At 41.4% G+C, this 144,179-nt stretch overlaps 3 protein-coding genes across 6 annotated transcripts; 2 read left to right on the top strand and 1 right to left on the bottom strand.

Moving 5' to 3' along the window:
- The first annotated feature begins 26,410 nt into the window (after nt 1–26,410).
- On the top strand, nt 26,411–34,037 carry ZBTB33 (zinc finger and BTB domain containing 33). Its single transcript, XM_069462891.1, has 2 exons — nt 26,411–26,683; nt 29,093–34,037. The coding sequence occupies exon 2, from the start codon at nt 29,095–29,097 to the stop codon at nt 31,117–31,119; it is 2,025 nt and encodes a 674-aa protein (XP_069318992.1). The 5' UTR covers nt 26,411–26,683; nt 29,093–29,094; the 3' UTR covers nt 31,120–34,037.
- Nucleotides 34,038–34,297: 260 nt separating this feature from the next.
- Nucleotides 34,298–83,234, bottom strand: TMEM255A (transmembrane protein 255A). 3 transcript variants are annotated; one of them, XM_069463587.1, is made up of 10 exons: nt 83,025–83,234; nt 76,261–76,403; nt 67,067–67,129; nt 64,797–64,886; nt 59,683–59,751; nt 58,148–58,219; nt 57,649–57,737; nt 50,660–50,822; nt 43,595–43,738; nt 34,298–36,692 (listed from the first exon to the last, which is right to left on the bottom strand). In XM_069463587.1, the coding sequence occupies exons 1-10, from the start codon at nt 83,080–83,082 to the stop codon at nt 36,534–36,536; spliced, it is 1,050 nt and encodes a 349-aa protein (XP_069319688.1). In that variant the 5' UTR covers nt 83,083–83,234; the 3' UTR covers nt 34,298–36,533. The 3 variants fall into 3 exon arrangements, with proteins under 3 accessions (XP_069319688.1, XP_069319689.1, XP_069319690.1); XM_069463588.1 differs by lacking the exon at nt 58,148–58,219; XM_069463589.1 differs by lacking the exons at nt 50,660–50,822; nt 57,649–57,737; nt 58,148–58,219.
- Nucleotides 83,235–125,263: 42,029 nt separating this feature from the next.
- On the top strand, nt 125,264–141,248 carry ATP1B4 (ATPase Na+/K+ transporting family member beta 4). 2 transcript variants are annotated; one of them, XM_069463805.1, is made up of 8 exons: nt 125,264–125,326; nt 129,300–129,540; nt 133,757–133,885; nt 134,148–134,252; nt 137,245–137,441; nt 138,083–138,139; nt 140,277–140,372; nt 141,087–141,248. In XM_069463805.1, exons 1-8 carry the CDS (start codon nt 125,264–125,266, stop codon nt 141,246–141,248), a joined length of 1,050 nt encoding a protein of 349 aa, XP_069319906.1. The 2 variants fall into 2 exon arrangements, with proteins under 2 accessions (XP_069319906.1, XP_069319905.1); XM_069463804.1 differs by having other exon boundaries at nt 129,300–129,552.
- The last annotated feature ends 2,931 nt before the right edge of the window (nt 141,249–144,179 follow it).

The following is a 144,179-nucleotide window of genomic DNA, read 5'->3' as shown; positions in this document are numbered from 1 at the left end:
AAAGCCGTTCTCAATATTTAGGATATTAACACATCCCAGGGAACCTGTAAAATACTTCTTGAAGAACCATAGAGCCTTTAACATAGCCTGGCTCTTATTTGACACTTCTCAGTGGAGATCAGGAATTCAATTCAGGAAGACAGTTCTGAGAAGGGTGAGGGAAGAGGAAAAGGAGGAGCAGGAAAAGGAGAGGGAGAAGGAACAGGGGGAGAAGGTGGTGGCAGCAACCATGTTAACACAGGAGCTCATGGACAAGAACTTGGAGGGTGGTGGTATTTTTATTGCCTTTTCCATGACTGGAAAATAAGTTTTGAACTTTGGAGACTTTAAGGAGTGGAAATGGGATAAGTAAATATAGAGAATGTTAGCCCTCCCTAAGGAAGAAATAGTACTGTCTTCAGTGTACAGTCATGTTGGGACTCAATCTGACCTGGAAGTATTTGAATTAATGCACTGAGGAGCTGGGTTACAAAAGGGTTCAACTGTACTAAGTTATTTGAAATATTTAAAACCAACAATAACCTCTGAGCTACAGTGAGTGGCTTTGTAAATATTTAGGCACCGGTGTCAGGAAGTAATTCTCCCCCAGAACACATTTAGTTACAATGAGACTGAAGTGAGGAGATAGTTTAAAAGGCCAAGTCCTCCTGCTGTTGTTCTTAACCATTTGGTAAAGCAATGTAGGGAGTGGGATCTCTAGATTTGTCTAAAAACCAAAACAAAGAACCATTATGAATAAAATTTCAAACCTAAGAAGGATGAAAATATTAGAGAATTCTATACAGTCGAAATATGCCTTGCAGATATCACACACATTCAACATTAGGAATCTACCAAATGTATAAGTTAATATTCTCTTGAGGAATTTCTAATATTTAAGAAATTTTTTCCCTTTTGGTGGTACAATTATGAAGAGGTATATTTTGTGGAATTTGTTTGGTGGTAGTAGGATGCCTGTGAATTTGGGGTAGATTCATAACTGTGTTAATTGGAAATACTCTTCCATTTCCTCAAGCAGTAATGACTTATTTGTAGGTCATAAGGTTAAAAAATGACTATTTGAGACCATAGAAGACCATAAATTGTATGAAAGATCTATTGGCAGGGGAAAATATCAGGATGAGTTTATTATTAAATATTAGCTTTGCTGCAGAGCATGTGTGTGTGAGTGCAGTAAGGGAAAGGTGCTGCAGATCTGATGGCGGGGTGCCCAGAAAAGCAGCCACTGAGTGCTGGCACCCTAACTCCACAGGCAGGGCTCACAATCAGGCTTGGCGTCAGGTTGGGAGGATGAAACCCCCACTGTCTCAGGAGGCATGGCAAGCTCAGGGGAAAGAAAGACTTAAGGTTTAGTGAGTTGAGTTCGTGGGTTTACATAGTGGTCTCTTAACGGAGTTTGGAAAGGAAAAGGAGCAGCAAGAAACAAATAAGAGAAACAAAGTGTTCTCATCTATTTCCAAATTCAACAGCATGAACTCCTCCCAAGAAACTCTTAATAGATGCTTTCCCCTTTCTATTTTTTGCAAATATAATAGACTTATTTTATGTAACCAGTATTGGAAATAGGGACCTAATATTGGCCTAAACATCAGTTAACCCACTGTGGGCTTTGTCTGTTTAGGGAGGTTTTACTGCTGGTACATTTGAATTCACCCCCTTCTAAATGAGCTCTTATTGCACTGGCCTTCTTTAGACTATATATTCATGCAGAGAAAGGATCCTAAATCCTAAAATGGGAGAGTGAAAGTAAGGAGTCAGGCAGGGAGAGGAGGCCGACAGTGTCACAATTAGCAGTATGGGAACTTTCAAAAGGAGTAAATACAATGTAAACCTCATTAATGAGGATGCTGAGTGGACAGTGAAGCCTAATTGACAGGGTTGTTTTGTTGTTTTTTAGTAGTTGCCAAGGATTTAGGGATGATATGGTTTGGATGTTTGTACCCTCAGAATCTCATGTTGAAATTTGATCCCCAGTGTTGGATGTGGGGCCTGGTGGGAGGCATTTGGGTCATGAGAGCAGATCCTTCATGAATGGCTTGGTGCCCTCTCTGTAATAATGAGTGAATTCTGCATTACTTTTTTATTCTTTTATTTTTTAGAGACAGGGTCTTGCTCTGTTGCACAGGCTGAAGTGCAGTGGCATGATCATAGCTCACTGCAGCCTCGAACTCCTGGCTCAAGCAATCCTCCTGTCTCAGCCTTCCAAGTAACTAGGCTACAGGCATGCACCGCTATGCCTCGCTTATTTTTAAAACTTTTTTTATAAAGACAGGGTCTCGCTATGTTGACTGGGCTGGTCTCAAACTCCTGGGGATCAGGCCATCCTCCTGCCTTGGCCTCCCAATGTGCTGGGATTACAGGCATGAGACACCATACCTGGCCTAGTTCTTGCTTTATTAGTTCACATGAGAGCTGGTTGTTTAAAGGAGGCTGGCACCACCTCCTTTCTCTCACCTTCTCTCACCATATGACACGCCTGCTACTCCTTCACCTTCCACCTTGATTGGAAGCTCCCTGAAGTCCTCATCAGAAGCAGATACTGGCATGATGCTTCTTGTACAGCCTGCAGAACCATGTACCAAATAAACCTCTTTTTTTTTTTTTTATAAATTACCCAGTCTCAGGTATTTCCTTTATAGCAATGCAAAATGGTCTAACACAGAAAACTGGTACCAAGACTGAGGTGTTCTTATAAAGATACCTGAAAATGTGGAAGTGGCTTTGGATCTGGGTAAAAGACAGAGTTTGGAAGAGTTTGGGGCTCAAAAGAAGAGAGAAAGATGGGGGAAAGTTTGGAACTCCTTAGAGATTTGTTAAGTGGTTGTGACCAAAACACTGACAGAAATATGGACAGTGAAGGCCAAGCTGAAGAAATCTGAGATGGAAATGAGGAATTTATTCGGAACTGAAACAAATATCACCCTTGTTACACCTTAGCAAAGAACTTGGCTGCATTGTGTCCATGCCCAAGGTCTTTGTGGAAGGCTGAACTTAAGAGTGATGTGGTATTCGGCAGAAGAAATTTCTAAGCAATAAAACATTCAAGAGCTGGTGTGGCTGCTTCTAACAGCCAGGAGCAAAGGATTGACTTAAAGTTGGAACTTATGGCCGGGCGCGGTGGCTCACGCCTGTAATCCTAGCACTCTGGGAGGCCGAGGCGGGTGGATTGCTCAAGGTCAGGAGTTCGAGACCAGCCTGAGCGAGACCCCGTCTCTACTAAAAATAGAAAGACATTATATGGACAACTAAAAATCTATATAGAAAAAATTAGCCGGGCATAGTGGCGCATGCCTGTAGTCCCAGCTACTCGGGAGGCTGAGGCAGTAGGATCGCTTAAGCCGAGGAGTCTGAGGTTGCTGTGAGCTAAGCTGACGCCACGGCACTCACTCTAGCCTGGGCAACAAAGTGAGACTCTGTCTCAACAAAAAAAAAAAAAAAAAAAAAAAAAGTTGGAACTTATAATTAAAAGGGAAGCAGAGAGTAAAAATTTGGAAAATTCATGGCCTGGCCATGTGGTAGAGCAGGAAAGAATGTTTTCAGGAGAGAAATCCAAGCAGGCTATGGAGCAACCACTTGCTAGAGAGATTAGCATGACTAAAAGGGAGCCAGGTGCTAATCAAGACTATGGGGAAAAATCCCCAAAGGCATTTCAGAACTATTCCAGGCTGCCTCTTCCATAACAGGCCCAAAGGCCTAGGAGGACTGAATGGTTTTGAAGGCCAGGCCCAGGGTGCCACCACCCTGCACAGCTTCAAGATGCTGCTCCCTGCATCCCAGCCGCTCTGGCTCCAATCACAGCTCAAACGGCTCAGGTACATCTCAGGCCACAGCTTTAGAGGGCACAAGCTGTAAGCCTAGAGGCTTCCACGTAGTGTTAAAAATACTGACTTGCAGAATGCAAGAGTGATAAGAGTGATGGAGGTGTGGCAGCTTCCACCTAGATTTCAGAGGATGTATGGGAAAGCCTGGGTGCCCAGGCAGAAACCTGCCACTTGGGCAGAGCTGCCACAGAAAGACTCTACTCAGGCAGTACTGAGGAGAAATGTGGGCTTGGAGCCCCCACACAGAGTCCCCACTAGGGCATTGCCTAGTGGAGCTGTGGGAAGCTAATCACTGCCCTCCAGACCCCAGAATGGAGGGGCTACCAGTAGCATGCACCCTCAGCCTGGAAAAGCCACAGGCACCCAACTCCTACCCATGAGAGCAGCCACATGGGTCGTGTCCAGTAAAGCCTGCCTGAGGCCTCGGGGAACTACCCCTGTACCAGTATGCCCAGGATGTGGGACATGGAGTCAAGGGAGATCACTTTGGAGCTTTAAGATTTAATGTCTGCCCTGCTGGGTTTCAGACATGCATGGGACCTGTTGCCTCTTTCTTTTGGCTGATTTCTCCCTTTTGGAATGGGAATGTTTACCCAATGCCTGTGCCACCATTTTATCTTGGAAGTAAATAATTTCTTTTTTATTTTACAGGCTCACAGCTGTAAGGAACTTGCCTTTAGTCTCAGATGAGATTTTGGCTTTTGGACTTTTGAGTTGATGCTGGAATAACTTAAGACTTTGGGGGACTATTGGGAAGGGGTGATTGTATTTTGCAATGTGAAAAGCACATGAAATTTAGGGGGCCCGGGGTGGAATGACATGGTTTGGATGTTTGTCTCCTCCAAATCTCATGCTGAAATTTGATCCCCAGTGTTGAATGTGGGGCCTGGTGGGAGGTGTTTGGGTCATGGGGGAAGATCCCTCATGAATGGCTTTGTGCCCTCCCCAGGATAATGAGTGAGTTCCCACTTTAGTTCATGGGAGAGCTCGTTGTTTAAAGAAGACTGGTACCACCTCCTCCCTCTCTTGCTCCTTCTCTCACCATGTGATACGCCTGCTTCCCCTTTGCTTTCTACCTTGACTGGAAGCTCCCTGAAGCCCTCACCAAAAGCAGACGCTGGTACCATGCTTCTTGTACAGCCTGCAGGACTGTGAGCCAAATAAACCTCTTTTCTTTACAAATTACCCAGCCTCAGGTATTTCATTTATAGCAATGCAAAACAAATACAAGGGAAAAGCCTGTTTTGCAAGTCCATCTCCACATTGTTGTTGACCTTGTACTAAAATGCCTAGTTCCACTTTCCTACCTTAGGAATTGGTGATGGGAATGGGATCTCCTAGTTGAGGAGTGAGGCTGGCAGGGCCTAGGATGTCCCATCACTCAGAGACATCAGCCTCTGTCCAGAATCCTGAACATGTAGCTAGAAAAGGGTTAGCCCTAAACCCAGAATGTTTGGAGGGTGGAGACAGATTGGAACATGCAGATTTAACAGTGGTATGCCTTTTCCCCTTCAAACTATTGGCTTGGCAGAAATTTTGAGTTTCAGTGAATTTAAACCTAGTTAGACTAAACTTTGCTTAGCACTAAAGGCTAAAATATCAAGGCACTGTCCAGGGTGGGCTTCAGCAACTCTCATGTCCCAGCAAGACAAGCCACAAACTCCCTTGGCCCCGTGACCAGGTCTCCCTTGCCATACAATCTTTTTAATTCTCAAGAGGTTCCAGAGAATGAATTAACCCCTAACCATGATTGAAGAAAAATGTTTGTCTAAAAATCCAAAGTGTTCCTACTGATTAATTAATACAGCCTAAAGATGGGCTTTTCAAATAGGGGGCTTTTAAAGGGGGAAAAAAAATCCCTATTTTTTCCTTCTACTTTCAAACACAGAACACTTTGACCCCAGATTCTCTGGCAGACAACAACTGGGTGTCCTATGATTTAACTGAATTCTGACACTATTTACCTGGAGATAGCATCAGATCCCACAGGTTAAGAGCTCAGTCCCATAAGACTGCCCCCCTCACTTCAGATGCCAGTCACAAGTATTAGGTTGTCACCTATACTTCTAATGGACTGGCTATAAATCAGAGGATTCCGTGACCCCTTCCTCAGGTTCAATTAATTTGATAGAGTGGCTCACAGGACTAAGAGAAACACTTACATTTACCAGTTTATTATAAAGAATATTACAAAGAATACAGATGAACAGCAAGTGGAAGAGATACATAGGGCAAGATATGAGGGAGAGGGAGCAGAGCTTCCTTGCCCTCTCCAGGCGCACCACCTTCCAGGCACCTCCATGTGTTCAGCAATCCAGAAGCTCATCAAATCTTGTTGTTCAAGAGTTTTAATAGTTCTGATGTCCTATTTCACAGTAGGGTGACTACAGTCAACAATAAGGTATTGTACATCTGAAAATAGCTAGAAGAGAGGACTCTTGTATGTTCTCAGCACAAAGAAATGATAAATGTTTGAGGTGACATATATCCTTATTACCCTGATTATTTGATCATTACACAATGTATACATGTATCAAAACATCGTACTGCCCCCCAGAGATATGTACAATAATTATGTGTCAATTAAAAATTTTTAAAAATTTAAAAGACTTTTATAGAGCTTAACCTCTGGCCCCACCTTTCCTGAAGGTTGGTGAAAGTTCCAACTTTCCAATCCTCTAATACTCTAATCACCTGGTCTTTTGGGTGACCAGTCTCATCCTGGGCTATCTAGGGATACCATTCCCAGTCACTTCATTAGCATAAAATCAGATGTGATCAAAAGGGGCTCATTATAAATAAAAGATACTCTTATCACTCAGGAAATTCCAAGGGTTTTAGGATCTCTGTGACAGGAACTGAGAGCAAAGACCAAATATATTTCTTATTATACCACATGGCTGTTTCCTTTAGAATGACTTTAAAACGGTTCAATTTTGTGATGCTCAGCTTAACCCCATGAGCAGCATGATGCTATCTCTAGTAAGGAGGGGAACAGCAGCTGGATAGCTGATGGTCAGTTGTCAGGACATTAAAATTTCTTTACCCTGATGCCAAGCACAGCATTAACAGCAAGGACACAATGCAATTCATTAGCTAGACTTGCACCAATGCTTGGAAAAAATGAAAGCATCTTAAAAGTGGATAGAAACAAAGCCATAAGCCTGGTAGTTCAGAGCTTGGCAAATAGACCATGCTCACTAAGGGTGAGCTGAAGGGAGGGGGTGCAGTGTTAATTTCTCTAAGATATTTTAGCAATAAAGAAATAGCTTCTCCCATTGTGGTTTGAAATCTCAATAGCACATAGATTTGCATGTTGTGTTTTTCTCTTAAGACATTAACTGTTCAATATACCAAACCAATCCTTTTTCTCCCTCTGAAGGTTTGGTTTAAGAATAGGAGAACCAAGTGGAGATATCAGATGGCCTTAGTTTTCAGAAATATGCCACCCATTGCCATGGACCATCTTGTCATCATAATCTTGAACGGGACCTTTAATGCCATCCTTGTTCTGAAGCCCAGCTGGAGTTAGGTTCTTGTGGGCTACTGCAGCCCAGAACACCCAGAGTGCCCATGCAGTCCTTGCCTCATCTGCCTGTGTTTTCCTTTGGCCTGGCTTTGTTTGGCCTGCCATGGGCCCCTGTCATCCACATTCATTTTGTAGTCCCCATTTTCTAAGGTCTGTTTTTTATGAGTTTTTCCAAAACTTTTTTGTCAGATTCAAATTCTGCATAGCACATCATCCAGAGAAGTTTTACCAAATGTCTGTTAAACGAATTGAATTAACAAAGTCCATGTATAATTTTTTGTAGGGCATGTTTTATATTTTCAATAAAGATGTAAAGTCTCTGTACAGTCATCCCTTGGCATATGCAGGGGATTGATTTCAGGATCCCCGCAGATACGAAAATCCATGCATTCTCACTCAAGTCCTTCAGTTGGCTGTACAGAACACGCTTCTGTGAGAAGCTGGCCCTATGTATCTGCAGGTTTTGCATCCTGCAAATACTGTATTTTTGATCCACATTTGGTTGCAAATGCAGAACCTGCGGATATAGAGGGCCAACTGTATTTATTGAATAAAAATCTGCATATAAGTATACCCATGCAGTTCAACTTCATTTTGTTCAAGGGTCAACAGTTATTTGTTTTGTGTGCCAAATTGAGTATGGATAAGAATTGCTAAGGAAAATTCATTCAAACAGAATTGCAAGGAAGCCTCATTTCATGAGGTGACATCCCCGAGTCACCATCAATAGGCCCTGCATATCTCAGATACATACCTGTGCAAAATGGGGGCAGGGAAAGTCCCTAGTAAGAGAACAGTTTGTTTCAAGACAGGGCCCATCTCTAAAGGAATCTAAAGGAATCTTCCTAAGAAACTACTCATAGGGCTTTATGGGAAGCTGGCAGCCAAATATCCATCTGGTATGTTCCAAAATCTGTTCACTATCCTCCTTTTTTATTGCGGACATAGGGAAATAGGAGCCATTCTGGTCTAAAGGTCCTCTGCATCAAAGGAAACACACGAGGAGACTCCATCAAAGCCAGAGTGAGGCTGTTATCCCTTTTCTCCCTAGCTCCAGCCCAGGAGGCATATTATTGTACCTTCCCCAGCTCAAAAGCTGACAATTATACATTCAAATGTATTTTGTCTCATTCAATCTCCTCGAGAGGACTCTAGTTTCTGATGATTAAACACTAAAAGGGAACCTTTTGGTTTAGTGCTGTTGGAAGCAAGAGGAAGGAAATACTCCCTTGATTAATATTCCAGATTAATTGATCATCAAAAAGTAGCAGTCTTGGTTGGGCATGGTGGCTCATGCCTGTAATCCCAGCACTTTGGGAAGCTGAGGTGGAAGGATTGCTTGAGCCCAGGAATTTGAGGCTGCAGTGAGATATGATCTTGCCTCTGCACTCCAGCCTGGGTGATGGAGACCCTGTCTCAAAAAAAAAAAAAAAAAAAAAAAAAAACAAGAAGAAGAAGAAGAAGAAGAAGCAGTGACACCATCAGACCTCAGCTTTCTTCATGCTGTCTTCCTTACGTGAAACTGCCAGGCTGGAAAACAACAAAAATAAAAAATGGAATGTGATGAGAATTGAGGAATTATCCTTAAAGTTTTTAGGTATGGTAATGGTATTGTGGTTATGTTTTTTTTTTTAAATACCCATCTTTTAGAGAAACAGCTGAATTGTTTATAAATGAAGTGACACCTGGGATGGTTTCAAAATAATTGGAGGCAACCTCCTACAAGTTGATAATTGTTCAAGCTGGGTGATGGGTACATGGGGGATCATTACACTATTCTCTGTACTTTTACATACATTTGACTCTGTCCATAATAAAAATTAAAGGAAAAAAAAGTGGCCGCTTGTGTTTCTTCTTTTCTTTTTTCTTAGCTTTTTTTTTTTTTTTTGGTCTCCCTTTTGTATCTTTATCTGGAAGTTAAAACACATTATAATTGGACAAAATTTTACCTCTAAAACCTTAACACTTTTGAGTAAATAAATATGCTTTTGCTGTCCCATTTGTTACAGAAAAGTTAATTCATTGAAACATTTACTGCTATTTGTCAGGAAGTGTACTAGGCACTGGGGACAAAGAAATTAAAGTTATACTAGGTATTAGGTGATATAGGGTATTATTAATTAACTTTTATTGTGTGAGATTGTATTGTGGTTAGGTAGGAAACTGTCTTTATTTTTAGAGATGCATACAGAAATATTTAAGGTGGAACTGTGATATTTGTAATTTACTTTGAATGTCTCAGCAAAAAAAAAAAACATACTTGAAGCAAGTATGTCAAAGTACTAACAACTGTTAAATCTGGGTGATAAGTATATGGTATTAATTATACTATTCTCAGGAGCTAAGCTATGTGTTTGCATGGTCAAACAGAGTGGTATAATGGACATTGGAGACTGAGAAGGGGAGAGGGTGGAGAGGTTAGGAATCAAAAATTACCTAATGAGTACACCGTACACTATTTGGGTGATGGGTACACTAAAAGCCCAGACTTTACCACTATACAATACATCCATGTAACAAAAACAAAACAAAACAAAAAAAACCCCACCTTGTATTCCCTAAATCCATTGAAATAAAAAATTTAAAAATTATACTACTTTCTTTACTTTTCTGAATATTTAAAGATTTTCATGATTAAAAGGGGGTACATTATATACATGTGTTGGAGGGGAGAGGGAATGCTTTCCAGGAGCTCAGTCTAATGAAGGAGACAAGTAAAGAGATAAATACAATCCAGAGTGACAGAGGGAAGCTTGGGGTGCTCTGGGCATACAGAGAAGTCTCAAAATCAGACTGATTTGGGGAGGGTGGCTGAGGAATGGTTGACCAGGAAAAGGTGACTCTTAAGCTAGATCTTTTTAAAATCAGTTGGTTACAAAAGTAATGCATGCCCAGTGTTGCAATGAGTAAGCCAAACTACATGGAGAAAGAGGCTGGCATTGTAGGCAGAGGGACTTTTTGTACCAAGTAACACAGTCAGGAGAAAGAATGTGGAATACCACAGAGATAGAAAGTAGTTGTCAGGATACAGAGGATGGCACAAGAGAGAGGGACGGGGTATACATGTGATTAGAGCAGGATCACTTAGGGTCTGAACTTAACCCTGAAGGGTATGGAGAGCTATTGAAGGATTTTAAGGAGGGGACTGACATGCTTAAGTTTGTGCTCTAAGAAAGTTCAGTTTTCCAGCAGTAAAGAAGTAAAGTAACATTAGGGGCCAGGAAACCTGGGCGATATCAGAGGAAGGAGAGCATTTGTGGAATGTGTCAACCCCAGATGAACCCTCTAGTCAACCATCAGCCAGGAGAGGACACAAAAAGGTAGCTTTTTGTGCTGCAGAACCCCAGACAGGGTGCCTTCTGTAAATCGGCAGCCAGCCTTAAAGGGGTACTTTATGGTGTGCCTTTTTGAAAATTGTACAGAGGTGCCCACTGGGCATGAAAATTACATGAAAGAGCCCTTCCACTGGGCTGATGCTGCCCTGTAAGGCTTACTTTGGTGCCACACATCTTGCAGCCCAACCGCCTGAGTTGGTCTAGTGCCATGTACCTTATACAACTATGGATAATCCATCTGAAGTTGAACTGCTAGGTTTGAATCCCAACTGTATGACCTTGGGTGTGGTAATTATAACCTGATCTTTGCCTCCATTTCTTCATCTATAAGATGTGGCATACAGATATTATATAGATTAAATGGCAATAACAAATATAAAGCACTTATCAGGGTGCCTGGCACAAAGGCAGCAGGTGTTCAAAAATTCTTCACTATTATTATTTTTAAGAACCTTCTTCTAAAATAAGTTTTAAGAAGTAAAACTAGCTTTAAAGCAAGGTTTGCATAATGATGTTGGCTTTCTTACCACTAGAGTCTGTTTCAGAATCAGAGTCACTCACTATCTTCAGAATACGTCTTGTGTTTGTTTTAGATTATTTTTTTCTTTCTTCCTTTCTTGGACCTTTCATTTGAATAACTAGACTGCTTCTTTTTTTCTTCTGTAGAAAACACAAATAAAAATCTAACTTCTGAAGAAGTATTTTATGGTATTTGAAATATTGAAAAGGAATAGATGATGGGAACTTTGAGTAAAAGCAAAGTCTAATGTTCAACTATTCATAAATTTATTTTTTTAATTTCTCAAAAAAGGTCTGTATCTTAAAAATACCTCCTGAAGTAGAACCTGAAGAAGTGTTTTTCTTTGGCTCTTCATCCTCTACTGGTGTATGCTCATCAGAGCTGAATTTAAAGAAAATGATTGTAAGAATTAGAAAAGTGATGGGATATGGACCATGGAGTATAAAAATATACACTTAAAAAATTTCAGTAATGATTGTCCAAGAACCATTAAAAGCACTGAACTACTTTTATAAGAGTACAGTTCAAGGGTCTACCACCATCATAATAATGAAATAACTTACATTTGCATAATGCTTTAGTGATTACAATGTGCTATTGAAACTGAAAGCAGCATGGAGGATTTATATTTTCAGAAGAAGCTACAGAGAAACAGGAACCATAAAGAAAGAAGAAAGAAACTGGATATAAGAAGGCTGAAAGAAGACGTTATACTTTTATTCTAAGTATGTAAAGGACATACGGTAGAGCAGCAACAGTTCTGTCTCCCCAGAGTAAGAAGAACCTAATAAACTACAGTTTAAAGAGATTTTCTTCTGTTGCAAAGAATTCTGAAAATGAGTATTATTAAGGTTCTAGGCCGGGCGCGGTGGCTCACGCCTGTAATCCTAGCACTCTGGGGGGCCGAGGCGGGTGGATGGCTCGAGGTCACGAGTTCGAGACCAGCCTGAGCAAGAGCGAGACCCCGTCTCTACTAAAAATAGAAAGAAATTATATGGACAACTAAAATCTATATAGAAAAAATTAGCCGGGCATGGTGGCGCATGCCTGTAGTCCCAGCTACTCGGGAGGCTGAGGCAGGAGGATCGCTTAAGCCGAGGAGTCTGAGGTTGCTGTGAGCTAAGCTGACGCCACGGCACTCACTCTAGCCTGGGCAACAAAGTGAGACTCTTTCTCAATAACAACAACAACAACAACAAAAAAAAAAAGGTTCTATAATAGTTCAGAAAGGGAGTTTCCATATCATATAATCTTTTCCTCTGAAGATTATACCTGGAATAATTTACTTATTGTCTAGAAAATTATTTTCAGGGTTTCTTCCAACTCAAATTCCATGAATTCAGGCTCTTCAAGCATTTTCCAAAGGTATCTATAAGAACAAGTTTCAGATAATAATACTTTATCATCCTGTCACAAATTACAGGTTTACCTGTCAAGCACATTGTCTCAGCTCAACCTAAAGTAGACACAGAAATAGAGAGGGAAGAAGAAACTTATGAATTATACCAAAGAGAAAGGAAATAAGCAAAAAGAAAAAGTATTAAGCTTTCAGATAGTAGTAGACATAGGAAAATTAACTAAAGAAAACCATAAGTATGTTCATTTTTAAAAATCTCTTTGTAATACTATTATCTGGCATGCAATCTGCTTATTGTTTTAGTTTAGAAAAAGTAATTCGGGAAGCCAAGATGGCCAACTACAGACAGCTTATCCGACCGTCCTGGCAGAAGAGTTGAGGATTAGACTGAGGAGAGCAGAGAGTGATTACTGCTCAGAAGCGGACCCCGAGGATAGACACCAGTAGAGTTCAGGAACACTACCAGGAAGTACTGAGCAGCTGAGAGAGAGGAAGATAAAAGGCAATAATCTGTGTGAACTAATTCCAGGGAGTTCCAGAGCCCAGGGACAGGGTAATGGTTTTCTTTCCCCTCCCTGACCCAGGTGCCTCAGGCCAGTAACGTGGCACAGAGCTCTCTTCCTATGGGGGAGTGCCACAAGAGACCAGAGAGTCAGCATCCCTGCATCTGGACCCCTCCACCTCTGCACCCTGCCACCTCTGCACCCCATCCATTCCTGGGATCCTGAGAAGTAATTTTGGCTCAAGCCATTCATAACCGTGCAGCCACACCCATCCCATAGCAACCACCAAAGCGCCTTGCGCTGAGTGACTTGGCTCCCTGCAACCAGAGTGCACTCCCAGCCAAGCCTGCCTCAGGCAGTATAGCCACCGCTGTAGCTCAGAGAGGAAGGTGGTTGTGCTGCCACAGCTGGGGTTTGGAGAGGAAGGCAGATGGGTGACTCCCGAACTCAAGAGCAGTGCAGGAAGTCCACAGCACCTTCCCCAAACCATAGCAACTGCTAGAGTTCTCTGTGTTGAGTGACCTGCTTTCAGTGCCAGGGGCATGTTTCCAACCCCAGCGGGCAAGGCAACCTCAGATTGTGATCTTCCTGCCCACAAGCGTTTGGCACATTTACCTGCTGATAGTGCAGCAGGGTGGGGAGGCACGGGGGAGAGATCCCCGTTCCAGGGTCAGGCAGAAAGTGAGAGCCCATGCCCATTGGGAGGGTGTGGAGGAGCACAAGAGAACAGGGTTCTGTGGGTGAGCCTCATCTCCCCATCACCCCACAACCACCATATTGGAGTTTGCTGTGCCATTGTGACTCAATTTGCATAAGTACTTGTTCTCATGGCAACCGAAAGCCTCAGGTACCACAGGCTGAATTAGAGCAGCTATCCCCACCCCTACTCATTTTAATAGGGAGTTCAGCTTGAACCAAGAGTTCCTTGAGCTGCCACTATTCCCCAGTGGGAGCATCCCCCTGGCAGAGGCTTCTAGGCATAGAGAGGCCCATCCACCTCGCCTTGGGATCTAGTGGCAGAAAAAGGGTGCACAATTGGAGATCCCCCTATCTGCCAGTGACACACAGAGAGGCACACCAGCAGGCCAGACACACAAACTGTGGGGAAGCTCAAGAGCCTGTCTTGGGTGGAGAGGAAACACAAGTGGACTGATCAGAGGGTAAAGTGCCCAGGATTGTGGACAGGGATGGAAAAATCTGGCTAGAGGCCTCAGCAATTGCACAAGTAGGCCCCTCCCTTCAGGAGCAGTCCTCCAAGCTGGAGAAATAGCCCAGAACTCCTTATCAGCGCTCCCCCCAACAGCTGGATAAGCAAACTATTGTGTGACCAGCACAATAGACACCCACCAGTGTAAAATCACCCAAAAGCTAAAGTCCAGAACCCTGACTCCACAATGGCGTGAGAGTTAACGCAAAACAATAAGAGTCAACCAAACAGGATGAACAAAAATCCACCCCAAATATCAATTCTCTCAATAAAAGTGAATGGCTTGAATTATGCACTAAAGAGACATAGACTGGCTGAATGGATAAAAAAATACAAGCCAAGTATCTGCTGTCTCAGGAAAAAAGTAAAATAAGGCAAAAATGGTCACTATATAGTGGTGGAGGAAAAAATTCAACAAGATGATTTAACATCCTAAATATTTATACACCAAACACAGGAGCACCCAGATACATAAAGCAAATCCTGGTTGATCTAAATAAAATAATAAATAGCAATGCCATAATAGCCGGGAATTCAACACCCCACTGACAGAACTGGACAGATCATCCAAGCAGAAAATAAGCAAAGAAACAATGGCCTTAAACAGAACTCTAGAACAAATGGGCCTAACAGACATCTACCAAACATTCCACCCAAATAACACTGAATATACGTTCTTCTCATCAGCTCATGGAACTTTCTCTAAAATTCATCACATTCTAGGCCACAAAATAAATCTGAACAAATTTTAAAAAATAGAAATCATACCATGTATCTTCTCAGACCACAGTGGAATAAAATTAGACATCAATTCCAACAGAAAAACACTCATCTCTACACAAAGTCATGGAAATTAAACAATCTATTGCTGAATGATTGTTGGGTCAAGGAGCAGATTCAGATGGAAATCAAAAGATTCTTTGAGCTAAATGATAATGGTGACACATGTTGTCAAACTCTGTGGGATACAGCAAAAGCAGTCCTGAGAGGAAAACTTATAGCCTTAGCTTCCCATATCCAAAAGACAGAAAGATCAAACATCAACAAACTAATGAATTGTCTGAAGGAACTGGAAGAGGAAGAGCAAACCAATCCTAAACCCAGCAGAAGAAAATACATAACCAAGATCAGAGCAGAACTAAATGAAATTCATAACAAAAGAACTATATAGAATATTAATAAAACAAAAAGTTAGTTCTTTGAAAAGATAAATAAAATCAACAGGCTTCTTGCTAGATTGACCAGAAGCAGAAAAGACTTCAATAAGCTCAATTAGACATGAAAAAGGATAGGTCCCAACTGATAGCACGGAGATATGGAACATAATCTTTGAATACTATAAAAATCTATATGCCCCAAAACTTGAAAACATGGAGGAAACGGACAAATTCTTAGAAACACACAACCTCCCTAGGCTCAATCAGGATGAAATAGAATTCCTGAACAGACTAATATCAAGCACCGAAATTGAAGCAACAATAAAAAATCTTCCAATAAAAAAATGTCCCGGACCAGAAGGATTCACACCTAAATTTTACCAAACCTACAAAGAAGAACTGGTATCTATATTGCAGAAATTATTCCACAAGATTGAGAAGGATGGAATCCTCCCCAATTCATTCTATCAAGCCAAAATGACCTTGATACCAAAGTCAGGAAAGGACACAACAAAAAAAGAAAACTACAGACCAATATCCCTTATGAATATAGATGTAAAAACTCTCGATAAAATCTTCACAATCCAAATTCAACTGCACATCAAAAAAATAATTCATCATGACCAGGTGGGCTTCATCCCAGAGATGCAAGGGTGGTTCAACAAATGCAAATCTATAACTGTAATTCACCATATAAATAAAAGCAAGAACAAAGACCATATGATCCTCTCAAGAGATGCAGAAAAGGCATTTGATAAAATTCAGCACCCTTTTATGATAAGAACTCTTAACAAAATAGGCATAAATGGGTCATACCTCAAAATAACCCACAACCAACATCATACTGAATGGGGGAAAGTGGAAAGCATTCCCGCTTAGAACTAGAACCAGACAAGGTTATCCACTATCTCCACTCCTATTCAACATAGTGCTAGAAGTCCTTGCCAGAGCAATCAGACAAGAAAAGGGAATCAAGCGTATCCAAATGGGGTCAGAAGAGATCAAACTATTGCTCTTTGCTGATGATATAATATTATATCTAGAAAACCCCAAGGATTCAACCAAGAGATTCCTGGAGTTGATAAATGAATTCAGCAAAGTCTCAGGATACAAAATCAATACACACAAGTCAGTACCTTTCATATATGCCAATAACAGTTAAGCCAAGAAATCAAAAACATAATATATTTCACAGTAGCATCAAAGAAAATTAAATATCTATGAATATATTTAACTAAGTAGATGAGAGATCTATAAAGGGAGAACTACAAAACACTGATATAAGAAATTACAGAGGATATAAATAGGTGGAAAATCCTACCATGGTCATAAATCGCCAGAATCAATATTGTTAAAATGTTTATACTGCCTAAAGTGATCTACAGATTCAGTGCAGTCCCTATTAAAATATCAACATCATTTTTCGCAGATCTAGATAAAATAATTCTACGCTTCATATGGAGCTAGAGAAGACCCCGTATAGCCAAAGCAATCTTAAGCAAAAAGAACAAATTTGGAGGCATCAATCTACCAGATTCAAGCTATACTACAAGGCTACAGTAACCAAAAAAGCATGGTATTGGCACAAGAACAGAGACCTAGACCAATGGGAACAGGACTGAGAACCCAGATGTACCACCATCCTCATATTGTCATCTGATCTTTGACAAAGCAGACAAAAACATACAGTGGGGAAAAGAATCCCTATTCAATAAATGCTGCTGGGAAAATTGGATAGCCACATGTAGAAGACTGAAACAGGATCCACACCTTTCACCTCTCACAAGAATCAACTCACAATGGATAACAGACTTAAATCCAAGACATGAAACCATAAGAATTCTAGAAGAAAATGTTGGAAAAACTTATAGAAATTGGCCTAGGCAAAGAATTTATGAAGAAGACCCCAAAAGCAATCATAGCCACAACAAAAATACATAAATGGGACCTGATCAAATTAAAAAGCTTCTGCACAGCCAAGGAGACTATCATTAGAGCGAACTGACAACCTACAGAATGGTAGAAAATATTTGCATGCTACACATCCAATAAAAGGCTGATAAGTATAATCTATATAGAACTTAGGAAAATCAATAAGAAAAAATCAAACAGCCCCATTAAAAAGTGGGCAAAAGACATGAACAGATACTTTTCAAAAGAAGACAGACTAATGGCCAAAAAGCATATGAAAAATTGCTCGACATCTCCAATCATCAGGGAAATGCAAATCAAAACCATAATGAGGTGTCACTTAACTCCAGTGAGATTGGCTTTTATCAAAAGTCCCAAAATAATAAATGTTGGCCTGGATGCAGAGAGATAAGAACATTCATACACTGCTGGTGGGACTGCAAACTAGTACAACCTCTATGGAAAGCAATATGGAGATACCTCAAAGACCTAAAAGTAGAACTACCATTTGATCCAGCAATCCCACTACTGTGTATGTACCCAAAGGAAAAAAAGATATTCTATAATAAAGACATCTGCACTCAAATGTTTATAGCAGCACAATTCACAATTGCAAGGATGTGGAAACAACCCAAGTGCCCATCAATACATGAGTGGATTAATAAAATGTGGTATATGTATACCATGGAGTACTACTCAGCCATAAAAAACAATGGTGAATTAATACCTCTTGGATTATCCTGGATGGAGCTGGAGCCCATTCTTTGAAGTGAAGTATCACTGGGATGGAAAAACAAGCACCACGTGTACTTACCACTAAATCGGTACACATTGATCAACACTTACGTGTACATATGGAAGTAACATTCATTGGATGTCAGGCAGGTCAGAGGTGGGTGGAAGGGATGGGTAAATTCACACCTAATGGGCGTGGTGTGCACTGTCTGGGGGATGGGCACACTTGTAGCTCTGACTTGCACAGTACAAAGGCAATATATGTAACCAAAGTGTTTGTACTCCCCCATAATATTCTGAAATTAAAAAAATTTTAAAAAATAGAATTCAAAAAGGAAAAGAAAAAATAATTCAAAATAATATAAATGTATTATTTAACACTGAACCCTTCTGTTAATAGAAAATTCACACCCCATGAACTAAAATTTAAAGAGAACAATTAGCATGCTAAAATCGATTAGCAACATGTTTTAATTCTTAGGTATGTTAGACTCTCTTTAGTTCCTTTTAAAAAGGAGTATATTACCTATCTGCTCTTTGGAGGATACCAATGTTTTTGTTTTAGTATAATGTTTGCCACTTCTGCTTAAGTTCTTTTCTTTTTTTTTTTTTTTGCTGTTACTCATAAACTGAAAAAAAAAAACCTATCAGGTTCAATTCTCCAAATTTTAGCTGCTTATGTCTCTGTTTTAAAATCCTAACAAAATAAATATATTTTGTTTCACTGTTTGAATAAATCTTTTTAAATTCTTTATTGAGGGGAAAAGATATTATAACTATGCAGAGTTAGATTCAGAGGATCTCCTGCTTTCGAGAGCAGGCAATCTGAAAGTAGGGATATAAACAACAGTTCTTAGAATATATGAGTATACGAAATGAGGATGCCTGCCAGACTATAAAGACTCACAGTCTTTGTGGTTTAAGGCACAAAATTAAGGCCCAACGTTATGTGCTACCTTGACGTCTAGGAAACCAGGAGGGCTCTGAATGGCCTAACTGTGCATTTCCCTCCCCACTCTGCTCCTGCAGATGACATCCCCTAGCCAAAAAGCCCTCCTATCAAAGGGACCAGGTGCAGTTCCAGCTTATCTGTGGATAGCGAATTTTAGTACTCTGCCAGCCTGCAGAATTACTCAAGGCAATCAAATCCTCCCGGGGGAAACAGGAGTTACCTCAACATCTTGATACTACAAAGCCTACCTCCCACAGCCCCAGTTTGTTCACTCTCTTACCAACAGCAACCCGGCGGCCCTTGGTGGCATGCTGTATCCTCCTTTCCCACTCTGCCAGCTATGAGTATATGTTATTAATAAACTGTTATTGATATCATCTGTCCTATGTTTGGCCACCCAATAACACTAGGGTGGGAATCCCTACTTCACCAACAGGGTGAATAGAGATGATTAAAACAGTCCCTGCTGCTACCTGATTTTATCTGTACTCTTAATATATTTATCTTCTATATGCACAAATGCACATTTCATACAAGTTGTTCTTATATCTTTTGATTAGGATTCCAAAGTAAGAAGTTGTTTGTTTTTTGATTGACACAGACTGGGAGGACCTTTCAATCCAGAAGGTAGGAGGGCTCCTCAGAGCAAAAGTGCAGCAGTCTCACCCACCTCTCCCATGGGAGCAAGAGGTATGTCTCCAACCTGTTTCAGGACTGGTTTTACTGTTGCTGCTTTCAGGCATAAAACCCTAGTAGCCAACACTTATGAAATGTTTATTACATTCAAGACACTAAATCATTACAACAACCCTAAAAAACATCAGTACTATTTTAATTTCCTTTTTACAGGTGAAGAAATGAAGCTTGGAGAGGTTAAGTAACTTGCCCAAGGTCACACAGGTATTAGGTGGCAAATCAGGGCTTCAAACTCGGCCAGTCTGAATCCAGAGGCTGTCCTCATCACTGCTTTATTACCTCCCAATGCTATAAGAAAAAGAATCATCAAAACAGCTCCCAATTGTTGGAATTTCAACCTACCCCTCAATACCTGTAATGTTTTAAAATATCTCATTTTTTGACCACAGTGCATGTAAAGCACTTAGTATGGTACCTGACACACTCGATAAACACTAGATATGAATACTGACACAGCAATAATTATAACTATTTTCCTTCTCCTTCTGAAACCATCTATTTTCTACTCCAATATTCACACTCATTAGAGGAAAACTGATCGGTTTCCCCCCTCTCATTCTTCACGATCAAGATTGAAACCATCTATCAACACCTTTCTTAAGGTAGCTTCATCTGCAGTTTAGCACATCACTTTTATACATTCATCCCATTATCTCAGAGGAAGGTTTTTCTTTTTTCCAATTTAACCCCTTAATCTCAACCCTTTCCAACTCCCTACAAGGAATTTCCACTTACATATTCTGTTATGGTCTCAAACCAATCTGTTCATTCATTCGACACACACAACGGTTGAGTGTCTGCTATGTGCCAGGTGTTGAGAATTCTGTAATGGATAAAATGGGATTTCTTCTTTCCACGAGCTCAGTCTAGTGGAGAATAAAAACAAAAAAGAAATGCTAGATGTAGGTCTGCAACCCTTGGCCATGTCCGCTCCAAGACTAGAGGTGGAAGACAGCGGAGGGAGACCGGGGCACTCTGCGAAGGGGCCCAAGAATGAGTGAGAGAATTTAAGGGAAGGAAAGGGCTGCCATAGCTAGATTGAAGAAAAGGATGAAAATGGGCGCAAGGAAGGTAGAAGGAGCAAAATGCGAATGGTCAGAAGCGGGATGAAAGATGAAGTGCTCTCTGAAGGCAAGTGGGCACCTCAGGGTGGAGGCGCGGTGGTCTCACTCACCTCTGCCACAGGCTGGCCTCCCTCTCCCTGTGCAGGAGGCTAGGCTCCGGCCTGTCGCTCCCGTAGGGGCGCGAGCAGTTGCCGCAGTAGGCGGACGAGGAGGCAGAAGCAAGGGGGTGCCCCGCGGCGCCGAGGGCCGCTCTGAAGAATGGGACCACAGGCGGGAGCGGCAGGGCTGCTTCTGGGATCCTTGGCCGAGGCCATTCCGTTCCCCACACCGAGAGCAAGAGCGCGCGCGCGCGAGAGCTGCAGCCCAGCGGGGAGCGGGCGGCTTTGCTGGGCTTGGGGCGCCTGAACTTCGACGGGCTGCAACACTTCCCCTCGGAGCCCGAGGCCTCCCTCTCGGTACTGCAGAACAGGGGACTGGAGCTACTGCAGCTTCGAAAAATGGGGACGCTCTCACGAGCCTCGGAAGAGCTCAGTTGCCGGCTCATAGAACCCGCCCCGCGTCGCCCGCGCAACCACTGAAGCAAACGAAACCATGGAAACCGCTCCTAGTACGTTGACAAAACCCTTCCCGAGGTCTACGTGGCCTCCAGCCGAGGTGAAGGGGTGTATGTATTAGTGTAAAGAAGCCGCTACCACAACCGATTTCGCTCCTCCTTTGGTTCCGCGTGAAGCTTGCCAGGTCTAAATCAGACCCGGGACCACGTCTTTCTCAGCCTCGAACTTGAAATAACTGAACGGAAGAACGACGGACCAAGGATACATTTCGCTGAGTGACCGTATCAACAACACAGTCAATTCTGTTCCTATTTCGGGTGCTTTTCGTGCGTGTATTACATATTCTATAATATTGGGTGCTTACTGTGTCTTATGTGTGTATATACGTATGTGTATATAGTATATACATAATTATGTGTATATAGTATATACATAGTTATGTGTGTATATATGTACATATATAACAAATAGGAATGGCTCGAATAGATTTACATATCTTTCTGAGTCTATTTGAATTAAAAGCAAAATCTAAATGAGATGGAAAGAAAAGGGATAAAGTATTCAAAGTGTTTCCTACACAACTGACAGTGTTTATTCCAGTGTCGTCAGATTTATCAAAAAGAAAATATACAGTAGGCCCACTTACATTGAATTTCAGATAAAGAATAAAAATGTTTTAGTATAAGTATGTTATGTACAATAATATCGCGATATTAAATGACTACTTTCTATTTAAGATGAGGTGATAGCCACTGTTGTACTTCCCTCCTCTCCCACCACTTCTAAAATTTGTTCCTTATATTCTAAGGCTTTTCACTTGCTGTTTGAGAAAGGGAAGTTGGGGCAGTCCCTGATATCCAGAAACTGGCATAGCACTCACAGGCATGTTCTCTTGTTGGATATAAACTCACAGAACATCAACCTAAGACAAGGTTACTTAGGAGACTGACCAAGTGATACAAAACAAGGGCGCTTCATAATTTTGTCTAAGCACAAAAACAAGGTCACTGTGCCACCCAGAAGGCACCAAACACACTCTCTCTTGGCCAAGATAGGTGACTGCTCCATTGCCAGTTACAGTATAGCTTTATTCGCATGCTAGTCTGCCCTCTTCATAAATAAGACTTACTGAGATGCGCAATCACACACTTGCCCCTGCTTTCTGAGAGCATCTGAGCTAGAGCAAACTCCTGCTTCCTTAAACCCTCCTCTGAATCGCCCAAATGCTACAATAGGTTCTTTCCAACATCCTCTTGCTAAGACACATCATAGTTCTCTATGGTTTGCATTCTCCCTCCCTGCAAAGAGCAATAAATGCAACTTGTCAACTATGAGTATGTTTCTGGTGGTCTTTGGTTGAAGGGCATTGATAATGCTCCGCTGCCTAAAATGTTCTTTTCCAGATATTTGCATGGCCCTTTCCCTTAGTTCATTCTATTCTTTGCTCATACATCACCTTATCAGAGAGGCTGTCCCTGACCATACTATCTATAATAGCACCCTCATCATACTCTGTCCCTTTATTCTATTTTTCTTTGTAGCAGTTATTACTATCTGATATTGTATTATATATTTAGATTATATATACACATATGTTTATTGTATGTCTCTTCCATTAGAATGTAAGTTTCATGAAGACTGGGACTTCAACTTGATGACTACATCCACAGCACCTAGAACATCGCTTAGCACAGAGTAAGTACTAAATTATATGTATTTAGTATGTATTGAACAAATGAATGGAGTTTTATTGTGTCAGGGTTTATAAGTTTCATTCTGTCACATAGTCATAAGCTGTTGTTTGGTCTTAGTTGTCCATATAAATAGATTGGATCACTGCAAAATCTCTATTCTTAATTCTCTATTTGGACTCATTTCTTATTTTATTTGACTTCATATTTCCAAGTAATTTTTCACAAACAACTCATGGGTAATATATTCCATCACGTTTTTTCATGTTTGGAATAAACTTCCTGTTGCTTTTTTTGGTAAATTGTATTATTGTTAGCAATTATCTACTCCCTCTTTCCCAGTAGAAGAGTTATATTAAATATATCCCTATCCAATTGACTTTGGAAGGTTTTAAGAAGAAAAGGGCAATCAGCAGTATTAAACAGGTCACATAAAGAAAGATTTGTTGGTATTAAGCAGAAAAAGGGATAGTGATGAGAAAGCTAATTTATATTTGGCACTTATGGGGTTCCAGACCCTCATTCATTCAACATTAATTAACCATATCTATCTATCATTTGTTGGACCAAGGTATGCTTCACAAATAAGTTAATGGTTGAGTTGGGTCTCTATGGAAGACCAGACACTTGCCAGACAACAGGTTAGGTGAGGTGTGGATATGAAGGGAATGATTATTCCACATTCAGGGTTCCAGGAACAGACTTGGAAGCAGCAAACAGCATGGCATATTTCCTAAACTGTAAGCAGTCTGACACTATGCATAGTTAATTCATTTAATCCTCAAAACAACTCTGTGGAAAGGTATTATAACCCTCTTTTACAGATGAAGAATCAGGCTCAAGATCACAGAGCTAAGTGGCAGTACCAAAATTCCAACCCACTCACATCTGCTCCTCAAAACTTTGTTTTTCCCATTCTATCTTATTGGGGTTTCTTCTTGTGTAGGACCTTACCAAATCTGTGACCCTAAGAATAACTCAGAAGAAGGGCTCTAGGATGGAATGAATGTCACTCTTTTATCTTTTATCGCCATCAATTAATATATATTAAGCACCTACAAGATTGTTGGCATTTTAACACAGGAGAGGACAGTTACTGCCCTTGTGGAATTCATAATCAAATTCAAACAAGACAAGCAAACACTGACAATGTGGCTATAAAACCTAATTGATTCCATTTTCAGCCAATCAAAACCTTTCTAGTGTGGGAAACGATACCTCCAAATCTGTTTGATACAGGTTCTTCTCTTTAAAATCTACTGGATTGTTTGAAGTAGGATTAAGCCTTCAGATAAAAAGCAAAAGGTGAAATAACTCATTGAGAAATAGAAAATTAATGAAACTTTCCAATGATCCTATCACAAAGACAATTATAGCAGCCACTCAAGTTTCTTGGTGTGCTTTGCTTTCCTACAAATAAAATTCCTTTCCTGATCATTAGATCCCCTTTAATTATAGGTAGATTTTTAACTTTAGTTTTGGCTGAGTTGGGAGGTGAGGGACATAGCCAGAAGGGAAGAGAAGGTTTCCTGTGCTTTGAATTAACAGGTTTTCATCATACCTCAGTTGGAACTCCACACTTCTAAAGCCCTATCAGGAAAGGGACAAAGGCAAGGCAATTCTGTTGGCAGCCTTGGTGATGTTAATGCTGGTGGAAAAGAAGCTGTATTGTGTTTTCCAATTTACTGAAGTGACCAACAAATATGATATCAAGAGTGGCATCTGCTGCCACTGTGGTCTGTATTTCAAATATATGTCTCATTTTAGTTTCAGTCAACTAAGCTACTGAAAGATAACTAGATCCTACATTTCAAGATATAATTTATTTACTAAGGGGTTTTTTTTTGCTACTAAATTTTTGGGGAGGATAACTCAGAAAAATGGTCACTAATCTGCTAACTAGTTTTGTTAAGTTCTCAGTTGCCAGGAAAATACAAATATACCTTAGTTTCTTTCACAGCAGTGCACTGCTATTTGCATGAAATGTCTTTATATTAAGCAATGAAAATTTCATAATTTTAAGTCCTAATCAAAAACCAATAATGCAATAATTTCCACATAGTTTGTTTTCCCACGATACAAAATCTTGGAGGAGAGCTTAAGGAATTTTACATTTCTGTGTGAAAATATTGCTGTATTACAACACTTTGATGTTTTACTATGTGGCTTTACTTTACTGAGGAAAATGTAGAATAGATTAGGAATTGATAGATGATGACACCCATGTCTGATTTCCTGTTGAAGAAAATTAGATCTTGTTAGATTTGTTTTCACTCTGTAATGCCCTGATGGGCATTTGCAGCAAGATTTTTGGAGGAAAGAAGCACAGGAATTCCAATTGAAAGGTAAATAGGTGCACATTTAAGTTTTTGGAAACTGATGAAATGTTATCCTATACATATCTTTAAAAAAGAAAACGAAGGTAGTGAATTGGTTCCTTAGTTGAGTATGATTGACAACCAACCTAAAGGGAAGTATTTTGCTCTCCAAACACCCATCCTGTTGCTTCATTCATCATGGTACTCAGTTGGAAGGGCATTAGCAGAGGATTTTTAAAAATTATGTAACTCACAACTTATTTATTCAGTCATTAAACAATCACTGAAAGCCTACTGTGTGTCAGACACTAAAGCTCTCTGAGGATTAAATACTATGCAAATAATAAAAAATTAACAATGCTAGTGTTACTATTATAATGTTCATCTTTCAGGATACAGCTCAAATGACAACATTCAGTTTGCTATTCTCTTCTCAGTGCTTCTACACGTTGTACAAATAATTTTGTCCACGTTTGTGCATCTATCTAATGAGCTCCCTAAAAAAGTAGAGACCTTTGGCTTATTCATTTTTGTATTCCACAGAGCCTAACATAGGGTTTGCTACAGATCAAACAGGTAGTCGGTAAACGTTAGTTGAAATGAGGCAATTAACATAGTACTGCACCATTGAATTAAGAAGATAGTAGTTGTCCAAACAGTAGATGTCTTTCATAAAAGTAGTTACTATAATGTAGTTGTTATCCTAGAACTTGAATTATCGTAAAGAGCTAATACATTTTATTTGATTATATGTATTCAGATATTTGAAGAGGATTTATCATCTAACAAACAGGCTGATAGAGCAGATTCAAACTTGCCAAAGAAACGAAACCCGTCTAGTCTCTAAAAGTTTGTATGCCCTAGAGGCTTACACTGAATTTAGATGAAAGTGACTTGCTTCCTTTCAACTCCAGCTGCTTGTGACTGCATTACCGGATCTTTCCCTTCCCTTTTTCCCACCCTTTCGCCCTCCGGAAAGAGCCGAACACTCAGAGCTTCCCAGTCTTCCCCCGCCCCCTTGCGGAAAGAGCCGAAGGCAGAGTAGGGCGCCGAAGCGGACCCTCGAGCTCGGGCCCTTCCGGACCGACCCGGACTGCGCTCGGAAGAGGAGGGCGCCTTTGACTTCGGCGCTGCGCCCCCGCGCTGTGCCCTCTGTTGGCGGCCTGGGGCAGCGGTAGCAGCGGTGGCGGCAGCCGCGTCGACGTCGGCCAAGACTGGAGCGACGTTTAAAGAAGGGGCAGAATCGCCGGGGAGTGCAGCTTTTTCTTTTTGAGGGACTTCCACCCTTGCGCGCGGCCCGAGGAGGAGACGCGGCGGCGGCGCCGGGAAGCAGGTGAGGACCCGGCCCCAATCCGGGAGGGGGCGAAGGAGCGCGCCTGCCTCCTCTGTCCCTGGGCCGCGCCTGCGTTTGCATTCGCCTCACTTGAACCAGGAAGCGGCGGAGTCGCAGGCTCCGCTCCTCCGGCTCTTTCTTTGTGTGGGCCCGGGAGTGAAGGAGGGGACGAACCGGGAGGGCCGCGGCGCGGTCCCCTTTGCCGTCAGAGGCCGAGGGGCTGCGGGTGCCCTGGGTAGGCCCCGGGGCGTGGGGAGCCCGCCACCTAGACCCCTTTTCTCTTGCCCCTCTGCCTGCCTTTTTGTGCCTCTTTTTCTCCTCCTAGCTCCTACTTTGATTTAGAGCTTTTCTGCCAGGCCCATCCTCCCCTTCCGTCCCCTTCCCGGGGCATAACAATGCCGCCTGCTTCGCCTCATCCCCCCACAACACCCCACCCTACCGTTGGCCACCTTCTACTTTCCCTGGCACCCCTTATTCCTCCCGCCTCACACTGTTGTTTGTACCTCCGTCTGTATTTGCAAGAAGCTGGCTTTTCGCGTGAATTGGGGTTAAAAACCTTGGTTGCAGCTGGCAGGGTGCAAATGGGGAAGAGGGAGGTGGAGGAAGGGAGATGAGGTTCAGCTGCCGCAGGGAGCCGCGTGTCGGTTCGTTTCACTCCCTAGCGGATGGCTTTTATCTCTTTTCCACCTTCAGCAGCCCTTCTGAACCTGCCCTCGGTCCAGGATTTATCTCACAATAATGTGGAATGACTTTGCCATAGTCAAATCGTAAATCTCGGGGGTGGGTTCACATCGACTTTGCTGTCTCTGGGCCCACCTTGACTGGGGAGGGGGACACCTAAACAAAACGAAACCAAGTCCCAGCGTCACCTGGACACGTACATTTGACGCATTCCCACATTGGAGAAACCCATGTGCAAACCACAAAAATTGTGTTACCGTATTCAGAAAACGTCTCTTTCCACGTGAAAGTCACTTCTGTCGAAATCCCCATATTTCCGGAAGCCCTGGGTTTTGGCATGCTGTCCAAAGGTCACCCTTGCTAATGAATGCCTTTATGGTAACCTGGAATTCCTTGGTACTGTTAACATTGCAACACCTTCTAACAGATAATGTTTTAAATCCTTGATTTTTAGACTTTTTGTTTACTTTTTGTTCTTAAGCTATAATTTTGAAAAATGTAAAAGGTATTTGAGACGTACTGCTTTCCACGTGTATATAACTTAAGTAGTGGGACAGTGATACTCTTTTGGTAACTTTAAAGGGAGAATATTAATAATATTTCTTTACTAAAGATAATTATCAACTAAAAATTGTTAATGTATAATATCCGTATTTATATTTAATATGCTGGTGTGGTGTTTTTACAACTCCGGGATCATTGTTACTGGACTATCTTCTGCGAAGTGCAAAAAAAAGATATTTTGGGGTGCTACATAGCAATGCAATTTACTGACATTCCCCCCTTTGTAGAGTAATGTCTGCTTTGTTTCAATAAGTTAATGTTTTCATTTTCACTAACTCATTTGGTGTGAAGAAAGTTCTCATACAATGCACATAATTCTTTACAAACAAAATGAAATGTTTCCTGTTTTCATGAAAATAAGCATTAAGAGATGGTAAACTTTCCTTTTGTTTTGTCTTATTTTTTCATAATATCGTCTGTTGACTTCACTTGGCACTCTATTTAACATTTCACCTCTGGAGATTGTAAAGGTAGAGAGGTGAGGAAAAGGGACAAGGGGATGAAGAGAGAGCAAGGGTAAGAAAGATGTTTAATAGTTTATCAAGATGAAGCACTTCAATTTAAGAACAGAAAAATAATGGGATGATGAGAGGTAATAATTGTCAGTGTTTATAAATGTCGTTGGTTACAGGGAGTAACTTTTGCATCTGTTTTTAAATATTAAAATTTAGTATGTATTTCAGACTCAGTATTGTGCACACCAAGCTTTTCTAACATTTAAATCATTCATTTATGTATGAAATAATTTCTATGCACTCATGATGATTTTCTTTAAAACAATTTTAAGACAGTTAAAAATCAACTCTTGCCTCTTCTTGAGAAAACCCAAAATTGGGACTAAGAAAATTAATTACAGTCTTTAAAATAATCACTTAGTCGAGATGCAGGTATCTGAGATTCAAAGGAAGGTGACTGGAGATTACTATTCAAATCTATATAACAATTTAAAACTTGCTCGACTCTCTCAGGAGGAAGTCATGAGATCTGATAAATAGTCCAAAAGCCACCCTGCATGAACAATTTCTATAAAAGCCAAAAAGTTACACCAAACTTTGGTTAAAACTTGAATAAACTAATTATGCTGTGGGTTAAATTCTGAATGATAAAATACTTTTGTTTTTCCTCTCTAATCCTCTCTCATTTCCTCCTCCCTTTCTCTTATAGACATGGAGAGTAGAAAACTGATTTCTGCTACAGACATTCAGTACTCTGGCAGTCTGCTGAACTCCTTGAATGAGCAACGCGGCCATGGACTCTTCTGTGATGTTACTGTCATTGTGGAAGACCGAAAATTTCGGGCCCACAAGAATATTCTTTCAGCTTCTAGTACCTACTTCCATCAACTCTTCTCAGTTGCCGGGCAAGTTGTTGAACTGAGCTTTATAAGAGCAGAGATCTTTGCAGAAATTCTCAATTATATCTATAGTTCTAAAATTGTTCGTGTTAGATCAGATTTGCTTGATGAGTTAATTAAATCAGGGCAGTTATTAGGAGTGAAATTTATAGCAGAGCTTGGTGTCCCATTGTCACAGGTTAAAAGCATCTCAGGTACAGTTCAGGGTGGTAATGCTGAAACCTTACCTCCTGATTCTAGTGACAAGAACCTTTTATTACAAAAATCAAAAGATGAAGCCCAAGATAATGGGGCTACTATAATGCCTATTATAACAGAGTCTTTTTCATTATCTGCTGAAGATTATGAGATGAAAAAGATCATTGTTACCGACTCAGATGATGATGATGATGATGATGTCATTTTCTGCTCTGAGATTCTGCCTGCAAAGGAGACTTTGCCGAGTAACAATGCAGTGACACAGGTCCAGCCTAACCCAGGCCCTGTTGAGATTTCAGATGTTGCACCTTGCACTAGCAATAACTCTCCCCCTTTAACAAATATCACACCTACTCAGAAACTTCCTACTCCTGTGAATCAGGCAACTCTGAGCCAAACACAAGGAAGTGAAAAATTGCTGGTATCTTCGGCTCCAACACATCTGACTCCTAACATTATTTTGTTAAATCAGACACCACTTACTACACCACCAAATGTCAGTTCTTCACCTCCAAATCATATGTCATCTTCAATCAATTTACTTGTGCAGAATCAGCAGACACCAAACAGTGCTATTTTAACAGGAAACAAGGCCAATGAAGAGGAGGAGGAGGAAATTATAGATGATGATGATGACACTATTAGCTCCAGTCCAGACTCGGCAGTCAGTAATACATCTTTGGTCCCACAGGCTGATACCTCCCAAAATACCAGTTTTGATGGATCATTAATACAGAAGATGCAGATTCCTACACTTGTGCAAGAACCACTTTCCAATTCTTTAAAAATTTCAGATATAATTACTAGAAACACTAATGATCCAGGCTTAGGATCAAAACATCTGATGGAGGGTCAGAAGATCATTACTTTAGATACAGCTACTGAAATTGAAGGCTTGTCAACTGGTTGCAAGGTTTATGCAAATATCGGTGAAGATACTTATGACATAGTGATCCCTGTCAAAGATGACCCTGATGAAGGGGAGGCCAGACATGAAAATGAGACACCCAAAACGTCTGGCAGTGAGACGGCAAACAAACGTATGAAAGTAAAACATGATGATCACTATGAATTAATAGTAGATGGAAGGGTCTATTATATCTGTATTGTATGCAAAAGGTCATATGTCTGTCTGACAAGCTTGCGGAGACATTTTAACATTCATTCTTGGGAGAAGAAGTATCCGTGTCGTTACTGTGAGAAGGTATTTCCTCTTGCAGAATATCGCACAAAGCATGAAATTCATCATACAGGGGAGCGAAGGTATCAGTGTCTGGCTTGTGGCAAATCTTTCATCAACTATCAGTTTATGTCTTCACATATAAAGTCAGTTCATAGTCAAGATCCTTCTGGGGACTCGAAGCTTTATCGTTTACATCCATGCAGGTCTTTACAGATCAGACAATATGCATATCTTTCTGATAGGTCAAGCACTATGCCTGTAATGAAGGATGATGGTATTGGGTATAAGGTTGATGCTGGAAAAGAACCTCCAGTAGGGACCACCACGTCTACGCCTCAGAACAAGCCAATGACCTGGGAAGATATTTTTATTCAGCAGGAAAATGATGCGATTTTTAAACAGAATGTAACAGATGGCAGTACTGAGTTTGAATTTATAATACCAGAATCTTACTAAACTCCTTTGAAATACCAGAAAGTTTTGGTTTGGATTAAGGGACGGGTTTCAGAAGACCTATAAAACAAGGTGCAAGCAAAATTTGATCTGCCACATCATCTGAAGGTAGTCTAGTGGGATTATTTGTTGATAATATTTAGAAGCAAATTTTTCTGAAAGTTTGAGTAGAGATTGAGAAGTCCCCCCACAAGTATTTGTTTATATAGTTAGCTTTCAGCTCATTTAAGAGGCAAACAAAAATAAGCTTGGAGAGATAGTTTTCTGAATAGAATTTGAAGCAGTCTGAATGTTCTTTGAAAATAACTGGAGTTATTAGCATACTTTCCCCTTCCGTGTTAGCACTTTACTGCTGAATTCTCAATTTTCTTAACATTGAGACTATAAATGTGTATTGTGTCTTGTATATGGCATAAAAAGTAAACAAGAACTTCTAAAGTTGTTCTGGAAAATTTCAGAATAAGTCTCCAACTTGGTTGTGTATTCTGCTAGTCCAAACGGATAACAACCTCCCACCGCCCTCCTTTCATGAAAATAGCCATGCAGACAAGTCTCTCATCTGAAGAATGAATTAGATTTAGCTAATTAGAATTAATCCTTGCTTTTATTGCCATAGTCTAAAAGACTTTGGTGGCTAGTCCACTGTATACCTTTGCAATGGTCTCTGTGGGCAAAAAACTAATGGAAAAACAAATCTCTAATGCAGACAGATGAAAAGTTCTGTTGCACTTATTTTTAATTCTGTATTCTTACGTGATAAAGGATGGAATCAAACGAAGATTTCCTTTTTGCCTGTTATGGTTAAAAATATTCCCCCCCAAATTTTTCCAATTTTGAATCTAAGGGCCACCAAATTAATCTTTAATTATATATAAATCTTTGTAAATGATAGAATTCATAGGTGAGACCTTTACATATTTTATGTGGGAGGCTACTGGCATATATTTTTAAATGTTCATATTACTTAGACTCTCCAATAGGAAGTCTTTATTTGAAATAGTTGAATCAGTGCTCTAGTATTTTCCTTTCAACAAGATCTTTTAGGTTTTGACCCCTTCTAAAATAAGTTTTATTCCATCTTCAGATTGCCGCGATATTATAGCAATCACAAACTACATCTGGAATGTTACATAGGCTTGTCAGTTCCCATTTATCTTGACAACAGTATCACCTTTCTTCCTTTTAAAATGATGCATATTTAAACATTTAGAAAATAAAGTTAAAACTTATTGAAGTGCTAGTACTAAAAGGAAGCAGGTTGGAACAAATGTATAGCCTAGCATTTGTAACAGAATTAACTTGTTGAACTTCTGTAAATGAATTTTTTTAGCAGAGGAAAAAATTTAATAGATATTGGAAAAGATTGTTGTGCATAGTTATTAGTCATTTGTAACCTTGCTTATTTCTTAGTTCAGCATAGATGTTTTCTTTCTCCTTAACTATGTACTTTTAAAAATAGTCTATTTCTCGACCTTGAACTTAAAGCTTTAATCATAATTTCTCATGTATACATCATTCTTCTGATGGTAAGCTAGATTTGAAGATAATGGTTTCAGTGTTTCTTAAGTTGGTAGCTGAGGGTATCAGGCATCAGTATATGCAATAATACAAGGAGAAAGAAAAATAATATCCTTTGCTTACCAAGGGGCAGAGTGATGTGCATTTGTCTGTTTTCTCTAAGTCTAGACCTTTAAACCATTTTGTAAACTAACCCTTGGGAAATTTGAAATTACCTTATAACTTAAGACTGTGATCTCTGGAATCACCATATCTGTTTCTCTTCTGTGTAGATATTGATGAAATTACTCTTTGACTATAGGGTTCACTCTGAAATGTTCTCAGTGGAAATTTGAGTTTCATTAATGTTATTTCACTAGTTAGATACAATTCTACCAATGTGAATGATATTGATGCCAGCAGAGCTTCCAGACTTTTCAGATTCAACTGCTAGATAAATTAGTTTGTCATAATAAAACTTGGTGGTTTCTACAAGCCTATTATGACAAACCAGGAATTCTATAATGGAAAACTATCCATTCTGAATAATATGGATATAATTATTTGCTGCTGCTGTGCTCTGTACATTCTGAATATGAAATTTAAACTATGTGCCTATTAAAGGTATCTTCTGGAGTTTTTCGGGAGGAGGAAAACTGGAAAAATAAATTGTATTTTTGCCAGAAGACTCTTACTTGCATGTGTCTCAGGGTCTTCAGTTTTTCTAGAAGTTTCCATATCCAAAGTTTAGAGTTCATGTGAAATACTCCTTTGGGGTGAAAACTCTTCACTCCTGGTATTTATTGGATTAGAAATCTGTAGCAAGATGCTGTTTAATATTTACCATGGGTTTTTTCTATTTTATACTTAGCTTTCTGGCCATTGAACTTCCTTTTTTCTTTCAAGTTGGCTTCAAATTTGCTCCTTTGCTAAATTACCTGTAAATATTCTGGATAGTAACTATTTGAAATGGTAATTTGTTAAAAGAAATGACAAAATGAAAACATTCAAACTAAGCAAAGATTTTAAAATGCCATAGCAATTTTGCAAGACTAACTTTAAAATATACTCTGAATGATTATTATGATCTTGGTAGTAATGATCCCCCATAAACAACCACTATGAAGGAATGATGCCACATTTTTCCCCATTGTACCAAAAAGGTAAAACAAATAGGAAACATTGTTCAAGGTATTTTGTATTGTCAAGGCATGTATATTCTAAAGAATTAAATGCTAATTCAACAGCATTGGCATCCTGCCCTCTGTCAGTCATATGAAACTTTGTTCATTTCCCCCAATACTGTAGTGTTCATACTTGTACTATCTTCTCCATCATGATTTTTAAGTTCTACTTTTCATTAACCATCGCCTGATATTAGTTCATAGAGCTTCTTATGGCAAAAATAAAATGTTTAATTCTGACTTTTGAGTGTGCTTTTTACCAGATTATCTTTCAGAAATTATATAGGCTTTTATATTCTTTTTTTTTTTCAATTTTTATAGCAGAAGAGTGGAGCTGTATTTCTGATGACAGCATGGCAAAATTTCCCAATAGGTTTTATATGTTGGTTAATCGCATCTCCTTGTATCTTGAACCATAAGTAGTCAAAGTGAGTCAGCTGCTGTCAGTTGCTTTAGAGTATTTGCTATACTTTTGTAGACACCTTGAGGACACAAGTGGGTAAGGAGGGAGGATGGTTTTATTAATTTGAAACATCACAAAAGCAGTCTGGGTTTCCAACATGGCAGTGATACAGATTTTAAGCAATATCCAGTTTATACAGGTTGAGGGTTAATATTTTAATGTTTCATGCCCAGTTCAATACTTTAAAGCAGAATTAGGAATAAAGCAGTAAATATTACAAAATGCAGTCAAGATATATGTTGGAAATACAAACTCCTTCGTTACAGCAAGTGTTTTGCAAAAGAGTAAAGCAGCAAATATTAATTTTTCTAAGGGAACATGCACTTTATATAATTCAATGTAATAAAAAAAGCTGCTCAAATTAAGTGTTACAAAATCTATACTGTTTCAAGTTATTTTGTAAAGTAAGAAAAATACATAGAAATGAGTCATAGAATCTTAACACTTTAAGAAATGTGATAAATGTAGGATATACTGTGTAATGGTGCCTTTAAAAAATTAAATATGCACATTTACTAAAGCAAAAGGTAAAATGTAAATGGCAAAAAAATTCATTGAGTATTATAAGTTGATATTTGTATAGTAAGTCAATTGGTTATTAGTCCCTTTTTGAAATCCAATAGAATTTTAATATGCTTAGAACTGTAAAAAATCACAGTAATTTTGTATAACGAAAAAGGATTAGAGAGTTTTTCAGATTTGAAATCTGGATAAGACAACATCCATGATGCTGAAAATTAAACTGAATATTTTTCAAACATTTACTGTGAGCAATAACTGAGTGCACATGTTGTGCCTTGATTATTGATGGCTGGGTGTCTACAAAGTAGATGGGAGCACCAGCATTTCTCTGCTACCTCTAATCCATCAAGTTGGGAGGTAGCGAAATTGGCTGGAAAATTCTCCAGTATGTGTTCTGTGTTTGCAGAACTGTCTAATTAGGAACCCTCCTGTAGCCCCTGTATTTTTATGTAAGTATAGGATTATCAATCTTCCTTTAAATCAATTCTCAGGTTAACATCAGATCACAGTGAAAGTGTTCATTCTCAAGTGAAGGGTGCAAAAGTTTTAAATTCATCAGGTTGATGGTTTAAAGGTATAATTAAAAGAACTATACAAATACCTACCACAATGTGCCAGATGGATTTTAAATCTACCATAACACTTAAGTATTTGTCAAGTTGGCTACATATGAGGTTTTGCAGACTTGAAGCGGCATTGTAACACTTTCATAATCTTGAATTGAATGCTGTCGTGATTGGTCTCAACAGAAAAAAGGGCCAGTAAGAGCAGTGGCATTAAAATACAGATGATTCTTTTGGGGTAGGGTGCAGGATACGTGCGGTTTGCTGGGGTTGAAGCACAATATTTGAAGATTAAATAGTCACAAAGATTAGTAACAGCTCATATCACGACCCCAGAACCTAATCTAACATTTTTAAACTGTGAATTTTAACCATAAGATTTTTATCTCCTGTAGCAAATATATTTTGTAATAGCACAACATGTACACCGTCTCCTAAGTTATCAGCTGTATTACTGAGATCTACTTAAACATCTCATGTCGTTCTGTATTTCAGTGCTTCCAGAACAATCAATTCTGTTCCCCACTAAAGATGCATGAATATTGCACTTTTCCCTTTAGGAGGTACCAATAACAAAAGCTGAGCTGAATGATCGCAACAGCCACTTTTACAATACTCACAGAGAAGAAAGGAGTAAGAGAGATGGGCATCTTTTTTCAACATCCAGACATAGGCAAACAAAATCTGAGCCAGAACTCTCTGTATTAGAACTACTGTGTAACCCCATTAGCTAGGACATTTTTCTTAGGGACTGACTTCAGCGGTAGGGAAAGATAGGGCCTATAAACCAGGTGCTTCAACCGAGGTGCTTAGGGTGGCAAACTGCCAATGGCCTGACGACAGCACTCCTTTACATAAAGTCAAACAGATGGCAACCATGCTTCTGCTGAATATAGAGGTGGAGCCTAGGGTAATGCAGGTCCAAACACGCAAGCTTCTTGCTGGGCTGTCTCCCCAGCCTTGCTTAGAGAGAGTGAGCTGTCCTTCTTGGAAGTGCTGGGTTTGGCCTACCCACCCTTGCTTTGCACTGGTAACAAGTAAGCTTCATCCCTATCTTTCCCTAGCTTGGCAGGCCATCGTAAAACTTTATGCATAAGAGTCATACTTTAAATTTCGTACCCCACACACTCCCACTACAGCAGAAATACAAAAGCCACAATAATCTCAATAGCCAGCAGGCATTCCTCTTTAGGGACTGTAAGGTGGTGGCTTCTCGAAAGGTGGATAGTAGGGTGGAGAGTAACGGGGCGGTGCACTCGAGGACCACATGTAGCTGGGCGAGGGAGAGGCAGACTGAGGCTCATCAGAAAGTCCAGAGGGAGGGGAGGATGGAAAGACACTGGAGTGCTGGGTGATAAAAAAAACAACAAAACAAACACATGAGTGTAGGCGGTGAGTTTGCAAGTCCCTGAACAGTCATTACTATTTAAAATTGGATATAGACAAATTTGTTTCTGTTTGGAACAACAGAGAGCTTCGAGTATGGGCCAGGTGGTCCCATGTTCTCAGTCACCCAGGCTGCAAGCCTCATGCAGAGACATCTTGGAATCCTCCTCCCCCTCCCCTTGAAGCCCGAATCCAGGCAGTTACTGAATCCTGTTGCTTCTACCTCTGTGTTGTCTCTTGAATCCACCACTCCCTTTTCTATTTTTATAACTCAAGCCTTCAATACCCTTGAGCTATGGCAGTAGCACCCCAACTAGTCTTCAAAAAGTAGTTTGGATCTTAAGAACATTTAATGAGGTTAAGCCACTAATCCCTAGGAGAGTCTTTGCTAAAAGAATATATCACAGGGAGATAGTACAGTGGCCAGGAGCCCATCTCACAGACAAAAAACTAAGGTCAGAGAGGTTTGCTTAGATCTGGGGTCTTCTGGCTCCAAGTCCAAAATTTTCTATTCCACCTTAACTGCTGCTCCATCACCTGCCAAGTGCAGGGTAGGTTGAAGAGCAAAGAATAACAAAGGCATGGAGGTGAGAATACCAACGGGTAAGAATGAGGAGCAATATGTCAGGTTGCAGAGACACTGCAGATTCAGTTTTACTTTCTGTTGTTTAGTAGTCTTTGGGAAAGGAACAGATATGGATTTTAAAAAACACCCAGCCAGGCATGGTAGCTCACTCCTCTAATCCCAGCACTTTGGGAGGCCAGGGCAGGAGGATCACCTGAGGCCAGGAGTTTGAGACCAGCCTGAACAACATAGTGAGACCCCATCTCTACAAAAAAATGTTAAAAATTAGCCAGCCATGGTGGCACTTGCCTGTAGTCCTAGCTACTCAGGAGGCTGAGGAAGGAGGATCACTTGAGCCCTGGAGTTCTAGGTTACAGTGAGCTATGATGGTGCCATTGCACTCTAGCCTGGGTGACAGAGTGAGACCCTGTTTCTAAAATAAAGAAATAAAAAGTAAAAAATGCCCAGTGAATTAGCATCTGTTAGGAGTCATTTGTTCCTCTCTTCCCCTGGCCCATGTATACCGCTGGCCCTCGTGACTTCCCTGCTCAAGGAGAATTGGCCTGTTTTGTTCATTGATGTATCTCCCAGAGCTCAGAACAGTGCTTGGCAAGTATTATGTGCTCAATAAATCCTGAAAGAGTGAATACAAGTTCAGGTGTGAATATTGTTGCCTCGCTCCAGTGACGGAGCAGGGATCAGGCGAGGCCTGAAGGCTGGAGGGTACTGCAGGGATGGTGAGAGGCAGGAGGCCAGTCTTAGGCTCTCAGGAAGAGCAAACATAAGCCAACCAACAGGGTGGGGGAACTGCAATTATTCTGTTGTGTCTTGGCTCTAGGAGGAGCTGGTATACATATTTAAAAATAACATGCCAAAAGTTCTCAAGAGTTCAAGTGCCATCGGGAGGGGGCAGTGGAGAGGTCACACCTTTACTTTGTTTAGCTAGCCAGAGTTCAAGTAGATCGTGTCACCTTCCCAGGCCTGTAGCAATCTAGAGTCAGCCTTGACATGAGGTTTCTGGAGCCTGAGACCAGTTGGCTGATTCTTGTTAACTCCAGTCCTGACCCGTGCACTCGTGGGAAAGGGATGTCCAAGTTTCTAGGTCTTGCTTGAGACTCTGAAATAGCTGCTATCATCCCCCTCCTATCCCATCCCATCTATCATTTCACTCTGAGTGTTGAAATGACAGGGTCATAGAACCTAGAGAGCCTTTAAAGGCAAAACAACTTGAAGCAGTGGACTCAGGACAATCTAGAGTCCTTCCTAAAAACTCAATTTTTCTCCTCCTTCCACGAAGATATGCTTTGCTAAAATATCAGTACAATAATGCCCTAATTTTCCAATTTATACTCCTGAACTCTCCCTTCCTCCTTTCTCTCCTTCCTATTCTGTTACTTTCCTCAACTAAGAACTCCCTCCTCTTAACCAGAGAAGAGAGCAAAAACCCACCAGGGCCAAGAATCTCTGTGCCCGGGCCTGTGGCACTCTGCCTCTCTAAATCCCATTACAGGGATGGTGACAGGCAGCAGGCCAGTTTTAGGTGTTCCCAGCCACAGAGGGAGGGGCAAGTTCCCTGCAGTACAGCTAAAGGCAGTTCTGTCCTGAGAGGCATTAAAAGGCTTCTGTGGGCAGCAGCTGCCGTGGGTGGCAGTTGTACACTTTGATAATAAAAGTGGGTGGTACAACGGCCCTCAGGTTTTCACTTCTCAGTTTCGTGTTTGGAAAGTCTAGGGGGAAGGCAGTGGGATGATTCTCACTTCCCTTTGAGGATGCTGGAAGTCTTAAGGATAAAATTGAAGGGTTTCTGGCAGAGCTCGGGAGCTAACTGGCTGCAGTCCACACACCCTTTGGGTTGATGGCGGCGGGGAAAGGCCCACAGTACTAGTGCATGGTTTCCTAGCAACAGGCAGGCACCTTGAGAAAGATTTGGCTTTGTTGCAGCTGGGGAGCTGAGCTGGCCTGGTATATTTTGGTTCCTGCCTGAGAGTCTGACTTTACTAATGCCATGGGCGGCTCAGGAGAACAGAGCTTTCAGTCCTTGCACACCACAAAGCATGAAGAGCATCTCAATAGCCTACTGCTGCGCCTAGTCAGCTTCTGCTTCCTAAGCTGTTTCTTAGAGGCTGGGGTGGCCGATGGGCTGATGGTGCTCAAAAAGGAGCACCACTCTTTCAGGAACACAGACAGCTCTCCCCTCTCACCTTGGCCTGCCTCTTTTCTGCCTGATGGTTGACCCACACTCCTCAAGATCAATGTGCATTTCTGTCAGGGCATGCTTCTCTCTTCGGGAGCATTGTGAGACAGTGACTCCAATAAGAGCCCTAGAACTGGCTGGTGATAATTATTGGTTGCAGACACTGTGTCCCAAGGGTAAAATTCAGGATCTGTTGGTTCTTTGAAATCCCCCTCTGTTCTGCCCCAGAAAGCAAAGGCTGGGGAGATGGAGAGAAGAGTAGATAAAAAGAAGAGGAAGAAAAAGGAAGGCAGGACCAAAGGAAAGGAGGAGAGGAAGGAAAGACTTGGCAGGAGAGGGGGGAAAAAGTTGAGTGACAGCAGCAACAGCCTTCTAAGGCTCTCAGCAACTTGCGCCATAAACTGCCTTCCCCAGGATTATAGCAATCCTTTTATTAAATGGTCCTAATTTGTAATGAGTCATTTTTAGTGGCTAAGGTGAAACCTAGTGACTTAATAAAGAACATAAACAGAGGCATTTGCATTTTTCATAGGTTGAGACTTTTAAGCTTAGATTCGGCAATTCACCAAATGGACAGGAAAGGGTCCGTGGTTAGTATGAAGTAGGGGGACTGGCCCAGGATGCCAGACTGGGGAGTATGGCTGGGAACCTTAAGTGATTTATAAAAAGCTACACTGAGTTTAATTTCCCGGCAGAAGTAAAAACCGATGCTTTATACCCTACAGATTTTGGACTACTTGGCTGAGGCTGAAGGGATAGTGGGGAAATGAGTGTGAAGGGCAAGAGAAGTGAGTGTTGGCGACACAAGTAGTTTCAGCTTATATCCTTCCTGCTTTGGAGTTAAGCAAGGACATCCTGGAGTCCAATGCTTGAAAGAGTCCTATTTCTCCAAGCTCAGCACTCAAAACTTCCTCAGGGCCAGCTGATCAGACCCAAGTCTTCGCTCATGTCTGACCACAAGAAATGTTTCCCAAGCTTCCTAACTGGACAGCCATCCCATAAGGGCCTGACTTTTAAGGGTTAAAATAAACCCTATAAGTTTTTTCCTCATCCTTCTATTAGCCTCAGGGTCAAAAGGAAACAAAAATCATCAAATCCACAGTCACAGAAATAGTCTTATTTAGAAATAACCAAAATGGGGAAGTTGTTCAGAAGAAAGTCTAGAAAGGTCAATTTTCTGGCTGTAACTTAGGTCATTTTACAATCAGAAGAGCATGAGGGAGCTCTGGCCATTTTGGGGCAGGTTTGTGATTCTAGTGGTTTTATTGTCAGAGTCGGTGTGTGTTTGTTGATTGCTTTTTATTTATCTGGGAATACAAGCAGATGTTCCCTGGCCTCTTGGCTTTCTTGAGTAAAGACTGGCATTTTCTCCTATGAAACTAGAAGGGACTAGAACTTGGGGAACAAAAAATAAAAAGCTCTACTGAAATGCTAAAACAAAACACCATTTAGCCAGGTACGGTGGCTCATGCCTATAATCCCAGCACTTTGGGAGGCTGAGGTGGGAGGATCATTTGAGGCCAGGAATTCGAGAATAGCCTGGGCATCATAGTAAGACCCCATCTCTACAAAAAATTTTAAAAATTAACTGGGTGTGGTGGTACACGCCTGTAGTCTCAGCTACTTGGGAGGCTGAGGCAGAAGGATTGCTTGAACCCAGGAATTTGAGGATGCTGTGAGCTATGATCAGGCCACTGTACTACAGCCTGGGTGACAGTATGAGACCCCATCTCTAAAAACAACAAAACATCATTTAAGTTCAAGCAAGAAATCACTTAAAAACATACTCCTCAAGATCTGTGTCATGTAACTATAAAGTCTCTAAACAAGAAATACAAAAGACAGCTTGAGCCTAGGGAAAGAACTGGGAAGTGGATAAGAGGTATCCAAGAAGCCCCTGAATTGGGGAATGCATGAAGGAAGGGAATCCCTGAAGAGGAGATTGATTTAATAATTTAATGAGAGAGTAAAGAGACCCTTTCTGAGATCTGTGATTAGGAAGCCCATAATTTAAACCAGTAGAAAGTATAAATATCCCAAAATTAACTGGGAAAAATACATACTGCACTCAGATTCATAGCTTCTCTGAAGAATCCCTCAAATAAATCTCTAAAATAAGACAGCACTGGATAAAAACCCTTACTCTTCTACTTATCATCTCTGTGACTTTGGAGAAGTCACTTAACCTCTCCATGATTCAGTCATCTCATCTTAAAAATGGCAATGACAAGAGTACTCTCAAAAGGGTAAATGACTGAATGATGATAGATGTAAAGCACTTAGCACAATGCTTAGTACCTAATAAGTGCTCAGTGAATAGTAGCTGTTATTAAAAAGTAGAGGCTTCTATAATCCTTAAAGTCCCTGTTATAAGCCCACAGTATAGATTTGGACTAGGTGGCTAAATCTGGAGCCCTTATCTAGCTTAGGTATCCTGTTTCCATAGCATTCTGGGTAATAGTCTATTTACTTTTTTGTCCCCACTGCTGTCCCCTGACCTTCCACCCCCAAGTCCCTAGACTGATCTCTTAGTGAAGGACTGTCTCATTCAACCCCTAAATCCACAGCTCCTAGCTCAGTGCCTGGCACAAGGGAACACATAATAAACATTGACTGAACTGAAAGCAACACCCCAAGTCACCACTGGCATTGTCAATCTCGTTTTCATTCCTAGGGTAGGGTTCGAGTGAGGAATGATTGACAGAGAGAGATGGCTCCATATCCTAAAGAGGGGTTTCCTATCTTAGAGTTTGTGGCAAATATCACCAAGGATATTATTGTCCCTACTTAAAGGGTTCATTATAAAGTGTAAATTCCCAAAATCAATGTAATTTACTTCAGTATAAAAATGAAATATCATTTTCCAGTGTATACCACTTATTTGGGTAGCAAGTCATCTGAGTTGCCTACCTGTGTATACAATAGGCTTTAAAACAAATTGTAACATTATTTTTTCCAAGATTTAATGGATGCCTCCTTGAGCTAGTACTGTATTTTATAACAATGAACAAGTCCATATTCACATTATATGTATTATTATCACATAGGGCCCTAGACCTCTCCAAACAGTATGTAAACCAAATACAACTTCACTTTATTCAACTTAATAGGGTTTTTAAGTTTCAATTATTTTGCTAATCTGAAGCTGAAATTAATGGTTGCCCAAGGGCTTTGTATTGTCAAACTGGCTGGTTAATTGGAAGCACCCCTAAACAGTTATGCTTTTATATCCCCTTGGAGCATTCATGGGCTCTTGATCAATAGAAACAAATTCATTATGAGTTTCCCTTCCTTCAAAGGTATTTCCTTTGGTCCTTGAGTTTTTAATTAACTAGATTTTAGTGTAACTCTACTCCTTTGTGGGCAAGGATTTACAGTCACTGTACCTGCCTAAGGACCATTTCATTTGTTTTCCCAAAGTGCCTAGTTCAGTACTCTGCATACACCGAATTCCTTTTAGCTAAGTGCTTTTTTCAGTTCTGTTTTTCTGCACTTGAAGTCTCAGCTCAAAAGGAATAGGGGAAAGTGCAAATTTGGTAACACACTATCTGACCTATGTGGTAATAGGGCAAAAAAGGGGAGAGGGTGTTAGAAAAAATGTTTTTCTCTGTGCATTCCTAGTTAGGAAGTCTGGAGAAAAAGAAAGGGTCTCCTTCCTCATTACAAGTTTGATTCAAACCCTGGTACAGCTCAGCATGCCCTTATGCTAAGGAACAGGGTTAGGCCTCCCCCCATGGCAGAGGAAAGCCACTGTGGGACAGCAGTCCATGGTGGTATACTAATGAGCTGCCATTTCCCAGCCAACTTTCCTTCTTGTTGGTGTAGTTCAAGGCAATTTTGGACACCTTGATCCTACCTCCTCTCCCTTTTTCTTCCATCTCTCTGTTCTTTCTCCTCTTGGGCAGTTCCCACCCTCCCCATCTCTCCCATCATTGCCTGCCTACGTAGTCCTTAAGCTAGCACCCACAGGCTGCTAAAGAGCCTGCCTACTTCATATATATCATGAATACAATGGGAAGATTCTATAATTGAATTTAGGGAGACAACAAGACAGTATGGATGAGATCAAGGGTAATAGAGGGTTCTTTTTCTCTCAGAACATACCTGAAAGTCATAAGCGGAATATGGTGGCAGGTGAGGAGGGCTATGGTAGTAGGTATTGTAGGATGCCACTTGGGGACGAGCATAGTAAGAAACAGTTGGATGGACGTTTTCAACAGAACAGTTCAGTGCCGGGAGAGTTGGGTTCTGCAGAAAAACACAAATTAGAAACAACATTAAACATTCATCACTAGGAGAACGGTTAAATAAACTTGGTACATCTATACTATGGAATACCATGCAGCTATTGATAAACAATGATTGTACAGGATATATTTTTAATTTTTTAAAAAGCTATCAAATTAATATGGCATGATCCCAATTTATGTTTAAAAAAGACCCAAACAATTATATATGTATGTATGTTTGTAAATGCAAAGAAATTAACCTGGAAAGATTCATAGCAAACTGTTAATTGTGGTTATCTCTGGGGAGAGTAGTAGTAGTAGGAGGAGGTAATGGGGACTCTTAACCTTCTATCTAATACTGTATCTGCCAAAGTTTTTGCAACTAATATGTATTGTGTCATTTTCCCCCAATTTTTTAAGTTGAAAAATTCAAACCTATAGAAAAGTTGAAATTATTTATGTGATTTTTTTTAAAAAACAAGAATTAAAAAGAAAAAAAAATAAGACTCAAAATACAAAATATCAAATAGGCAAGGCTAAACAGGCTACTGCTCTTGCTGTGACACAGTGTGTTCAATCATGAAGAGTTTGCAAAAGTTGTGAAGATTCTTGGAGATTTCAATCTTGCTAAGTAGAGCTGTCCTGCAGACATGAAGAGTATTCATTTCTCATCAGCCCTGCAGGCTAGAGGTGAAATCCTAGCAGTGCACAGAAGCCATGAAAGACCAAGCAGGGTGTATTGATCCTTTTTTTCTTTTTGCAAACAAAACAGTGCAGAAATAATTTTCTATCCTTTTTACAACATGGTGGTGTGCATAGCTCTTGAAGGGTTAAAGCTAGTCTTGTCCAGGATGGAGGCAGGGTCAAAGCACTGCTAAAGGTAGTCCCCACTGCTCACTAGTTTCCAAGTGGGACCGTGTTTTGTACCACATGGGTCAAGGCGTGGGGTAAATGGTTTTTCCATCTTCCATGTCATTGATTCCTCCTCCATTCGTGTGGATAATTGAGAGCTGTCTGAAAAATTAATGTGTCTTCCTTCTGGCACATATTTACGCTACATTAACAGAGAGCAGAAGCTTCCTCTCAAGTGATGAAAATGTGTAAGCAGGCTTTGGCAGTGGCATAGGCAGCCATGATAGGGTGTTGGCAGGAGAAACTCCGTTACAGCAAGTTTCAACACAATTCTGCTGCTCTCTTCCTTGGAGTGGGTTACTGTTTACGTCTTTAGGAGGTTTGAAGAGCTACAAACCTCAGTCATTATAATGCAGCTCACAGACAACCAGAGAAATGTTTGTCAGCCTCTGTAATGTGTGGGAGAGGGCTGTGATTTTGACCATTCCAAGGGCTGGCTTGCTTTTTCAGAAGAAGAACACTCAGAAAAGCCCTTACCTCTCTACCAGAATTCTAAGAAGAAATTTCATTCCTGGGGAAGTATCAGAAATCATGTTCCCTTGGCCTTCTGTCAATTAAAAACACACCGTCCAGCTCTTGCAAAATGAAACCAGCTCTTCTATCTAAATCAACTAAGCCTAACTATGGAGAAACAATCATGCAATGATGTAAACTATATCTTATAAAAATTTTTATGTCTTCAGCAAGGCAAGGGGTCCAGGATGATATTTGAAAGGAAGTTGGCTATTATAGGGAAAGAAACAGAAAAAAAAAAAACAAACAAAAACATGAGAGGAAGATTGAATGAGCATAGGGAAGCCATTGAAAAGAAAAGAATAAAGGGTAGAGATGTAGGAAAAATGGACAGGACAACAAGAGAGAAAGAGAAAGGGGGGGTGAAGAGTTGGGCAGGGATGGGGCAAAAGAGATGGCCCAAAATAATGGTCTGGTTGTGTTTTAAACCTATAAACTGATTTTACAATAAATGTGGGCTCTGTCTCTATTTGTACACACATATAGGAGTATGTGTATGTATTTCTGTTAAAATTCTGGGGCTTAAGTTGTGAGACCCTCATTATTGATCAGTAGCATTCTGAGCCATAGGAAAACAAAAGGTTACTAGGTAGCACAGGAAATGGTGAAAGCAATCTTGCCTGGACAAAACTGAGTCTATTCTGAGACAATGATTGTGGGCTTGGGAAAGAATGCCAGTTTTATTCCTCTCCAGTTTACTCCCAACCAGAGACACCAATTAGGAGAAAATGGCAAGATATATTCACTTTTTAAAGATTTATCTCAAATCCTCATATCTTTCTTTGGTCAACAAACACTTCGTCAAACATTTCTTTCATAGATCTTTTTCACCAACTACCTCTGGTCAGGGAATGAAGTCATCCTTTTTCCTTTTAGGATCTCACAACTCTGGAAATGGTGGTTCCTAGCTAATTCTGTTGAAGGCTACCAGCTCACAGCCCTTGGCTCCTATTGCCACTCCCTGGAAATGGCTTCCATCAGCCAGCACCCCTGGGCCTCCCTACAGACCCCAGGGCACTCTACTCAGAGGGGAGGCACACCTCAAGTTACCAACCACATTTAGACCTAGGCCAACGATTTTACTTAGGCTCACCTAGTTGATGTTCCAGGACTTTCTACACCATGTTCTTATTTTAATAGAGTGATCTAAGTCATGGTTCCTCCTTCATGCCTCCATCTATCCCTCTGCTAGTGTTCTCTCATCTCGTGACTCAAACATCTTCTCCTTTGGTCTTTGCTTTCATCTTTCTTTTTCTCCACTGGTCCCTGATAGACTTCCCAGGCTGGTATTTGGTAATGCTCAGTACTTCCCTTGCTCTCCTTCCTTACTGTTAAATAAGCTCCCAACAGTTGGCAATAACCTGCTTTTGTTAATTTTTTTTAATTAAAGCAACTAAACAAAGGAGGTAATGTCTGTTGAAACACTTGTAGATCCAGAGAGCGCTATCCAAATGTTAGTCAGAGGCAGCTGGGATGGAGTAGAAAGAGCAAAGGCTCTGGCATCTGACAAATCTGGCCTCTAGTCCCAGTTGTGCTATTTAGGTCTGGGCAAGTCACTTCACCCCTCTTGGTCCGTTTCCTCACCTGTTAAACAGAGACAGTAACACCTACCACATGAGGTAGTAATAGTGAAGATGAAAGAAAGTAATTATGCAAAAGCACTTCATAGAGAATAAAGGGCCATTACTGCATCTATCAGGAAAGACCATCAACAAACCCCCTTTTCCACTAGAGATCAAAGATAACAGTGAAATTAAGAATCCAGAAGTAAACTTATACATCTGTGGTTAGCTGATTTTTGACAAGAGTGCTGGGATCATAAAATGGGGGAAATAGCAGTTTCTTCAACAAAATGTGCTGGGAAAACTGGGTATCTACATGAAAAAGAATTAAGTTGGACTTTTATTTAATACAAAAAATTAAGTAAAAATGGATCAAAGACCTAAACATAAGGGCTAAAACTACAAAACTCTTAGAAGGGATCATAGGGGAAAATCTTCATGACTTTGAATTTGGCAATAGATTTTTAGATATAACACCAAAAGTACAAGCAACAAAAGAAAAAATAAATTGGACTTCATCAAAATTAAAAACTTTAGTGCTTCAAAAGATATTATCAAGCAAATGAAAAGACTACTCATAGAATGGGAGAAAATATTTGCAAACCGCATATTTGATAAGGGTCTAGTATCCACTATATATAAAGAACTCTTATAACTCAACAACAACAAGAAAAACAGATTTTAAAAATGGTCAAAGAACTTGAATAGATATTTCTCCAAAGAAGATAAACAAATTGCCAACAAGCATAAGAAAAGATGCAGAAAATCAATGGTCATGAGGGAAATGCAAATAAAAACAATGAGATACCATTTTGCACCCACCAGAATGGCTATAATTTTTTTTAAAAAAAGTGTTGATGAGGATGTGGAGAAATTGGAACCCTCATACACTGCTGGCAGGAATGCAAAATGGCACAGCTGCTGTGGAAAACAATCTGGCAGTCTCTCAAAAAGTTAAACATAGCATTACCACATGACCCAGCAATTCCACCCATACACATATACCCAAAAGAACTGGAAACATGTATTCAGACAAATACTTGTATACAAATGTTCACATCAGCACTATTCTCAATAGCCCCTAAGGTGGAAATAACCCAAATGTACATCAATGGATAAAAAGATAAACACAAAGTGGTGTATCCATACAGTGGAATATTATTCAGCCATAAAAAGAAACAAAGCACTGATATATGCTACAAGGTAGATGAATCTTTAAAAATTATAAGTAAAAGGAGCCAGACACAGAAGCTCACATATTGTATGATTCCATTTACATGAAATGTCCAAAATAGGTAAATCCATATGCACGGAAAGCAGATTAGTGGTTGCTGGTGGGTCAGGGGAGGGAGAAGGGGGAGTGACTATTTAATGGGTACAGGTTTCAGGTTATGAAAAAAGTTCTAGAACTAGACAGAGGTGGTGATTGCACAACATTGTGACTATACTAAATACCACTGAATTATACATTCTGAAGTGGTTAATTTTATGTTTTTTTTTTTTTTTTCAAAAAAGGGCACAATGACGGCAAACAGATCTGAAGCTAAGGCTAAAAGCTTGGCAGGGCTGTATTCCTTAGCATGCCACCTTCCAATTCCTCCTTTCTTTACAACTTCCAGAGATTTCTTGATGAAAGATGTCTAACCAGCCACCTTCTCTGTCTTCCCCAGGTGCCCTTTGCCTTCAAATCCCAATTCCTTCCGTTACCATAGAAAATGATCTCATCAAATCCTTCATGCTGAGAGTTTAGTAACTCAAGGTACTAACACCTCTGTGGCATATTAGCCTTTTGCTTTGTTTAATACATGTATTTTGAAAGTGGAAAGTGAGGAATCAAAAATGATGGAAGTTTCAGCACCATGATCCACAGTAGGGTAAAACTGGAGAGGGGGCAAGCCTTGTAGGAACCCCAAAAGGTCTCTACCAAGTAGCCACCACCTGCTCCATTTGTGCATGAAGGCAGCTCTGCCACCTGAGCCTGAAAGCTCTAGGGACAATTTAGAGAACTCTCTCTCTCTCTCTTTTTTTTTTTTTTTTTCCTGAGACAAGCTCTCGCTCTGTTGTCTGGGCTAGAGTGCAGGGGTGTCAGCCTAGCTCACAGCAACCTCAAACTTCTGGGCTCAAGAGATCCTCCTGCCTAAACCTCTCAAGAAGCTGGGACAACAGGCATGTGCCACCATGCCCGGGTAATTTTTTTTTTCTATTTTTAGTTGCCCCAGCTAATTTTTTTCTATTTTTAGTAGAGATGGGGGTCTCACTCTTGCTCAGGCTGGTCTCGAACTCCTGAGTTCAAGAGATTCTCCCGCCTCAGCCTCCCAGAGTGCTAGGATTACAGGGGTGAGCTACCCACCTGGCCTAGAGAACTCTTAACACCCGTCCTGGGGACCCATCTCAACTCACCAACCCAGGGAGCTTCTCTTCCAGCCAGAGCTGCTGACATTCTACACAAAGCCTCTACTTTCATCTGCCCTCTGGGGAAAGTCTCCAAGAACAAAGAGCATTATTTTCTCCAAAGAAGCCCCAACCCAGATACAGCTTTTCCCGCAGCTCTCACACCTAAAAGCTCCCTCAGGCACAAACTTACAGGAAATCCTTCTCTCTCTTAGGGCCCCACCTATGTTGATGCATCCACTACTCCTTAGTGCTTGGGCTTTCTGGAGTGGGGGAGGGGAGCAGGAATGAGAAATGTGTATATGAGTGAGGGAGGGGAAAACGAGAGAAAGCGTACTTCCAGCCAGCCCAGTCCTGCTGGATACAGGCTGCCCCAAAGTACAGAGGTTGTTCTTTCGCCTTGTCTGCCCCACCTTTCATTTCCCATCACCCGTCCTTTTGATAGTCCAAGATCAAATTACAAACTGACTTTTCAGTTCCTGTTTCCGGATCCGGGACCCCAAAACCAGACAAAAAAAGCCAATGGCCTAGGGGCTGTCTGCCTCACTTCTGAGGTCAAAGGAAAGCCCCTTTCTAGGCACAAAATAATTCCCTAAATACACATGGGACATTCCTTTAAAGCAGCAGTACTCAACCCTGGCTGCAGATCAGAATCACCTGGGGGATTTAAAAAAAAATTGATGCCTGGGCTTCAGTTTAGACCAATTAAATCAGAATCTCTGGAGAAGGGGCCCAGGCATCTGGCTTATTGTTTGTTTGTTAGCCCCTCAGGTGATTCTTATATGAAGCCAGGTTGCTAACCATAGCTCAAAACTATTGTCTCCATAATTAGAGATTAAGGTTTATCAAATAAGCAAACAAATGCTAAGAAATGCTTTAAAACAAAAGAAGGAAGGAGCCTACTATTACAGAGCACGTACCTACTGGGTGTTGAGTCCTGGTTTGCCTTTGCAGACGCACACACAGATATGGAAAGGATTTGGAAGGGAGGGATGAGAATGAGGGGAGGCTGAGGTTGAGGCTGAAGTTGAAAGCAAGAACTGGCAAGTAGCTTAGCCTAGGGCTGGCTCCTCAAATGCAAAAAGAAAATAGCCCAGATGCTCTTTCTGGAGAAACTCCAGGATGAAATTCCTGGAGAAGGGGAGACTAGCATTAATCTTACCTGTACCTAAAGTAAACTTTCCTTCCATCTCTCCCAAAATCTGTTAGGGGGAAACTACCCCAAAACAATTCCTACTAAAAGTGTGCGTGAGGGACTTTTAGGAGGTATGAAAGACTATGTTTACATAACCAATGTGAATGGAGGAACACTCCTCCTTCCTCCCACCTCACCCCCAGAATGTGCCTCAAGAACATAGGTAATTCACGTTAACAAGAAATGTTTGCAGACTGATAACATAACCTGGATCCTTCATCTTGAGATGTTTGAAGGCAGCTGTATCCTTGAAGCAATTGCTTTTGATTCCTTCCTTCAAAATATGGGCCCCATTTGCCCCCAACCTCCTTGCCTTGCCCTCTAGCCCCAACAGGGGCCACTGTGAAATGGAAAGTCCCTTCCTTACCATGTCCTTAAATCCTCCAAGGACAGCGGCAGTGATGATTCCCAGGAACAGGCCGACAATGTTGAGGATGGTGGCAGACCAGAGCAGGTGGTAGAGGTGGATGATGTCCTGGCAACTGCTGACATCGATGTATTCGTAGTACCCACCTGTGATCTCCACCCGGCTGGACAGAGAGGAACACACTCCAGTTAGTCCCCAGGGAGCAGACTGTTCCTCCCTGCCCCCACCCCCTGCCACCCAGGGACTGGGCTACCATGCAGATCAGCAAAAAGACAGGTGGGCAGATGAGGAACTGTCATAAGGGACATCATAGTCATGCACTTGAGGAGCAAGACACTATAATAAATCAAAGTATGATTGCTGTTTATAAAAAAAAAACTGTCTGCCAGAGAAACACCTGTAACCATCACTAACACTAATCCTAGATAGCATTTTTTAACACTTGCTATGTACCAGGCGCAGTGCTAAGCATTTTTACATGTATGAATTCATTAAATCTGTGCTGTCCAATATGGTAACTACTAGCCACATGTGGCTATTTAAATTTAAATAAAGTAAAAGTAAGTAAAATTCAAAATTCAGTTGATCAGTCTCACCAGACACATTTCAAAGTGCTCGATAGCCACATATGACTAGAGGTTACTATACCAGAAAAAGAAGCTCATAGAACATTCCCATCATCGTGGAAAATTCTGTCTCACAGCGCTGCAAATCCTGACAATATTCTATGAGGGAGGGACAATCATCATTCCCATTTATACAGATGAAGAAAGTGAATACAGAGAGATTGAGGAACTTGTCCAAGTCATAAGTGGTAGACCTGGGATTGAATTCAGGCTTCAAAGACTTTAGTGTCTCCCCTCTCAAAACAAAAGAAAACAAAAGTGTCCTGCTAAAGAACTAAAGCTGAATTGCTGCACAAAACCTGAACATGACCTCCTTGGGCAGGCCTTCCCTGCCTGCTTTGTCCAAAGACATCCTGCTGCCAGCCCAGTCACTCTCTGCCACATTACCTGCTATCGACTGAATTGTGTCCCTCAAAATTCATATGTTGAAGTTCTAACCCCCAATGTGACTATATTTGTAGATAGAGTGCTTAGAAGATAATTAAGGTTACATGAGGTTATGAGAGCGGTATCCTAATCCAATAGGGTTGGTGGTGCAAATTAGTTTACAATGTGGCCACTGGAATTGATAATGAATCTAAAATATTGTAGTTCTTAAAGTCATACCACACGCCCTGGCATCAGGATGGTTATTACATGTGACTCCCCTGCTGTAAGAACACCAAAAATGAAAAAGAAAAAAAAATCAAAGGTTAATCTCCAAAATGAATAAAGGGGAGTTATTCATGTAAGAAAAGATCTGTAAACTTTACAGATATGAATTTATCTCTGGATTCTTGTGGCTACAGGACAGACTGCATCAGAATCATCTGTGCTTGCTCCTATGTGTGCCTACCTGTGTGTGTCAGTGTGTTATTTGTGTGTGCCTGTGGGTGTCTCTGTGTGTCTGTGTGCTTATGTCTTTGAGAAAGAGATGGTTAAGCATGCATATTCCTAGGCCCAGCCTCAATTCTACTAAACCTGGCAGAATCTCTGGGGATGGGGCTCAGGAGTCTGTGTTAACAGGTTTGCCAATGTTTGAGACCCACTGTTTTCAGTAATAAGCTTCCATAGTGGAATTTTAAGGGCATTTCAACTCATCAGAATTTGAATTGGATTTCCATATTTTCAAGAGCATATGTGAAGAGCCCATCCATAAGCATACAATGAGGGTCTCTTATTAGTCAGCACTATACTAGGCCCCGGGGATGGGGCAGGAAGGATACACAGATTACTAACTGCCCAAAATGGCACAGCTGTACAAGGACTATCCCCCAAAAAGGGCAGGCCTGTATATAAGGATGAGTGTGGGACTGTAGGGACACACCTTAGTGGCTTGGGAGTCAGCCTCTGAGGACCCCCAAATTATCTTTGCCTACCTCCTAAAACACCAAGGGTGGGCTAGTACTGTATATAGGCAGGCAGTATGCCATTAGCAGACTCTGGAATCAGACTGCATTCGAATCCTGGCTCTGTCATTTATGCACTGTGTGACCTCGAGCAACTTTCTTAACCTCTCTGAGCCCAGAGGATTTAATGAGTGCAGGCATAGAAGTGGTACTTCAGCATATAATAACAGCCCCCACCAAAACATGTAGCTACATTTTGTCCCTTCTAAGAGCCAGCCTCTGGCAACACAATTCAAGTCTTTGAACCCTGTTCTTAAAGGTACCTAAGGCTTTAAGGGCATAAACCACAATATGGATATAGGTTAGTAGTTTGCTTTAAAATATCCAATCATTTTAGAGAATATATGTTTGGTTTCAGTTTGAGTGGGTTCAGCAGCTATTGAATTTTTTTTTTTTTAACTGAACCATGAAGCTAAAGAAAGTAACTTCTTAGATATGGCTCAGGGTTTAGCAAATTAACGTGGTTTGTTTCTGTTTGAGATTCATGATTCCATTTGGTTCTGACTCTGAGCAGAGCTTCCTCTGAAACTGCATCTTTTGCATTCCCACTGCTCCCACCTCACGCCTCATGACTCCGAGGCCCTCCTGCCAGACCCTGCCGCTGCCTGATTACTCTTCCTAAAACGCTTTTTAAACTATGTCAGTCATTTAATCAAAACCCTTTTGTGGCTTCCTGGGACCTTCAGGGGAGTGTCCAGTTCCTCAGTCTGCCACAATCCAGCCCCAGGATGGAGTCCACACTCCAGCCAGGCTGGAGTCCTCCGAAGCCCCACATTGGCCATACTGGGCACTTATTCCAAATCTTTGCACAGTTTTCTCCCCCACATGGAAGGGTATTCCCTTCTGTTCTTTGCCTGTCCTAATCTCTACCACTTCTCAACGCTTCAATAGCGCCTTCCTCCAGGACTCCAGTGCCCATTAATTAGCTGTTTCCCTGGACTCCCACAACCTCAGATGGTCTATTTCTCTTAGTTGGCACTTTGCATATGTCAGTAATTCAGTTATTTATTTAATCCAGTATGCATTGAGAGCCTACTCAGTGCTGAGTACTGTGTTGGGTGCTGGAGCTACAACCAAGGCCAAGGCCAACATGATGTCTCTGTCGAAAGTGTCACCTCTTGAGGGCAGGGGTCATCTCTTACATTTCTTTGTGTCTCTCTCACTGCCTAGCACAGTGGTAGAAACATTAAAGGGGGTCAATAAATACTCGGTGAATGAGTAACTGAGTGCAAAGACTGACCATTGCATTGATCGTGAGACTGGTTACCCAATATGGGCTTTCACCCCCTGGCTCTCAATTTGCTGGGTGGGCCTGGAGAAGCAGATAACCTGTCTGTGCTTCAGACCCCACTGAACAAAGTAGGAGGTAGAAGATCTTGGATAAAGCAGGAAAGCATCCTTCTGTTCTTCCATAGGGGCCTGGAACCACTCAGCAATCTTGGTGGACAGGCAGTGGCAGTGGGCAGCTCCTGTGCGCTTCTCTCTCACTGCACGTGTTCTGTGTATCCGTTAAGTCCTCCTCCCTGCAACCCCCTGGAAAATTGAGTCCCTTAAGGGCAAAACTATGTCTTATTGATACCCATTCTTTTAGAACAGTCCCCGGCACATAGTAGGAGCTCAATAAAAGTTTGTCAAAGGAAGGAATGAATGGAAGTAAGCTATCTTCTTTCATTTTATTACCAGCTGAAGCAGTTCACAAACCACTCCATTTCCTTTCATTTCCTTTAGGTTACACACTGAAAGGCAGTGATATTGACTTGACCTCTCCAAAGATGAGTGAGGAGATGAAAGCCTGAAGCACTCTGAAAGGCAGCAGCTGAGGAGCTGTGTCCTAGAGAAAGCCACCTTCCTGCACAAGGCTAAATGGAATAATCTATGTTTGCTATTAAAACCTCGCCACCCCTGACGTCAAAGAAGGTCTGTGGGTTCGAGGGGACAGTAGAAACTCTGTTTCCGTAGCACCGTACAAATGACTGCCTGATGTTTTTGTTCCCACTTTTTTTTTCTTGGCCTCCTTTCCAGGAAATGGACTGGAGGAGCTGGCAATTGATTAAAAATAGGCTTCGTGTGAAGAAAACAAATACACATTTGGCAAAATTTAAGTCTCCAAGCCTCAGAATGCTTGCTGTTAGCTATATTTAGGCCTTGAGTTTAGGTCTCTTTGGCTCTGGGTGAAAAAGCCCTGGGTCAAGGAAAAATTTTTCCCTCTCTTGTGGGACCATCACCTCTTAAGTCTCCTGGCCTGGGTTGACGACCTGGTGGGACTGTGTCCTGATGAAAAGCTAAGCAAGTCCTTTTCTCCTGGGTTTGTCCTTGGAATTTTAGGACTACAGACTTAGGAAAGGGCTGTGAGAGATGCCTGGGGCTGGCCTCTGGGCACCAGGTAGGGACATTGTTCCCATGGCCCCTCTCAGTTGCCTAGTCCAATATTTTATTTTCCTGGTGAAAAGGGAGTTCTTTTTGTTCCTTTTCGATAAATGTCACACCCTTTCCATCACCTCTTTATTCACGACCAGCCTGGTGTAGGGTCCAGGAGACACAGATAAGATTAGGGAGCCCATAGTTTAGCACACTTCTTCATAAAATTCCTTTATAGTGTTGAAGACAGTACTGGTATAACTTGCCGTTAAGAAAGTAAGAAAGTCAGTTATCATGAAGTTCAGATTGACAGGAAGATAAATAGGGCTTGAGCTTCTACTTTCAAAAACAATTCACCTGAGGGCTCAGCTAAATGGAATTTAAAGTAGGATTTTGTGTATTCAAACCTTTTTCAGAAACACACCCATTGCTGAGAGAAAGGTGTGTCTGCAAGGAAGCACTTCTCAGCTGGCCTGCTCTCTCCTTGGGGTTTCAGGCCCAGTGCTGGCCAGCTCCCAGCACCACCCCAGGAAGCCAGGAAATGGGAGAGGAGAGGGGAGCAGCAAGGAGAAGGGAGAAGGGTGGCAGGAGGACAAATAGAAGAAGGAGGAGATGAAAGGAGAGGAAAGGACAGAGCAGAGGAGGGAGGGATAAGGGGACGCAAGAGGAAAGACAGCAAAATCACCCCAATCGCCCTAGGATCTATGTAACGTTCCTTTGATCATTTTTGGAAGGATGGGCGCAGGAAGTACAATTATAGCCAGCTCTCAATCATCATCATCGGTGCTAAGGAGGGAAGTCCTTTACAAGTGATAGTTATTATTACAACATGAATAATTGAACCCCCCTGATAATCTCTAAACCTCATTTGAGTCTGTAAGTTTCTCTTTCTCCACAGGCAAACCTTTCAATGGAAGGAGACGGGTGCTATGAAGAAGGTAAAGGGCTGGTGTGAGGTCCCTGCCTTCTCCTCCCTGCCTCCACTCTGCCAGGTCTTAATCCTCAAACCAGAGAAACTGGCCCCCAAATACCAAGCGTAGGGAAAGTGAGTGAGAAGGGGGCTGCATCTGCCTGGTGCCTTTGAATCTAGCTCCATCCAGCCCCCCTCTGCTGGCTCCTCCCTTTCTCCCTCCCTTGGCCCTCAGCTCTCTGCACTGAGAGTCTGAAGAAAATACGTGCAGGGACAGGCACTGGCCAACACGCCCTGCATGGAGGAGGGGTGGTTCACTCACACTCTGCATCGCCTTCTCACGCATCTCTGTCAATTCTACTTTCAAAGTTGCTTTGATAAATACTCCCTGGTTTCTATTGTCCACAAACCAACTTGATCGAGGCTCCATTCTCTGTGGTGTGCATGCTTACAGTGCACACCTAGCTGCCTCCAGTCTCCAACCATTCAAGTCCATTCAATGCCCTTCAATGACTCCCAACAGCCTACAGCATTAAGTCCAAAGTTGTTCTTATGGCCAGCGGGCTCTCTATCATCTGACCTCTGGCTACAGCTCTGCCCTCACCTCCTATCACATCTTCTATAACTACCTCCACCCCCTACCTCCTGACAACTGGCAGGACTATCCTCCCCACCTCTACCCGCTTTTGATTTGTCTCCTAACTCCCTACTTATCCTTTAAGTCTCAGCTTCCACATCACCTAAACTTTGACACTGTCTCCCACCCCAGAAAACTCTGACTTTCATTCGTTTGGGCCACCAGAGTCCCTACCACATCCACTGACCCCACTGCACTTGTCACACTATATTGCAGTCAATTGTTCACATGTCTATCTTCCCTACTAGTGTGTGAGCTCCTCTGTGGCAATCTCTGTATTCCTAACACCTAAATGATGTTTTGGCAATTGGAGGGCAGAAACCCAGAGTGGTTACAGCAAAACCAACACCAAACCTGCTCCTGCCTCAGGGCCTTTGCACTTGCTGTTCCCTCTGTTTGAAACACTCTTTCTCCGGGTACCTACTTGGGTTGCTCTCTTCATTCTGGTCTCTGAACAAACGTCATCTTTTCAAAGAGGACTTCCCTGACTGTCTAACATAACACATACACACCACAACCTTGTCACTATCTACCCCTCCTGCTTCATTTTTTTCAGAGTTCTGATCACTATCTGGCAACATATTGTGTGTTTATTGACTGTCTCCCCTACTAGAATATAAGCTCTATGGGGGAAATCACTTTTGTATTGTTGACTTCTGAATCTTCAGTGTCTAGAACAGGGCCAGGCACAGAGAAGGTACTCAATAACTATTTGTTGAATGTTGTTGAACTTGGACATACAGCTGGGTTTGAATCCTACCTCTACCATTTTCAAGTTCTGTGTGACCTTGGACTAGCTGTTGCTTTTCTCTGAGCTACACTCTCCTCATCTGTAAAATGGGGATAACTCTACATTCCACATAGGTAAGAATTAAATAGATCACAGATGTGAAACTACCTGGCATCATGCCAGGTACACAGAAGGCAGGTAATGTCTGTCAACTGAAGTCTGTTGACAGACCAATGTCTTCCACTTCTCTGATCCTACCATGCACCCTACCCCACCCTCAGCCCTTCCCATGCCCATTGTGGTCAAAGCATACTTCCTATGCCTAGGACTCAATGCTTACTTGCCACAGTTGTAGAGGTCACAGCAGAAACAGGTGTTTCCCCGGATGCGAGGTGTGCAGAATCCACGGCTGAGGTGAGGGCAGTTCACCTGAGGGTAGACAACAGTGAGGAGATGAGCCGGCATTGGATGGAAGACAGGACCCTCTGGGATTGGAAATGCGAGTTAGTGACCGATGGAGACACTAAGGATGGCTGTGAAATGAGCACACCAACGCACGAGAGGGATGGGGCTGGGCAGGGAACGGGCCAAACTTGTGTATGAGGCAAGTCACTGTGTAGCTGGGCTCGTGTCCAGCTTCAGCCCCAGCCCTCAGGGCCCCATCCCTGAAGGGTGGAGATGGAAGAGAGGAAGGATAGATGGAAGGACATATGGTAGAACAAATGGACTATAAGAAATGAGGGTACGAGGGCAGGGGAAATCAGGGTACAGGAGGAAAGACGATCAGGTGGGAAGGAAGACAGAGGGGCCGTCACATGCACTCTGAAGTACAATAGTACCTCTCTAGCTGCCTGGGTAAGGTTCCTCATAACCCTCGCGGAAGGAGAATTTTTGGTTGAGGAACTTATGACCTTATATAGGAAAAATAGGGTTAGGGGACCAGGGTTACAAGTGAACCTATGGAAGGCATTATTAATATTTTTACAGTCACCAAGTCAACACAAGAAAGCTATTACAACGAAATCCAGAGAATAGCAATGACATTGTACACATTTTGGGTTTGCAAAAAGTGTTTAAAATGAAAACAAATTAATTTTCATTTACCCTCTCTTGTTTGTAAGAAATTTTCCAGGCTCTCTCCCCCATACAGATACAATGAAGTGCTTGTAAATTTGTTTTGCTCTGTTATAGAGAATATGCATAGTACATGGGCATTTTTTTTTCTATATTAAGTCTTTTATCCAAATGCTTACTGCCTCTTTGATAAGCTGTTAGCACATACACATTCCTATTCTTTCCTTCTAACCTGAGAACAGAGAAATGGTAAATTAGTGGTTGTTAAAAGAAAAAGGAGGCAAGTGGATGGCAGAGCCATAATAAAAGTATTTGCCATGATGCCTTGAGAATGGGACCATTGCTCCGTCTAACTCCAAGGGTGCCATTCACATTGCATTTTTTTGTAAAATGGCCTCCCTTGAAGTTGTGCAATGCAGTGGCAATTTTACATCTACTTGCCTTTCTTTTCTCTTCCCAATCACAGGTTTACCATTTTTCTAACTAATCTCAGAGGAATCAACTTTCAATTCTAGGCTAATAGAGTACCAAATTGTCAAGGGTCCCGGAAGCATAGGTAGAGTTTCATATGAAAGGATTGCTGGGTTGGGGAGGGATTGTTGTGTACTTAAATGAAAGTGCTACAAAAAATGACCTAGAATCGTGCTTCACCTCATTCCCTATTGCCTGTAGTTCTGCCTGAAGCAAAATGGCACACGAGGAGAGCTGTGTAGGGCAGGAGAGAGATACTCTTCTGTGCCCACTCAAGCATTATTAGGCTGACCTCTTGGGGGTATCATGAGAGGGGCCAGGCCGACAGTCTTGGCCTCCCCAGAGTGTCGAGGTGGACCAGACTTCTCAATTACCTTCATTCAGCTCCCAGACCCCTCCTACATGTGAGAATCAGGCTCTGCTTCCCTGGTCCAGGCCTAGTGCCTTGGTGGGGCTCCCATTTTTCTTGCAGCTGGGCACCCAGTTGCAACTGAACCATCATCCACAGAGATGGGGGAGGGGCATGCCCTGTGGCCTCTGTACTCTCATCTGTCCCTCTTGGGATCAAAGCCACACACTGAGAGGCTGCCAGCTGGGGTCAGAGAGTCAGCCTGTGACCACAGAACAAAGTAAATCTGATTAGGCCTCATGAGGTTCCAACCTATGGCCATGGCCTCATTAGCACTGTGCTCTGACCCACTGAACAAATCAGCTACAGACACCTAGTAGTAAACCTTAGGCCCGTGAAAAAGAATAAAAGAAAGGGGGTTTCAGGAAGAACAGGGGACTTTCCCAGGAGGTAAAGACATGCAGCCTCATTCTGGCTCACCTCCTCAGCTTCCTTCTGGGATGTCTTGGGGACATAGTGGCACCGATTAGCATAGAGTGGTTTCAGATCCTGGAAAGGGAAACACCAAACCAAAGGGATTTTGGCTTTAGAAAATAAAACGGCAAGTGCTCTGCTTGGTAATAAAAGATTTGAAAACACACACATGCACACACACACACATGCACAACTTGGAGCAGACAATGGGTTGGGTTAACTTCTGAAAATTACCTATCTAGGGAGACTGAGACTCTGAGGATTAGACAAACATGCTCTAATAACTGCTTTCTATTGAGCTACTTGGTGAATGAGAAATTAGGAAATGGATTGAGAAATGGGTTTCTTAAAATTTCCTCTCTGGGTTTCTCTTGCTTCTCTCCAGTCTTTGTGTCCTTGCAAATAGTCCTCACTGACAAAGATTCAAAACTCCAGGTTATTGTGACATCACACTTTCAAACGGAGGGAGCCCAGCTCCAACAGGGAGGTCTCATTATCGCCTGAGGACAGGACTAGGGCTGGCTTTCTAGTACTCCCTGCTGTCATTTCCACAGCTTTTTCAGAAGAGCGAGCTCAGGAAGCAAGCCCCAGGAGGATGGGCAGCTCCTGGGACTGCTATAGATTTTAACTCAACTGAACTATGAGCCATTTTCACTCAACTACACAGATTAGATAAAGCCTGTGAACTCCAAAACACTGCTAAGGCCCCAAAAAACTAACATGGGGCTCAAGGACAGTTGATTTACCCTGCAGGCTTGGCCAGCTTCCTAGTGACGGAGCTCTCAGGCATGGGGGTTGGGGTAGAACAGACAGACACAAGCCAGGGCTGTCTCGAAGCTTGCAAGCAGGGGCTGCTGTTCACATCCCCTGAGTGGTAGGGGGCTTCTGCCAAAGGCAGGTTAGGAAAGGACAAGAAGTTTATGCAAACTGACCTTAGGGGTTTGGCAGAAGTGCCCAGGCAGAGGGAATTTATGTATTGCCTCCCTCCCTTCTGCCCTGCTTCTCACACCATTTCTGATAATCCTGGTAGCTGCTTTTTCCTCACACATGTGATTTAACATCTACCATACTTGGCACCCAAGTGTCTCCTGCCTTCTAGCCTGCTGCAGCATCAAGGACCTAGGACTTTCCATCGGCTACTTGTACACGAACCTCCTGGCTGCTTAGAGCTCTGAAAGTACATTGTCCTATTAGTTTAGCCTGGAGTTAGGCTGGAAAGGAATGAAGGTTCTCATGCTCACACCTGGAAGAACTTATTTTCCATGTTTTGGTAATAGCAGAAGTCATTATTCTCCTGTTGAAGAGGAGGCTTAATGTGATGGTCATAGCCCTCCTGACCTCCTGATTTTGCAAAAAGCATTCAGCCACCAGCTACCCTAAATGAAGACAAACATGTGTGATGGTTGTCCATTTGCTGCCTCTGGCTGCTCTTCTTCATTGAGGCCCCAGAAGAGGAGCAAGAACAGGCAACTGGGAGGTGAGGCTGGGCGCGGTGGCTCACGCCTGTAATCCTAGCACTCTGGGAGGCCGAGACGGGAGGATCACTCCAGGTCAGGAGTTCGAGACCAGCCTGAGCAAGAGTGAGACCCCATCTCTACTAAAAATAGAAAGAAATGATCTGGACAGCTAAAAATATACATAGAAAAAAAAAATTATTCGAGCATGGTGGCACATGCCTATAGTCCCAGCTACTCGGGAGGCTGAGGCAGTAGGATTGCTTGAGCCCAGGAGTTTGAGGTTGCTGTGAGCTAGGCTGATGCCATGGCACTCTAGCCCAGGCAACAGAGTGAGACTCTGTCTCAAAAAAAAAAAAAAAAAATTCGGAGGTGAGAAAAGGTCACTAGGCCAGGGCTCAGCAACCTTTTGGGTTGCCAACTATGGAGCGAAGAGTTGGAAAGGGTAATTGCTTTATGTTGAGTGTCTACTCTGTGCAAGGCGTTGTGCATGTTCACATCCATTATTTAATTTCATCCCCATGCTAACTCTGAAAGGTAGGTTACTATTATATCCATTTAGAAAAGAAGGAAACTATGGCACAAGAAGGTAAAGTGGTTTTCTCAGCTAGTTAATGGCTATAGTAGGGACAGGGGAAAGGAAGGAAATATGAGACGAGAGAGAAGGAACGAGACACATACAGAGGAATGTGTGAGAAGGTAGGTCTTGAGAGGAAGTTCAGATTCACCTAAGCCAAAGGAACAAGGCAAGATGACAATAATGGGCCTCAACAACTAGATAGGCTGGCTCTAACCCACACAAACTATGCTAGGGTCCAAATGTGCCTTTCATTTAAGTTGGCCAACAGATACCACCATAGATTAATAAAGCCTCCTTCCTCAAACTTTTTGGGTGTCAGTGAGGATTGGCAGATGTCTTAGGGCAGGTACAGTGTAAGCAGAAAGATTTTCTTAAAAATTCATCTAGACTTATTCCAAATCTTTGAATCAAATGCTATACTGCCGGTCACTAACAGCAGAAGGTACAGAGGGCCTGGATTCTAGGCATTAGAGGTCATTAGAGGAATCTTCCAGTAAATATAATTTGTATTTTTGCCCATTGCCTCTAACTGAGGCCAATGATCAAAAAAACATTAGGAGTGTCAGAGAAATGCAAATCAAAACCCTAATGAAATACTGCCTCATACCCACTAGGATGGCTAGTATCAAAAAGTCAGATAAGAATGAGAGTTGGCAAGGATGTGGAGAAATCAGAACCCTTATATACTGCTGGTGAGAATGTAAAATAGTGCAGCCACTTTGGAAAGCAGTCGGATAGCTCCTCAAACAATTAAACATAGTTACCATTATGACCTAGCAATTCCACTCCTAGGTGGAAAGGAAATGAAAATGAAAATATATGTCCATTCAGAAACTTGTACACAAATATTTATAGCAGTATTATTCATAACAGCCAAAAGGTAGAAACAACTCAAATGTCCACCAACTAGTATATGGACAAACAAAATGTAGTATATCCATATTCACATGATGGAATATTATTGGGCCACGAAAAAGAATGAAATATGGATATACGTTACAGCATGGGCAGATCTTGAAAATGTACTAAGTGAAATAAGCCAATCACAAAAGAACACATATGATTCCATTAATATGAAATGTCTAGAACAGGGGTATCTATAGAAAAAGACAATAGATTAGTGGTTGCTTAGGGCTGGAGAAAATAGCAGGAGAGGGAGGCGATAGCTAAAGGGTAGGGGGTTTCTTTCTGAGATGATGAAAATCTTCTAAAATGGATTGTGATGAGCGTTGCACATAACTGATATATACTAAATATGTATCATATATAATAAAAACCATCAAATTATGCACTTTAAATGGGTGAATTGTATAGGATATGAACTATATCTCAATAAAGCAGTTAAAAAACATGGCCGGGCGTGGTGGCTCACGCCTGTAATCCTAGCACTCTGGGAGGCCGAGGTGGGCGGATCGTTTGAGCTCAGGAGTTCGAGACCAGCCTGAGCAAGAGCCAGACCCCATCTCTACTAAAAATAGAAAGAAATTATATGGACAGCTAAAAATATATATAGAAAAAATTAGCCAGGCATGGTGGTGCATGCCTGTAGTCCCAGCTACTCGGGAGGCTGAGGCAGGAGGATCGCTTGAGCTCAGAAGTTTGAGGTTGCTGTGAGCTAGGCTGACGCCACGGCACTCACTCTAGCCTGGGCAACAGAGTGAGACTCTGTCTCAAAAAAAAAAAAAAAAAAAAAAAAAAAAAAAAAACATTAAGAGTGGAGGAGGACAGAAAAGAAGGAAGCCATTTTAGCTCATGATGCCATCAAAATCTACTGCAGGCTTCTTAGCCACTAGGCCTCTGTTGCCATGGAGACTGCCTTGGAGTGAATACTGCTTGTCAAATGGGGATAGTAACGCCTGCCCTACATATCTCACAGGATTACTGTGGGTCTCAAATGAGATAATAGGTGTGAAGGCACATTGACAAGCTAAAGGCACTATACAAAAACAAGGAATTATTGTTATTAGGATGGCTCCTGTTGAATACAAAATAGCATGTGTGCACTTTGATTAACTGCAACCATGCTACAAAAATAGGCATATATTCAGAGGGTAATATGCAAAAACAGTAGTAATTGCCTAGTTAGGGTGGTAGAATTATGGATGTTCAAAGTTACTGATGTGTCATTTACCTTTTTAAGAAGAAAGAAATGAAGAAAAAGATGGATGTTCTCAACTAAAATCAGAAGGGATGGGTCTGATAGAGGGGCCTACATTTATAATCTTGGCCATGAAAGAAAATCAGGTAAAGGTCCTCTCTCTTGCACCCCTTATTTTTCCCCCTGTCCAGAAATTATTTCCTGAGACATCATTTCAGAGACTGCTTGGGTGACAGCACTGACCATATGAGTTTCTCTAATCTTGGCAAATGGGGAACTGACCCTTCTGTCTGGGAAGAGGGTCCAAGACTGAGCTGGAATTGAAATACTGATGTCTCAAATCATCCTAACCCAGATCCAGCCATACCAATGACACTCCTTGGGATGACCTTAACAATTAGCCAGTAACCAAACTGGAATAAAATATCATTTGGTCCACAGAAAATTCTGATAATACAATTTTTCTCTAATTCAACTGTTTTAGAAAACATGATTTCCAACTAGCTCATGGGATGTTTTCACTTTTAATATTGGTTCAGTTGGGAAAAAAATGACTCCTCGAGTTTGTTGTGGGGGCTCAGTAAGTTGCTGTGGCTCCCTCTTGATTTTGGTTTGTGGGGCAGATCAGGGCTACTTTCTGACTTCACTGAGCCCTAGGCTCTTTTGCCTTTGTGGGTCCCTTCCTCCCTTAAAAAATATTGAAATTATATTTTATTTATCTTAATTATATTTCATGACTGCATTGGTATAAAGACAAACCACTATGGCACTTGGAGTTTGAACTCCCAGCTTAGACCCAGTTCTCTAGATGCCTGTGTGTCCATCAGTGTCCTCATCTTGACTGTCAGCTTCTTGAGGAAAGGGATCCTGTCTTCTCCCTCTTGAGTATACCTTACGGCACTTAGCACAGCTCTGAACACTCAGCACACATTCAATGAAGCCTTGCCGTATTACACATTTACTTTAATCCAGGACTAAAAATACTCACAATGTGTCTGGCAGCAAAGACCCCGTCCACTATGGCACAACAAAAAGCCGCAATCACACCAAAGCTGATAAACACGATAGAGGCCACCAGCTGCAGGGAAGAACAAAAGAGTCCGTTAGCCTTCTACTCGCTGCTTATAGAGAGCAGGCGATCCCCAGGAGACCGACAGCCAAAGCAGAACTCCAGTCTGCTGCCCCACGGGGATGCTCTTTCTAGTCATTGCAGGATGAGTTGGTGGGGGGAGCGTGGCGGTGGCCGGGAGGTGGGGGACGCAAAGAGGGGAGACTGGAGCACTTTTTACATTTTCAGAGCAAGAGTGCAAGCTAAGAAATTCACTCTGTGAATTCAAAGGAAGAGGAGGTTTGCTGGTATCCAGCATGCTGTCTAGGAAGGAACTTGACTGTGTGGCCCTTCCATCCTCAGACTCAGAAAAATGTTGGACTTTGGACATCATTTAGTCTAGCCCTCTATTTTATTTGTATGGAAATGGAGGCACAGCAAGGGGAAGTGGTATGCCCAAGGGTCTCCACCTAGTCTGTGGAAGAGCCTGGTGCCCACCAACTCCCAGTCCAGTGTTCTCTCCACCCCTCCCACTGCTGCTCAAGGATAAAGTGGGCACTGAGGAAGACTAGGATGATACTGAGGTCCTGCACAACCCTACAGGGCCTTCTGCAACAGTGATGAAATAAGATATTCATTTTACAGGAGCTTGAAGTCTCTGAAACTGATCAACTCTGTGTGGTAGATAAAAATCTTTCAAGTAAGAAAAATGTTTGCTTGGACCAGACTGCTCTATTCTCTAATTGTGTTAGATAACAGAAATGTTCTTAATGTTAATAATTTGTCTACTATTACAAAGATGATACTACAACCCAAGGTGAGGGGGAGGGTAGGTGTTTCAAGGTGGTTCTGGAGGCCAGGATAGGTGCTACCTGAGCCTACCACTTGCCTGGGTTGACCCCCAGAGCTAGAGGGAATCATCATTTCACTTCCTTGAGGTTTTAGGGGAAATAAGATAGCATTGAGCTGCTCTCCAGGGAGAAGGAGGAAATCAAAGTCAAGGCCACCCTATGGTTCTCCCACCTCAGTAGGCTAGGAGGAAATACTTATCTCCTTAGGGAGTTGTTCAGAAACCTCTCTCCATAAATCTCACTTCACAGTACTACAGAGAATTGGTAAATAATGGATGAACGATGTCATTAAATTGGCATTATTAGCTATGCTATGATCAGCTCTACAATTAAAACTCCCCCATTATTTTGAATAATTTAAGCCCAAAGTACAAACACAACTGGCAGGGAGGGGAGTCCAGGTGAAATGGAAGAAGAAAACTATTAGAACTCCCTTGAGGGTGATTCCCCACACTGCTAGGGGAAAACATATGGTTAGAGTTCTCTGTCCCTAGAGCTATTACGTTATCTGATTAAACTTGCTGTTAAATAGACCCCATTATCAAAGTTTCAATGCCACAGAGACTTGCACAGGGGGAACCTAATCAGTCCACCATCTGACCACTCACCAGGCATCTTGATTTACAAGTCTATAAAACTGCAATATGCCTGCAATTCGGTCTGTACCTTCTACCCTTGCACTCGAAGAAGCCTTCTCAAATTGAACCAGGAAAATACAACATCTTGCCCTTGTGAGCCCTAGCAGACATAGAACTTTCTAAGCTTCACGTTCTGTTATATGTTCATCCTTCCTTTCACCCTTACAACACACTTAGCTTTGAGCTATGGGTAATGGAGATACTTTAGGACGGCTTCATAATTTCATTTTGTCTTTTTTATGCCCCAAGTACATTTTTTCTCTTAATCAAAGTCCCCTAGATGATAATTTCCTAAAAGGCAAGAACTCTCTGCAAAAAAACTTTCCCAAAAGATTATGTATCAGAAAGGAAGACTGCAGAGGGCTGCAGTAGCAGAAATCACGGAAGCAAAGGCATTCTAGGCGTCGACAGTAGCCTGAATGGATAGGCTGGAGCATGCCTTTGGGAGTGAGGAGGAGAACAAAGGGCAAGGGCCAGAATATTTTATCCCTGTCTTTAAGGAGACTAGCTAGGCCAGTGTGGGAGCATCGGGCAAGATGAGAACAAGTCCTATAGCACAGTGTCACTGTAAAACAAGTTCTCTGGAGTTTTAGGAGAATGGGCAAAGAGGCAGTTTCTTTTATGGCCAAATTTGTGCACACTTAAGAGATGTGTTACTTATCCACATAAATGTTGAGCTTTTTCAGATTAAGAACCTGATTCTATAGGAATGAAAACTTACCATCTGCCGTTTGTTCTCAATAAGGTTTGATCCGATGATCCCAAGAAATGATCCAAAGCCGAGCTGCAAAGCAACATGGCATACATAGCATGTGGGAAGACAGTCAGGCTGACCACACAATCATTCCAGCTCCTGGATATGATTCAGGATAATGGAAAATAACTGGGGTATAAATGCTAAAGCCACATGCAGTTGTTACTTGTACAAATACAGCATGTATAATAATTTTCTCCCACCATTTGCCAATTTCCCCTTGTAGCTATGAGTCACACCTGAAACGAAATTCATGTGCCCAAAAACTAAAAGTAAAGGTCAACCATAGCTTTTCAGAGCCTGCCTATTTCAATTTCAGTATCTATTACCTATCATGTGACTGGTGAGTCAGTAAGAGTCATATAATGGTGAAAAGCACACATTATATTCTGATCTTTATCTTTTCTTGAAAAAGACCTTCCACTCTGATGCATAGATCACAAAATAAAGGTTTGCAATAGCAATTTTTGATGCATCTGGCATACAAATCAAACTCAGGAAGTACTTTAGAAATCAGCAAGCACCTTAACCCACACTAAAAAAATAAAAATAAAAACTTTTTTTTGAAAGCCTATATTTGTGGTTGACCCATTGCGATTTATGTTAGCACTTATTCACGTCTTCTTCCATCTCTGCTTCATTTATGGACAGAAAGCATTCATTAAAGGGTGAACAGAAATGGCAGTGTAAAACCCTGAAAAACAATTTCCCCGTCTAAGTGGCTGGGATTATGGTTTGGTGTAGCAGATCCCACTGCCTTCTCAGCTCTGCCATTAGTGGACTGAGTCTGCCAGTCTCAGCTGAAAATGATCACTAACCGATAGCTGTTGATGGGGATGAAAATGGAAGAAGTAAAAAGTGGTGAGAATGGACCAATAAATCTTAACACAAGTTCAGTGATGTAGTTACATTTCTCTTTAGCCTCAGTAATGGTCTGGGTTTCAATCTACATCCTTACCTTGGTTCACAGGGGCATCCTTCAGTTCGAGGGCCCCAAATCATGCACCTAGGCTTGGAAATCTAACAGACCCAAAGGCTGGGCAGGAGCTTGGTGGGGCAGTGTAGGGGGCCTGGGCAGTTGTCTCAGGACCCCAAGAATGAAAGGGAATGAGGGAAGGAATTAATGTAAATTTCCAAGGACTCCTTCTGCAGGGCCACTCATCCAGCAAGGCCTCTTGAGAAACAGAAGCTGAAGTGCATGAGGATATATGCTGTGCCATCCAAGACTCTACTGAGAACGTCCTCATTCAACAGTTAAGCTATGCCTTTCTTCCAGCTGTCTTATTTCAAATATAACTAAAATATGTTGCCATAAGGTATGCTGATTAAAACCTGGTTATCAAATTAAACTGCCTTCCAACCCCAGCTCTTCCACTTACATCTGTACAATCTTGAACAAATGAATTAAGCTCTCTAAACCTTGATTTCCCTATCTGTAAAACAGGGACCATAGTAGTGGCCACCTTATAGGCTTTTGTGAGGATAACCAGGATGATGCATTCAAAGAACTTTGCATAGTGCCTGGCCTACAGTAAGTATTCAGTAAATATTATTTTGTTCTACTGATTATTATTGCTATTTTTAAAGCCGTTTAACTCTTGAGCCACTCTAACTTAATTTGAGCTAGAAAATCCTATCGTTATTTGCTCTATTTCATAAGAGAGTCTCCCTGTTCTATCTTATCTCCCCCTCTGATATGTTCCATGTTTATTTTTTAGGAAGAAGTCTGTGCATATGGCACTCTGGGCCACTTGCAGAGATTGAGAGAAATTCAGAGGCAGCTTCTTACGGGGAAAATAGATCCTTTTACCAAACAGTCCATTGGCTTCCACAGATATTCACAGAATGTCTCCTGAACCCTGATAGCAGTCTTTGCCCCAAGATGGGAAGCAAAGACACCCCCTATTCCTGACACTCTCAAATAACTCTCTGATGGCGATGACCAGAAGAGGTGGGTAAATCCTTGTGGAATTGACTGGAAAAACAAGGCACTCCAGAACTGGAAATCCCAGGCCAGACAGTTACTTCATCCACTTTCCTCCCCTTCTCTTCCATTCCATTCTATTCCATTCCAATGCATTTAGTTTTCTAACATTCACTGAATACCTTTATGTCAAATGAATAAGAAGACATGGCCCCTGTCCACCATGAGCTTACAGTCTAGTAAACAAACGACAGACTGTGGGTTAAGGACCACAGACGAGGTAAAAAACAAAGTGATATAGGAGCAGGGAATAGTTCATTCTGGATTATATAACTGGCCCTGCTCCTTATAAACCATGTGACCTTGGGCCAGTCCCTTTACCACTCTGTGCTTTGGTTTCCTCATCTATAAAATGGGAATCATAATAGTACCTTCTATGCAAGGTTGCTGTGAGGATTAAATGAGATAAAGTATGTAGTATGACTTGAATAAGGTAGTCTGCTATATAAATGGTAGCTCTAAGGTTTCATAGAGGAGGAGACATTTTTATATAGGCTCACAGGATGGGTACAGTTGAGCAGGCAGGAAACTAATATCCACTGTGTTATGGTTGGGAGAATTCACTAACCTGGATGACAGGTTGATGAACTCACCAGTGTCACTAAAACTACCTTACAACTGAAAAGCATTTTAAGTTAAAGAAGCACTTGCCCCCCATTTTGGTCACAGGAATGCTGTGGAGTTTGGTGGAGCTGATATCATTCCCATTTGATAGCAAAATGGAGGCCTAGAGAAGTATAAGGATGTATCCTGTCTCAAAGCAAGTTAATGGCAGGGCCAGAACTAGCCCTCAGGTCCTCTCACTAACAGCTGATGTTTTTTCAGCCACACTGTGCTGAATTTGTGGCCAGTGTTAGTAGAACAGTGACCTTCAAGTAACAAGGGCCTCATTGTTGCCTCTTAGGGAAGAAGTTCTCTGGATTGATGAAGTGAGGAGGCCTATTTGAGGTAAAGCTGAATGGGCTGATAATAAAGAAGGGAAAAACCAAATGAGTTTCCTGAAAATTGGCAGCTACTTATAATCAACTGTTTGCTCCTGAGACCTCAGAAAGGTAAGCACTGTGGTCTCCCATCAAGAGCTTCATGGAATCATGTAAGGTTCAGACCTTTGGACCTCCATCTTGATTCCCCATTACCTGAACAAATAACCAGTTTGCTTTGTTTTGGCTGCCTTCCACTTGTAGAAACAAAAAAACAAATCATTAGAAATCAAAGTCAGAGTCAGGGGCTCTTTTGGGGCTGGACCTTATCACTTATGCCTATTCCCATCCACTGCCCCAGACACCCAGGGCTGAGGCCCAGAAGGATTAGTCATTTAGTAAATATTAATTGGACATCTACTCTTTGGCAAGCACTGTGTTCAATCTGTGATTTGGAGGCCAGGAAGTGGAATAGGGTGTGATCAAGACCAATGAGACTCAGGCTCAAGGAGCTCATACTATAATTAGGTAAACTGGTCCATAATCCCTCTCCATAATCCCCAGATCCACAAAGCTCTCAAAACCAGAAGAGTTTTTTTGTAGCTAACTTGGTGGCAAAACTTGACCTTGAACTGATGTGAGGTTATTTTATAATCTTTATCCCACTTAGTGTAAAAATTCATGTTTTATTATAGAAACATGAAGATGCTTGATTGTGGGGTACTTCTCAAGCCCCCACTGGGCGTTAGATAATATATGATATGCACTGTATAATTTTTCTAAAATAACAAAAAATATAAATTCTGAATCACATTTGGCTCAAGGGTTCAGATAAGGGATTATGGGCCTGTATAAGCAAAGCTAAATGAGAATATAGCCCAACAGATACCACAAAGCAAGATATGAGTATTTTCCAGCAACCATGAATAGGAGGAATCTATGGTGGGGAGTTCAAAGATGGTAGACACCACTGTGGACGCCAATAGTTGAGAAATGTTTCTGCTGTGTCTTTCAGTTGGGATGGGACAGAGCATTTAGACAGAGAGAGAGAGAGAGAGAGCGCAGGAAGAACATTCCAGGCATGGAGGCAGGGGTAGGGGGAATAATGTGAGTGACAGCACCAAGGCAGAAAAGCCCAAGTCGTGTTTAGGGGACTGTGAATTGATAATTTTGGCAAAAGGGAAGTAATGGGAGACCAGGCTGAGGGCATCTGCACAGAGCTTTAAATGGCATGATAAGGGGGCAACAGGGAGCCAATGAAGGTTAGAAACTTGTAGCATTATAAAAGTCTTATCCAGCAAATCAATATTTAAGTGTCATCTTTTTTTTTTTTTTTTGTGAGATGGAGTCTCACCTCACTCTATTTCCCAGGCTAGAGTGCCGTGGCGTCAGCCTAGCTCACAGCAACCTCAAACTCCTGGTCTCAAGTGATCCTCCTGCCTCAGCTTCCTAAGTAGCTGTGACGATGGGTGCATGCCACCACGCCCTGCTAATTTTTTGTATTTTTTTTTGTAGAGATGGGGTCTCACTCTCGCTCAGGCTGGTGTCGAACTCCTGAACTCAAGCGATCCTCCCACCTTGGCCTCACAGAGTGCTAGGATTACAGGCATGAGCCATCACTCCTGGCCCAAACCTCATCTTTGAATTGTACCTGCTAAGTTAGGAAGTTAAATTTTATAATGAGCTTAGATTTTAGAAACCTTTCAACAAGAAGTGTTAAAAATGTTTCTGCCTAATTCACAATAAATCATAAAATCCCTCTATCCAGAGTTCCTTATATTTCCTTAGCATTCAAGTTCATCACACTTTTTTTGGACTTATCAAGAGTCTTTACATGTGAAGCTGAAGCCACACTGGCCCTGAGAAGTTTTTTGGGCTATTGATTGTTTTTAATTATCTCCGTTGTCCCTGTCTGCTAATATCCCATGGTAACTCTGATATGATTTTCAATTAACTAACCACCCCACTCCCTGCCCGGAAACAGGGCAGAAACTCCTGGTTTCTTTCTTGAAAGAAAACTCAGGCTAGTACTGGGCCCCCGAGAGCTGAGGAGGGGGTGCAAGAATGAAAGGCTTTCCCCACTGCCCAGGGGGCCAACTCCATCTTGTGGGTTGCTTGGGAAACACATTTAGAGGCCTCTTTATCCTGCATCTAAGCAACCTCTCTCACCTGCCTTTTTCAGCTTCAGGCAACAAACAAAGCTCTTGGATTTTTAGGCCTTTAGAGCAGAAAGCTCACCAGAACCTTTCTGGAATGGAATATGTTTTGAATATTCTAAGACAGTAAAATTCTTAAGCCAGTTTGTCTGTCTTTGTTAGTTTTAGTTTTTTAAAACTTTACAGTTCAGCCTGTACAGATTAGCACGTCTTTAAAGATGCATGTGTGCATATGTCTCTTAGAATGATGATACCACATTTAGCTCAGGTAGAGTAGCTAACATGCTGTAACAATGCACCTCATTATACAAAGGCATCTCATTTGGCAAAATAAAGATACCCCTGAAAAGTGTCACATGATTTAGAGTTATGCAAATTCAGTTATATTTTAAATGCCTGAGACCACAATATTTAAATGTTTGTATGTTGTCTTCTATTAATCTAATAACTTCTCCCTAATTTGTCTGTTTTGAAATTTTTAATTCTCATGTATTAAGAACACATTTAACTAGAGTCCAAAATAGCAGAGTTTCAAATAACCTGAAATTTTTTCACAGTTCTATACAACGGTAATTTATATTCAAAGTGACCAATTTGACAGTGCAGAATCTTAAAATGTCACATTATGCTACTTCTGGTTTTACTGCTAAGCATATTTTATTGTATTTTAATTCTCCAGGTGGTTGCTGGTCCACTGGAATTAGACTTCCCTAGGGTGCTTATTAAAATGTTGATTCAACATGTATTATGTTTTCACTCAAAGTTTAGCTCATGAAATTCAGATTCCTGGGGCCCAGGCAGACCTACTGAATCAGAATCTCTAGGGGTAGGAAGTAGAGATCTGCATTTTTCACAGGTTCGCCAGGTCATTCTTATTCACACCAGGGTGGGGGAAGCACTGGCTTAGAGTTTCTATAGTAACTCCCTAATAACCAAACTATTCAATTGGTGAAAGTACCCCATTCCTAGACAAATCTGGATTCTCAGGTGTGTACTGTTTCAGAGGTATGAGTCGTAATTGTATTTGTTACAACATGATCTGACCTATAAACTCAAGTGGGTTTTTCTTCTTTTCGATCTCTATCTTCCCCCCTTCACTTTCAATAATTAAAATGCATTTTAAAGAAACAATCTCAATGACTATGAGAGTACATTTTTAAAGGTTAAACCATGGGGGCACACTGTCCGTTAGCGATGGCTTTCCTATTAACACTTCCATCTTAGCTCTTAGTGAAACTCGCGCACACACACAGACACACGCCCCCACTGCTTCGACTTCCAGTGCTAGCTGAACATCAGGTACTTGAATAACAGCAATCAGGCGCCCTCCTTCCTTTGTTAATGTATTCCAACCTAGCCACCCACAGTCAGATATTCTACAGAGAAGGTTCATAGCCACTGTTCATGAATAGGAGTTTGTACTCTTAAATAACATGGAAAATACCTTCCCCTCACCCACAGAGACTCTGAATCTTGGCTTGTGCATTTGCTCATCAGTCACAAATATTTTACTAATGCAGCTACCTGAAACACACAAAGTCACACAGACCCTATAAATTGCTTTTTGAAGCCACCAAAATGCTATTTTACCCCCTCCTTGCCTCCCTGCCCCCCCTTGCTTGTGTTTAAAAATAAAAACCAATTCTGCTGACGACTGGTTTTTTTGCCTCACCACAGGAAGTGGACTGGGTGAGTTCTCACATCACATGTTTAACAGAGGGCACCAAATGGTGTCTGTGGGTCACCTACCCTCAGCTGGGGGGAGCCCAGCCTGCCCTAGAGCTGTGGAAGCACTTCCCCTGGTAGCCTTCAGCTCCAGGGAGGTGCAGCCCACGTCAGAACCCAGCTTCTGCAAAGGCTCTTGAGGAGGCTGACTGTGGAATGGAATCAGTGACCTAGGCAACAGGCTCCAGGCTTGGTCACTCACAGGGCTGGCTTGTTCAAGACATCATCTTCAATCCTTTCCCCTCCCTTTGCTTCTCTCTCCAACTCCCACCTCTCAAAAAAGAAGAGAGAGAGAGAGAGAGGGAGAAAGAGAAAGAGAGAGAGAGTGAAAGAAGAAACAAAACAACAAAAAATACATTTGATCTTTTTGCCCTAAAATAAATAAATAAATATATATACACACACACACACACACACACACATATGTGTGTGTGTGTGTATGCATACCATCCCAAATTTTCTTCTGCTCTCTAGCAATTACAATTGCGCAAGCCGTTTAACTGGTATTAAAAACATGATCCAACTCTAGAGTTAGGTTTTTGGGTTCAACAGCTGTGTAGTAGATCCAAATGAGGCTTTTTTATGCAACAAGTTCAGCAGTCTCCAAAAGGGATTGCATGCACCCTGGGAATGGGAAAAACAATCCACTGGAATATGAAAAGAAATGATTAGAACTCCTATTTCTTATCTATTGTTTATCTAAAATAATAAGAAAGAAATTAAGCATTACCAATATTCAATAAATGGACTGTCACTGGCACCGTCCATTGGTGTGAATGTCAGATGATCAGGTGAGCTATCCTGAGGGATAAGGGTAAGTTTCAAGCAGCAAAGGGTTGATGGTGGGGCATTTTATGTGTCTAGATTGTATTATCCAGTTTTAATTCAACTAGTCCCAACAAAATGGACAAGATGTTTGGAAATATTCCTGCTGAGAAACCACTAATTGAAGATGACTCTAATAATGTAAGCACATGTGCACAACAAGAAAATGGCAGAATTGATGAGTATCTACTCTAACTCCCAGGGTGAGTGTTTTGTGAGCCGCATTGTGAGATGGACATTAAAAACCATGATTCTGGCCAGGTGTGGTGGCTCACGCCTGTAATACTAGCACTTTGGGAGGCCAAGGCAAGAGGAGTGCAGACTAGCCTGAGCAACATAATGAGACCCCATCTCTACAAAAAGTAGAAAAATTAGCCGGGCCTGGTGGCACATGCCTATAGTTCCAGCTACTCAGGAGGCTGAGGCAGGAGGATCGCTTGAGCCCAGGAGTTTGAGGTTTCTGTGAGTTATGATGATGCCACTGCTCAGGGAACAGAGTGAGACCCTGTCTCATAAAAACAGAAAAACTTCCATGATTCTAATGACAATCTAATCATATCTGATAAGTCAGCCAAAAATATTCACAATTATCTAGTGGGTCATTTGAAATAAGGATTTGGCCGGGCAGGGTGGCTCACACCTGTAATCCTAGCACTCTGAGAGGCTGAGGTGGGAGGATTGCTTCAGCTCAGGAGTTCGAGACCAGCCTGAGCAAGAGCAAGACCCCATTTCTACTAAAAATAGAAAAAATTAGCTGGGCATGGTGGTAGGCACCTGTAATCCTAGCTACTCGAGAGGCTGAAGCAGGAGGATCGTCGAGCCCAGGAGTTTGAGGTTGCTGTGAGCTATGATGATGCCACAGCACTCTAGCCCAGATGACAGAGTGAGACTCTCTCTCAAAAAAAAAAAAATGAAATAAAGATAGCCACTATCTTTAATGACAAACTTCATATTAAGTACATATCATCCTGTGACATCTGTTAGTGTTTGCATGAATATATTAAAAATTATTTCATTTTAATCTATTTTTGAATTTCTTTGTTTATATAAGTTTTATGAATGTGAATATAACTTATAAATGAACAAATATACACATTTTAGGAGAATATCTTCCATATCTTTTCCCTGATAGGAGTACAGGATCACTTTAGAGGTTGGTGGTGTTGGTCATAGAGTGTCAAGCTGCCAGGGTCCTCAGATTTCAGGTGAGATCAGGTAATCTCTATTATATATAAGAAAGCAGGTGCCCAGAGAGAAAGGACTTTGGCCTAAGGCTAATACTGCTAGTTAGTAACATCTTCTAAACCAGAAACCTGAGGTCCTAAAGAGTGAGATGACTTGCTCAGGGATCACTCTGCTAGGAAGGGATGGCACTGTGATTCTTCTGATCAATGGGCCCAGAGTTGCCTCTCTCTATAAATATAGAGAGACATAAAGGAGGAAATCTGAGCACACACTAGACACTCAAACAGAACTGAAAACCATCAGACTAGAGCCCGAATTTCTATAGCCGGCAAACTAGCAAGACCTACCAGTGCCTTCTGTACTTACGATAACTCCTGGGTAATAACCTCCAACAGTCACATTCTGGGTCCTGGTGGTTGCAGCAAGGCCCACCGTAAGAATTAACACGGACACAATAAGCAAAGTCACGGTGACATAGATGGAGTTTCGTTTCCTCCGATTAAAGGCTCCTGAAAGCACACAGAGAAACTGAAGTTGTTCATTTTGGCTGAGGAAGGGAGTGTCTTAAAGAAAAAACCACTAGGAAGGTTTTCCTTTCCTATTCCTACTGGTAACTGGTGTTATCTTTAGGGAGTGGGATTAGGGGAAGGGATGGAGTTTTAGTTTTTGCAATCATCAAGTGCCACTTTTATAATAAAAATATTTCCAGTTTGAAGAAGAAACAACAGAAGAAATTTCACCAGTTACATAAAAACAAAACAAATTTTTGTGCTTCTGGCACTCTATAAAAGATGTGTCATACTCAGTAGTGTTTTTTAGACAAAATTATAAAACTATGATAAACGGGAACTGTATGTGTGGGGGTAGTTAATGAAAATATTTTAAAGCCCATATGCAGCTAAGAAGGTTTTTTCATAAGCTCGAGATATGAAATTTCATTTTCAGTGTAAATATCAGAACGGAGCCAGGTTACTGGGAATTTTTTTCATTTATTTCTGACATTTGCCACCTCATGTATAAACTTTAAAATGGTGTGCTGGCAGGATTTGTCACATAACAAATGTTCGTAATAAAGTAAGTGTTTGGAGGCCATTAGTCCACAAAGATATGTATCGGGGGAGGTAGATGGGGAGGATTATAACTTATACACATTTAGGCTTAGGCGAGGGTGACATAAATATAAATGATGAGAAACCCATTCTCCTACTCAGGGCTTATCAGACATGATAGCGCAAACCAATATTTTTTTCAAAAACAGGCTTATTAAGTCAGATAGAAAAATGGTATCTAGGCTCACTTTTCAATTTAATTTTCTTTAAAGGAACGAAGAACCATTCCACACTCTGCAGGCTTTTCTCTGACATCAGGAGGGGGCCCTCAACAGGAAATACCAGGGGAGAATTACTACCTAGGAGTTCTTGGAAAAAATAAGCAAACGGGGAATGCTATGAAAGTCCAGTTCTCTAGGGAAAGTGTGGAGAGGGTGAAGCAGTGGGGAGCCCTATGATGGGGTTGCCCACCCAGGTGGCTTGACTGTCATTTATGGCCCTAAAGAGACCACTCGGGTCTGATCATAAGACCCTGTCATTCTGGGAGGCCGCACTGCAGCCTCAGAAATCAGTTGCCAAGAGAAGCCGCCCAGACTGCACCACTGGGAGGGAGGGGAGAGGGGATGGAGGAAGGGGGAGGAGGGCGAGAAAACCAAGCGAGACCCAGGAGGCCTGGTAGTGGGTGGTGAGAGGGAGGGGCTGTGGCCGGCCTTGCAGCCCCCTGCAGATATGCCCTCCTGTATGGAAGAAAAGCGTCCGGAGTGCCACTCTGGGTTAGCCCCACCATCCATCTTGTCTTCCCCAGTGCGGTCCCTGCTGAAGGCTCCAAGGGAGATGGGAGGGGCTGGCGGTCTCCCCTGACGTCAGCCTTGAAAGTGAGGGATGTGACTCATCAGGGTCATTTCTAATATGGGACTATTTTACATTGAAATGTAGAAGTGGTTTGAGCGCTTATAGGCACCCGCATACTAAAGCACCACGTCTCACCCTGGGGGGAGAGGTAAGGAGAGTTGGGAAATGAGGCTTCTCTCCAGTGAGACCCGGAATCCAGCATCCGTGGGGAAAAATATGAAGGCTCACTGGAGACACCTGTGACATCCGGGCCCTTTGCGTTAGAGGGTTATTAGGGATGCAATAGCAAGCTGACTGGTGGTAAACACAACGAGCAAAGCCGGGAAATTCCAACTGGCGGGTGCTGGGAAGGGAATGCGGGCAGGGGCAGAATTTATTTCTTCTGTTTACCTGAAGGTTAGTTATCCTTCCTCTGGATTTCGAGGGGCCTTAAAGGAGTCTCTAAACCAGAATCCCTAAGCCTATCTGATGACAGATGCTTCTCAGCGAATCTGTGAGTGGGTTCACAGAGGGGCTCTAACATAAACTTACCCACATCGCCTCCCATTCCTTTCTCCTTTGGCACTCACATGATCTCTAGGCCTCCCTGCCCCCATTAGGAAAAGAATGTGAGGGAACATCTGGATACACCAAGGGTATCTTTGTGACCCACCAGTGTCTAACACCTTACCCAGAATACACATAACCTTCGAGACTAAACTGGAGGAGTGTGTGTGTATGCATCTTCTTTCTAATTTTTTTGTTTGTTTCACTTGCCTACTCTGCTCCTTCCCCACCAACTGGCCTTTAATCTTATTCACAGCTCTTGAGTCTTCTTTGCAAATATCACTCGAACTCTTAAAAGCACAGGAGCCAGGTCAGAAAAGTGACTCAGCAAACCACATGGTGTCATTTGAAAATCTCTCTTTTTTTTTTTCCTGCTTTAGAACCCGAATTGAAAAATCAGTCAGTTGAGAAACCCAAAGATCCCACAGCCCCACAGGGGCCTTACCTCCACATAGGATTTGCTTTGGATAAAATTACTAAGAAAACTCTCCTATCACTAGGTTGAATATCTATTCTCTGTCCCATCACAGCCCCCCCCCACTCCATCACTTCTCATTTTACACTATAAGGACCGTAATTGTGTAAAATAAGATTATTTCTAGTTGCACTTGGGGGAGTCGACTGTTTTAAGGACTCTCCCCACCCCCGGGGTGAATCCTTTTGAAAATTAAGAATCACCCTTAAATTTATTTTTAGTGTCAATTCGACTTAATAAAATTCGTATCTACTTAGCGCAAGACATACCTGTTCTTTGAAGGTGTGGCCCAGGCTCCTAAAAAGCTGCTCATTGTGTCTGCTTGGGTTATTTTCCTGGTGGTTGTTTTATTTTAGAAGGGAGAAGTAGAACCTTGTTTTTATTAGGGGCTTACCTTAGATATTCCTGTGAGTACAGGACCATCTTATTCCAATTTTGTTTAGTAAATTGACACATCAAAAAACTCAGATACAGTGAGGTACTTAAATAAAGCAACATATACTTGAAAACAGTGCCTATCACAGTGTTGGATACCTACTAACTGAGCAGTCAGTACTTGTTGAATAAACAAGAAGCAGCCCGAGAATTGTTTCCCTTCTAATCAAAAAGGTTGTGGGAGGAATTGTGTGAATAAATATGGGCTATGCTCATAGAATTGATTTTTAAAAATAGGGTATACCTGTGGGCCCCGCCCAAATTAAAGCCTTCTAGCCAATGAGTGTCACAACTCCAATATCTCTCATTACCCTGTCTACTTGGCACCCAGTATATTTCTGTTTCAACAACCATGACCCCTGTAACCAACAACAGTGAGAGAGTCTGAAATCTCATCGTTGGCTTTGCCTGCCCCCCCTCAGCAGCCTCCCTGCAGAACTACTGCAGCCCTCCCTCTCTGCAGTGCCCCACCTCCACCCCACATTCATGACGACCAGGATGCTCAGCTGTAGAAGCACCCAATTATTTGCTCTTTCTGCCTTTCCAAAAACAACCAGCTTTTCTCTCCTCCGGGTTTTCTCCCCTAATCGGAGCCCCCACCTGCATTGCGTTCTTTGAATCTGGGTCCCTCCCTTCCTTTGAAACCTGCTCAAAACTCACCTCCCCCAAGAAGCTTTTCTTGACCAAATTCACTCCAATCACTCATTATTTCATGTCCCTAAGTTCCTAGATACCTTACTCAATGAGTATATTAATTGTGACTGCTACCATGACAATTGTAACTGCGGGTCTGGCCCACAATCCATATGATGTCCACCAGTTCCAGGGTTATGTATCTGTCAGGAGCCAAGATGTCAGTTGCTAGAAGGGAGGATACTGTCTCCGCTCACTTATGTTTTACCTTGTACGTGTTCTTGATTACCCCCTCCCAAGAGAACAGGTAGGCTATGTAATCTTTATTAGGGTGCAGCAAAAATGGGGACCCAGTATCCTGTCCTGTACATTGTGTTGTTGATGACTGGCTAATTCTCCGGGGTTGATCTTTTGAACTGATTAAGATTTGCCTTACCTGAGTCAACTTTGCCACACAGGGTGGGTTCCAGGAAGTCCCAGTCTTGAGCATCCCTGGAGATGGGTGGCTACCCACGCAAGAGTCTCAAGTCCCTGCCAATCTCCCAAACATTTCCTTAAAGGCTCTGAAATTCACATCCCCCAACTTCAGACAATTCTTTGAATGGAGACATCCAAGGCCAGGGCCACCACTGAATTATAAATGTGTTATTTGGGTGGGAAGCAATGCCTTGCTGCAGTAGAGGAGCCTTAGCGCCTGGGGGCGCTGTTACCAAAAGGGAGAAGGGGGTTGCTGGGAGGGGATGGAGGGGCCCTGGAGTCAAATTACCATCTTCCTAATTGCCAAGCCTTGGACTTACCGCTCCATATCCAGGCATCCAGCAAGTGTAGAATGCTAGCACCTTGGTGCACCATGTGTCTGTGTGTTTTAAATTTTATTGTTTTGGCTGCGGTGTCTTAACTGTAAAGGGAATCCCTTCAGAAATGCTGCCTTCAGAGGCTGAAACACTAACCCACCCACCCACTCTCCCCCTCCCCCCCTCCCCCCATGCAAGAGAAGGTGGCGTTGCCAGAGCTGAGTTAAGTGGGAGTAGCTCCTAAGTAGCCTAGACGCTGATTCAGGCCTGGGCTGTGTGGGACCTGCGCCAGGGAACTCCGAGGAGACTCCCCTGTCCAAACTGTGGAAACCCAGGGTTACCACTCGACTCAGGAATTTGCTAGTGCCTTCGGTCTGCTGACTTTAAAAAGCAGAATACGTGGTGCCGACTCCGCGTCTATATGGGATTTATGATTCCTTTCCCGCAGTGTCGAGACTGGGCTGGGCAAAGCCCACTCAGCTTCTTGTTGCGCAGACCTTTCGAGAAACCTAAGATTGGCTGAGGGCCCCTGGGAGCCCAAGAAAAGAACTCTCTTCATCTTGTTCCCCAGCACACAGAGCAGTGTGCCAAGTGGCAACCCTTTAAACGCTGGACCACCAATCTGCCCACTCCCCGCGCGCAGACGGCCCGGGGAGGGTAGGCTTGGTTTGCAGGTGGTTGCCGCCCGCAGCGGGAACGGGCGCTGCGGAACCCTCGCACTCTTCACCCAGCCCTCCCTGGCGCAACAGCTTGGCATCGGGGAGCCAGGGCTGCGTTGGCGCCACAGCTGGCCAAGGTAAGGAGTGCAGTGTGTGCGTGTGCGTGTGCGTGTTTCTCTGTGTGTTTGTGTGTGTGTGTGTGTGTGTGTAGAGCGAGCGCGCACGAGCGAGCTGGGAGTTAGGGGGGAGTCTGGTACTGCTGGGCTCTGGATTCGGACCCGAATCCTTGACCCCCATTTGTATCCCGTTTCAAATAACTACGTCCTTAAAAATGAAAAGGAGCGAATTCGTATACCGAATATGCAAAACCATTGAAAATACGGATCTTTACACGATCCAGGACATAACACTTTCTGGGGCACCTCCGGCGAACGAATTTTGTTGTGATTGAGTCTTTTGCAGGCAGTAGGGAGCTCATATAAGGGGCTCAATCTTCTCCCCACCCCCTCCCTTCGAGAGATGTTCCCTCAAATTCATCGAAGAAGATCTGAGCAGACTGGATGGCAGGAATTGCGGGACAGAGGAATTTTGTAGAATGTAAAGTACGTTGGAAAGAGAATTCGATTTGGTTGAAGTGTATCCGAGGCGAATTTTAAGATTAGGTGGGATCTTGATTTGACAATTCCCTCCCGCTATCCTGGGCTCCAAATTAATTTCTCCGCCCAGTGAAATCATAAGGCTTGGGAAGGTGCCTAACAGCTGAGGGGGACTGGGTTTGTTTTTTGTTTGTAACTACCAAAAAGCAGCTTCAAGGGGCTGCGAAGTTGGTGCCCAAAGGAAGCTGTCCCCCAGTTTTGGTGAGGAAAGGTGTCGAAAGGTGCCCCTCCCCCTCCATTCTGCCCAGAGAGGAAAAGCGCGACTTCAGAAGATGCGCGGGCTCGCGCTCGATCTTTCTTTCTCGTGCTCTCATTCATTCCCTCCCCCCTTTTTTTCACATTCACGCACATTCTGTGCGTTTGAAGCAGGATAGGAATCAAATTCAAGAAATGTTGATCCTGACACTGCACGGCTGGACTGTCTTGACTGATTCCTCAGGAATTCCCCTCCCAACAGCCCTCCTCCCTTCTTCTCCCCCCACCCATCCCCCAGGGTTGCGCAAACCCCCCCCCATCAGCTAGGTGCAAGTCAGCCCCCCCTCCCCACTGCAGCTCTGAATTTCAGGGCAGCTTCTAGAGAGTTGGGAGGGGACGAGGACCCTGTTTCTTCTAATTATCGTTAGTCGCGAGCTCTTCGAAGTGACGAGGACTTTGCAAAGAGGGAGTGTCGAATGGAAAGCGAAGGCGCAGGTTGCAGGAAAGTGTTTTGATCCTCAGACAGCTGGGATTTACCACCAGCTGTAAGTCCGTAAACACACGCACACAAACACGCACACAAACACGCACACACCCGCACTCCGGGGCAGGGATACTCAGACGCAAGCTTGGCTCCAATCTCCGCGCGTCGCCCCCGGCGCAGCCGGGCCGCTCCCCTGGGGCTCTGGTCCACCACCCAGACGCCGGGACGAGTGGAGCCCCCTAGCCCCGCTTCCCGCTCTCTGGCTTTTGGGGCGACCAGGGCGCTCGCAGTCCAGAGGCCAGCGCACTCACCCCTTGCTGCCGCCGCCCGGAGGAAGAGCGGCTAGACTTACCCATGGAATCGGGCAGGGACATGTCGCTGGACCGCTGCTGAGTCAGGGACTGATGCATGGTGAAAGCTGCCCAGTTGCCCCAGTCCCAGAAGCTGCTTCAAGCGCCCCTGGCTCAGGGCACCCCGCAGAGCATCCTACTCCGCGGCTGCCTCTCCTGGTCCCTCCAAGAGCTGCGAGAGACTGCCTCTGGTTGCGAGCTGCAGCCCAAGTACCGCCTCCCCCTCCCTTCCCTCTTCTCCCTCCCTCCTCTTCTGCCTCCCTCTGCTCTGGGAGGCAGCAGCATTGGCGGTCCGTGGAGCTGCGTGCGCTTGCGCAAGACCCCCCTCCTCCCTCCCCCTCGGTCTCCCCATCCTAGTTATCCACCTCCCAGCCTCCCAAGCCAGACAGGGAGCCGTTTTAGCCCCTTGGGGATAGGGCTGCGCAGAGAAAGAGGGGAAGGCTTGAGCCTGGGGCCAATCGGCCTTCTTGTAGTTTGGAGAGGGTCTCAGGCAATCATCCTGTTCTAGGATTTATAATTGGGGAGGGGGACAGAGTCAGAGGTTCAGAGCTGAGGAAGACACACACACACACACACACACACACACTCACTTGTGCAGGTCTGGTCTTAGTGCTTCCAGAATGACATAATGGAGCTGGAGATGATCCAGAGAAGGGCCACTCTATAATCAAGGGGATGGGGGAGGGTGGCGGGGGCTGCCATATGAAGATAGATTAAACAAATGCAGACTCTTTAGTTTAGAACGATGAAGGCTGGGAAGGGATGTGACCAGAGTGTATAAAATTATGCAGAAATGGAGAGAGGGAACACAGCCTTATTCACTAGATCTGAGAATTCTAGAACCAACAGCCCCCTAAGAGCTAGAAGGAGATTTGCTAAAGCAAATGTGACTCTCTATCAGCACCCCAATTTGTACTGTTGTTCAAGGTGCTTTTATATCAAGGATCTCATTTTCTCATCATAGCAGCCATGCAAGGGAGGAAGAGGAGTTATCAATTACCCCATTTTACAGATGAGGAAACTGAGTCTCAGAAAGGGGATGAAAATTTTTTGTGTCCGCTCAGCTAGTAAGTGGCAGAAATGGGATTAGAACCTAGATCTGTTGGACTCCCAGGTCAATGCTCTTCTTGCTATGGTGGCTGAAAAGAACTATTACTCTATATAGCATATTGAAAACCTAAAGAATTCATTCATTAGCCCCAAGAGGTGCAACAGGGTGAAAACACAAGTAGCTCTGGAAAGAATGAAAATAAACTCATGGCTGACAGATCCACTGTGGATTACTAAGGGAGACTGGGGATGAGGTGGGAATGTCCCTGATCTTTGAAGACAGCCAAGTTATTCTCCAACCTATTCTTCCAGACCCCATTAGGATATTGGGCTAGAAGCACCATGTTGTTGACTCAGAAGGGTGATTTTGATGTCCTCAAAACAGCTGCAGAACAGGATGAGGCCTTCTTGGAGTGACCCCAAGACACCTGCCTGGTAGCCAGGGGAGGTGGAGGGTGAGGAAGGGGATAACAATAGGCTCCAGCTCCCTCTGGAAACTCAGCCCTGTGGGCCTGACATATCTCAGAGAATATACCTGTTTGGAGATGTCCATTCTGTCCCAGTGAGGAGCTCCCAGGTTCTGCTTGCCAGGTCTCCTTCCAACCACCTCCTTCTGATGGTTGCTGCAACCCTCTCTCCATCCCCCCCACCCCCAAAAAGCCCAAACTAAATCAAGTATAAAGCTCTCCTGAGAGTCGATGGGATGAAGGAGAGAACTTGGTTCTTTCCGGATCTGCCTTGCTAATCTACTGTAAGGCCTTGTTTCCTTACTAGTGAACTGAGGGCTCTTGCCATTTTCCATCTTCCAAAGGAAGAAAAGATGCTTCTTGAAGGTTAAAAAGGAAGCCCTTTCTAAAGAACTTGGGCACCCCAGGGGCCAGGTTGAATGCTGTGTCAGGTATTATTAGCAGCCCTACACTATAGATGTGGTTTAGAAATCTGTGATATATGTCCTAGATAGAAACAAGATGCCCACTATTGTAGAGGTGTGTGTCTTAAGCATGCTTAGCTTATGTGTCAGAGTCCCCTTAAACTCCACAAAGGAGAAATCCCACCTCTGTACTCTTGCAATGATTGTCTTTCAGTTCTTGTTTACTTCTCTTCCTCCTCCTACTCTAAATATCTCATATTTAATGTGAAGAACTCCTGCAGCCAGCACTGATTTCTCAGGAGTGCTTCCTAATTAACATATTTTGTTTCTGTAAAAGTAGCCTTGAAGAAAAGAGGTTTTTATACAGGCTGGAAAAGACTATTTAAGACCTTCTTTAGAGATGCTTGTCTCCCCTATAGCAACCATACAGTTAGAGATCCCTAAAGAAGCCAAATAGTAACTTGTTACCATGCTGGTTTCAATGGACAGATTGAGGCCTTTTCAGTTCAGAGAGAAACACTCTACCCATCAAATGATGCAGAGTGCATATGTAATTTGACCTTTATAATCAAAGCCACACACTAGTGAGGTACTCCTAATGGGGGTGAGGTTTGCTTTCTGCAACATCTGTATTCCTGAATCCTGCATGAAAATTGAGCATTATTTTTACAAGTACGAGAGAAGCTGGCTACAGGAACTGTGTGCTGTATATTTCTTTAGTTCTGTCTCTTGGGGTGCCTTATGGGACTTGGAACACAGCAGGCACTCAGTCAAGTTAAAAATGACTTTGACACCAGTAGCAGTGACAATAGCAGCAGCTGTGGCAGCTCGGAGAGTGAGTAGTAGCAGTCTTCTCCCCAGAGATGGTGTACTTGTTCGGATAAAGGATCTGGGATAAGGGGAAGGACTCGAATGGGAACGAGGGTGAAAAAAAACCCACATTTCAGCTAAGCCTGGTGCATAGACCTCTTTTCCTCCAAAGGAAAGTTTATTTTAACTCGGAATGAGCTGGATGATTAAAAAGCAAGAGGTAATTTTTCATGGGCTCCATTCATGTCAAAACACATGTGGATTTTGTACATAAATAGGCTCATAGTAAAATTTACCAATAGGCAATTCACCTAGATGAAGGAATAGGTCTTTTATGCAAGTGATGGCTACTATAAAAGTGCTTGGTTAGCTTCTGATAAAGAAGAAATTATTAAAATGGCTTAAAATAAATCCTTTTCATTGCAAGCTTAATCAAGCATACAAAGTTGCCCTAGGTTGCAAACCATTTTATAGCATCAGGAAACGTTTGCCAATGGGGTTGAGGCCTACTTCTCTCCATCTTCTTCAAACCAATGATGAGGGCCCTCCACAGAAGCTTTCAGACCACTAGAAAAATGCCAGATGGCGCTCTTTTGACCGATTTGACTAGTTATATTACCACAATACCTTCCTGATTCCAAATTTGGGAATGTGGGCTAGAGGTTTCATGTCTACATGTACACACACATACATGCACATTTAAAATGTTTGCCACAAAAGTATTTACAAATGCACATACATATACACATCCCAGCCATTATCTCTCTGCCCTGGTTATTACCACCCACTTCTGAGTTCTCAGACTTAGACTGCCAAGGACAGAGAGGAGCTTCAGAATAATGGAGTATCTCAAGAGTCCAAACATCGCTAATTGAGGTTAGAGTTGTGCCCACCAGAGTACCTTAGGTCAATGCCTACTATTTAGTTTCTGCACCACAAACAGCTGAATGTTCACTGAGGAGAAACAATGTTGAGGGTGTTATTTCACCCACGAAGCTTGACTGCCTCCCACTTCAGCGGGTCATTTTCTTTGGGTAGCAGGAGAATAACCACAGTACCAGGAAACAGCACTGGTACTTGTCTTTATTTTGTAATTGTTTTCTTTCTATTTTGTGACCTGCTTTAGTTACCAAACAGTATATCATAAGTGTTTTCCACATACCAATAAGAAATCTTTGAAAATATGATTTTAAGTGAATGGAACATCATTTATTTACCATTCCACTGTTACTTTAGAGGTTTCCAACTTTTCAACATTGTCAATAAAACAATGAACTAAATGTTTGCATCTTTTTCACCATTAGATACAATACTACAGTGGAATTATTGATGCAAAAGTTCCAAACACATTTTTAATTAACCACTTTTTATCAACATAAATGTGATAAAGTGTACATGTCAATGAATTTTCACACACACACACACACACATACACACATACCCTTGTAAACCACCACCCAGATCAAGATATTGAACCTTTCCAACATCACAGATGGCTCCGTTGAGCACCCTTCCCAGTCAATAACACTCCCAGAGGTAACCACTGTTCTGATTTTTATCAAGTCCGAATATTTTTAAGGCTTTGAATATGTATTGCTAAATTGTCCTTCAAAATATTTATAGCAAAGTACATTCTCATCATCAGCATGCAAAGGTGTCTGGATCCGTACACCCTCTTGGTTTTATCTTGAAAAGGAGATGAAGACATACCTAGTTACATTTAGCAACAAGAAGGACCAAGTCAGTAAGTGAGTTCAGCTGGGCACAAAGCATCCAGTGGGAACCACATATCTAGGAGCCAGAAGCTGGGGGCAGTTCCAGGAGGCAGACAACACTGTGTCACAATCCACAAGTACAGTCATTCACCACATAATGACATTTCAGTCAATGATGGACCACATATAATACAGTGGTCCCATAAGATTATAATAGATCTGAAAAATTTCTATCACCTAGTGACATTGTAGCATTGTAATGTCATAGCGCAAAGCATTATTCACGTGTTCGTGGTGATGTTGGTGTAAACAAACCTACTGCACTGCCAGTCGTATAAAAGTACAGCACCGGCCAGCCACGGCAGTTCATGCCTATAATCCAGTACTTTCGGAGGCTGAGGCAGGAGGATCACTTAAGCCCAGGAGTTAGAGGCTGCAGTGAGCTATGATCATGCCACTACACTCCAGCCTGGGTGACAGATCGAGACCTTGTCTCAAAAAGCAAAACAAACAAAAACACACACACATAAAAACAAACATAAATATAGCACCTACAATTATGGACAGTACATAATACTTGGTAATGACAATAAGCAATTATGTTACTGGTTTATGTATTTACTCTATAATACTTTTATCATTATTTTAGAGTATACTCCTTCTACTTATACAAAAATGAGTTAACTGTAAAACAGCCTCAGGCAGGTCGTTCAGGAGGTATTCTAGAAGAAGGCATTGCTATCATAGGAGATGACAGCTCCATGCATGTTATTGCCGCTGAACAACTTCCAGTGGGAAAAGATGCAGAGGTAGAAGAGAGTGATATTGATGATCCTGACCCTGTGTAGGCTAATGTGTGTGTTTGTGTCTTAGTTTTAACAAAAAAATTTAAAAAGTAAAAAATAAAAATAAAAAAACTTAAAAGTAGAGAAAAGTTTACAGAATAAGGATTAAGCAGGGAGAAAATATTTTTGTATAGCTATACAACGTGTGTTTTAAGCTGAGTGTGAAGAGTAAAAAAGTTTAAAAAATTATAAAGCAAAAAAGTTACAGTAAGCTAAGGGTATTTTATTATTGAAGAAAAGTAATTTTATAAGTTTTGTTTAGCCTAGGTTTACAGTGTTTATAAAGTCTACAGTAGTGTACAGTAGTGTCCTAGGCCTTCACATTCACTCACCACTCACTCACTCACTCACCCAGAGAACCTTCCAGTCCTGCAAGCTCCACCCATGGTAAGTACCCTATACAGGTGTATCATTTTTTATCTTTTGTATTGTATTTTTACTGTACCTTTATATGTTTACATATGTTTAGACACACAAATATTTACCATTGTGTTACAATTGCCTACAGTATTGAGTATAGTAACCTGCTGTACAGGTTTGTAGCCTAGGAGCAGTAGGCTAGACCATATAGCCTAGGTGTGTAGTAGGCTGTCCCATATAGGTTTGTGTAAGTACACTCTGTGATGTTTGCGCAATGATGAAATCTCTTAATGACACATTTCTCAGAAGGTATGCCTGTCCCTAAGTGATGCATGACTGTACCTTAGAAACCTCCAACTGCTCAGGTGTTTTCATTGTTGTATGCATTATTGTTCTCTGTTGCATATACCCAAAGTCTTCCTTACATTTAGCTTTCAAAATTTCTATAATGATACCTACTTAATTATGCCTGGTACATAGTTGGCATTTAAATACTTGTTGAATATATGACACTTTTTGTTTATACTTTATTCTACCTACTTTTAAAATAATACATGACAGTGTAAAAAAATCCCAAAACTGCAGAGGTGCTTGATGCAGCAAATTATCCCCTCCTCCACAATTCTACTCCCCAGAGATAACAAGTTTATAGGTTGGAATGCATTTTTCCAGATTTTTTTCTCCATGCCTACTTTTCTTTTGTTTGTTTATTTATTCTTATTTTTTTAGTTCAAAATATTAAGGGGGCACAAATGTTTTAGGTTACATGGATTGTTTTTGTAATGCTTGAGTCCTGGCTATAGGTATGTCCATCTCCCAAATAGTGTTCATAGTACCCATTAGGTTGATTTATTCCCCTCCCCTCCTCCCCCCGCCCCAGTTGCTTTCCGCTTAGTTTTAGTTCCCTCTGTGCAGTTGTGTGCTCGTTGGTTAGCTCCAATTTAATAGTGAGTGCATGTGGTGTTTGTTTTTCCATTCTTGGATACTTCAGTTAGCAGAATGGTCTCCAAGTCCAAAATCAATAGATGCTGGCATGGATGCAGAGAGAAAGGGATGCTTATACACTGTTGGTGGGACTGGAAGTTAGTACAACCTCTATGGAAAACAGTATGGAGATTCCTCAAAGAACTATTATAAAAGTAGACCTACCATTCATTCCAGCAATTCTACTATTATTTACCCAAAGGAAAAGAAGTCATTTTATCAAAAAGACACCTGTACTCAAATGTTAATTGCAGCACAATTCACAATTGTTTGTTTATTTATTTTTGAGAGTTAAGTACTCCTTTTAAAAAGTAAACTTTTAAAATAATAAAATAATAAATATTTTTATTAAACATTGTAAGTTGCATTTAATAGCTTTCAAATACACCACATCAAATCCATCTTCAATCAATCAAACCCAATAGTGGTTCATTCCTGCATAATAAAACTCCCTCCAAGTTATATTATGATACCTGTTTAGCTATTATGGTGGAGAATGGAAATTACACCTCCTTTCTGAACACTATTGTGTGATGAAGAGCATTAGGAGAATTATATAAAAATAAATATAAAGAGATGATTCTGATTTCAGAGTACATTGTTTGGAAACCTTAACAAAAACATCAAAATGATACAGGTATACATACTTCTACTAAATTCTTGATAGGAAAGTTCTGAAAACAAACTATTTCCTACTACAGAAGAGAGGTAGTTTCTTCTTAAGGTCAGTCTTTTTGTTCCACATAATTTCACATTTTCCTCATTTGAAAGCATAAAACGGCAACAGAAAACCATAATGCATGGAGCAATGAATACACTGGGGACACAGTGATATTCAAAAAGGCTAGATAATGCTTTTTTGAATTTTGAATAAATGTAACAGAGGTTAATAACCACAAAATGTTAAGGTTAGAGTGAGATCAGTCAATGAATAAACATAAGTAACATATTTTATACAGTAAATTATTGGAGGAAAACATCCATACAGAAAAAAAATTCACCATACCTATTACTTTTAAATCAGGGGGAAAAATTGGCAGGCTGTGATGGTGAGTGGCCTTCAGCACACAGGAAATGGGTTGGGGGATCATTTGGGGAATCTCACAGTTTAGATGCCCTGGTTTACCTGCCAGAGATGGCAGTTGGTGGGCATAGTAGAATAGGATTCAGTTAAGCTGTATTGGCCCTGTTTTTTTTCCTCTAATTAATTACAGAGCTCAGTATATCTTTTTCCCTTATCCCCATCAAAAAACATTCATGAAGCACCTAATTAGATGTGGCATTGTCCAACTGCTTGGTTCAGGTTTGCACTGGAGAGGATTTCTGTGTTCAGTAGTTCCTGGGAATCAATAGGTTTGCTACCAGTTCAAACTGCTCTACAGAGCCTTTAAAAATGTTTACACTCTGTGACCCAGTAATTCCACTTCTGGGAATCTGTACTAAGAAAAGAGAAATCTAGACTAAGATTTATGTGCAAGGATGTCCATGGCAATATTATTTATAAGTAATTAAAAAAATTGGGAAAAAAACCCTGAAGTGACCAAAATAAGGGCAATGATTAATTAGATGATATTGCAGTCATATCATGCATATGTTATATAGCTATTAAAATTATGTTTCCAAATACTTAAGGACATGGAAATGTATGTAACAATGAGTGAAAAAGTAGGCTAAGAACTGCATATATAGGTTGATCCCAATTTTGTTTAAAATTGCATATATATGCAGAAAAATGACTAGAAGGACACAAATATTCACTGTAGTTATCTCTGAGTAGTGATGTAACAGGAAATTGCTTTCTTTTTTATAAACAGGTGAATGTTTCATAAACTGTACTCTGTCTGCCCTGGAGTGTGTTCCTGGGACTGCTCAGGACCCACCTACTTTGCTGCGCGCGTGCTCTCTCTCTATCTCACACGCGCACACACACACACACACACACACACACAGCTCTGCTTTCAGTCTTCCTTGTCTGAATGCAAGTTTTAGACAATGCGTCACCTCTCTCAAGGGAATTTGTACTTCTCTTTCATTGTGTGATTAAAGCTTGTTGGTGCTGGCAGGTAGGCAAGTACTTTTTCTGGTCCAACACTGTCTATGCCCCCAAAATTACACCGGTAGGGGGCTGTCTACTCTGTGGATTGGAATAGCTTTCTGGGAAACTACTGACCTGTCTGGGAAGACAAAAGGAACTCTGCCTAGGTGAGAGGGGAGGAAATTTTGGGGCAAGACAAAATAGATAAAATAAGCAACTGTTTATTAGAGAGGATTCCTTTGGTAAGGTTGTATTTTAGTGTGTTACTGTTTAAAAGAAATGCAGTTCCATTGGACCTGTAAGAAGTTTTACTGAAGGTGAAATGCACCTAAATCCACGCCCATTGCTCAACTCTGCTCAGGAACCCAGAATCCTGCTATATGAGAAGGGAGTTGCTCAATAAAGGCTGCCTTCCTTTAACAAACACCCAAAAATTACAAAAGTAAAATATGCACATAAATTTCAACCAGTACAGAATGTATAAATTAAAAAGTGACTGGGGGCGGGGAGGAGAAAAAAAAAAGTGATAGTCTTTCCCTCCCTAATCTTATCCTTCAGAGGTAACCTCTATTGAAAGTATGGTGTATATTTTCCCAGACTTTCCTATTTTTCCTATGCATATATAAGTATATGCACACACACACATACACACACAGTTATATACAGAGATAGTAAACAAAAATGTAAGCAAACTACAAATATTATTCAGCAACTTACTTTTTAAAAACCCCAATACTATTTCATGGACATATTTTCTATGTCAGTGTATACAGGTTTATCTCATTTTTTTAGCTGCTGCATAACATTCCATTGTATGAATGTTTCAGACTTATTTAACTAACCCCCCATGGTTGGACATTTAATTTAGTTCTGGTTTTTCATAGTCACAAGTAATGTTGCAATAAACATCCCTGTACATATACCATGGAATCAATTTAAAGGAACATCTTCTTTCCATCAGCTGTGCATTACCTAACCATTTGCAATTAGTTTCCTGGGCTCTGGAGAACAGTTTTTAATGGCAATGCCAAATGTTCTGTAGCATCCCGAATGGTCCAAGGCATCCTTTCCAATTAAGCTGCAGTCTACTACACACTGCATTTTAAATTACATTATGCTTTAAGGACAGGGCACTGTCTTACATTATCGATACAGTGTTATAATGTACTTAGTCCTAATGCCCTGGACTTGAATGGGCACTGCCTGACGTGAGTGGACAACCAGAGGCTGCTAGTACATGTCACCAAGGGCAGCCCAACCGAGGGTAACACAAATATGTGACTGTCCCTCCTCCAGGTGACATCCATCACCTCTTCACCACTTCTGGAAAAAAGGCCCAACTAGAGATAAGACAGTTTATTTACCAACTACCAGCTTGGGGGGAAGGAAGTGGGGAGCACTTACACTAACATCTGAATTGGTAAAGGAGACCAAGCTGCTTTCAGCCCCTCCCCCATCTTGTCTGCTTCGCCTTACCCAGGTGCTCGTTGTCTCCCACATGCCCTCTGGATGTTTGCAGGCCCTTTCTTAGACATCCTACTTGGAGGTGACCCCCTTAGCCATTGCCTGCCCCCCCATCAGAACATATTTCTTTTTAGAATTCTCAGTTGCCAGTATTCATTTGTATTAGCATGACAGAAAATGCTTAAGGTTTGTCATCAGAAGACTATTTTCTAGCCCAAGGTGTTTGACCCAATCAATCTCTGAGGCTCCATTTTGACATCTATAAAATGGGGATTATAATAATATCTACCTCACAGGGTTGATATAAAGATGAAATGAGGTAACATACGGGAAAATATATTGAGAGCAAGGAAAAGTGCTCTGTGATTGTAAGATGCTATTATTATTTATGAATTCATTCTTCTAGATAAACCAGTTTTGTTTTATTTTGTTTAAACGGAATTTCTGGAGACAGCAGTGTTTTCACCAAGAGGTGTGCTTATTACTGTAAAAATGTCAGGCAGTGGAGCAGGCCAGTAGGGAAGCTATTAATATTTTGAGATGGAGAAACCCTTCCAGACTTTAAAATTCACAATGTAGGGGGTTATGGTATCACCAAGACAGAAGGTTGACCACAGAGTCCCCCAGGCAAAAATATCAGAAAGATCTCTGTTACTTTGCTATCTCCAGGGGAGAGGAAGATCGGTTGGAAAGGGGCAAGGGCAGCATGGATTTCTGTGGGCTGGCCTGAGGATCTGACCTCCCTAGGGAGATGTGTTCTAGCAACTGTTTGGTGTATTTTTAAAGGTCAGAGAGGCTTTGGCTCTATAGGATGGAGTGGCTGTGACACCTGATTAATGTCTGTGCAGTACTTTCCAGAATGAAATTTAATCAGCAGAATGATTGCAGCAAGCAGCTGCCTGGAGGAAAATGATCCTGTTCTAATGGTGGCTTGTTTGATGTGTTGGCATTGTAGTGGGGCACGTACATTATTAGTCCAGCCCAGGGGGCCCCGCCTAGGATACTGGATCAACTAGTAAGGAAATGCAGCAAACAGCAGCAGCCCCTCCATGGCTCTGTGTAGGGTCATCACTGTCAGATTGTCAGTTCCTCCCCACTCCAAGGACCTTTACTGTCAGCCTCCCTCCTGCCCCTGGGGTCTTCCTTGTCAGCTCCTTTAACCCCCTCCTATCATTATCCATTCCCCAAGTCCCTTCAGATCCATCACTCTTAATGTCCCCTCTCTCTGGCCTCAAGGCCTTCACTGACAGCTTCCTCCCAACACGCTCACACATATACACATGCATACATATATCCCTCTCCCCCTCTATAGGTGTTCTCAAGGCTTAAATGCAATGAAAAATGGCCTCTCTTCACAGAATGACTGGAGTCTCCTGGTCTGATTAACCCTTCTTGGCCTACTTTTCCATCAGAAGCACAGAGGTTATTACACTGACTTGCAAAAATTCTGAGGTCAGTATTATACTCCCTAACATATAGGAAATACAGCAGAGACCTATGTGATTGCCATGCCCTACCACTCAAATGACACTGGGTACATTCATTCAAGCTGACTATACTGGGCCTTCCTTACCAGGGTATGTGGTATAAGACATTTTCCCTGTAGTAGAGATAGTTTGGATGAGCTAGTCACAATTCTTGCTGGTCTTTGAAAATTTTCCACCAAATCCCTCCAGAGTATACCCCAGAGTCCCCACAGGGATCTGACTCAGGATGAGGGCAGTGCTTGGAACTATTAAGGACATAGCTTGCAATGGAAAGGGTAGCCTTTCAGGACCAAAAGGACTCAAATGGATAGGGCTGCAATAACTCTTTATAGTTTTTTTAAATTTTAATTTATTTTTTATTTTGTAGATATGGAGTCTTGCTATGTTGCTCAGGCTGGTCTTGAACTCCTCCTTTCTAAACTCAAAAAAAGGGCTGAGCTGCCTGTTGCTCCATGGGAAGTTGAGAGAACTTCAAGATTCCTAAGCTTTGCTTGGTACCACCCCTGGGCTAAGGACACCATTAAGAAAGTAAAATCTGACAATCGTCAGGATGGGAGAAAAATTTTGAAAATTATATATCTGATAAGGAAATTTCTCTCTCTCTCTCTCTCTCTCTCTCTCTTTCTATATATGTATGTATGTATATATATATAAAATAAATCTTTCTATATGTTCTTTATATACATATATCTCTATATATTATATATATATAAGAAAGAGAGAGAGATATATATTGATTTATAATAGGAATTGGCTTACATGACTGTGGAAGCCAAGAAGTTTCACAATTTGCCATCTGCAAGCTGGAGAATCAGTGGAGAACCAGGAAACCAGTTCCAGTGGAGTAATTCAGTCAGAGTCTGAAGGGCCTGAGAACAAGAAGTGCTGATGTTGAGGGCAGGAGAAGATGGATGTCTCTGATCAAACAGAGAGTGAATTTGCCCTTCCTCCACGTTTTGTTCTAGTCAGGTTCTCAGCAGATTGGATGATACATTGGTGAAGGCAATCTTCTTTACTCAGGTTACTGATTCAAATGTTAATTTCTTCCAGAAAGGCCCTCACAGGCACTTCCAGAGGTTTGACCAGCTATCTGGGCATCCCTTAGTCCAGTCAAGTTGACTGATTAAAAAGTAGCTATCACACTGTGGAAATGCAAATTAAAATCATAATGAGATACCACTTCACACCCACTAGGATGAATATAATAAAAAAGACAGATAATAATAAATGCTGGAGAGAATGTGGAGAAATCAAAACCCTCATACATTCCTTGTTGGAATGTAAAATGGTTGCAGCCACTTTGTAAGACAGTTTGGCAGTTCCTCAAAATGTTAATTATGGAGTTATATTTAATAGCTATTCTATTCCTAGGTATCTATCCAAAAGAACTGAAAACATATGTCCACACAAAAACTTGAAAATGAATGTTCATAGCACATAGCAGCATTATTTATAATAGCTAAAAGGTGGAAACAACCTAAATGTTCACACACACTCATATATGTGTATATATGAGTTTTATATATATGTATATAAATCTTCTATTGGTTCTGGTTCTCTGGAGAACCCTGACTGATATACCTAGTGACTAATGAGTTTGAGCATTCCTTCATTTTCTTACTGGCCATTTGTATATCTTTGGAAAACTGTCTATTCAGATCCTTTGTCCATCTTTTAATTGGGTTATTTGTCCTTTTATTATTAAGTTGCAATAAATAGTTCTTAATATATTCTAGATACAAGTATCTTATCAGATATATGATTTTCAAAACTTTTTCTCCCATTCTGTGGGTTGTCAGTTTTTTACTTTCTTGATGGTGTCCTTTTAAGCATAAAATTTTTTAAATTTGATGAAGTCCAAATTATCTATTTTTTCTTTTGTCACTTGTGCTTTTGGTGTCATAGCTAAAAATACATTGCCTAATCCAAGTATACAAAGATCTATGCTTATGTTTTCTTCTAAAAATTTTATAGATTTAATATACACTTAGGTCTTTGATCCATTTTTGAGTTAATTTATGTATATGGTATGAAGTAGGGGTCCAACTTTATTTTTGGGGGTGGATATTCAGTTGTTTCAGCCCCATTGGTTGAAAACATTATTCTTTCCCCCCATTGAATGGTTATGGCACCCCTGTCAAAAAACAGTTGACAGTAAATGTGAGTTTTATTTCTGGATTTCCAATTACATTCCATTGTCTATCCTTATACAGGTGCCATGCAATCTTGATTACTGTTACTTTGTAGTAAGTTTTGAAATTGGTTAAGTATGAGGCCTCCACCTTTGTTCTTTTTCAAGATTGCTTTGGCAATTCTGGGTCCCTTGCATTTCCATTTGAATTTTAGGATTGGCTTGTCAATTTCTGCAAAAAAAGACAGCAGAGATTTTGATAGGAATTGCCTTGGATCTATAGATCAATTTGGGGAGTATTGTCATCTTAACAATATTAAGTCTTCCAATACATGAAAACAGGTGACTTTGCATTTATTTAGTTATTTTTTCAACAATATTATGTGGTTGTTGGTGTATAAGTGTCATAGTTCTTTTGTTAAATTTATTCCTAATACTTTATTCTATTTCAATGTTATTATAAGTGCAATTATTTTCTTAATTTCATTTTCAGATTGTTCATTGCAAGTGTATAGGAATACAGTTAATTTTTGTCTGTTTATCTTTTATCTTGGGATTATGCTGAACTTGTTTATTAGCTTTACTAGTTTTTTGTGGTTTCTATAAGATTTTCCATATACAAGATTATGTCACATGCAAAGAGAGATAGTTTTACTTCTTCCTTTCCAATCTGGATGCCTTTTACTTGGTTTTCTTGCCTAATTACCCTGGCTAGGACCTCCAGTAAAATCTTGAATAGAAATGGTGAGAGTGGACATCCTTGTCTTATTCTTTCCATTAGGGAGAAAGTTTTTAATTTTTCACCATTAAGTATGATTCTAGCTGTGGAATTTTTGTAGATGTCCTTTATCATGTTAAAGAGGTACCCTTCTATTCCTTGTTTGTTGAGTGTTTTTATTATGAAAGGGCTTTGTCAAATGCTTATTCTGAATCTATTGAAATGATCATGTTATTTTTTCCTTTATTTTATTAACATGTCGTATTACATTGATTGATTTTTGTATGCTGAACCAACTTTGCATTTCCTGTGATAAATTCCACTTGATGGTGAGGTATAATCCTTTTTATAAATTGTTAGATTTGTGTGCTAGTATTTTCTTGAGGATTTTAGTGAATAAATTCAAAAGGGATATTGGTCTGTAGTTTTGTTTTGATGGCTTTTCTGGTTTTGGTATCAGGGTAATACTTGCTTCACAGAATGAATTAGGAAGTGTTCCCTTGTCTTGTATTTTTTGAAAGAGTTTGTGAAAGATTAGTGTTAATTCTTCTTTAATTCTTTAAATGCTTGGTAGAATTCAGTGAAGCTATCTGATCCTGGAGAATGCTCCATGTGCACTTGAGAAGAATGTATTTTGCTGTCGTAGAGTGGAGTATTCTACAGATGTTTGTTAGGACTAGTTGGTTTATATTGTTGTTCAAGTCTTCTATTGCCTTGTTGATCTACTAATTATTCTATTGACTAGTTAAGTAGTTAAGTTGGGTATTGAAGTATTCAACTATTATTGCTGAATTGTTTATTTCTCATTCCAATTTTGCCAATTTTTGCTTCATGTATATTGATGGTTTGTTTTTAGGTGTGTATATGTTTATAATTATTATATATTCCTGAGTTATTGACACTTTTATCATTATAAAATGCCCTTTTTTATCTCTAGTAACAATTTTGCCTTAAAGTCTATTTTGTCTGGAGTATATTCACTCCAACTCTCTTTTGGTTACTGTTTACATGGTGTGTCTTTTTCCATCTTTTTACCGTCAACTTAATTATTTCTTTGAACCTAAATCATGTCTCTTGTAGATAGCATATAATTGAATCATGTTTTTTATCTATTCTTTCAATCTCTGCCTTTTGATTGTAGTGCTTAATCTATTTAAAGTTAATGTAATTAACAAAAGGTAGGATTTATGTCTGTCATCTTGCTATTTGTTCTCTATATGTCATGTCTTTTTTGTTCATCGGTTCTCTCATTACTGCCTTATTTTGTGTTAAATAGATAGTGGTTAGCCTACCATTTTAATCACCTTGTTTCTTTTGTGATATTTAGAATTATTTTCTTGGTGGCTTCTCTGGGGATTGCAATTAACATATGAACTTTTTTATAAGTTAAAATGAATACTAACTTAATTTCAGTATTAAATAAGAACTTTGCTCCAATATAGCTCTATTTCCTTCTCCCTCCTTTGTGCTACTATTGTTATACAAATCATATCTTTATATATTATATATATATCAATACTGAATTGTCATGATTTCTTTATGCTGTTGTCTTTTAAACCAAAAAGGGAAAAAAAGGAATGTGGTATGAGACCTAAAATGAATATTATGTGCTGCCTTGACATGGTAAAGTTGGCCTAACTATAAATTTCCCTCCCCACTCTGCTTTCACAGATAAGGTCATCTAGCCAAACAACCCTCCTTATCATGAGGACTAGGCACAGTTCCTGCTTACCTCTGAGTACTGACGAAGGTTCTCTCATTGACCAAACTCTACTCAGGCTCCCCTGAACTCCTTTTCTTTCTTTCTTTCTTTCTTTTTTTTTTTTTTGAGACAGAGTTTCGCTCCGTTGCCTGGGCTAGAGTGCTATGGTGTCAGCCTAGCTCACAACAACCTCAAACTCCTGGGCTTAAGCAATCCTCCTTCCTCAGCCTCCCGAGTAGCTGGGACTACAGGCTTGCACCACCATGTCCAGCTAATTTTTCTATATATATATTTTTTAGCTGTCCATGTAATTTCTTTCTATTTTTGGTAGAGACGGGGTCTTGCTCTTGCTCAGGCTGGTCTCGAACTCCTGACCTCAAGTGATCCTCCTGCCTTGGCCTCCCAGAGTGCTAGGATTACAGGCGTGAGCCACCGCGCCTGGCCCCTGAACTCCTTTTCAAGTAGACCTGACTTTTGGACTTCCATGTTCATCTCTTCATTGTCCAGTTTTAACAAGAATCCCACTAAATCAGTTTAACTAGAACCTTTCACCCTTGATATCTGATCACCCTCCATATCTAATCAGGTTCTTCATCCTTCATCCTCCCCCTAGGTGATGTCTCATTACCCTGGCCTGCCTTCAGGAAGAATCCTGCTAGGTCAGTTTAATCAGAACTCTCCCTGATGTTTCCTCTTGATAATTTTCCATCCTTTGACCCCCACCCTGATCCTTGGCTATAAATTCCCATTTTCCAATGCCGTATTGGGAGTTAAGCCCAATCTCTCTCAGATGTGAAATTAGCTGTTAATCTTATTGAGTAACCCTTGTATCTAATGAGTCACTTCTCTCCTGCTGCCTTCAAGATTCTGTCTTTTTGCTTTTGACAGTTTGATTATGATGTGTCTAGGTATGGATCTCTGATTTTATACTACTTGGAGTTCATTTTGTTTCTTGGATGTGTTTTTTTAATGAAATTCAGAAATTTTTCTGACATTACTTTCTCCAATGTACTTTTGCTCTCCTTCTCCCTTTCCTTTCCTTCTGGGTCTTCTATTGTGTCTGCTTTGGAATGTTTGGTTGTGTCCAACAGATCTGAGTCTCTGTTCATTTTTTTTCATTTTTTTCTTTCTGACTCTCAGATTCAATAATCTCAATCTATCTTCAAGTTCATGAGTTATTTCTTCTATCTGCTCTATTCTGCTGTCAAGTTCTTCTAATGAATTTTTCATTTGTTATTGTACTTTTCAACTTTATACTTTCTATTTAATTATTTTTTATAATTTCTATGTCCTTATTGATAATCCCTATGAGGTGATACATCATTATACTTTTCTTTAGTTCTGTAGACTTGGGTTCCTTTATTTGAACATATTTAAAACATGTCATATAAAGTTTTTTGTAGTAATTACAATGTCTGGACTTTCTCAGGGATAGTTCCTATTGACTGCCTTTTCCCACCCATATATAGTCCATACTTTCTTATTTCCTTGTATGTCTCAAATTTTTTTTGAAAACTGAATATTTTAAATACTGCAATGTGGCAATTCTGAAAATTAGGTTATTTCTTAAGCCCACGGTATGTTTTTGTTACTATTTGTTTTTGTTATTGTTGCTGTTTAATTACTTTACTAAAGTAATTCTGTAAAGTTTGTATTTTTGTCATGTATGATCACTGAAGTGTCTGCTTGGTTAGCTTCATGGTCAGCTAATGATTAGACAGACATTTCCTTAAGTGCCTGAAACCAGTAAGTCTCCCAGTCTTTATTGAGGGGCTCTGTGTTCATTTGGGGGCATTCAATACTCAGCCAGACAATTTGAAACTTTGTCTTAGCCTTCATTTCCTGCTTATGGAGAGCCTCAAAGTCAGTCAGAAGTGAGAGATTTTGGCCTTCTCAGGTCTTTTTTTGAGCATACACACAACCCTGGGCATATGTACAGCCCTATGCATGTGTATGGCCTTTTAGGTTCCTAGGAATTTGTCAGAGCTTGTCGAAGCCCCTGTGGGCCTTCCATTTCCCCACTTTTCATTTGAAACTTTGTCAACCTTTATCATTTGCCCCAACTGTTATCTACTTCGTCAGGCAGCCACGGTGTTAAACAATTAAGATTTATTGTTTTAAACAAAAATGCTGTTGACACTGAATAAGCTCTGAGTAAGGTAAAATAAAGACAAGCTTTGTGAGGGGAGTCTTCCAGGGAACCATCAGACAGGTCAAATAATGACAATTATATGAGGATAGGGCTTCGAAGGAGCTCTAACTCTATTCTGCCCCTTCTAATGGCTGCCAGGCTCCTGATTTTCCACATAATTGTGGAATATCAGTTTTAAAGGCTATGGTAGATCTGGAGAGAAGGGGATGAGCATAGAGCAAGTTAAAACACCACAAAGCTTGTTCTTACCACAATTTAGCTGTTTTTCTTCAATAAACACTACCTGAGCAACCTCCAACTCCCAGGCTCAAGTGATCCTCCCAGCTCAGCCTCCCAAGTAGCTGGGACTACAGGTGCCTGCCACCATGCCTAGCTAATTTGTGTGTGTGTGTAGAGATGGAGTCTCACTATGTTACCCAAGCTGGTCTTGAACTCCTGGCCTCAAGTGATCCTCCTGCCTCAGCCTCCCAAAGTGCTGGGATTATAGGCATGAGCCACTGCACATGGCCCTCATGGTTCTTAATATATATTACCTGCATATTTTCTGTCTCTGTCAACTGGTAAGTCCTAATAGTACTAATGCCCTATTAGCAACAAGCACATTTAATCCCCAGATCTTGGTATCTAAATACTCTTCCTCAGTAAAAGGAACCAGACTACTTGGAGAAATGGCAAAATAAAAAAAAAATTAGGCAGGGGTGGTAGTGCATACCTGTAGTCCCAGCTACTCAGGAGGCTGAGGCATGAGGGAGGATCACTTGAGCCCAGGAGTTTGAGGCTGCAGTGAGCTGTGACTGTGCCACTGCACTCCAGCCAGTGTGACAGAGTGAGAATCTGTCTCCAAAAAAAAATATCATTATGAGATGTTATATACATCCACCAGAATGGCTAAAAAATTTTTTAAATGTTTGCAATACCAACTGTTGGCAGGGATATTGAGCAAAAGGAACTCTGATACACTGCTCTTGGAAATGTAATTTGATTTAACCACTTTGGAAAAATTTGGCATTATCTAGTAGATTTGAAGCTAATGCATTTTCTATGACCCAGAATACACCCAACAGAAATATGTACGTAAGTTCATCAAAAGACATATACAAGAATGTTCTGGCCGGGCGCGGTGGCTCACGCCTGTAATCCTAGCACTCTGGGAGGCCGAGGCGGGTGGATCGCTCGAGGTCAGGAGTTCGAGACCAGCCTGAGCAAGAGCGAGACCCCGTCTCTACTAAAAATAGAAAGAAATTATCTGGCCAACTAAAATATATATATAGAAAAAATTAGCCAGGCATGGTGGCGCATGCCTGTAGTCCCAGCTACTCGGGAGGCTGAGGCAGTAGGATTGCTTAAGCCCAGGAGTTTGAGGTTGCTGTGAGCTAGGCTGATGCCACGGCACTCACTCTAGCCAGGGCAACAAAGCGACACTCTGTCTCAAAAAAAAAAAAAAAAAAAAAAAGAATGTTCTTAGCAGCATTGTTTTAGTATCCCTTAAACTAAAATAACCCAAATGCTAGTTAGCAGTAGAAAGGATAAACAATTTTAAGATATTCATACAATGGAATACTATTAATATATAGAAATAAAAATTAATAAACTATAATTACATGCAACAACATGAATGGACCTTACAAACATAACATTATGGAAACAAACCAGGTACAAAAAATATCAAATATTGCATGACTCCATGTATATAAAGTTGAAAACTAGACAAAAATAAACTATATTGTTTAGGGACTCATACATAGGTGGTAGAACTATTAACATAAAGAAAAGCAAGGGCATTATTAACACAAAATTCAGGATATTAGCTACTTCTTGAGAGGGGAAAGGTTGGAGTAATTAGGAAGGGACATATGGGAGGGATTCTTTTATTTTGTCCAATTTTTTACTATGGAAATGTTCACAGATACAGGAAAAATTAGAATAATAATACAAAACAATTAACTCTTGTGTACCCTCCAGTTAGATGTAACAATTGCCAGCATTTTGGAATTTTACGTTGTATCTCTCCATCTACACATAATGCATTTTAACAGCTTTATTGAGATATAATTTGTATCTCATACAATTCATCCATTTATAGTGTACAATTCAATGATTTTTAGTATAGTCACAGATATGAGCAACCATCACCATATTCAAAAGAACATTTTCAACACCTCAAAAATAAACCCCACACTTTTAGCTATCAACTCCCTATCCCCCCATCCTCCCAGCTCTAAGTAAGCACCAATATATTAATACTTTCTGTCTCTGTAGATTTACCTATTCTGGGCATTTCATGTAAGTAGAATCATAATATGTGGTTTTTATGACAGGCTTCTTTCACTTACCATAATATTTTCAAGGTTCATACATGTTGTAGCATGTATCAGTAGTTGTATTAGTCTGCTCGGGCTTCCATAACAGAAACCACAGACTGGGTGGCTTAAACAACATAAATTTATTTTCTCTCAGTTCTGGTGTCTGGAAGTCCAAGATCAAGGTTTCAGCAAAGTTACTTTTTTGGTGAGGCCTCTCTCATTGAGTTATACATGGCCACCTTCTCGCTGTGTCCTCACGTGGACTTTCCTTTGTGTGCCTGCAGGGAGAGAAAGATCTCTGGTATCTCTTCGTCTTCTTATAAGGACACCAGGCTTATTGGATTAGGGCTCCACTCTTATGACATCATTTATCTTAATTCTCTTCTTAAATGCTCTATTAGTCACATTAGGGGTTACGGCTTCAACATATGAATTTGAGGGGAGATAGTCCATAACAATACTTCATTCCCAGTTTTATTTATATATATATATACATATATACACACACACACAGACACACACACACACCATTTTGTTTATTCATTAATCAGTTGATGGATATTTGGGTAGTTTCCACCTTTTATCTATTATGAATAATGCTGCTATAAACAGTCATGTACATTTTTGTGTGGACATGTGTATTCATTTCTCTTGGGTATATATACCTAGAAGTTGAATTGCTGGATCACGTGGTAACCCTATGTTTAACCAGTAGAGAAACTGCCAGACTATTTTTCCAAAGCAATTGCACCATCTTACATCTGCAGCAGAGTATATGAGGGGGCTTTAATTTTAATATGTCCTTGTTGACACTTGCTATTCTCTAACTTTTTATAATAGCCATCTTAGTAGGTATAAGTAGCATCTCCCTGTAGTTTTGGTTTGCGTTTTCCTGGCCATCCATGATGTCAAGCATCTTTTTATGTGCATATTGGCTATTTGAATTTCTTCTTTGGAGAAATGTCTATTAAAATCATTTTCTAAATTTTTAATTGATTTATTTCTGTTTGTATTATTGAGTGGTAAGGGTTCTTTATATATTTTGCATTCAAGTCCCTTATCAGATATATGATTTGCAAATATTTCTTCCCATTCTGTGGGTTGTCTTTTCCCTTTCTCGATTGTGTCCTTTGAAGCATGAAAGTTTTTAATTTTATGAAGTACAGTTTATTTATTTTTTTCTCTTGCCGATTGTGCTTTTGGTGTCACATCTGAGAATCCATTGCCAAATCTGAGGTCATGCAGATTTACCCCTCAGTTTTCTTCTGAGAGTGTTATAGTTTTAGCTCTTACATCTAGGTCTTTGATACCTTTTGAGTTAATTTTTGTATATGATGTGAGGTAAGGGCACAACTTTATACTTTTGCATGTGGCTATCCAATTGTCCTGGTACCATTTGTTGAAGAGACTATTCTTTCATAATTTAATGGTCTTGGAACCCTTATTGAAAATCGGTTGATCATAAAAGCATGGATTCTGGAGTCTCAATTCTATTCATTGATCTTTATGTCTATTTTTTTTTTTTTTTTTTTTTTGAGACAGAGTCTCACTCTGTTGCCCGGGCTAGAGTGAGTGCCGTGGCTTCAGCCTAGCTCACAGCAACCTCAAACTCCTGGGCTCAAGCGATCCTCCTGCCTCAGCCTCCCGAGTAGCTGGGACTACAGGCATGCGCCACCATGCCCGGCTAATTTTTTGTATATATATATTTTAGTTGTCCATATAATTTCTTTCTATTTTTAGTAGAGACGGGGTCTCGCTCTTGCTCAGGCTGGTCTCGAACTCCTGACCTCGAGCGATCCACCCGCCTCGGCCTCCCAGAGTGCTAGGATTACAGGCGTGAGCCACCGCGCCCGGCCTTTATGTCTATTTTTATGCCAGCCCCACATGGTCTTGATAACTACTGCTTTGTAGTAAAATTTAAAATCAGAAAGTGTGAGTCATCCAATTTTTATCTTTTTCAAGATTGTTGTGGCTATTCTGGATCCTGTATACTCCCATATGAAATTTAGGATCACCTTGTCAATTTCCATAAAGAAGCCAACTGAGATTCTGACAGGGATTGCCTTGAATCTGTAGACCAGTTTAGAGAGTGTTGCCCTCTTAAAAATATTAAGTCTCCTGATCCATGAACGTGGATGGATGTCTTTCTATTTATTTAAGCCTTTAATTTCGTTCAACAATGTTTAATAGCTTTCAATTTACAAGTCTTGCACTTCCTTGGTTAAATTTCCTCTTAAGTATTTTATTCTTTTTGATGCTATTGTAAATGGAATAATTTTCTTAATGTTCTTCTCAGATTGTTCATTGATAGCATATGGAAATACAATTGATTTTTATGTATTAATCTTGTATGTTGTAAATTCGCTGAATTTAATCATTCTGACAGTTTTTTGTGGATTCTTCTGGATTTTGTAGATCCATGCAAAGTCATGTCATCTCTGAATAGATTGTTCCTTTCCAATCTGGATGCCTTTTATTTCTTTCTCTTGCCTACTATGTTGAATAGAACAGGTGAGTATGAATAGCCTTGTTTTGCTCTTGATCTTGACGGTAAACCATCCAGTCTTTCACCATTAGGTACATTTTTTTTTTTTTTTTTTGTAGATGCCCTTCATTAGGTTCAGGAAGTTTTTTTTATTCTTAATTTGTTGAGTGTTTTTTTTTCTGTTTTTTAATCATGAAAGTGTGTCGGATTTTGTCAAATGCTTTTCTGCATCTATTGAGTTATCATGTGGCTCTTCTCCTTTAATCAGTTAATATGGTGTTTTATATTAATTGGTTTTCAGATGTTAAACCAAACTTGCATTTCTGGGATAAAATCCCGCTTGGTCATGGTGCTGGATTCAATTTGTTAGTATTTTGTTGAGGACTTTTGCATCTATATTCATAAGGGATATTAATCTTTAGTTTTCTTGTGATGCATTCGTCTGGTTGTGGTATCAGAATGATACTACTCTCATAGAATGAGTTGGGAAATATTTCCTTCTCTTAAGTTTTTGGCAATATATTGTGAAAATTTGGTGTTAATTCTTTTTTAAATGTTTGGTAGAATTCACCAGGGAGGCTATTTGGTCTTAGGCTTTTCTTTGTAAGAATTTTTTTGATTACTAATTTATTGTCTTTCCTTATCATAGGTCTATTCAGATTGTCTATTTCTTCTTGAGCCAGTTTCAGTAGTTTGTGTCTTTCTAGGAATTGATCCATTTTATCCACATTATTGAATTTATTACCATACAATTTGATCATAGTATTCCTTAATAATCATATATTTTTCTGTAAGATCAATAGTAATGTCCCCTCTTTAATTTATGATTCCCGTAATTTGACTTTTCTTTCTTTTTTTCTCTTGGTCAGTCTAGCTAAAGGTATATCAGTATTGTTGACCTTTTCAAAGAATCAGCTTCTGGTTTTATTGATTTCCTCTATTTTTTTACTTTCTATTAATTTCCATTCTAATTCTTATTATTTCCTTCCTTCTGCTTGATTTGTGTTTAGTGTAAGCTTCCAAATTAGGAAGCTTAGGTTATTGATTTGAGATCTTCCTTCTTTATTAATGTAGATGTTTGAAGCTATAAATTCCCCTCAAGCACTGCATTGGCTGGATCCCATAAGTTTTAGTATGTTGTGTCTTCTTTTTCATTCATCTCAAAATATTTTCTAATTTCCCTTGTGATTTATTCTTTGATTTATTGGTTATTTAGAAGTTTGTTGTTTAATTTTTACATATTTGTGAATTTCTGAATTTTTTTGTTACTGATTTCTAATTTCACTACATTGTGGTTACAGAATAAACTATGTATTATTTCTATACTTTTGAATTTATTGAGATTTTGTTTATGGCCTAGCAGATAGTCTATCCCAGGGAATGTTCTGTTTGCACTTGAGAAGAATGTATGTTTTGCTGTTGTGGGGTAGAGTTTTCTATAGATGTCTATTAGGTCTAGTTGGTTTGTATCATTATTCAAGTCTGCCATTTACTTGTTGATCTTCTGTGTAGTTGTTCTATCCATTATTGAAAGTGGAGCATTGAAGTCTCCATTATTATTGTTGATTTGTCTATTTCTCCCTTTAATTGTGTCAGTTTCCTTCATGTGTTTTAATACTCTGTTGTTAGGTACATACATATTTATAATTGTTATATCTTCCTGATAGATTGACACTTTTATCATTGTAAAGTATCTCTCTTAACTTCTCATAATATTTTTTGTCTTAAAGTCTATTTTAAGTCTATTCTGATATTGTTATAGCCACTCCAGCTTTCTTGTGGTTGCTGTTTGCATAATTATTGTTTTGTTTCTTTTATTTTCAATCTATTTTTATCTTTGAATCTAAAATGTGTTCTAAAAGTAGACAGCATATATTGAATTTGTTTTTTAAATCCATTCTTGCAACCTCTGCCTGTTGGTTGGATTAATGCATTCACATTTAATGTCATTTTTTATGTAGCCGAATTTATGTGTGCCATTTTTCTTTTTGTTTTCTATACATGTATCATGTCTTTTTTATTCCCACATTCCTCCTTTTCTGTTCTTTTTTGTAGTAAGTGAATTTTTAATGTAGCATTTTAATATTTTTATGATCTTTATACATGTTTTTAGTTATTTCTTTAGTGGTTGTTCTAGACCTTACCATATGCATCTTAGCTGAATCATATTTAGATTTATAGTAACTTATTTTCAGTGAAATATAGGTATTTTATTCATATATAGTTGTATTTCATTTTCCTCCTATTTGGATATTATTACTATCCATATTACAGTCACAGATTTTGTAAACTTAATGCACTGCTACAGAATGATTACTTTATATAATTTTATGATTTTTATAAGATCTGAGTGAAGAATGGAGAGCAAGTATATATTTACAGCTTTTGTTATATCAACCTTCTTATCATTTCTGATTCTCTTTATTTGTTCCTGTCGATGTGTTATCATCTTAAGTCATTTTCTTAGCTCAATGCATCTTTGCTTCCACCCATCTCCTTTGTGCTGTCATTGGCAACTCTATCATATTTCTATATATTATTGTCCTAACAATATATTATATACATATTATTTTATATAATTGCTTTTTAAATCAGTTAAGAGAAGAAAGGAGAACAGATTGGGGATTTATGATATTTTTTGTAATTACATAATTACCTTTACTATGGCTCTTTGTTTCTTTATGTGGATTCAAATTACTGTCTGGAGTCACTTGCTTTCAAATTGAAGTACTTTCTTTTGTATTTCTTGCAAGGCAGGTCTACTAGTAACAAGTTCTCTTAATTTTTGTATATTGGGAATGTTTATTTAACCTCTATTTTTGAAAGAGATCTTGTCTGGATATACGATTTTTGCTTTACAGTTTTTTTCTTTGAGTATCTTGAATGTATTATCCTACTGCTTTCTGTCCTCCATTGTGTCTAATGATAATTCAGTTGTTGATATTATTGGGGTTCCCTTGTAAGTGATGAGTCATTTTTCTCTTGCCACTTTCCAGATTTTTTCTTTGTCTTTGACTTTCAGCATTTTTACTACAATATATATGGTGTTATATCTCTTGGGAGTTCATTGAGCTTTCTAGATGTGTAGATAAATGTTTTGCAATACATTTGTGAAGTTTTCAGCCATTATTTCTTCAATAATTTTTCCGCTCTGTTTTTTCTCTCTCTTATGCTCTTCTGGTACTCCCATTGCATGTATGTCAATGTGCTTAATGGTGTCCCAAATTTCTCTGAGGATCTCTTCATTTTTCATCATTCTTTTTTCCTTGTTCTTTGGATTGGATAAACTCTATTGGTATTTCTAATTACTAATTACTAATTCTTTCTTCTGCAAGTTCAAATCTATTGCTGAGTCCTAATATAATTCTTACTTTAGTTATTGTACTTTTCAACTCCAAAAGTTATATTTGGTTCTTTTTATAATTCCTGTTCTTTATTGATATTCTGTATTTGTTGTGATATTGTCATCATACCTTCCTTTTCTCTAATTTTTATTTCCTTTAGTCCCTTCAACAGTCCTTTAGTCCCTAATGGCTACTCAGAAGTCTTTGTTGAGTCTATCATCTGGTCATTGTCTGTCTTAGTCAGCTTCAGCTGATATAACAAAATACCATAGACTGGGTGGCTTAAAGAACAGAAGTTTATTTTCTCACAGTTCTGGAGGGTTGAAGTCCAAGATCAGGGTGCCAGCATAGTTGGTTTCTGGTTAGAGCCCTCTGTCTGGCTTGCAGATGACTGCTTTCTCTCTGTGTCATCATTGGGGTAGAGAGAACACGTGTGCAAGCTCCAGTATCTCCTTTTTCTTATAAAGACACTAATCTCATTATAGGGGCTCTAGCCTCATGACCTCATCTAAACCCAGTTACCCCTCAAAGGCCTTGCTATGGTTTGAACGTGTCCCCAAATTTCATGTGTTGAAAACTTAATCCCCAAATTCATATATTGATGGCATTTGTAAGTGTGACCTTTGGGAAGTAATTATGATTAGGTACGGTCATCAGGGTGGGGCCCCTATGATGATACTGGTGGCTTTATAAGAAGAGGAAAAGAGACCTGTGTTGCCATGCTCTTGCTCTCTCAACATGTGATGCCTTTTGCCATATTATGATGCAGCAAAAAAGCCCCCACCACATGCCAGCCTCTTGATGTTGGACTTCCTAGCCCCTAGAACTATGAGCTAAATAAACTTTTCTTCTTTATAAATTACTCAATCTGTGGTATTCAATGATAGCAACAGAGATGGAATAAGACAGGCCCCACCTCCAAATACCGTGACATTGGAGTTAGGGCTTCAAGATGTGATATTCAGGCAAATACAAACATTCAACCCATAACACATTCACAGAAAGTTTCTGTTGCCTGCCTTTTTTCCCCAGTGTATGGGTCATACTTTCCTGTTTCTTTGCATGTGTCATAATCTTTTGTTAGAAACTGAATATTTTAGAGAATATATCATAGCAACTCTGGGTACTGGTCTTCCCTCAAGGGTTTGTTATTCGTACTTGCTTATTTGTTTTGTTTCTTTAATGACTGTCTGGGTTGTTTTAGTGAAGTTTATTCCCCATCCACCACCACTACAATGTCAAGGCTATGATGTTGCTACTCACTGATGAAGCCTTGGGTAGTCTCACAGTACCCTGGGATGACAATAGTTTTCACAGGGCTCTCTTTGTCTCTTTTCCTAATCATATCTAGCTGTTAAGCTCCACTAATTGTCAGCTAATTGCTCTATTGTTTTCAACAATGCCCTGGGGGCATAAATTGCTCAACAGACTGATCCAATCAAATTCAGACTCCTTTGAAAGGACAGTTCCCAAGGTAAATATTTGATTTGTTCTGACTCTTTAAAGTCTCCTAGCTGTCACTTTTTCAGACTCTCTCCAGCAAACCATCCAGCCTACAGTTCAGCCTAAATCTCCAATGAAATCTACTAATCCCCTGCCTTTCACCACAACCTTCACTGTTTTTGAGAGCACCCTTAGCTGGAATTTCTCCACATTCTGTTGCAAATGAAGTCAGTTCCTTTGGGAAGACATTCAGAGCTCTCTGTTTATGGCCTGCTTCTCCCCAAGACAAAATCTCTAAGCCATGTCTCTGGAGCTGAGGGTCAGGACAATGGCACATTTCTATCTGAGTGACACCCTCACTCTAGGAATTTAGTGCTCAGTGGAATGGGGAGGCAGTAGATTCAAGTCTTCTAGGCTTGCCTCTACCAATATGAAACCACCACCTTACAAACCAGGGTGAGGATGATCAAGGCTCCAGTGTTGTCTGGGTGCAGTGGCTCATGCCTGTAATCCTAGCACTCTGGGAGGCCGAGGCGGGAGGATCGCTCGAGGTCAGGAGTTCGAGATCAGCCTGAGCAAGAGCGACACCCGGTCTCTACTAAAAATAGAAAGAAATGATCTGAACAGCTAAAAATATATATAGAAACAAAAATTAGCCAGGCATGGTGGCACATGCCTATAGTCCCAGCTACTCGGGAGGCTGAGGCAGTAGGATTGCTTGAGCCCAGGAGTTTGAGGTTGCTGTGAGCTTGATGCCACAGCACTCTAGTCCAGGCAACAGAGTGAGACTCTGTCTCAAAAACAAACAAACAAACAAACAAACAAACAAAGGCTCCAGTGTTTTCAGCAATGCCATGCCCAAGGTAGAGCCTCCACTCCACAAGTGGAGGATGGGTAGAGAAAGGGAGCCCACACCTCTTGGCTACACTCATGGGATCTTAGCCTCAGCAACAGGTAGCTGAGGGCAGGATGAGAAATGCTCATGTTCTGCCGCTTCTTAGAAGATAGTCTTCCAATTGAAAGTTGGGGGAAGGTAGAGCCATGTGTTCTTGTCTGCACCAATCTGGAGTGGAGTTTCCTCTCACAGAGCTGGGAAAGGAGAAGGAATGGGATGGGATGGGTCTTGGTTCAAGTATTACAGACTCCTAATGTTCTCACTGAGTTTTAGTAGACTTTCTTAAATAGATGTTTCTTCATTTGCTGTATGTCCTTAGGATCATTTCCATAGACTTTTAATGGTTGTGGTTTTTTTTTCATAATTTTTCATTTCACTGGAGAGCCAGTCCACGGATCTCTTCACATTTTTATGCTAGAAGTAGAACTCCCATACATATATTTTTTGCTGATCCATATCAAAATATGTCACAGACATTAGGAAATTTCATCCCTAAATACTTCAGCATGTGTCTCCCCCAAAATAAGGACATTTTCCTACAAAACTGCAATAACATTATCACTCTTAAATAAATTAACATAATTCTATAGTATCATCTAATAAACAAGATATATTCAAATTTCTCCAAGAATGTCTTTTATAGAATTTTTTTTAGTTGGGTGGGGTGGGCAGCCGGCATCCAAAGTTCGTATCTTTCATTTCACTGCTTTGTCTCCTTAGATTCCTTTAACTTAAAACAGACCTCCTAACTTTTCTCTTCATGTTATTGAAATTTTAAAGAGTCCAGACTAGTTGTCTTTTAGAAGTCCACATAGGAGATGTTGTTTCTTGAGTGCTGTCAATCTTCTATTTCTTGACCTCAGTAGTGAATACCTTATGGTGTTAGCTTTATAATTTTTCATTAGGCTGCTGTATGTAAATACTTTATGTAATCAGTACTAAAAATAAATGAGCTATGAATCCCTGAGAAGACATGGAAGAACCTTAAATGTATATTGCCAAGTGAAAGAAACCAATTTGAAAGGCTACATGCTATAGGATTCCAACTATATATTAATAACATTTTGGAAAAGATAGAACTATAGAGATCATAAAAAGGCCAGTTGTTGCTAGGGATTAGGAGGGAGGAAGGAATGAATAGAGCACAGAGGATTTTTAGGGCAGTGAAACTACTCATATGGTACTATAATTGTGGATACATGTCATTATACATTTGTCAAAACCCTTAGAATGTACAACACTGAGGTAAACCCCTAATGTAAACGATGGACTTTGGGTGATAATGATGTGTTAATGTAGGTTCATCAATTGTAACAGATGTACCACTCTGGTGGGTGATATTGATAATGGGGGAGATAGGCATGTGTGGAGCAGGGATTATATGGTATATCTCTGCACCTTTCTCTCACTTTTGCTGTGAACCAAAACTTCTCTAAAAAATCCATTAAAATTTTTATATGTGTATTTCACAATTTTTAAAAAGGAAGAGATGTCTGGAGAGAAGTGATTATAGTTATAGTGTTCTAAGATGCTTTCTTTTTTTAGTAGGTGCATCAGTATGTTAACTTTAGACTTAAGTATATTGGGATGTCAAAGCCCAAATTCTATGCATTTTCTATTATACCATTCTTATTCTCTAGAATCAAGTTAGGAATTATTGACTTCCCAAGGTCTCCCAAGCCCAGTCCTAATAAGTGAACAGCCAGACTCAGTGCCTGGGCTAATTTTTGCAATTGTCATAGCTTTTCCCTCTTCTCTACTTGTGAGGGTCTCCTTGCTGCTACATCTGAAAGTTTCTTCCAGTCCCACTCTCTCCAAAAAGTTGATTTCTCTCCTTGACCCTCAGGTTACAATAGCTTACAGGTAACGATCTTATATCCCACTTTTTCCCCAGAATTTAATCACCCTGTGCCCCTTTCCTCAGGGAAGAACAGTGGCAGAAGCTTTGGCATTAGGCTTGGAAAGGTTCCTGACTCATGATCAAAGGGATTAGACTAAGAAAGAGGACAAGCTAATGATTAAAGTGAGAGTTAGGGATAATGTTTCTTTGCTTCTATTCCTAGCAGTATTGTACTAGCATGTGATTGGTTCAAATTAACACCTGACTTTCTTTTTTTTTTTTTGAGACAGAGTCTCGCTTTGTTGCCCGGGCTAGAGTGAGTGCCGTGGCATCAGCTTAGCTCACAGCAACCTCAGACTCCTGGGCTTAAGCAATCCTACTGCCTCAGCCTCCCGGGTAGCTGGGACTACAGGCATGCGCCACCATGCCCGGCTAATTTTTTCTATATATATTTTAGTTGGCCAGATAATTTCTTTCTATTTTTAGTAGAGACGGGGGTCTCGCTCTTGCTCAGGCTGGTCTCGAACTTCTGACCTCGAGCGATCCACCCGCCTCGGCCTCCCAGAGTGCTAGGATTACAGGCGTGAGCCACCGCGCCCGGCCAACACCTGACTTTCTATCTGTGAAACTAGGGAGACCAATCTTTTTGGGCTCACAAATTACTTGGGAAAAAATGTTTCTGTTGATACCATAAGCGTGACTGACCAAAGAAGCCTGGGAATTTTTATAAATAAAATAACCATGAATCTGCTTGTAAACACCATGCCATTCCACAGCATCATTCCTTTTTTTAGCTAGTTATTTTTTAAGAACAGATTGTTTGTGTCACTGAACAGATGCAGCCTTTGCTGGGAATGGAAGGAATAGAAGTGAGTTATAAGAGAAGTATAAGGTATAGGCCTTGTCTTCAAGATTCTTATAATCCTACTGGAGAGAGAAAATATTTGCCTAGGAGGAAGAAGGATGGTACCAATCCAGTGAAATATCTCACTAGTTTGGAGTATGTGATCCTTTCTTTATATACCAGAGGTGAGGCTGACCTTTGAGGAAGAGAAGGAAGTAGCTAATTAATGGTGAAAAATGATGATTCTGTGTAGGTTCCTTAGGAGTGATGGCTAACAAATTTGCTTCCAACCACCCCTTTGGCAGCTGTGTTTTCTCCTATAGAATGGCTCTGCTAATGCCAACTGGGACCTGTTCTTTCAAGTCTTCAGCAGATTCTAGAAGCCTTGTTTCCCTGACCCTCCTTTCTATCACTAGTGTCTTTGCCTGTCTTGGAAAGTAATAGGACTCCACTCCTTGGACAGTGTTCTACATCCTAGCTGGTCCACAAGTTTAGACTGACCTTTCACCTAGTTAGGGCCCAGAAGTGAAGTCTGACTCCATCAAGGAAAAGTAGTAAGAGATGTGATGCTATGGGGATAGTGTCTAGCTCTCAGTAGGGCCGCACAGATCAAATGAATAAAACAGGGGATATGTTATACTTTCCTGGTAACCAATAATTTTATATGATTTATTTGTTTAATGTCTGTTTCCACAACTAAAGGGAAAACTTCATGGGAGTGGTGACTATGTCTTTTTCATTTTCTAGTTACTGTATCCCCAGAACCTAGCACAGTATCTGGCACATCCTAAGTGTTCTATAACTATTTGCTAAATAAATTAATTAATTAAGTGGGACTTCAATCCTGACAAGATGTGGATGGAAACTAGCAAATGAGTGAGTAAAGGTCGTGAGAAATAAACTGAGGTCTTCATTGGGAGCCAGGTAATGACTACAGGAACAGAACAAGTGTGTAATAGTAGGGCCTTCTAACAGTAGTGGTGAGAAAGTGAGTGTGGGAGGAATAAAACTAACTAATATTGAGCATCTTCTAAGTGTTTAGTACTTTGACAGGTATAAACTCATTTAATCCTCACAACTCCAGAGGTAGGTACTATTATGATACATATTTTACAGATGAAAAAAACTGAGACTCAAAGAGATTAGATAACTTTCTCATGATCACAATTTTTTATAGACGGAGTCTCACTCTGTCCCCCAGGCTGGAATGCAGTGGTGCAATCACAGCTCACTGCAGCCTCCAACTCCTGGGCTCAAGCAATCCTCCTGCCTCAGCCTCCTGAGTATCTAGGACTACAGGTGGGCACCCCCACACCCAGCTTAATTATGATCACTGTTGTGAGACAATTTCCCATGGGTCTCTCACATTTCTGCACTTCTTGTGAGCAGAAACAGTGACTGACATTGTTCTAGACTACCTTTTCAAGGATATGTGTAGAGTGAATAGCTTTGGAAGATAGAGTATCTCCCTCTGGAGTAAAGGCAGGAACACTCACTGCCCATCATAAAAGATTAAGATTTATTAAACTCAGTGTTGCTTTCCTGTAACACAACACACAGCATGTGCAGGTGTCACCTGGCCCTCTTCAAGTAGCTCCTATGAGACTTTGGGACAAGAAGTAGTGACACAAGAAAATACATATACTCTGGCTAACACTATTGCTGTAAGAAATAAAGTCCCTTATCTCTGACCCAGGAATCTCATGTCTTCTGCCAGCATCCATGAAAATGTGGCAGACTAACTTATTAGCTTGCAAGTAAGATAAAATCTCAGAACCTTCACAAGTCTTGACAGTCACACAGGTGAAAGGTATCAGAACTGGGAATTACACCCATGTCTATTTGACTCCAGAACCCACACATTTTTCCCAGGATGATGTTGCTTCCTGAGCTATGCTCAGGGGTAGTTTCTACATCACATAATATCATTCATCCCTGTATTTCCCCTATGCCTATGTGTCACTGGACCTGATCTTAGTTTTCAAGTTGGATGATTTCAGTGACCCATTAAGCAGAAAAGAGAAGAGATTTAAAGTATCTGATTGTCTTGCCTTCTGTTTTCTATATTAATGGAAGTCCTTAATCGATCATCCCATTATTTTAGTCATGCTATTTTCCTAGGGTTGTGATTCTTGCAATAGTCAGTATTGTGCCAGGCAGATTTCATATTGATAAGCAGCAATTCCCAGAAGACACAATTGGAACATCTTAGACACTTCATAAATAACCAGCTAGTATTAGCTTTGGGGGGGATACTTGCCAAACTCTATATTAAAAGATACTATGCCTCCTATATCTCTGATGGGCCACCTGGGTAGTAGCTAGTCCAAGGGCTGTACATTGGTGAGATCCCAAGATCACATTTTCATATATTTCTAACCCCCAAATTAATTGTATAAAGCAGATTCAGTAGAGATTTCTAATCTTGGGGGTCCCAGGTATCATCTTTGGTCATATAGGTCTTTTGCTTTCATTGCCTAAAAACTCTTTTTATCTTAAAAATGTTGGTATCTAAGACAATCATTCTCCATATTCACTAAAGCTAGAGAAATAGCTTACAGCATGGGGTTGGAGAGAGGAGAAACAGGGGGCCGTGGAGCAGTGAGGCCATTCCCACTTACCATGTCCCCAGATGACTGCTCTATCAGAAGGCCTGATGATTTGTATAGTACTTTCACCAAAGTGATCCATCCTCACAACAGCCCTTTGAAGAAACTGAGGCCCAAAGAGATTAAGTGACTAACTAGTCCAGCATCACACTGCGTTTATAGCAGCTCTGGCACTAGATTTTCTTTCCCTACGCTGGACACTTACTGAGTTCAGAGGATAGTTTCAAGGAGGTAGAGGACTAGGAACTTTAGGATGAGGATTCTGTACAGATTCTAGTCATCCTGTCCAGAAGACAGAATCTCAGGGGGCAGAGAGCAGGGTAAAGTCAATGCCATGCCATGCCATGCCATGCCATGCCATGCTGCCTTCCACAAAGGCTGGGAGACAGAGTCATTTGGGTGGCTTAAGGACTGGTATACTGCAAAGAGATGGGGACTGGGGACCTCTCCACAGCCTTCTTCTATCCTCTCTTTGAACCCCTCCAGCAGCTGTTGCTCTTATCTGAACAGAGGATGATTGTTTAACTTCTTCACTTCTGGACATAGATTTACTAAGCTGGGCTCTGCTTGGGTTGGAGCCAGAGGTGGTGAAAAAAAAAAAACAGTTCAGAAAAGGACTATATAAATTGAGGTTTCCACCAGGCTGAACCAAGCAAGGAGGACTAAAGATAGGAAAGGGAGGTATTTGGGACACAGGCATCTATAAGTTAGAAAGCATCTTGAGAAAGTGGGCTCAAGGTTTCTTTTCTTGACCTGTATGTCTGCTTGAAAAGACAATGAAACAACTAGCTTATTTCTGGCCTGCCAGTTCTGGGCAGCAACATGCCCTAGAGATACTTTTTTTTTATTGTGTGAGCATTAGGAGTTCTCTAAGAACTGGGAACCTCATAGAGGGTGCATTAATTTAATTCTTTCATCATAAATAACAGAGGTCCACTTAGGATACCTCAAGAAAAGTAAGATTATGGTAAGAATACACATGGCCTGGAAAACCACTATATTCCAAAGCCGCTCTAGGCATCAGCATCTTGTTCTCTTCCTCTTCCATACAGTCCCTGCTTCCTTCTATAAATTCCTCTATTTTCCTCTTGCCACTAACTGGAAAATTCTCTCCATAGTCTGTAGGAACAGTTCCACAGGGTGTTAGTCTGATTCTCTTAGCTTGTTACTATCAATCCTATTGGACAGTGTTCTTTGTGCCAGGCTACCTTACCTGTCATCAAATCATGGGCCTCATTCCTGGGATCGTCAAGGTCACCCGCATGCCACAACTAGCTGGATTTGCTTTCCTGAGCAGGGAGCGGTAGTCAGAATATTGGACATGGCAAATGCCATGACTGACAGGTCTGGTACAGAGGATTTCCCTCCGTAGGTTTAGGTAAGACTTGGTAGCAACTCACCTATGAGAGATTCAGCTGAACAGGAGAGAGATAAGGACACTTTACTGTGTATGTAGAACAGGCAACTGTCAATGCCAGTGTCTCCCTAATTCTGGTCCTTGAACCCTGCATCAGATTCATCTTACTGCTTGTTAAATCTTCAAATTTCTGGGCCCTACTTCAGACCTGCAGAATCGGAATTTTGGTGTTGGGATCCAGGGAACCTACTCCTCACATAACTCTGTGTACACCAAAGTTGAGAATCTCTGCTCTATATTCTCCAAGCTCCACTTAAGTTATTGCCTCTTTCTGGCAAGTTCTTTCTCTCCCATCTCTGCTTGGTGAACTCCTACCCCATTCCTGAGGACCAAGTTTCAATATAGCTGTCTTTATGAAGCTTTCCATGATTTAATTTCTCCTTAACTCCAACTCTCTCCTGTTGCTATGGGATGGGGGATATTGGGGTATAGAAATGGGGTGCAGGGACCTGTTGGCGACATGAGAAGGCACATCTCCGATGGAGCTAGAGGGAAAGATTTATATTTTGCCCCCAACTTTTTATTTGGAAAAATGTTAAAAATTGAAGGTAAATTATGATGAATACCAGTATACCTTTCACCTAGAAATTGTTAACATTTTACAACATTTGCACACATATGCTCTCTCGAAAACATATATATAAAACACATATGTGTGTGTTCAGTTACAGCATTTGAAATTAAATTGCAATCATGCCATTTCACAACTAAATGCTTCAACAAGTACCTCCTAAGAATAAGAACATTCTCTCATTCTCTTACATAATCATAATATCATTATCACATCCAAGAAATTTAACATTTTAATAACCATACACTATTGAGTCCACATTAAAATTTCTCAGATTGCCTCTAAAATGTCATAGCTGTTTGTGTTGGCAGGATTCCATCAAGAATCATCAATTTTATTTCATTGTCTTTTCTTTTTAGTCTCCTTTAATGTAGATTTTTGGAACAGTACCTTTGGCTTTTTTTCTCAATCATGCTGATATTTTTGAAAAGTCCAGGTCAGCTGTCTTGCATATAGTCTGGATTTGTCTGATTGTTTCCTAATGATTACATTCAGATTAAACATTTTTTATAAGAATACCACAGAAGTCTTGGGGCGGGGGCAAGGGCAGTATATATAACCTAAACTTTTGTACCCCCAAAATATGCTGAAGTAATAAAAAAAAGAATACTACAGAAGTAATCTTGTTGATGTCCCATTGTATCATATTAGGAGGCCCATATGTCATTGCCCATTGCCTTGTTATTAGTGGTGCTAAATTTGATCACTTTTACCAGTGGTTTTAGAATCTATTGATTCAATTGCTGTCTTGACAGAGAAGAGCCCTGAGAAGTCATGTGTTCTGGGAACTACTTTACTAACAACATCCACATAGGACACATAATAATAATACTGATAATAAATACTAGTCACCTTTTTTGAGTGAACTAGGCCAAGCACTTTATAGAAATTAAATCATTTCATCTTTATGCCAATCTAATGATTTTACAGATGGGAAAATTGAGGCTCAGAGAGGTTAAGTAACTTTCCCAAGGTCACACAGCTATTAAGAGTGGGAGCTATATTCAAACCCAGTTCCAATTATAGAGCCCACACTTTTAGACTCAGTGCTCTACTCCCTAATAAGCAATAATTCTACCTGATTTCAAGATTCTCTTGCCATTTTCTTTTGAAGAGTTCCAGGCCCACAGCATTCCTGAGAGCAAGGAAGCAGAGATGCTGGGCTTATTTTCTTTCAAGGTGGGGAGATGGTGCGACAAAGAAATCAATTGGCATTCCTGTGGTTTTACAGCAAGTGAGTAACTGAACAGGGATGTTGATGGAGAGACCTTAAGCTCTTGCTTATGAATTTGACTTTGATTTAAGAGGCAGCTGAGAGCCACTGTGATTTCTGACTGGTGCTTGCTGAATCCAGAGTGGGTTCGGGTTGGATTAATATCACTGTCCTCTGTGTGGGGAAATGCTGCTCCTTGATAATAAACAGGTTTGCAGAGTTTGGTGGAAAAGACCAATGTTGCCTAACAGGCCCTTCTGTGCTTGGCACACTTGGTTGACTGTCCTTAGGTTTACAGCTCTCTGTTCAGCCTGGCACAGGGAAAAACTTTACCCCTTAGAATCTGGTTAGTTCAAGAAGACCTCTCATCCCCTACCTACACCCTCCATTCCCAATAAACAGAAAAAAGCCCTGTAAATGTGCTCCAAATTTGTGCAGCCCACAGTTTTCTCTGTAGTCTGCCAATACTCTCGTGAGAGTGCCCAGTGAAATGCTGCAAATGCTGCAGTGAACTGACAAAAACAAAACAAACAAACCACAAAAACCAACAACCCCAAGACTCTCTCCTGCTTGTAAGAGTCATTTGTAATTTGGGGATTTATTGCACAATTTATCTTCAGTTTCAGCTCGTCCATTTCTTAGCGACAGAGATGTCAGGAAAACATCTCTGCACCTGTTGCAAAGTTTCATTTATGGCTGGAGACAGACACAGACACACACATATAGAGTATCACCCCAATTTTAGCATATGTGCTGTTGAATCAAGCACATGTACATATAAAGCATTATCCAAGTTCAGCATATGTCCTGATAAATTAAACAGCATCATGTATAGACACACAAGATTACAAGGTTGGAAGAGTCCTAAGTCCTAAGAGGTCATCTAGCAAGGCCCTCTATCCTGCTTCTCACTCCCTGGCTGTGGATGTTTAGAGCATCTCTATACTGAGATACCAGTCTGGGCAGCTCCAGTGATAAGTTGCTTACCAACTTTCCAGCTCCCAGGTTACCAGCTTTTGCAACAAAGGTCTTATAAAATCCATCTCCCCTGTACCTTCTAGCCTTTGGGGGCTCCTGTCTTCTTCTGGAGTCACTCAGAACAAGGGATGCCCTTTTTCACACAGGCCCAACCCCCTTATCCTAGAGGGATTAAACCTTCTAGTCCCACAGTTCCCAACCAGGACCCTTTTTACAATGACTCTTCTCCCTCTCCTCTGACTGCTTCATTTTGATGGCATGTGTTTCCAAGTTTCATTCTCCCTGTCAATGTGGCCCTACCTATACTGTTCTGCTCCTCCCTGCCCAGCAATCAAGCAAAGGCTTCTGGGAGGCTGGGCCTCTGCGGGTCCACTGCAGTGCCATCTCTCTGCTTGCCAAAAGCCATTTGAGGCAGCAGGTAAGTAAGTGGTTGGAGAGGTGCATTGGGTTTCTGAGAGGCACCAGTCTAGCTAAGGCAGAAATAGGCTCTAACTTAATAATCTGCTCATCGCACTCAGTAAGAGACACCCTGACTTATTCAAAGACACTGTGGGCGGTGCAGAGGATGAATAAGCATGATTCACTGCCACTCTGGCACCCAGGGCACGAAGAATAATAAAACCCAAAGAATTGTAGCCGCCTGAGTAGTAAATTAAGAGATCCAGGGCTCAGCTAGACTCTAGACATCAATGTTACCATGGCAATAAAGGGCCTCAGCGTTCAGCAGCTATTACAGAGCAGGCATCTAATAGGCTAGTGTATGTCACAGCCAAAGCCCAAGGGGCTAGCAAAGAAGACCAATTAGCATATCCATTCATTAGGGGCCTCTGCACACTTCTTCTCTTAATTCCAATTAGTTGTTTGTTTGAACCAATGTCTCTTGCCTGCATTATACTCATTAGTGCCTTTTAGCCACTGGAAATAGGCGTGAATCTCCACAAGGACCTCACAATTTCCCAAGCCTTCATTTTTTTCCCCAGGAGTAGGCTTATACAGTTACAAACCCACGGCCTTCAGTCCTTCGAAATGAAAGCATCTCTCACTGTACAACTGTACTCGACAGATGGAAACTCTGCTCAGGAATGTGATGCGCTAAGGGTTCTTCCTGGAACCCAGTGAAGTAGGGATATGGGGCCATTATCTGGACCATTCAGGTCAAGGAAACCCTCTGGCCTTAGCCAGTGATTCTGCTGGCTACGCCTGCTGGCCACTACTCAGAGGCTAGCTGTTCGGGAGGGGGAACTTTGGGCACTGGGGACCAGACTGGCATCATCAAAGTCAGGCAATAACTGTTCCAGCTTGAAGGCCTGCCCTTCAAGGTCCAGCCCAAACCCCGCCTATTCCGGGAAGCCTTCCCTGATCATTGTGGCCCCGAGTAAGTTCTCCCTCCTCTATGCACTTCGAAAAGGACACCCTATGCTGGGCACACTCATAGGCAGCCTCAGGCCCTAGCTTGTCCTGGAGCTTCCTTACCTAAAGACTTCAGATTCCACAGGTCACTAATTCTGGAAGGGACCAGGGTTCTAGAAAGTATTTGACAATGCCTGGGTGACTACAATGGCAAACAACTCTTAAGCTCCACTGCACTTGACTTCCCAAAGTCTCTCTGAAGATCTAGTTCAATCCCCAGGTAGAGAAATTAAATGATTGCACTTTGATGGCTCTGAGACACATTGTGCCCCCCAACACATACACAATTGTGGAAATGGTCAAGAACAGATACCATATACTAACCCATCTTGTGGTAAAGTCAAAGATTCTCTGAAGGGTGCTACCATTTCTTCCTTCCTTTGGGAACAGGAGGACCCAGTCCATAAGGTTGTTTCTGTTCCCAGTTGCCACATCACCAACCATGTGGTTTTATTGGAGCAGGCACCCAGGACAAAGGACTTATAGAAGCAGCTTCTAACATTTGTCCAAGAAATGAGCATGTAGTTTTTAAGGCTTGAATAATTTTGCCTTTGAACCTGCTGTTCTTTTCCAAACCTCTCCTTTCTTCTCCTCTCCTGCCTCTGTAGCCGCTGCTTCATTAGCTGCCCCATTGGCCACTTCTGGCTCCATTCTGCTGCACTGTTAAGCATATTGCTTTTTTTCAAAATTGGCAGGAATGATTTCTCCTTTAACTAGAGTGTTTTGAGTGTGAACTCATACAGATTTCTGTCTTTGACATCCTATGGGATTTGGTTATTTTACCCCACCCAACAGCTGGCATTCCAGAAGGCAGCCTGGACTATAGTTGAAATACATCACAAATGTATTAAGTATATACCAAACCACCAATTACCCAGAATGCTAAGGAATGAGAGATTCTGTACCATGGGCTATTTTGTTACCTGAGGTCATGTCACTCCAAACCCTATTTTTCCTCCCCACCCTTAGTTTCTGAAATGTTGCTAAAATGACTGTACTCTCTTTTTTGCCTTACTAACACGAGACCAGGTAACCTATCCTTTGTTTAGCTTTTGAGGCTTCCAAGGGCCTTAGGAATCACATGAAAGACTAATATGAGGCTGGACATGGTGGCTTATGCCTATAATCCCAGCACTTTGGGAGGCTGAGGCAGGAAGATCACTTGAAGCCAGAAGTTCAAGGCCAGCCTGGGCAATGTAGTGAGACCCCATCTCTACAAAAAAATAAGAAAAATTAGCCAGGTGTGGTGGTTTGTGCCTACAGTCCCAGCTACTCGGGAGACTGAGGCAGGATAATTGCTTGAGCTCAGGAGTTTGAGGTTGCAGTGAGCTGTGATTGTGCCACTCACTGCACTCCAGCTTGGGTGACAGAGTGAGACTCTGTCTCAAAAATAAAATAAATAAAAATAAAAATTAACTACAATTGAAGCCATTTTCATCAGAATAGTCCTAGACTTAGACTTATGACTAAATCTCTCTATCTAAGCTATTGTGCTGTTTTCCTTAGTTATGAATATGCCCAGAATCTCAGTATCTGCAACATTCTTAGCCACCTGGGTACAATGGAGGATGATTTGTGAAGGAAGGATCACAAACTCCATCCAGGCCTTTTAGCCACCCAGGCTCCAGTGGGGTGGACCAAACAGACCAAAAATGCTATACAGTGTTCTTGACTGTTTCTACTAATTTTTCTTTTGTTGGATCCCACATTGGCTTCAGGAGTTATATATGTCTGGGAAACTGACACTGCAAAGTTCTGGCTTGTTCCCTGCCCTGATGCTAAGGGATAAATATAGATCTCAACCACTACAGAAATTTGGCCAGGATTCCAAGGGGTGTGTGTATGAGGGGCAGTGACTGATGGGGCCACTCTGACATGTGGGCTAGGAAAAGGCTTCTTTAATGCCCAAGATTCTCTTTGGTGCAGGGAGGGGTAAAGCAGGAGCCTGGCCTCTAAAATCAGAAAGCATAATCCACATTTTAAGAAGCTCGTGGATTGACACAAATAAGGAATATCGTAGGTGGCTTGGAGTGTGTGTGGGGGTGGGGAGAAAAGCAAAGGGAATCTTTCCTGACACCCTAGATCCTTTTGCATGAGATCAGCTTCATGAAAAAAGCAAGTTATTCTTGGCCATCTCCCCTCACCCCCAACTCCCACCCAGGCCCCACCCCCTGCACACACTGATATCCAACTCTCAATTGAGAAGAACATGACTTAAGATTTCCATTGGGCCCATCATATCTCAAGTGCTAGAGAAGGGCAAGGGGTGGAAAGACACATGAAGGGGGGGGGCACTGAGCCGCTCATCCTCGTGACCCAGAATATCTCCCCCTCCCTGTAATGATGAGCTTGCTTTTCCATAAGGGCTTTCCCTTCATTCAGGGAAGGGGCCAACCAATGAGAGAGGGGCATGTTAGATTATTTTGGGGAAGGGCTCATGCCAGGAGGGTTCACTTTTACCAGGCGCCAAGTGTCCCCAGCAACCAGTGTCTCCTGTACCAGCAGAAGCTCCAGAACTCTCGCCCACTTGCCTGCCTCTGCTGTGTCTTTGCCCACTGAATAGCCATGAGAAGGCAACTCCGGTCCAGAAGGGCTCCAGCCTTTCCTTACGGCTATCGCTACAGACTTGTGAGTCCCAGGGGACAGAATATTTTGCTTCTCCCTTTTGTAATGGGGTAGGGTTGTGTAGTCCTTGCTTTATGGCTGCCTCTCCTTGGGGTGGGCAGAAACAACGAAGTTTAGGGAAGCCCAGGGTTTTTCAAAAAGGAGCAGTGACTGCTAGAATCCCAGGGCACACTAAATTGCTGGCTGGAAGGAGGAAGCCCCCCTTACTGTGGAACAAAGATTAGGGAAGGGGAATATAACAGAGAATAGGGGGACTTCTAAGGTTTTTTCTTGGAAATCTAGAATTTGAACAGACCTTTTGAAGTCTGTGAGTCTGTGAGAGGTTTCATTTTGATAGCAAGAAATTTAGCCAAGAGAGAAGGGAAGAGGAAGAGGAAATGAAAAGCACTGCCTGCCTACCCAGCTGTCTCAGTCCCTTTGGGTGATAGTTTCTTAGAACCCAGCTGCTCTTTTTCTAAAGCAGAAATTTCAAACTTGAGCTGAAATCACAGGATCGTCAATCGGAGCTGGGAGCAATCCTAGACATCATCTCTCCAGAACCCCTCATTAGGTAAAGGAGGCTGCTGGGGCTTAAGAGCTCGGGAGGTACTTGCAACTTAGTGAAGGAGCCAAAGTGAGAACGCAAGTCTCCTTGCTTCTAATCTTGTGTGCTCTTTCCATTGTATGCGCAGTATGCAGCTCCCTTACCCCTGATCTGCCACCCCACGCTGCCTAACAAACACGTACACATGCGCACACACACACGCTCCTTTGGTGTAACCATTTATCTCCAGGGTGCATTACAAATTATTTGATCTAAAAGTTTCTTTGCATTTACTTTGCTATAAATTATTAATATGCATGACACACAGTACTTTTTGGTGAGGAGGATTCTGAAGTCTTCCCCAGAGAGCACTGTGATCTGAGCCCAGGAGGAAACAAAGCCTAATTCATTTTTCTTTGGGTATAGCCACTTATATAACCAGGTAGTTAAGCGAAGACTGTCAACAGCCAGCAGAAAACACAAATTCTTCTAACCCCATATCAACCTACGGAGGGCTTCCCTTAGCTTTCTAGTCACAATTTGTAAAATCTTTCTTTTGACTTCCCCAAGGTTCCTTCCAGCTCTCAGAGCAGTTATGAGCTGTGGGGCATATATAACTATTCCTTACTTGCCTTCTTTTATATGTAATGCTGTTAAAGTGTTGTGTATAACTTCAGTTATTTGTTAGGTGGCTTGTATTTTAAATGCATCAGGGGATCTTGCTCTTTATAATACTTGATAAAAATTTAAAAAGAAATTATTTGATGCAATCATGCACTAATTTCTCTTTTAAAATTAACCAACCATTCAAATGTTTATGGGGTATTACTCAATGCAGGGCACAAATTTATTCTTTGGGTCATACTGTTTGTTTATGTATTTGTTTATATGTTTATATATTTAGATTGCTCAAAATGGAGCCACCCTCTGTCCTTCAGACTCTTCCCTTTTAGGGAAACATGATGGGCCCAGCACACGCCCACTACCATATTCCAGTGCGCGCAAGCATACACACACACACACACAATATCACTCGAGGGTAGTGCCACTTTAGGAAACTGACAAAAACAGAACCTTGGGGATAAGTATTCTCATCACCAAAGGATTTCTTACTGTATTTTGTTAAATAGTTGCACAAAAGTGCATTTTACACAGAATTTAATTAATGAGGAGCCTTTTGGGAAAGCCTCCCTTGCACAATGTGATGTTCCTCTATACCTGGAAATGGGAGAGGAGAAAAGCTTTGAGGTTCCTGAAGTCAGTCTCAGGTGGTGTGACAGCTGTGGGGGGAAATTAGCTCTGAGAAGATCACTTCTTCCCGGGAGGGTAAAGCTTTAATGACAAGCCATCTTTAATGGTATTACCACGAAAGCTCATATCTACAAATGAGATCAGGCTGAGGCCAAAGCCAACTGCCTCCTCTGTGGAGCAGAGGAGAAAGGCAGGCATAGGCAACAAAGGGAGAAAAGAAATTTATTCATAAAATATAAAAGGAATATAAATTCCTCCTTGATAAAATGTTATGCTTCAAATTCTCTGAGATTCTCAGGTATAGTAGATTCTCTGGGGGCCATGATGACTTCCCACTCCAGCACACATGACTACCAGGTTAGGGTGACTAGCTCTGTAAGAGCATTCCTCCAGAGTCCTGCATCAGGAGTTTTAAGTCAGGCAGGTATCATTGTTATTTGCTCAGGACCTACTGGGTCCTGTGAAGCTGTGGGCTTCACACTGTGGAGGCCATCAAGAGGTTAGAAAACACAGACCCTCCCCCTGGGTGCTTAAAGTGTATTTTGGGAGGTCAAATATGTACATAGGTTCACACATAAGTGAAAGAGATTTAAGAACAAATATTAATCCATTCAACATTGATGGATGAGGTTATTTTCCTAAGCCTTATATTATGAGTTCATGTCAATCAGAAATCCTTGCTTATACGTGTCTACAATCTTTTGGGAACACAGAACTTAAGACATTGTTGTGCTTCATAAATCTGCTAAGCTACCTCTAGGCACTTGTGCTCAATGTGATAGAACAGAAACTTCATTGTGCAGGATATCAAGAGACATATGTTCTGAGACCATCAACCCTGTCATGAACTTGCTGTGTGGGTTTGCCTAGATCCTGTCCCCTCTCTGGGCCTCAGATGGACAAGCAAATCTTGAAGGTCCCTGTCAGTTCTGATATGGTGTGTGATATAGAGCTATACATTGGAACAAATTGGAGAGCGATTTAAGAGTGCTTATAATCAAGAGCTAGATAGTTCTGGGCAGGCTGAATGCTGAGAAATGAGCTTCGTCATTCTGTATCACTTTTACTGATTCTGAACAAACAAATTTGCTAAACCGCCCACCAAAGGCAGCATTTTAGCCGAGTGCCCTCTAAGTGGCCTTTGAGGAATCAGGCAGGGAGGGAGGGAGCAGCACAGAGCCCCTGGCCTCTAGTGTTTGACATATCCAACCCCAACAGGTGCACAGGCCCGCCGCTCTTCAGACTTGGACAGCAGAGGCAAGGGAGGGTGGCCTCATTTTCTACTGCTGCAGTGAGCCTTGGCAAACCCCCAAAGAGCAAAGATACAGCGCTCCAGCCTGTGGCTGGGAGGAATTTGAAATGCCACTTGGTGAAGTCTGGGTTTTTCTTTTCTTTTTTTTGGTTTAATTTTCTTAGAACCACTCAGAGAAGATTACAGTTTCAAATCTCAAGTAATGCCTGCAATCAGTCAATCAACAAATATGTGCTGAGCATTTACTACGTGCCCAGCGTTTTGCCTAGGTTGCAGGGGGAAAGTAAGGAAGCCTGGGGTCCCAGCTCTCAGGTGGTCTCTCCCACCAGCTTAAGGCAGGAAGAGGTTCCAGCTAAGGCAATAGTCAGAGAAGCAGCAAATAACTGCCCATCTCTTGTTGCTGCTGGGAAGGCAGGCTAAGTTTTGAGGAGGGGTACAGCAGTTGGCCCCTCCTCCTGATGTCTGTCCCAGCTATTTTTAGACACTACTTGGGATGGTGAGGTTGAGCAGCTGAAAGTGTATAGGGTGTTAGGACGAAGCTGGCTTAGACTGGGAATTTGCCATCATGGACACAAATATCTAAGACTACTCCATCCTCCTGTGTGAGCTCAGCTCTGTACTGATAGGCCAAAGTTAAATGGGTGGCTAAGGCCCCAGGACAGAGTAGTGACATGAACAGTCCTAGGGGAAAGCCCAAATGCCTGAAGCCGAGAATAAAATTTGCACCTCTAGGGAAAGAATACTGAGTCAAAATGGGTCATAGAAAGGATATTTCCTTCAAAACAACAGAGAGAAATAAAATCCTCCTCTTGTAACAATTGGTATGTTTATAGGGAAGTGGAAATTCGAAGCATCTCCAAATATTGAGTTGTTTCCATTTATTTTGGCTGGTGGGATGCACCATTGGAAATTTTTTTCATAAAGGGGATTGTGTTTTGTCACTGTTTCAGGATGATCAGGATGAAGTGAACCAGAACTACTTAGCAGATGAAGAGGAGGAAGCAGAAGAAGAGGCTCGGGTGATGGTGGTGCCTGAATTGGAGGAAGAGGAAGAAGAGGAGGAGAAAGAAGAAGTAGAAGAGGAGGAAGAGGGTCAGGGACAGCCAACAGGCAATGCCTGGTGGCGGAAATTGCAGATCCTGAACGAATACCTGTGGGATCCGGAGAGAAGGATGTCTCTGGCCCGAACAGGTCAGAGTTGGAGTAAGTCCCAGTAGTCCCAATGCCCCAATCTGGTGTCCTTTGCTTTTGGCATGGTGTCCAGGGCTCCTTTACCATACGCTGGAATGGGCTTGTCTGCAAACTTCTCTTAGCATTTCATGTAAAGGCACCAATGCCTAGGGAAATGCCTGCACTGTGGACAGATTCCATCAGAACAAACTCCAAATGGATGAACAAACTTGATTGTGTAACTGAAATACACTGGGCTCAATATCAGTTGCAATGCAGAGAGACAGCAAGAATGAGTTGAAAAAACACAGGATTTTTTTAAAGTCCCAGTCCTGTCACTTTCTATCCATGTGACCTTGGACCCACCATTTACCCTCTCTGAGCCTCAGTTTACCTTTCCTGAGGGAAACGATCCCTGCCCTGCCTCTCTCACAGGATCAGAGTGAGGCTTCAATAAGATGATAAAATTGTAAAACTGAAAGAACTATGCCGAAGACTATTTCTAGGATATGAGACCCAAGTCCCTGCCAATCTGACCAAGGGTTTTTATAAAGCCTCATCACTTCATCTTATAATGTCAGAGAAGGAGAGCCAGGAGGCCTGCTCTTGGCCCTGGCTTGTGGGTGCTTTCCTCTCCCGTGGTAGAAACAGAGGAATTAGGTTTAAAAGGATCGTTACTGGAGATTAAGGTTGAGCCTCCATGTTGCTTGATCAGTGGCAGAATTGTATTCCTTAGCATTTCCTCTTTGTACCACATGCTGCCACCATTTTCTACTTCACAACCTCCCCAGCACCTCCCTCTGAGGGTCCTATCCACCTCTTAAACTATTAATGCTGAGCTTTCCTCACCAGGAGATTTAGCCCATGGTAAAATTCACACTTGCCATACTTTCTGTACAGCCCAGAAAAAGAGAAGCTGCTGGTTTGGAACTCAGTCAATTTGCAGAAGAAAAATAACAGAGGATGTTATGGATGAAACAGGAGTCCCCTAGTGCTAAGGGTCTAGGTTGCTGAAGTTGATGGCTGTGCCTTCTAAAGACCCTTTGAATTAGCCGGGCATGGTGGCACATGCCTGTAGTCCCAGCTACTCGGGAGGCTGAGACAGGAGGATCGCTTGAGCTCAGGAGTTTGAGGTTGCTGTGAGTTAGGCTGACGCCACGGCACTCACTCTAGCCTGGGCAACAGAGTGAGACTCTGTCTCAAAAAAAAAAAAAAAGACCCTTTGGCTGAGAATTCTCTCCCTCGTAGTTAAAGTTTCACCCTGACTAGTTAATTCAGCTCGCTTAGGGTGAAACAGCCAGTCCTGCTTCCTGGAATTAGGAATAGCAGGTGTGGGGCTCTGACCAACACCCATCTCCCTTCACCCCTCCTCAGTTCCCAGCCCCACCCATGCCCATCCCTCAAACTCTCAACTGGAACAAATGTACCATCTAAGGGACATTCCAACATTCTGGAAGCTGCAGACAAGTGCTGGACACTCATTGGGGCTCCAAAGGGAGCACAGCTGTTTCTCTTTTGCCTAAAGAGGCCTGGAAAAACAGTCCTTGTAGAATGCAAGTGTGATTCTGGAAGTGGGAGCCATACATTAACCCTTAAGCAGCCGGCCACTGGAACTTCATCAGATGAGTTGATCTAAATTGCTCCTGTGGAGGACAATCCATAGGCCAACAAGTGGGGATGAGGGTGGAAGGTTCAAGTGCCCAGGGAAGAGATGATGGTGGGAACACTTCATGGTAGGCCATAGCCAGACTTCTGAGTAGTAGGTCTAAGGAGAGCCCAGGAATTCTTCTGTTGGGCTACCCTGAGCAAAAGGCAAATGGTAATGCCTTGGCCATAAAGCACATGCCTTGCTGCTTTCTTTCCTAAGAACTAGGTTCCCACTTGAGCATTTACTAACCCTGTTCCAATCTGGACATCAACATGCCCAACATATATATTCAGCCTGTTAATATAATCTGGGCTTTTCCTTTGGTAGCTGGGCAACCCCTATTCTTAGGAACTATATGTTATTTTATTGGATACTGACAAGAACCATATGAGGTAGTAATATTATTATCCCCATTTTACAGATGCAGAAACTGAGGCTTAGAGAGGGTAAGTAATTTATCTAAAGTCACACAGTTACTAAGTGGCAGTGCTGGGATTCAAACCCAGGTTGGATAAACACCAGAGTTCATTTTCTTGCCAGAACACCACACCATCTTCATGAACTGTAATAATGAACAAGGCCCTAATGGATAGGGCCTCAGGACCTGATGAGGTGTTTTAGTGGGAAGAATAAAGAGTTGGGAACATGGGTACTTACTGATCTATCCAAGCCTGGGTGAGGCATTCAGAAGAGAACCCTAGATTACCTAGAGGAGGGGCCCAAGTAATACCTGAACATCCATGGCAGAAAGGGTTGGAGGGATCAATGGATTCAGATGGGGACTCTGCTTGGTTTCGCCTGGGGATGGCTGAGATAGTTAGTCTATCACAGACTCCAGGGCACCCACTTCTGGGTGAGGCTGAGGGAATTCATTGCTAGTGCCATTCGCCCATCTACAGCCTCCTGGCCACATATGCTGGGAAAGAAGGAAGGTAACTCCAAGGGAATGTACCTGTATTTCATTGCTTTCCCTTCATCCACAAAACTGAGTCTTTTGGTCCCCCACAATGGCTCCAGGTGTTGATCCATTCCCAGGATGGGGATAAGGGTGGAGGAATAGAGGAGGAAGCACAGGGGAAAATCCCATTAGAATAGCCAGTGGGCCACAGCCAAGTATCACAGGCCACAGGCACTGTTGTTTCTTCCCCAGAGACTCCAACTGAATCAATGTGTTCAGGTTACAGTTCTGCTTTAGTTCATCTAATAAAACATAAAGGGTCAATTCTACTTCTACTTGAATTGCTACAAGTAGAATTCCCCCTTCCCCTACTCCTTTTTTGATTAAATTTATTTGGTTCATGGTTCAATTTAAAAATTAATATTTGGATTCAGTTTTGGGTACAGCAAAGTTTTGTGGTTTGTTCCAGTTTCTGGTTCATGATTCAGTTCAAATCTGTAGTTCTGACATCATGTCACTGCTGCAAGCAGAGCCAAATATTGTTGCCTGAGAGAACCCCAAGGAGGACTTGAAAAGAGTTTCTCAGCAATCTCGCGCTCATTCACCTCACTCTGTGCTGCCTAATCTGGGGAAAACCTAGTCTTAATGCAGCCCACAGAGGGAAAATTCACACAACTATGCTTCTGGTTCTATAGCAATAATAATAATAATATCAATAGTAACAATGACAATGACTGCCATTTATAGAGCACTTAGTATCTACCAGGCTCTGTAGATATGTTTATATGCATTATTCAATGCTAAGAAGTGAGTACTATTATTTTATAGTCCTTATTTTATAGATGAGAAAATTGAGGCCCAGAGAGGTGAACAGCATGTCCAAGTTTAAACAGCTAGGAAGTAGTATAGTCAGGATAGAATGTCAGGAAAGGCTGAATTTCAGATATTGTTAGGGATATAGATAAGAATATGAAGTAAGTGCTAAATTTATCCCCACTTTCCTGTCAGAGGAATCAGGGATACAGAGAAGTTCTATAACTTACCCAAGTTCACGGGCAGTGTCAGTGATTAAGTACCATTTCCTCCTCCTCCCTTCCCCACCCTGTGTTAATGTTCTTTTTGAAAAGCTGAGCCACTTAAACGTTTGCTAAAGAGGAATAAGATTTGAAATAAGTAGGGCAAAATCTCTCTTTGCCTTGATTAGAGACAAGTCCAGTGGAAATTAATCAAAAGTTTGAATTATAGACTATGTGAAAAGAAACGCTGTTTTCATCACTTGCAAATACATATAATCACTGGAACCAAGCTGCTAGGACTCTTCAGGGCACCTGCTTTAATGAATAGAGAAGAATGATTTGTACTTAGGACATCAACGTTGCCCAGAAGACTCTCAAGCAATTTGCCCTCTGCAGTACTTTAAACTCCAGTCCCCTATAATCTTGTTCATGATCATCATTTGCTCAGCAAGCCCTTCCATCGGAGATGCTGTAAAGGTAAACTGCAATCGGACCCCTGACACAATCCTCACCAATTCCAAATCGGTGAAGTCTGAATAAGCAAGGACATACCGAATCTGGGGAATTTATTAAAAAGCCATCTCTCTTTTGGGTTGGTTCTGGTTCATGAGTTCGAGTGGGGAGGCAGGGCTTGTCGGCAAGCACTGACCACTCTCATCTTTGGTTACTCTGCAGGCCTGATCTTAGTCATTTACTTCTTCTTCTACGCCTCCCTGGCTGCTGTGATTACTCTCTGCATGTACACACTATTTCTGACCATCAGTCCTTATATGCCGACCTTCACTGAGCGGGTGAAGCCTCCTGGTGAGTGTGCCCAAATGCCCTGTGTTGTCAGAACTTGCTGGACAGAAATCTGCTTGCACAGCATGTTCAGCCTCAATTAACTTTGGCTCTTCCCGGTAATGACTTAGAGATTCAATTATTAAGAGTAAAAGTAAAATGGTACTTGGCAAATTATGGTCCTTTTCATTTTGATTGCCTGGGGGGAAATGGTTTCATGGGAATCAATACCAAAAAATTATCCCAAGAATGGGTTAATATATCCAAGACCTGTTTTCATTGCCAGGAGTTATGATCAGACCCTTCGCCCATAGCCTTAACTTCAACTTCAACGTTTCTGAACCTGACACTTGGCAGCATTATGTGATTAGCCTAAATGGCTTTCTCCAGGGTAAGTAAGTTCCTCTGAATAGCGGAAAGCTCTTTTGAAAGGTGATGGGTGGGAATTCAAAATTCAAAATTCAAAATTCACCTGGCCCAGAAATCCCAGTCTTACTAATCCCAATTCATCCCCCTCTGCACCTGTAGATACAATCAAAACTGCTCTAGTATATGTTGCCTTGAAAGCATACAAACCAACTTCCAGCAATACCATAAGCTCTTTGAGGCAGAGAGCTTGTTTTCTCTTCTTGAACACCCTACAGCACTTAGTTAAGTTCCAAGCACATCCAGGTAGCTCAATAATGATCATTTATAAAAGATAATTCTGAGGGGAGATAGTGGTGAGAAAAGGAGAATGTTCTCCAGAGATGGAAGATTCCTGGCTTCTATAATTTTTCAAGGTAAGAGAATTTGTTTATTGGAGATAGGCCTTATCTTGAAGGGAAAGAACAAGTGTCTTTATTTAACAGCATTCCAGAAAGGAGTTAGAGGAAGAATCTCTGGGTGGCAGTCAACTCCAACATTTTGGTCCCAAATATTTTCAAGATGCCTATCTCTACAGAATCACCAGATAAATTTTCAGAGACAAATGAATGGGTTTGTGGGAGGCCCTTCCACATAGTAAAAGCTGAGGTAGCAGCTCAGTTAAGGTTAAACACAGAGCACACAGGTTCTGTATTTATCCAGCTATCAAAGAGGAGCTCCAGTGGGGTTTGCATTGCTGCATCTAATCTTTGTGAGAAAAAAAACCCAATTAGTCTGGTGTGGTTGTCCTGGCCTGGTTGAAGTGGGGGGATGGTGGGTAGCTAGTAAAATGTGCACTGAATCGAGAGGAGAACAATCCATTATCATGTGCCAGAAAGTGTTATTTAAGTACATAAATTTTGTCATTTAACTTTAACCCTATATAATAGAGTTAGTTGATCATCCCCATTTTACAGATGAGGGAACTGAGGCTCAAAAAGGGGAAGTAACTTGATCAAAGTCTCCCAGCAGCAGAACCAGTGTTTGAACTCACATTCATGTTCTTGATGCCCTCGCTACTCAAGGTGTCATTCAGGGACCAGCATCATGGACATCACCTGGGAGTTTGTTAGAAAGAGAAAGGCAGAATCTCAGGCCCCACCCCAGACTTGTTGGGTCAGAATCAGTATTTTCACAAAATCCACAGGTGATTTATATGAACTTTAAAGTTTGAGAGGTGCTGCTTTTCATAATTCTGTGCTGCTGCCATATGACCGGGAGTTAGAAACTTTATATCAGTAATGCTCAGTGTTATTAATATTTTGGTTAAGTCTGAACTTCAGATTCCTCACCTGTAAAATGAGGGAGGCTGGGTTCTTTCTGAGTCCATGTAGTTCCATTTTGGGCCACAAAAATGTCTGGGACATCATAGCCAGCACAAAATCTTCTTCTTTTTTTTTTTTCAAAATCTTTGTGAGATATTGCAAATATATTGCCAGAATTTCTGCTGAGGAAATCCCTCTGAGAAGCTAATAAACGGAGAAATACCAATTCTGACCTGATGATGCAGGCAGGGAATGTTAGGAAAAGCACAGAGGTTTTAGTTCCTAAGAGCAGATAATATGTCCTGCTAAAACAGAAACACATCTCTGAAATAGACATGCAAGAGTATCAGTTTCATTCCCACGAGGACTGGGATTTTGCAATAAGGGTCATGCTCATGTCACATTATTTTTAACGGAACTACCTCAAGAGAAACAATGAGCACGTGATTGCAGCTTCTATTTAGAAAGGTATTATTTGACTATAGTTCTTGTTCTAAAAACAAATTAAAACAAAGCCTTGAATTAAATGTAGCTTTGTCAAAGGAAGAATAAAGGTATAGCTGTAATTGAAATAGATTTAAAATTCCCAGTTGCCACTTAATCATATCAAATCCAAGTCACAACCTGTGTAGATGAAGATCTGGCAGTATACTTTGACTTTTACTTCTGGTGAATCATAGGTGCACAGTCGCCTCTGAAATAGTGAGCTACTTGGAACATGAATACTTGAGGAGTAGGTCTAACAGGACTAACTGGGCTCCATCATTTAGAACCAAATTGGAAATAATGCAGCTATTTCCAAAGCCAGTTTTATGTATGGTATCTGGTAACCCAGAGTCACCTCACAGATAGCCCTTTTCAGCTCTCTCCCTGATATGTGTACCCTAGACACATGTTACATTCCATCCAATGTAAAAGGACACTAACCCTTACCCTGAATGCCTCAGGCCTCAGTAGACAAGATCTCACCCCCTCGCCCTCTCAGTAGAGACCCTGTGGTTGTCATTGGTTTCTATCTTTTAATCTGAGCTTCTATTTTGCAGTGCTAACTTCCCTCTGTAAAGGATGAGAAACTGGTTTATTCCCTCTTCTTTCTCCTCCTCCCCTTCCCCCTTCTCCTCCTCCTCTTCCTCTTCTTCCACTTCCCTTCTGTCCCATACTTTTCACTCTCTTACAATCAGGTGCCTCTCATTGAACTCAAAGGGAGACATTTCCTAAGATGAACTGAAAAGAGATTTGATCCAGGAACTTAGCGTCTTTATATACGCCATGCCTTGACATGATTCAGTCAGTCCCTCTTCAAAAATCTACCAACTACGTGCCTATTCCTCTTCCAGAAGTAGAAGAGGAAACCCTCCAAGTTTATAGTTTACCATATCTGAAAAGACATAATGGGAAATAGAGAAAAGTTAAAAAGTGAACAACGTATGACCCAGAGATGGATATCCAGAAGTTCCACGGAATGAGAAGCAAGGGGGCAGGCAATAAAAGTGGGCTGAGGTGACTAACCAGGAAGGCTTCCTGGAGGGATGTTGCTGATGAAGGCCCTTGGGCACTTGATGCCAGGTCACAGGGCGTTGGCTAGACCAAGTGGGCTTTCAGAGGAGTGCAAGCAAGCTGCAGAAAGGAAACCTGGGAGGGATGACTACTGAGCACATGGTGTTCCCCTATAGCACCTGCCTAACGACCCATTGCCACCCATACATGCTTTAGGTTATAATGACAGTCTTCAAGAGGAAATGAATGTAGATTGTCCCCCGGGGCAGTACTTCATCCAAGATGGCAATGAGGATGAGGACAAGAAGGCCTGCCAATTTAAGCGCTCCTTCCTGAAGAACTGCTCTGGTCTGGAGGACCCTACTTTTGGATACTCTACTGGACAGCCGTGTATTCTTCTAAAGATGAACCGGGTATGTCGGCTCTTGATATCTGATGGTGATAAGTGGATGAGCTGAGTAGGAGGGCTCTGGCCACTCCATTTGTCTTGGGCTCTGTCTTCACACACTGCAGGTTTGGCCATTTTTACTGACAGCATCAGAAATACAAACAACCATACAAACCTATCAAATCCTTTTTCTCCCTGAGCACTTCCTATTGCTATTCTCCTCAACCCCCAAACCTGCTCCTTGATGGCCTCTGTCAAGAATGGGGTCCTAAGATGTTTGGAACAGGGGATGGGGTGGGATAGGGTACAGTTCTCATATCATAGAAAATGCATTTTCTTCTCTCCTGCCATGCCTTAGGTATGGCAGAGCCTTATCAGGCATACCCCTCTTGAAATCAGAAAGTTCTTTACATCCTTAGGGTTATCTTGCTGCAGTTTCCCCTGTGTGTGAATATCAGGCACAAATACAACAAGGAATAAGCTGAGCTGCACAACTCTGAAGATGTTTGACATTTCCTACTGTTTGGAACATTTCTGAGAGGGCAAAATAGATGATGCTTGTGCCTGAAGAAGGATGACTGGCGGTGGGGAGTTAGAAAAGCCCCGTTTTACTGTCAAATCTGTTTTGTTTAAAAAAAAAAAAAACCACTGGTTTTCTTTTGATAGATTGTAGGCTTTCGTCCTGAGCTTGGAGATCCTGTGAAGGTTTCCTGCAAAGTTCAGGTAAAGTGCCCTTTTGAGTAAGCATTGTTAGCACATCTGTTTCATGCAAAAAGGTAGTTCATCCCTTCCAAGGACTTAGACACAGAAGGTAGGTTAGGTTAAGGGTTAATCTTTTCATAACTACAACTCCCTTTAGTGCCTTCATACCTTCCTCTTTCCAGAAAGGATTCAGTTCATATATGTTTGTGTGTGTAGTGTGTGTATGTGTGTGTATCAATGTGTCATGATTTATATCTGTAAAAGCCAAAGACTGAACCTCAGCTAGGGGCCACAGCAGGGAACAACAATGTGCCAAGTCATTAATTGGGATTCTGTTTACACTTTTGCTTTTAGCTCTAATTACTTGTTTCTTTGAACTAAACAAACAGCTTTCATTAGAGTCATTAGTCCCCAATTTTAAAACTGAATTTCACATTTTGCAGCAATGACCAGTGGCACTGGGTGTTGCAATAACAAATGACTACAAGGGAAGTATAAACAGAACTCCATTAATATGCTAATTAACTGTCCTACGAGGGAGCATTAACTCCTATCTCATCTGTACCAATTAGCTCCTTTGTAGGAGAAAGCCCTAGATCTTGGGTTTGCTTTTTAAACAGGCAGTAGCTCCCTCCTCAGGGTTCGATGACAATCAACTGAACACCCCCTGCCCTGGGCAGTTGTCTTGCAAATGTGGGAGGCCAGGCAATCCCATTCTCAGTACTAGAAATACAACTGAAAACTTCAGTCTTCATGGTAGCAGATCAGAAAATACAGTTTTTGTATACCATGTCCTTTGCTAGGTGTTGGGGGTGCTGAGATAAATATGACTCCCTCTCTCTGAAGTCAGGGAAATCAAGTATTACCAGTGCTATGAAAGGTGTAATGGAGACATTGAAGAGAGAAAGGTTAGTTCCATGTGGGAGATGGTGACACTGAAGATGAGCTTTGAAAAGTCAGACAGTATTTGCCAGGTGAACAAGGTACGAAGGACATTCACTCTGTTCACATGTACATATGTATATGTAAATATTCACACATGTGAGATGTGACTACAAACTAGCTGAACTGATTCCACAGACCATTCTCAAAAAATAAATTTCATTGCTTTTTAAAAGACTATATAAATAAAACGTAAAGACCAACTCAGTCTTAAACTAGCATAGTAACTGGACTGAGTTCTGCTTGTAGTTCCCTAATGGAAGCTGTTCATTTTTTCAGCTTACATTAAACCTTGCTGAGAACTGTCCTTTAAAAAAAAAGAAATATTAAGAGTCTCTATACATTCTATCATAATTAATACTGGTCAAATCCACACCCACTTGTGGAAATCGAGCAGGATGAGATAATGACTAGAATAAATTAAGGAGAGCTTAGTTTGTACCAAGAACAATTATAGTATATTGACAGAAGTAATCACATGACCCTAGTGAGTAATTTGCTAATAGTGATACACTATTCGTCCGTATGCACAGCCCCCTACCTAACATGACGTGATGAGGGTAGACCTGTTTACGTTAATCATGTCCATTACCTGGGTCCCTCTTGTTTATCCTCCTAACTCCACCTACTGTAATTAAGCACTATAGAGAACGTGGTCACAGACATGAGTTTACGTGATCCAACCATAGGCTGTGTGCCTATGCATCAAGTCCCTGTGCACTTGATCTAGCTTCCAATAGAACCAAGCCTGCAGTGTACAAGTTGTGGAGTAGATTTACTACACATGTTATAACTTTACCTGCCTCCGCTCCAAAGTCGAAGACTGGGTGCCACGCCCAGTATGATGCTTTGGAAAAGAGCAGAAGTGGTAGACTCTCTTTCCAGATCAGCACCAGGTACTTCAAGCCCTTTGGATCTCTTCTGTCTGGATCCTCTAGAAGCCAACAGAGAGTCATACTGAGCACATTGGCTTCCTCAGCCCAGGCTTTCTATTCAGTATTCTTTAAACTGAAAAGCCAAGGAACAATCGCTCCCTGGAAATGCTCCCCTGGGGATGGGTCAGGGCTGAGCTCTGCTGGGTTCTGCTTTTGTGGTCTTCCTGGGACAGTTGGTTGTGGGTCACACAGTGATTTCACCTGGGGCACAAGTCTCTTTAGCTTAGACTCCAATGCACTATATGACCCAGCACCCCACATATACCTACTTTTGCTTACAGAGAGGTGATGAAAACGACATCCGATCCATCAATTACTACCCAGAGTCGGCTTCTTTTGACCTCCGCTACTACCCTTACTACGGCAAACTGACTCACGTAAGCTGTATTTCCTTCAGTCATTGCTGTCAGAAAGGGTTCAGAGATGAAGGAAGGGCTAGCTGGGATCTATGAGAATTAGGGAGCACCAGGCAGTAACAGAGGGCTGAACAGCTGCAGGCCATAACCAGGAGCTCCCTCTACCAATTCCCACCACAACCACACTCCTTTCTGCATTTGAAAGAATTTCATATATGGTCTGGTCTAACCCCTTCAGTTTACAGATGAGGAAATTGGGGTTCAGAGAGAGGAAGTGACTTGCCCAAGGTCACAGAGCTAATCAGTGGCAGATCCAGGAACAGACAAATTATTACCATTGCACTCAATCATGCCAAATAATCACACACACCCTGTTTCTCCCATTTGTAGCCTTGGGGCAATGAAGCCTTCATCTCGAGCATAGGGACTTGATAGATAATAGTTTTGCTTTGATTTATGGTCTGATATCCAGAAAATCACATCACACCAAGTCAGAATTGGTTTCCCCCAGAGGACAATCAGATATTTGACAGTGACTTATGAGAAAAATGTGTAATTTCCCCACACTTTCCCAAGGCAGGGAGAGCATGTCAGTTGCTTTGGCCATTTGTGACTTGGCATCATGGGATTTACTCAGTTCCCTTTGTGGAGGTTATCCCATCCTGCACTGATTATCTGATCACTTCCATCCTACCACCTCCTCACACTTAGGATTCATTGTTCTTCCACCTACAGGTTAACTACACCTCCCCCCTGGTGGCAATGCACTTTACAGATGTGGTGAAGAACCAAGCAGTGCCTGTGCAGTGCCAACTGAAGGGCAAAGGCATCATAAATGATGTCATCAATGATCGTTTTGTGGGTAGGGTAATCTTTACCCTGAACATAGAAACGTAAGAACTTCAGGGGACCAATCCCACCAGTTCTGTTTCTGTTTTATGTTGTGTTATCCCTGGTAGCACCTGAATTCTTTTTCTTTAATTAGGACACAGCCAGATGGACACCTAAGACAGCAGATCATCTTTCCTTGCCTTTGACATGTGTATAAAATGACATTGTGGGAGCTGTTTGATTTTTTAAAGGTAGTCTTTCCTGATGACAAATAGATTAATTTCCTTTCCCTCTACTTAAAACTAAAACCCACTCTTGCTGCTAGAAATTTCACTGTAGTGTAAACATAGTGTCTAATAAAATTTACAATAGCCATGAAGGAGAATTTCTATGATGATTATAAATTCATCATGTTCTCTAAAATTTTGTGGGTTTTAGAGGTGAGATTCCTCCCAACCAGGCTGATTCTCTAATCCCTTTTTTCAAAACCTGCCTGGCAAGGTCCTTCCCTGGGAATCACCACTCAGACCAACCCAGACTATACTTAGGGCCATTATATCTATGGAATTCTATATCCAGGGGTGCTTGAGAAACTAGCTGCCTCCCACAGGCAACTAAATACTGATTTGAAGACTAGGTTATCTTCAACTGGGATGGAAAGCAGTGTTAACTGGATATTGTTCTGGGATAGACATGAAGACCTTCTCTATGACTTTTTTAAGAGGTAGAACCCACTGCAATTGGGGAGAACACTTAGCATATGTATGTGATTGGTGTTTGGTTCCTTATTCTATGGTGTAATTATCCAAAGGCAAACATTCCTGCAAACAGGTTTGTCTCAGCTTCAGGCAGAGAAGAAACCATGGAAGAAGATCTCCACTGGCTAATTCTTCTTGAGCTGTTTGTTTAATAGTAGTGTGATGTTCTTTGAGACCATCAAGGATGTGTGTGTTGACCCCCAGCTACAGATCTGGGGATTGAAATCAGGGTCTGCTAACTAATACATGACAAGACAGAAAGCTCCTGAAAGGCCACCCAAAAGCCAAGGCTCATTAGCCAGTTGTGCATTTACTTTAAAAATGACACAAGGCAGATGTTTATCCAGGTTGTGGATCAGCCAGGTCGCTTTGTCCTATCTTTGGCCATGTGATCATTCCACTGCTTTTTAACACCTCCAGCAGGGGGAGGGCTGGGACAAGGAGAAAAGGCAAGCACCAGGGAATAGCATAGTGTCTCAGGATCCAAAGCAAGTTTAAATGCCACCTAGAAGCATCCAGAGTCTGAATCTTCTCTACAATGTTTACTTTCTCCCCAAACTGGGAACTGGTAGTGAAGATAAACAAGTAGAGAAGCAACCATGATATAGTGTGACGAGAGTTACAAAACTAGTATGTAGAAATGCTATGGGGAACATGAGGAAAAATAACTATCTCAAACTGAGAAAGTAGCAGAGGAAATTTCACATGCAAAGCCACAGTTATGAAAGGATCATGGTGTGTTTGAGTGACTGTGAACAGTTCATGTAACTGCAGTGAAAAGGGCTCAGAGGAATGGCAGGGAGTGGCAAAGATTGGGCTAGAGAGGTATTTAGGGTCTTTGAGTTTTATCCAGTAGGTGAAAAGAAGTCATTAAAGCTTTTTAATCAGGGAAGCCCTGTGATAGCATTTGCATTTTAGAAAGAGCACTTTGGCAACCACAATGTGAAGGGTGGATTGGAGAGGGACAAGACTGGGGAATGGGGGAATGAGGGAGAAGGAGGAGTCAAGAATGACTCCAAGGTTTTGAGCTTGGCTAGAACCAGTGAGATAGTGATACTGTTGATTAAGACTGGGAAAACAAGAGAGAAGCAGGTTTGGAGAGGAAGATGCTGAGATCAATTTTGGACATTTGGCTTATGATTTTCTACTGGTCAGACGTTGATGTGGAGATGTAAACACATGTAGGGTTGGGAAGAAGGGCAGATGAGAACAAAAGCAACATTTGATTATGTGAACTTGCTTAAGAAATTCTAAGCTATTTAATATTAGGAATTGAAGCCAGTTATTTAAACACACTACACCAATCTAGTCCGTAGCAGTGTTTTCTTCTTTTGGCTTTGTGACAGAAAGGACTGTTGTTGCTCTTTGGAATCTCCTTCCCAGACACCTTCCAAGTTTTATCAACAGAGTAGAGGGGGGTTGACCACTATTAACATGTGATAGAAGATGTAGGACATCCGGTCCATGGAAAATACAAAAAAACAATGAAACTGTCTCCTGCCAACCCATTTCCTTAGCAAATTCAATTTCAAAACTAACCTTTAAAAAGAAAAAGACAACTTGAAAGCCATTTAAAAATTACCTCAATTTTTAAAACTAACCTTTAAAAAAGAAAAGGACACAATGAAAAGGACAACAACTTTTAAACCATTTAAAATTACCTCCATCAATCAAACTTTCAAGATTCAGTAGGAAAAGATAATAGAACATTAGATCTGGGAAGGATATTAGAGAGCATTTAGAGAAAACAACCTGCATTGCATCTGACTCCAGGTCCAGTGCTCTTTCTACTCTGAGCTGCTGCTTACCAGGAAGTACCATCTTTTTAAAAATCAATGAATAATATCCCAAACATTTTGAAACATATGTCAAATTGAGTTCAAATAGTTAACATTTCACAGGAATTCAACTACTGGTGCTATATTTTATACATAATACATTATCCTGTTAAATGCATTGACTATTAAACAGACAAGGAATTATGAATCTTTTGTCAAACAACATTTCTCATTCAATGGAATTTACTGTGTCCACAATTTCAAAGCAGTATTGAAGAGTACTAAGTTTGGGTTGTCAGCTAGGACATGAAAAAATTACTTTATTATACAGAACTGGATATGATAACATATTCATTTAAGTTAGATTCTAACTGTTCAATAAACTTCCAGTAGATTAATTTAAATAGTCCCCTATACTGTGCTGTACCAGGATTTGATTTGTATACCATCTGTTGCAATGC

This window comes from Eulemur rufifrons, chromosome 30 (assembly GCF_041146395.1).
Source record: "Eulemur rufifrons isolate Redbay chromosome 30, OSU_ERuf_1, whole genome shotgun sequence".
Classification (NCBI taxonomy): Eukaryota; Metazoa; Chordata; class Mammalia; order Primates; family Lemuridae; genus Eulemur; species Eulemur rufifrons.
Note: the sequence above shows the minus strand (reverse complement) of the source record. Positions and strands in the feature narration are given on the sequence as shown.

What these genes read in the sequence shown, in the direction of transcription:
- ZBTB33 (XM_069462891.1), top strand. Translation starts at nt 29,095, where the DNA reads ATGGAGAGTAGAAAACTGATTTCTGCTACAGACATTCAGTACTCTGGC.
- ATP1B4 (XM_069463804.1), top strand. Translation starts at nt 125,264, where the DNA reads ATGAGAAGGCAACTCCGGTCCAGAAGGGCTCCAGCCTTTCCTTACGGC. An exon ending in CCGAACAGGTCAGAGTTGGA is followed by an intron (nt 129,553 to 133,756) that starts GTAAGTCCCAGT and finishes GTTACTCTGCAG; the next exon opens with GCCTGATCTTAGTCATTTAC. An exon ending in ACTACGGCAAACTGACTCAC is followed by an intron (nt 140,373 to 141,086) that starts GTAAGCTGTATT and finishes TTCCACCTACAG; the next exon opens with GTTAACTACACCTCCCCCCT.
- TMEM255A (XM_069463587.1), bottom strand. Translation starts at nt 83,082, where the DNA reads ATGCATCAGTCCCTGACTCAGCAGCGGTCCAGCGACATGTCCCTGCCC. An exon ending in GTCCCTGCCCGATTCCATGG is followed by an intron (nt 76,404 to 83,024) that starts GTAAGTCTAGCC and finishes GTGTGCTTTCAG; the next exon opens with GAGCCTTTAATCGGAGGAAA. An exon ending in TCTTTGCTGCCAGACACATT is followed by an intron (nt 59,752 to 64,796) that starts GTGAGTATTTTT and finishes TTCCCTTTCCAG; the next exon opens with GATCTGAAACCACTCTATGC.